This window comes from Strix uralensis, chromosome 5 (genome assembly GCF_047716275.1).
Source record: "Strix uralensis isolate ZFMK-TIS-50842 chromosome 5, bStrUra1, whole genome shotgun sequence".
In the NCBI taxonomy this organism is placed as follows: domain Eukaryota; kingdom Metazoa; phylum Chordata; class Aves; order Strigiformes; family Strigidae; genus Strix; species Strix uralensis.
Window position 1 is genome coordinate 49,769,884 of NC_133976.1, and position 144,179 is coordinate 49,914,062.

Sequence of the window (144,179 nt, forward strand, 5' to 3'; positions counted from 1 at the left end):
TTGTCCTAACATTTGTCTTATACACAAGTACAGTAGACATCCTACCCGGGATACTGAATTTTAAGCCACTTCAAACAGTAGTCAGTCTAGAACTGCATTTATGTTAAAGGTTACTATTGCTTGCTTGATCATACCACCATGTACACCATGGCCTCTTGAAAGGGAATAAGCTTAAAATTGTAGGAAGAGCGATTTTATAGAATTGGCATGCATTTCAGGTTTAAATCAGTACTGCACTAACATTCAAGAATTTCAGTCCTCATACAGACTGAGATGAACAGCACTTTTATTTATTTCGGTTACAAGACAGACAAGTAAACCTTACAACCAGAAAGGCAATGAAGGCCTCATGAGCTTAGTGATAACCATTTCATAATCTAGGCAACATGTTATGACTTCTTGAGATCACAAAGAAAGCATACCCCCTTCTTAAACAACTTTTGCTTATTTCTGTAAGGAAATTTCCTGTAAGAACAGCACATGGATGTTAACAGAATCAAGAGGGACCACCGATGTACAAAGCCTACATTCACCCTCCCACCCCCCTCAAAAGGCTTAAGTGTAGACTTTATTCCAAAAAAGGTAACACGCAATCATGATCACAGCTAGGAGAGAGGGAAAAAGTAAAGTCTGGTTTCAAATGAAGTCAAATTGTCATGCATTAATGAAATTAAATGAAGATACTTTCTCACATGGCCATGTACTTTATGGGTAAAAAAACTTCTCCTCATTTTAAGCCAATGCTTATCTGACTTTTGTAGTAGGGAGAAAAAAGCTTACATAAAAACTAATCCCTCTAGGTAAGAGCTATGAGGTAAGGGAAGTGCTAGAAACATGGGAGAAATTACTATACAAAGTGTCAAGTGCAAACCCCCCTTGCCTAGAATTCAGTGTATTTACTTAAGTACAATAGAAGAGACTGAATTCAGGAGTGGTTGACAGTGGGATACAGTGCTACAGATTGAACACTAGCCACTAAAGGACAAACCCAAGCGTGTATGTATCCCACCACACGGGAAAGATACGCTTGAGTTTCCAAACGGCTCATTTCTGCAGTTTGCTCTAGTATTATCTCCTCCCTCACTACTAACTTAACTCCTGCACTCCTTTGAAAGTACCCCTCTAAAAATCTCCAAAATTCTGGATTATTTGGCAAAAAAATTAACTTGCTATTTCAAAGAACACAGAGCTGGAAAAAGAAAGGAAAAAAAGGAGTTTACAACTCATCTCCTCAGTTGATTTTCTAAGCGTGAGGAAGTACAAGATCAAGTACTGTTCCATTGTCCTTCACTGTTTAAACAATACAGTTGAGGCAGACCATAACTTCTTCAGTCAATCGTTAGCAGGTCAGTTTTGATGCATAAGATGTTAATCAACTGAAAAATGTATTTTCACCCATGCTATATGTCAGTTCTCAGTTTCCCCTCACTTAAGTGGTCAGGGATACATTTATTATGCAGTACTCACAGTAAGTCTTGGAATTTCAGGCAGACCTGTTCATTCCCAAGAAGTATCCTTTTGGCTCAGGGAAGACTTTTGAGTACCTGAGCTTACATTCATTCTGGAGGCAGCCACCGTGATTCCATTTACCCAAAGTACTATTTTTAGTGGGGCTGTTACCATCTTGAAACTGTAGTTTAAAGTTAAGCAGTAATACAAAAGAGTACTTTTCAGTGTTTCCAGTGAAGGAGCTGAGAAAAAAAAAATCTGTAAGAAACCATTGCTGCAATTTTATTTTAACAAAAGGGCAGATTTATTCATGTTTACAAACAAGTTTCAAAAACAAAAAGGAGAACATGTATGCTACCCACTAACAACCTTTCAAAATGCCAACAGCCCTCATGCTGCATGAAGGATTCTATAGATTAGAAAAAAATCACAGTTCCACTCACAGTTCACCAAGACAGCACTAAACTAACATGTTTAGACAAAAACAAAGGACTAAGATTCTGATGTATTTTGATTTAATCCATTTTGCCCGAGATAACAGAAATATTTCAAGCAAGTTCCATCACATATTGATGTCCTGCATTAAACAATCCTACTAAGTTCTGAACAAAAGTTATTCAGTAAGTTTCTCAAAATTTTTAAAAATTAAACAGTTGTTTCAAAACCATTAAGTAGTAAATGTATTTAAGAAACTAATTAGGACAGAGGCCATAACTTCATTAGAACACCACTGCTCATGTTTTTACAAAGCATTAGTGTTATCTATTTGGCTATTAGTATTAGCAATTTATCTACAATATTTAACAAGGTAAATTGCAGGCAAAATTTAGTACAGTTTCAATAGAAACACCCTTTTCCTGAAAATACAGCAGTATTTGAAGGACTAGTTTTTTTGTTGTTTTTTTTTTTTTTTTCTTTGCATCATTTATAAGGAAGCTTCCCATCTATGAACAGGAACAAAAAAAGTATCTACAAACCTTGTAAACAGATCTGTATCATTTATAAACATAAATAATCCAAATTATTAACAGCCAACAGCAGAAATTAAAGTATCAATTCAATGATCCAGGGCTTCCTTGCCCTTCCCAGCCTTCCCCTCAGAAAAGGATCATGATAAACTAAAGCTCTGCTAACACACTGTTCAGGACCATTCTTAAGTACAACAGATGATCCACAGGTCACTTATGCTGAGTTACTGTTTATCTGTCAGAGTTCATTATTACTCCCACCCCCAGAAAAGCACCCTCCAGTCTGGCAGAAAGCTTTTTTTAAAAAAATAAATCTACATTCGTACAAGTGTGTCTTCTGTTGAAGTCCAAGACAAGAATATCATCTTGTCCATCATAATGCGTGAAGAGACCCAGTTTCAATTTCTTTACAATGCAGCTAGTGTGTTAACATTCAGCTTACAATCAGAGTGATGTTTCCAAACTATGTAGCGGGCTCCCTGGGGATGAAGAGGTAGCAGACTTGTTCATGTCTGTTGTAAGGTGAATTCCACTGTCAACCGCATTGTTATTTTTATTGGGAGAGGGTGGGGGAGTAGAGTTGCGTTTTGTTGGAGCATCATCTTCAGCATCAGTATCGTCAATAAGGGGAATATGAGGCTCGGAGTCTTCTATTCTAAACTCAGGATGCGTCATAAAATTGTGAATTGAACTTCGTGTCTCAGGTTTCTCTAGCCCCTCATACAAGGAGCTACGAAATGCATTCACCACTCGGATCTGTAAACAAAGAAAAAAAAATGTTGTTAAAATGCTGCGGATTTACTGATAATGGCATGGTTCTTATGAGTTTGAATCCACAAACAGCTAGACATGAGTGAATCGAATTTGTATGTGATGCAGTGGAACTTGCAATAAACTGTAAAAAATGAAGAGCATTTCAGTAGAGCACTGCCAGTCTACACAGTAAGGAATAAAAATTGTAAGAGTACTGCAAAAAGCTGAAGGGCCTAAAAAATTCAGATATGGCACTAGAATTGTTCAATTATTTGACATGGGCTAAGCATTTTTCAGAAGTGAGGCCAACAGTTATTTACTTGTTCACAAATTAAATAAATCTCAATGAGGGTTTTATTGAATACGGGGCGGGGGGGGTGGCAGAGGGTGAAGGAGGGGAGAGGCTGAAAATAAGTTAGAGGATAAAAGGGTTACTAATTCTCATGCTAGGAATTAGGATGTCAACTGACTATGAGAAAGCCAAGCAAGTGTAAGCCAATGTCACAATGACCGGACATTTACAAAGAGTCATGCAAAAAAGGATACCACTGTAACAGCTGTAAATATTCGAGTATATACCCATTTACCAGACTAGAGAAAGTTCCTTACTGAATAGTGCTTTGAAAACTTAAGATCAGAACTAGAAAGTTCAATACTGTATTGTACAACTAAGTAGCCACAACAGGTTGTAACTTTGAAGAGACTATTCAAGTAGCACAAAGTATGAGAAAAGCAGGTGATCAGCCTTTGCTTGAGTCTTCAATTTACATTGAATTCATGGACAAAATTCCCAGGATGAGTAATATTTCATTGTTTAACTAACATTTTTCAAATCAGAAAGCTAAGTTTACACAATTAATAAACAAACATTTCAGAGTGAAACTAGACAGAATAAAGTACAGCTTCTTTTTGCAAATTGTGCATGTCTAGGTTGACTTGAATTCAAGCTTTCCAAACTGTAATTTGAATGATCAAATCACCTGTGCGCACCCCCTTTCTCCTCCCACACCCACATTTTCCTGACCAACTACAAGAATTCAGGATTTGTTCTCGAACTGATAAAACAAATAAGGTTAGGCAGAAGTCAGTGATGCCTTCGTCCAACACTTTCGTCAAGATGCAGCTTCCCCTTTCTGTTAGCTTCCTATTCAATTCTCAACATCTCTACTCTAGGTCTCCAGCAAAGCGCAGCTTCAGTCCCAAAGCTCCTCTGTTGTACAGTAAGCAGCAGAGCAACTCTATAGTAAGCAAGAACCTACTGTTACAGATAGCAAGTCCAATTTAAAGATATTTATTTAGCACATCCAAGATTACTTGTTTCAAGCTGAGAAATACATCACGACTATAGTGCTTCCATAGAGTTCCTTGATAGTAAAAATGAAGTGACGTTCAGGTGAAGGAACGAAGCTGGAAGGTCAAGCAGATCAAGAGCACAGACTTCAAAACAGCTAAAATACACCAAACCACCTCACTGTAAAGACAGAGAAGGGCTCCCCAAAAGCAATGCATTATGAAATTTGTTACCACAGAATCAATGCAAATGATAAAGTCTTACGTCCTGACTGTTCTTTGACCTCTAGAAACAGCACTGTTCTCCCACCCCTACCCCCTCAAAGCGCTTGCACAAATAATTTTACTCAAAAGCTATCATGTCCCTATTTTTATCCTTACAGGTACCTGGCTGAGCCCCATTAACCATGGCGGGGGGCACACACACAAGAGGGAGGACATAACTACCAATAAAGGGAGGACAGGGAACAGCATAAATGTACTTGAGAAGTAAAAGATTACAACAGCAACTAGAACTTTACTGTTCATCACATGATAAAAAATGAGCATGCTGTTAGGGAGCTGGCATGTTGCATGAGCTTTAAACAAGTCCAGCAATCTGCATAAACTGTCTCGGCACTTATCAAGAAAATCAGCAGTGACAATGCCAAGCTAAAAGTTTGCTATGCCTTTATCTGGCATGTTGCATCCCACAGTGCCACTGATATACGTGGTAAAATTAAATATGACTGCCTCATGGGACTGGTTTTCCATTGCTTACAGATAGTAAGTTTGAACAAGAAGTAATGGAAAACAACTTTTGACTTAACAGGACAGCTGTAATTATCATAGGAATATAAGCATACCCACAATAAAGGCTTGATTCCCATGCAGAATGCATACTAAACAAGTGGTGTAGACACTCCTATGAACCCAGGACACTTAGAGTCCTGGCAGAAAACAGACTACCAGCATTTTAAGTTATACTTAAAAAGGGAAAATCTAGTGTTTTGAAGGCTTATTTTCAACTACTCAAGATAATTAGATGAGAAGTAACTAAATAAAATGCATAATTGAAGAGCAAAGACTATTTGTGTAATTTATACTGTCATCATATTAGTACCAGAATAACAATGAATGGAGTAAGCCCTCCAAATCCTCCTAGCCAGATGGCTGCTTAAGAGTTGCAAACTCACTTCATAGGAACAGCTGAACTATTTTCCAAACAGCTCCAAAAGAGAGACAGTGAAATAACACATCTGCTTGCCATTAAATCATATTAGTTATCAAAAGTTGTTCTCCTGAAGGGTGTAGAAGAAGACTGTACTACTTAGGGAGGATCAAAAACTAGTTCTCTGCTACTGTAGCTCTGTATCTGCATTGGTCATTTGATGCAATGAGATGCTGTAATGCCCATTAGATTCTGCTCAAATGGCAGCATGGCATGAAGTTGCTCTCTAGAGAATTCTGAATGTCTAATTAATACTCTTGAGTGTAGTTAGGGATACAGGTTACCAATTAGCATTTTAACTAGGAGATGCAATCCTGTGTATCGTTACTGTTAAGTCTACTTTTCATTTCATGTTCTTGAGGCATGCGAATTTGTGAGCTGAGCTGCTCAATACTACTGCAAGGTAGGGAAATATCTGTCTCACCAATGGAGAACAAGTACAGAGGTAAATACTTGTGCAAGCTCACATAGGAATTCTGCCCAAGCCAAAAAAAAAAAAAAATATCAGAAGAGAACATTTCATTTAAGACAGCTCCTGAAATTAAGGGTCTTCATCCATCTGGTAATCTGAAAGTTTAAAAAGCAAGGGGGAAAAAGAAGCCCTCTCAGAGTTATTAAAAAAAAAACCCAATTATTTAACCAGGCTCTAGGAAGTTAGAGAAGTTAAACATATATTATATAATTAAGATGGAAAACTCTTTCAACAATAGGTATTGGCTATCAGTATTCAAGTACAACTGTTATGCATCTTCAGGCTCCAGAGTTTAAGCCTACATACACGAGCAATTAAATCTCTAGCCTCTACAGAGAGGAAGGCTGAAACTGAAATGCCACTTAGAGCACAATATAGAGGGCAGAATTAAGGTGAGACAAACTTTACTTTCACTGATGGCTTATGAACTGCTGCCAGAAGAACCTAGAGAGGAAAAAAACCCCTTCAGTTTTGAATGAGTTTCACCATTCAATGCTTAAACCTTCTTTTCCTTTTTATGTTAGCTAATTAAAAGTTTCTTCTGACTTGTACACATTTAGAAGCCTTGTTTCACCACCTGAATCCTGATGTTGAGAAAGTTGTGTTATTCAGTAAAAATGGTCCAACAAAAGCAGAGATTCAGAAGTTCTTTACAGGCTACAAAGAAAATGCATTTAGTGCTTCATGTTCTAACTACATTGATATTTTTAACACACCATTTGCTTTCCCATCAGCTTGTTTACCTTCAGTATCATTTGGGCTGCAGTGCAAGGCATCTATTTTTGTTGACCTGGGTCCATGATTATACAGTTAATTCACTTATTCAAGGTAAGTCACCCTAAGAGGCATATACTCGAAAATTTACAACAGTTTTCCCGTTTTATCTTAAACATCCCTCTGTACACAAATGGATGAAGGCACAGGATGTGCAGGCTCACAGCTTTCACATTAAAGTCTTTTGTTGAAACTGTTCCACCTGTTCTCAGCCCTCTAAGAAAAAAAAGTCTTGAGGACTCCACTTTGTGGAAGAGCTCTATAAAAGCCTGAACGATGATTTTAAGTACTAAGGAGAAAATGAGAAACGTTAGGTACGTGAATTAGGAAATGTTAATTTCATGCACTTTAGGAACACACACTCACACCCCACAGTAGTAGAAGCAGTAGTAGAGGAAAACACTACATGTGTAGGGGTAGAAATATTTGTTACATCATGGTGCTGGCTGGCGATGGAGGGTTGCCGCCTTAGAGCCCCCTGAATGGTACTTCCACTCTGGAAAGCATTCACTACATCCATCTGCAAGGAATCAGAGATTGTGACAGCTTGCTCAGCAAGAGAGAGAGAGAACAAGAGAAAGGACCATCCCATCTATAACACACAAAAAGTAAAGAAAAAAGGCACTTTTTTTAATAGAGTAGATACACAGGCAAGAGTTGTATTGAAGAAAATGGAGGACCCTGAGGGATTACACATCCATCCATACCCCCTTTTGACAGTCTCAGTCACACCAGTTAGAACTGCCACCTTAAAGGACTGGAGATGGAGAGATTTCCCTCATAACACCCACTGCATCCTACCTTTTTCAAGACCATACCTGAGTTTGTATCCTGTTTAGGCCCCTAAACCACAAGATCTGACCACGACGTAATTCTCTCTCAGCGTGATCGATCTCCTCTACATCTTCTGCTAGTTCTTCTTCAGGAATCTCTTCCTTTTGTGTTCCATGACCAGCTTCTTTAAGGAATTTCAGACGGCTGGTTGGAATTGTTGAAATCAACTAACAGTGAATGAAAAATATGAAATCAGTATTACTCTTTTTAAAAAAAAAAAAATAAATGCAATACCAGACTTCAGGCTTAACATAATATCCTGCATACAACTAGCAAAGTTGAAAAAACAAATTATGTAAATGGGATAAGTGCATCAATGTAGAGTGATCACTCCAGCTGAATAGCTGCAAAGCTGTGAATATCCTTATCACCTCAACTGAGGTGTGAAATTAAACTTAGACTACAAACCTAGAAAACAAGACATCCTTGCTAGGGACAAACAATTCCACTTTAACATTACTTGACTATGCCAGGAACGAGCAGTGCTGCAGCTACAAGAGCCATTAATTCTGTAGATTGTGCTTGTATCTAGAGCTTTCAGCCCTCCACCAGTTTGATGAGTGTAATGTGTTACCTCAAGTGAGAACTACATCATTTAAAGTAGCCATAGCTAATTCAGAAATACAGAATAGACATGCATTTTTTTGTGACCTGGAAGGTATCAATCCATTTGCAAGGTGAGTGTTATTTCCAAAACCCTTAATCCCAAACTGTTATTTTGCTACTTGGTATACACTAGTTCACCTAACAAACTAAACAAAAGAGCTACACATGGCTGTTGCAGCTTTCCTTTTCATCTCCACCTTCAGGGCTACTCTGGTGAACTATGTAGTTAAGGGGAGTCATCTTTTGGTATGTCCCACCTAGCAGATCCAGAGCAGTTCCAAGACTGCTTTCCTTGCTCATGACAAACCTAGAAGGCCATTTCAGCAGCTGCAGAGGAAAAAGACTGCTCCAAAAGCAAGATAAACAACCTTCATGCTGAAATTGCTACTGTGAATGCTCCCAGATCACACTTCAATTTCTACTATTCTCAGTAAGTCAAAACCTCTTTGACTTTAATGAGATGCTAGAGCAGCATGAACTGCAGCAGGGAAGGTTTGCCCTTGCAAGACACTTTGGGTCAAAGGTATTTCAAGCCATCTCAATTCTCTTCTAGGCTACTTTTAAACCTCAGAGTGTCTCTATTTGATTTTCTTAAATAATTAATTTTGAGAAGCTTATTAAAAAGCTTACAGTCACTTTTAGAATATGCGTTTATGTATGTCTTTACAACTAAAATTCACCCTACCAATTTTATACTGAAACCTGAAGTGTCCTTTACAAAATGAAAGGAAAGAAACTGTAATGGAAAACTCTTCATGTGGTATGAAAAGTTTAGACAACTATGTCATTAAATAATGGAAAACTCCATAGGCTCTAAAGTTTCATGTAAATAAGCTTGCTGCTTACAAGCACTGTTGTGCATGCAATAATAATGAAACCTAAGGGGGGGCGGGGGGGTAAAAATCAAAATGCAATAGCTTAGTAGGTAGGAGAACTTTCCAATTATTTCATAATTATGCAAATAACTATTAAAGAGAAAGCTGTTTTGAGTTTTGCTGCATTTCTTGCTACACCAGGAAGCTTTTAAACCAAGAAAATACTAGCAAGTTTAACAATTCTGATTTTTCAAGGAAACTGTTCAACACTAAGTTCAGTATCTTTCAACATTAACATGTTAATTGCATCTGTATTCTCACAGAACTTCTAGTACTTACCTGGCTAAAGATATGATTTCATATTTACAAGGTAACTACAGCTGCTTCTAGTTAAAAGTTACTAAACATAAAATAGCCATAGTATCTAGTTATGAAATGTAACTAATTGACCAAGTCAGAGTAAGGAATATCCAACTAAGGACTTCCTAGCTATTGAACTAGTCAATTTTAATCAGTATTTACTGTTAATATCCATATATTCATATAGTCCACTTGAAAGATCTGAATGCTAAAGATAGCGTATTTCTATCTTCCATGTAAAGTATTCTAATGAAAGTAGATATTTGGCATTTTGAAAAAGCTAGTTTACCTGGCCCCAGAGTAGTGTTCCCATGCCCAGGAAAATGGACCACAGCCACTGTTCAATTGAGAGTTCTGAGCAACTGAAAGGCTTCCCACCAAACTGCACAATAATTATCTGTGAAGAGCAACATCATTAAACAACATGTATCAGTGGCCTGTTACTAGAAAATTCCCTAAAGCTTCAAGATCACTACAGACAACTCTGTATTGGAACATAGGATTTCCTGTCTTAGTAAACATACACTTCCACTGTCTCAGCAGTTTGAGCAAGTTTCCAAAGCTAAGCCATCTTCTTACACTTGTTAATATTTCAAGAACTACCCATTTATTCTTTAAACGTCACACTCACAAAAACCTGTTGACGACATTTTGCTTGCAGTTCTTCCCCTTCATTTCATAATTGCAACATGTATGCAATGCTATAACTTTAGTGATTATTCATCATATGAACATCCATCTCAGAACCAAGTTGATTGATAACCTTCTATTAATACAAGCTGTAGATCCACAATACATGAAACCTTTCAGAAATAGTTCAACAGAATATTACTATGTATCCCATCAGTGTTAAATGTCAGACTTCAAATCATCACAGTGTGATATCTATGTGGTATGTCTTAGGGGGAGGGTGCAGAGCTCAAAAGCTAAATTAAATGAGCTCCTACTGACTTACCTATTACAATAAGCTGTACAGGCCCTAATGAGCAAGGTATCCCTCTGCATAGGAATTATATGCATGAAAGTCTGCCCTGGAGAATCAACAATTCAAGTAGCAGGGCAGGTGTGAAAAGGAGACAGTATTGACCATTAAGTAGGACACCTGACAGCTGAAAACCCTAAGAGTATCTTCTTTTATCAACACAGAATAAAACACTGAGACGACAACTCAGGAGTTACTTATCTGGGAAAACATTCAGTCTGCCAAGTTTATAAAGGGAACACAGTTGCAGTCAGGAGTAATTTCTACATATTTGTCTTTGTTGCACAACAGTCAGCCTGCTGCATATGCAACCCAGAAAAATTAAGAGTAGCTTCTGAAGAAGTGTCATCTAAAAAAACCTAAACCTGGGAAAATAAGTGAACTAACTTTATGTGAAGCAGAGGTGCATACATTTGCATTGCCTGAACCGCTATGAATTTGGTTGACTTCAATGGAATCCCAAGTCTAAGGAGAAGCCTAAGGCACAGGTTATATCTTAAGTCTGAAATAAGTCAAAATGAGAAAGACTTCTGAGAAAAAGTAGTATACTGATTTATTGGATATTTCTTCTGATGAATTAAAAGGCCATTTAGAAGGTGAAACTATTTCTTATAAACTATTTGCTTTAGATTCAATTTTGACTTGGTGTTTCTCAACACCAGTGTGTAACCTAATCAGTTTCAGATAATTTCATTTCATTTGTTAGGAAATACTGAGTTAACTAATTAGCTTTTACAGATCTGCCTCCATGCACCAACAGAACGTCCCTAGACATCAATGTTCTTCACATAAAACAGCAGCATCTATATACAGATAACAGATTTCTGCATCAGGAAGATAAAAACTTATACTTAAGTTTCTAAAGCTTGTTCATGTCCTAATCTCATTAAGAAGATATCAGAAGTTTTAACTTTATTGTTTAAGTAGGTTCTTGTTCAGATGCACAGGCAGATACTAAGAGGAAGAGTTCTAATGGGGGGGGGGGGGGCGGGCAGAGAAACATACAACTTCATATTTTGTCAAGAGACTAGAACACTAAGATCAAATTGAAGAACTACAAAATTCGAAAGGTAAATACAAGTACTTCTATATTCCAATTTTACCAATTTCAAAGAGGTCTTACCTGAAAACCCTGTCAAGCAGAGCTTCCAAGTGATTTATAGCGTGTTTGATACTGAAGGTTTTTCACATTCCAGAAGTGAAATGCCTGGCACTAGTTGATTGGTATTTCCAATGTAAGCAAGTACATCAGTGTATTAAGTGCATTTTCCCCTCACCCTCCAAGAATTTATTTACTTACCTGCACAACAAATGTCCCCAGAACAATAGAACAGAAGATAGCGTTGTTAAAGATTCCTTCAAAAACATTTCTTTCACCATGAATTTTTCGGGCATTAATTTCATTAAAAAGCTGCATCATCACAAACGTATTAAATACAATAGTATAATGCTCTGAGGGAGGAGCATGAAGAGGTGCATTTCTTCCACTATCGATATCAAAAATTCTCTCACCTGTGTACAAAAGGCATTTATCAGCAGCTTAATTGGCATCTTTACACACACACACACACTAAAGAACCACCCCACTAATTTTAAGATCACATCTCTGTACAACTTCTAGAATAACTCTGTAAAGCCTAAGTATTCTTACCAGCAAAGAGGAGTGTGAAGACCACTACAAGTTGGTAGAATGCATGACCCAAAATGTTCTTCATCATTGTACGAGAAATCAAAGGTTTGTTTCTACCATAAGGCTTTCGCAACAGAAGAGCTTCAGTGGGTGGTTCTGTTGCCAGGGCAAGAGAAGCTAATGTGTCCATTATGAGATTTACCCACAGCATCTGCACAGCTTTAAGCGGAGAATCCTATAAAGATAGATATATAAACCCTCCAATATAAGTGAACAAATTGTGGCTATTAAAGGCATATATTATACAACATGGGCATGTTCTGAAGAGCATTATGTTCTTTGGACTAGTATTTAACTGGAAGTTTGAACTGAAGAGTTAATCACTCATGACATTTTTCAACCTTTATTAGCTGAAACAATCCACCACCAGTACGTACTTGTGTTATGCATGCTCCTGTAAAAGCAACAATTACTGCTACTACATTGACAGTAAGCTGGAACTGAAGAAATTTGGAGATGCTGTCATACACGTTTCGTCCCCACATAACTGCTTTAACAATACTTGTGAAGTTGTCATCTGTAAGGATAATATCAGAAGCTTCTTTAGCTACATCTGTTCCAGCAATACCCTGGAAGAAAAGAAAAACACTATAACAAGATGCAGTGTCTTATGTAATTAAAGCTATTATTATATCCTTGGTGCATTCACTTTGATGCACCATGTCTGAAGGACTATTTTATTGTAAGCACCTAACGTTCTTCTGAATCAAGTTCTGCTTGCAAGTTCTACTCAAGCATGGGGAAAAGTAAACAAACAAACAAGGTAATGGTGCCTTTATTTTAAAGACCTTAATAAAAATCCTCAAGTTGATGATAAAGACACTGTAAGTTCTCCCAAAGAAATGTTACTGAACCCTGTACAAGTTAAAGGCCACCAGATGGTGCAGTACTACAGTTTAGACTATGTCCTAATGAGTTTGCTATATTGATTCCAGCAGTAGGGCAATGCATGCCTTCATAACACATTAGAATAATACACATTACCAAAACCCTTTTGCAGAAGAGCACTGGCATTAAACAGTAGAATATGCAGTGTCATTGTATATAAATAACATTCTTAAGTGTTAAACACCTGTAGTCTCCTACAGTATCCAAACAGTTAAGCTGAGTTCTATGTTAACACCTGCTTCAAGGATATTTATTTTCCTTTTGGCATTTCAAAAACACTAACTCAACAGCAAATTTAATGATCCTTATTCTCCATACCTTATTTTGTCAAGGAACTGAGTCACCTGCACAGCTATGTGTACACCTTATATAGTAGATGGTATATTTTAAGTGCTATTTAGATCAGCAGTTACAGAAATTCGTTTCTTGCACAGATGAACATAGAGAGCAACTGCAGGAAACATTTAAGTTCTGGAAGATGAAAATAAATCTGCCCCTGACAGTGCCAACTACAGCAGCTATACAACAATAGCAGAAAACAGATACTCGTTAAAATCAGACTGTTACAGTCTGGATAACATTCCATGTGTAGCTGTCAAATTTCTAAGTTATGCTTTTGAAAAATGTTCCTTAAGAATGACACGAAAGCTCTCCCTCTTCCCATTTTTTCCTTCAAGATTAGCATCTGAGTCAATGCATCTGCATGTAGTGTAGGAGTGTGGTCCTTTTTTTTTTTTCTTCAAATGCTTCATAATGAGTTTTTAAAGACTAAAGTGACCTACTAGCACCAAACTGTACCTTTTCAACTTAAGACCAAGGAGGAATCTTGAGGCAAGAGGAAGCTTGAGGAATCTAGCTTACAGTGTTTCAAAAGAGACAGAAGAAAGCCGAAGCCTACATACTTAAGGCACGAGCGTTTCTAGTATTAGCACGTAACACCAAGACTTGGTTTGGCTACCATTTGAAAGGGTAGTTGAGAATGTAAATTGAAAAAGCCAAGTAATCTAAGGAACCATCTAGACAAATGCAGATCCTAGATTGTCATAAAACACTGTTACTTCAGTTGTACTAGAGAGGTCTCTTAGTATAGCCTCCAAAGCCATTTTAAACATCAACTGGCAGTCTCTCTCATTATAGTCTCCCTGTTCCTATGCATCATTTCATGGAAAACAGATTCCATGTCATGTATAAACTTTACGCAGTCAACATAGTTTGCTATTTATCACCTAAAGTCATTTTGCCTTATGTTGAAGAGATCTCACTTCAGAGCTCTTCAGTATCAGTAATTCTGTTCCTACATTTTGCAACAAGCCTTTGTGTAAAAAGGTTTTGATTTGCAAGTGACTAGGGACCTGCATTTAAATTTTATTCAATAGCAAATGCCACAAGGACATTTTCCATCAAATAAAAGCATGGTTAAGTTGGAAGACTGAGGAAGGAGGAAAAAGTAATTGGTATTAAGTGTAAGAGATGTTGACTCCATTAGCTTAGTTGTATATTAGGCTCATGAAACAAGCAAGGTTGTTTAATCTTCTTTTAAATGATTTTATAAGTCATTTTATCAGAATAGGTCTCAAAATACTGAAGATTAAAAAAATAATAAAAAAAGTCATACCATAGCAAATCCAACATCTGCCTTCTTCAGAGCTGGACCATCATTGGTACCATCACCAGTTACTGCTACAACTTGCCTCTGCTCAAAGATAGTGCTGTCAATTATACCTAAAATAGAATGACATCTCAGTGTTACAGTTCAAAATTGACAACACAGCAGATTTAACCTGAAAGAAACCCAGTTTTTGTCTTCCTCAGAGTCAACAGATAGTTCTAGTTAGCTCCATTTCTCAAGCAGAAGACAAAACAAAAAAATCAGCTGGCAAATAAAGACACCATCATAGGCATTTCCTACTGCTCAGTCCTAGATTTTTTCAGAAGCAGAAAAAAAAAAAATCTAGCTTTACTTCGAAGGTCAGATAGTTTTTACTTACCTTTTACTAGAGTGTGTTTGTCAGTGGGAGAAGATCTTGCAAGAACACGAAGCTTTGGCCAAATTTTATCTATTCGCTCTTGCTCTATCTGCAAAAAGAGCATTGGTTGTATTTTACAGTTAGACTTACAATATCTTCTGATCTACTTTACATAGTCAGTATGCTTACCTCTCCTTTTTCATTGCGTATTCTCCTGTTAAAGTCTTTGCCCTCCAAACACAGGAAGTCTTCACCAGGATTCAGAATACCACATTTTAATGCAATAGCACGAGCAGTGTTAATGTTATCACCAGTGACCATGCGTACAGTTATGCCTGCACGTTGACACTTTTTTATTGCATCAGGTACCTGTAAGCAAAAAAACCCCACAGGCTCAGAGACTGTACATTAGCTGAATAAATCCAGACATGTGAGTGAAATGAATGTTTTTGGCTCAATCCAAGATAACTCTTATTTTATAAATCAAGACTGTTGTTATCGAACACTTAAAAAAAAAGTTAAGTGGATTGCCACAATTCTTTTCCTGAAAAACACACAAATGGCAATTCTGGCAAAGGGGCTTTTTTGCTATGTCATGTCCCCTCCCACCCACCTTAATTTTTCAGATACTGCAGTATTCAGAAATACCACAGAAACCCTCATGACATACTAGACTGTAGTATTCAAAGGTACTGAGAGTACTAGCTCTTCATTTATGATTATGCAAAATAAATTACAGCTCCACTACTTCACCCATGACTTTCAACGTGAAGTGATGATAGTGCAGATGAGACTGGAGTTCCACTTACACTGGCATAAAAGTTTTCACTATTGAAAAATACTGCCCTCCTTAGACCTCAACCACAAAGCCACACTTACCTCAGTTCTCAGGTGACAAACCCTCCTCTCCATCATTCCCCATGAGAAGCTGGCAACAAGCACAACGGCTAATATTATCCTAAACAATACTCCTAATATTCCAAGTGGTAAAAAAATGACAAGTTGTTCTATCTACTGAGACTCTGCACAGGAAGCACCTTAAGTCATTAATTTGTATAGAGCTTCAGTAACACAGTATAAATGACATTAAGAAGTCTTAATCTGCTTTTATAGCTCCATTAACTTTCCCCCCAAGAAATTACATTTCTGTTTATCAACTACACTTAAGTCATACAATAGCAATTCAGTTTCTTGTACTCTTTGCATCACAAACAACATGAATCAAGCTCTGTAGTAACCGAATCACTGCAGTTTAGTCAGTGACCCTACCTCAGGTCTCACAGGATCTTCAATCCCAACAACAGCAATGCATGTCAGACCAGTAACAATATCATTTTCATTGTCCCATTCCGGCTCAGGTTCCCCTGCTGGGAAGTCTCTGAATGCCAGGCAGATGGTTCTGAGCCCTTCAGAAGCCATTGGCTCAATTACAGTTTTCACGATATCATCGCGGTCCCTAGGTCTAAATACCTTTGGTTCTCCATTAGCACTCAGTATTTTGAAGCACCTGAAAAGGAAGGTTTAAAGAGTTATCAAATCCTAACCAGAAATTCAGCCCATTCAGTGGCTTATGAGTCACCTCCAGTAAGTTTCCACAAGCTTTGTTTTCACTAGACACGCACACACAAAGCAAGCCAGTAGCAGCACCTCTTAAGGAAATCTTCTCCATATGAACTTAATCTCTTCCCAACTGCAAAACACACTAGCTGTAGAAAGTAACAGCCAGTCATCCTATGATGAAAATAAAGCCCAATGAATTCAAGACACAAACATTAGTTATCTCCCAGATGTATCCATTTCTCCATGGTATGTACACAGACTGGTGTCTGCACTGGTTGAATCAGTCAATCCAGTTTTAAGTTCAACAGAATAATCCTACCTTGTTAACAGTTATACAAGTCTCAGAAGTATGCTTCCAGAACATGCATGTGGTGTCGTTAACAGCTGTAAGCACTAAACTTACAGCACTAAAAGCAAACTCCGGTACTGCTAAAGATTAGTAAAGTTTGTGTCCCCCCAGTCTAAGTGCAGAGAATTCAGAGAGCATTTGGCATAGAGTTCTTAATATGAAGTATTAAAAACAAATATTTAAATCTGATTTAAATGTTTGTATAAGAGACTAGATTCAACACTATGTACACCCTAGCATTTCAACACATGCTCTTTTAGTTACGTTTCTTCATGCCAAAGATGCCTCTGCTTTCAAAGACAGCGTACATACTTTACCAATACTGATACCATGAATAACACTACCGAATTTTTTGAAGAAGGAATTTAGTCTTGTTCCTCTGCATCTTTAGAAAAATTTTGCCATAAAGCAATGCCATAAGCATTTGTTTCACAAATCAGTATTAATGTGGCACTGAAAAAAATATAAGAATTTATGACTTTAAAATATCGAGTTCAGACCTGGCAGATCTGCTAAAATGACTACTGTTACATTTAAGTGTTTAGTCCAAGGGTTTAGGGAATTCCTAGGTACAATACACAGAAAACAGTTTCCACTTCAGCCAGCAACTGAAAATGAAGCAGTCCCTTAAAGCTTCATAATATTCATCAAAAATGAAATTTAAGGTTTATCTGAATTGCCTGATTTTGGTTATCTGTTCAAATGTCAGCAACCACTAAGGATACCTTGCGTTACCTGCAGTCACAGGTTTGTGATAAATTCACAGCATTCCAAGATGACTAAATGGAAGCCAATAAGCTTTACATAAAAGATTTCATTGAAACCCACTTCAAATATTTCACCTGATGGTAAATAAAGAAGAATAAAACTACTCTGCTTGAAAGAGTTTACTGCATTTCTTCCACACCTACTAGTGACTCTTTTGTATCTTATAAATATTCATGTTTAAGCTTTCAGTGCTCAAGAATAGTCATACATGTTATAATAAAGAATGAGCAGCACAACTGACAAATCAGGTTACAAGCTCCGAGATTAATTTCTGGCACTGCATAGGTAGTGGGTAAAGAAAATGGCTTATGACGCTAAGTTCTTCCTAGTCAGTGCATACTCTGAAGTAGTTTTGGAATTACAACTATAACCAACAGTATCCAAATCAGTCTAGCTTTTCTTGTTCTTTGCCAAATGGACTTATTGTTTATTTTCTCATCTCAGTTATCAAGCCAGGTGGACCACACGAGCCTGGGCAGAATGAGTTTTAGCAACTTCTACAGTTCGATTGCTCAATAAGGCGTAAAATACTTCTGAAGGTATATGTAGTGCAAATATAGGCATACTGATGAGACTTGTCTTAAAATCTAGCTATGAAAAAATTCACATTTAAGTTCTATATCAAAAGGAACATGAGTCCTTTAAAGATTGACCTTTTGTTGTCAGCATGAAGTTGAGCAGAAGGAAGATTTCATCTTTTTTCTTTAGTGCACTAGTACTTTCCTAGATAATGATGGGGGAGGGGGCTAGGAGCAAGCAAAAAGGTAAATCGAACTGATGAATATAATCTGTGTGCTACTCAGACTAGAAATCGTCTGATGTTAGAACCAAAACCAGACTGGCTACAACTGCTGTTCCTGGAGAACATGATGCATACATGCTTGACTCCTCTCCTCACCCCACCTAGTTAGGAGTTACCACAGCCGCCTTCACACCTAACAGTTTGTCCCAGTGGTGACTAATCTCTTGCTAATAGTCTAATCTCATTCTAATAAATCCTCTATAGATGTGCAGATGGATAAGGAAGCAATTTGCTTTGTCACATTAAAAACCCTCCACTGGCCAAGTTCAACCTCATGTTAAAATGATCAACCTGGACACCAACTTGCACAGTCTTTTGAAGCTAAATGTAACCACTTTTCAAAGGCAAAAGTCCTTCCTGGAATTTAGGCATATCAGCTGTTGGGACTTTACTGGAAGATGGGTGAGCATTTTGCCCAACCACACCTAAACCTAAAATTGTTTAACTAGAGAATAGATCAATTCATAGATGCTTTCCTGTATCAGAGCAGAGTTCGCAAGTTAAAATTAAATCACAGCCAGCTCTTTTGGACGGGACGGGGCTGGGGTGTAAGAATTAAAGTAACTGAAATGCTAATTGCTCATCTTACTGTAGAAAGTCAAGTAGTTGAGGGAGACAAGCTGGGAAGCTGGCTGCAATCACAAGGGTACAGGACTGCTCCACTTGTCTGTGAATAGGATGACAGAAATGTTTCACAGACTATGGTACAATGTTGCTTAGCACTTCAGTCTCCTTGCCTATCACAACATTTAGCCAAATTTAAGTGCTGAATTACAATAGTAGTTGTTCTTACTTTTTAAGAACTATCTCAGAGGCACCTTTACTGAATATCCGGAAACTGCCATCAGAGTTTTTTAACACAGTACTCATAGATTTTCTAACAGAATTGAAGGTGTACACTTTGTACAAATCCTCTTCTGGTATCTCATTTCTTACGTCCTGATAATCACGTTTTAAATCCAAGAGCAATCCCAGCAAGGCACATTCAGTTTTATTTCCAACGTGACGTGGTAGACCACCTTCTTTTTCAGGAGGCTGCAAGAAGAAAAAGAACTTTTGCTAATTAGGAGGTTAACTTACAAACCACTGAAGTACAACATCTAGAAAACAAGGAAGCTAAGGCCAAGCTTAGCTCTAGATGGGGGAGTTTCACTTTCGCAATGATTACTTAATAAATTCCTGTGAGTCATGAGTCAAAGTCATACTGCTGGCTTCTGTAAGTAACATCTTCTGTACTTGTTTAGCATCCTTCAGTCCCTTTCTCAGACTCAAAAATCACCCATTAAGTTTGTATCGAATCCTAACATGATCTTTCTAAAAGGCATTTTCCATTGCTTGAAATATCCATCTGATCTGAGTGTAGTCCCTGAATAATTATTTTGCATTTTAAAAGTACAGGTAAGTTTAAACTGATTTAAGCAAGCTAAATGGCATTATTTCTGCTAAATTAAAGTATTTTCTCCTGTAATAACTCTTCCTCAATGACTTAAGACTACGATCACATCACCTCTTAGCCTTCTGCTGAAGAAACTAAGTCTTTAAGCTTCTTAAGTCTCACTACAAGTTCCAGGCCATGGCCTATTTAACTGGAAAGAGTTCAGAAACAAGTTTCCAGCCCATTAATACCAGAACAAGTTTCCTATCTCAGCAATGTGGAATATGCACATACTAGTGCTATAAGTAAAGGAGTATCTCTCAAGGTATTTCTGAGCTTATACAGTTGTAACATTGCAGTGTAGTTTGTAGCAAAAAAGGCAGAAGCCCTTACTCAGCATGACATGCCTCAAGCAGCTAGAGCTAAACTATATTAATCATAACTCAGTGATCCATTTTCATCATTCAGCGTGGCAAGATCTTGGATTTGGCTGTACTGAATACTCACACTTTCAAAATGTTCACTTTAATATGCGGTTTAAGATGTCCAGTTCTGGGCTCCCCAGTACAAGAGACATGGACATCCAGGAGCAAGTTCAGCCATGGGCCACAAAGATGATAAAGGGACTGGAACACCTGACATACAAGGAGAGGCTGAGAGAGCTGGGACTGTTCAGCCTAGAGAAAAGAAGGCTCTGGGGGAGAAACTTATCAGTATGTATTAAATGCCTGACTGGGGCAGGTGGGTGGAGCAACAGTAAAGGACTGCCAAGCCAGACTTCTTAGTGGTGCCCAGTGAGAAGACAACAGGCAATGGGTACAAACTGAAATCCCATTTGAACATAAGGGAAATGCCTTTTTACTCTAAGGGTGGTCAAATACTTGACCTGGTTGCCCCGAGGTTGCAGAGTTTCCATCCTTTGAGATTCCTAAAACCTGACTGGACATAGCCCTGAACAATGTGCTCTGGCTGACCCTGTTTTGAGCAGGGAGGTTGGACCAGAGGATCTCATGAGGTCCCTTTCAGCCCTCTGTTTCCGTAAAACAGACTAACTTTTGACTGCATTGGATGCAATTTGATTAAAATTGTAATAGTAAGGGACCTGGTCAGTTTACATGCAGCTACTTTTTTCCTTTTTATAAAAAGATCTTCAGAAAATAGACTGTGAAACTCCTCATAAGTCATTACTAGTATTTCAGTCTTGTTTCAGAGAAATCAGTGCTGGTGATCTTGATATGCTACCTCAAGTACTGCTATTGAGGAAATTCTTTCAGAGGTACCATTTTTATTGGCTGAAAAGTAGCTTTTGGACTGCGGTTTTACTGCTATTCCTGTACAACATAGCATTCATAGTGGAGGCTTCTACTAAATCCTGAAGTGCTAATTTATTTATTTTTTAACACTAAACCCCAAATATTCTTTAAGGCAGTAAAAAATATAAGTTATGCAACATGTTGGAATAACTACAGCAAGGAAGCTATGTTTGGAGTTGCATAAAACGATGCACACAAAAGTGCCAAATAGTCCAGTATTTAAAATGTGTAAAAGCCCATTATTCTTTTTATTTTGAAAGCCTCAAATGAGGTATGAGCAAAGATGTTAAAATTCTGAAGCCTACAAACTCATACAACAGTGTTTGGAATAAAAAACCCGTCAAAATCCTCATGTGTACTTGTGTTTTCTCATTACATTCTAGCTAATGTTATGCTACTCTTATGTGTTTACTTGAAGTAGCACTCAAATCGAGCCAAGATCTCTTCAAGTAAGGTAAACAGTCCCGCTTATAAAAACAAATTTAGACACAACTGTGAACTTAAGGGAAGTTATCTTCCTGAGATTGTATCTTTGAATTATCAGCTCAAACCTATATTATCAGTTCTAACTGAAATAAGCTGGTTTTGAAGTTTAGTCTCAAATGAATGGTTGAGCAATCTACAGCAGGTACAAAATACCTTATGCTGCATTTTTCCACAAACTTACACTTAACTGCCCCCCATGTGGCCACCAGACTACTTGCATCTTTTGAGGATGTTGTTTAGTTACCTTGATTAGAATGAAGAAATCCACTTACCAGTATTTTGGAAGTATAAGCACAATTAACAGAAATTCCTGTCACAAGGTAAGCCATAGTTTTCTCTGGAATAGCTTCTGGTTCTGGAATTTTTTTATAATGTTTTTCATTGATGTAGGCTTGGACCACCGTCATTCTGTTCATGGTCAATGTTCCTGTTTTATCTGAGCAAATAGCTGTGGCATTGCCCATTGTTTCACATGCATCCAGATGTCTCACCAAGTTATTATCTTTCATCATTTTCTAAGGAAATAAAAGCAGTCAACAGCTATCCATGACCATTAATTCACATTTCAGAAATTCTCATTTAGGGTGTCCAGTCTCACACAGCAGTATCAGATGACACTTCAGATGACACTAAGTTATCTGTCATCTTACAGAGGAAGAATTTGTAGCTGCCACATTCTATAGGGATTCCTTTAAGTCTATTACATCACAGTAAACTTCATTTTGAACAAGGTTCATAAATACAGTCTTGATCTCCTGTATCTGCATGTCACACTGACTACTGATACTATTCAGACTGTTAACAAGCAAATAGTTTATGATGCTACTTAGAAATAGAGGAGAGGTACAGACTGAGCTTTACCAGATACAACATTTTAAAAGTATTTTTGCTTACAAGAAAGATCAAGCTATGTTACAGACTTATCCGAACATCAGAAGATATATATTTCAAAGGTTCTAGAGCCAGACTTAAACATTAAATACTAACTGGGAACCTAATGTTTCAGCTAAGATAGTGAGGACTACACAAGTTTCATAGGTCAAATATTGCTTTAAATTCTTTACTTAACAGCTTTGGATAGTATTTTAACCTCAAAGAGGCCGAGTAACTTGAAATGATAGAATACTAAGGCCACTACTAGTTAGTGCTGTAAATTAGTAAGTTTTAGAACACAGCCTAAACAGCCATTGTCTTTACAGTTAGATTTTCAGATCAATAGCCAGTCTCAGCATGCTGAAGCAATAAGAAAATTAAGAGAACAAAGAGCATGAGTTAAAAAACATGCAGTATAATTAAGAGAAAACTATGTTCTACAATATTCAAGTCCTCAAGGAAAATCAATCTGGAAACTTTTGCAGTAGTTGCTTAACGCAGTTAGGTAGAAGTTCGGGTTTATAGAAGAATTTGTTATTTACAAACTCCAACACATCTATTTATTATAAGCAAATGCTACAATGTTATGAACTAAACCAACTCATCTTTAGTTGGTGACAACTGGTTGTCACTACTCACTGTTCATGTTAGCATGTACTCAGAAATTAAGAAAAATACTGCTGTAGATTTCTTATGCAGTTCAGGGAAACAAGAAAAGCTTCTTCCCAGTCTGTTATGTACATGTAATGCAGCATATCTCAGCTGAGATTTTACAGCTGATGAATACACCCACCCACCTTTAAAATCTGTTCCCCATCTATCTACTTACCTTAACAGAGTAAGCCAGAGATATAGTCACTGCAAGTGGAAGACCTTCTGGTACTGCCACCACCAAAACTGTAACTCCAATAATGAAGAACTTCACAAAATACTGAATATAAATTGGTGTACATTCAGCAAGCCAAGGTCTCTTCTGAACCCAGAAGGTATCAATTACAAAATATAACACAAGGATAATGACTGTGATTGCAGACATCAACAAACCTTGTTAAAAAGAGAATAAACAGTTTTCAGAAATTATCTCCAATATTTGGCAAAAAAGACTGTGGATAAGTGCAAATACTTCTGCCTTTATAGAAGTTAGTTTATAACTATGATATTGAACAGGCAAGTCAAGAAACATTGAGGTAGTTTTCAAAGGTGTTCCAACTTTCGATGCAAGTATTTCCTCATGCATTTCACCTAAAAACTTCTAAAAATATTTTTCCTTCCCATTTAATTGAAAATTATAGATCTGATTATGAACAGGAGACCAATATGTAAAAGTCATTTAACTAAGCAGAATAAGAACTGAAATAATTCAGCAGGCCTTCAATGATTGTGCTGCTGACTGACTCAGTACAGAAAGCTGCTGACAGTCTGCACCCTGCTTCCTGCTGAAGGTGGGACTAAATATGGCAGCTAAGCAGAGTGTTCAATGAACTGGGAGTAACTGGGAAGACAAATCAGAACTGCTGTTAGCAAGTTGAGTGGCACACTTAAAGACACCACATGAAAACCGTGAAGGAAAATGCACCTGACTGGAAAAAAGGAACAGAAGTCACTGGAGTGTCAGCTCTTTTTAGAAACGTGCTTCAGTGTGTGCACCATCCCAAAAGAGCGGGGCAGACAAGTACATGCATGCAGTAGATGAGCATTAAGGGTGTGTGGGGAATTACAATGGATCAAAAGGTCCATAAAGGAAAAGAAGAGCTCTTACTTATGAAAGATGTGAAAAAAAATAGTTTGACAAGAAGAATATTTTACACTAAACATACTGTGGAACCTTTATTCAACATTTGTTAGTACAAGTTTCTCTGAAAAATGAACACTGCCATACATAACTATGGAGTGATAAAGCTAAAAGTTTAATTGCTTTGTCCTCATACCATAACTGCTTGTCCTCACACCACAGATGCTGACATCAGCCCTTTTTGAGCTGTGGGCTGGGCTATAAGGCTTCTAGAAGTTCCTCTAGTTTAAAATCTTTCAACAGTTCTACATGGACCAAAACAAATCCTGAAATATTTAAATTAAACCTCAACATACTATATAATATAGCCTAAAATCTACACTGAACTTCATTGTTGCTTTAGTCTACTTCTCAGAAGCAACAGTTTATCAAATGTTTTGACAAGACAGCTGAATATTAGCTGACAGAAGAGTAACAGAAGCTAAAGGATAGTAGAAAGTCAATAAAAATGTTACATATCAGCAAGGCACATGCCAAGTGGAAATTCTTAAGCCTCTGAAAGTACCAGAGATAACCTGGTCGACCCTACCATGTTTTCCAGACTTCACTCAATTTATAGTTCTCTAGGTACATCACTAAATGCTATATCTTATCTGAAATTATCTTTCATAACAGTTGTCCAACGTTACGAAGTTGGAATTTTCGCTCTCAGAAGCTGACACTAAAGCCTGAATCTATTTAAATCAAGGAAAAAGAAAAGTCATCCACATGACACAGTCTGAGAAGCCATCAGCATACTCAGGCACAATGGCATACTTGCATACATTGGAATTTTGCACTTAAAATAATCAAACCAGTCAAGGCTAGCTACTTAAGATAACCCCTCACAAACTGTGCATGTTTCAACTTTATTAAAACATGTGACATCAATGTAAGGAGGGTACCAATACATCATACCTGCTTTGCCAATCTGAACCGCAAGCTTTGTAAGTTTGCCTTGAAGAACAGACTTTTCTTTCTTTGGCAAATTTGCTCTCTTCTTGTCTTTTTCATCTCCATCCCCACCATCCTCACTCTTCAGTGGTTGCATTTCCATGGCTGCACCATCCTGAGCTTTAGCTAGAAGTTAAAAATCAAATAAAGTTTAGCCATTGGGAAGTCCCCAGAAATCAGTGATACTTAAAACGCTTAACAACACCAGGCTCCATTAAACACCTGTGTAGTACCTTCTATCCAGAGATGCTGTGCTACACGTGAATGCTTAAACAAGTGCACTGGGCGTAGGTGCCCAGGTGCTGGCAGCAGGGGAGCCGCAGCCTGTGAATAAGATCACGGTGAGGCAGGCTGTGCCCCTGCAGCCCACGGAGGACCACACTGGAGCAGAGATCCACCTGCAGCCCGTGGAAGACCCCATGCCACAGCAGGCAGATGGGCAGCCTGTAAAGGGCACATGCTGAAGCAGGCTCCTGGCAGCAGCTGGGGCCCGTGGGAGACCCATGCTTGTGCAGCCTGTTCCTAAAGGACTGTACCCTGTGGGAAGGGCCCACACTGGAAAAGTTCATGAAGGACTGTATCCCTAGGGAGGGACCCCACAATGGAGCAGGAGAAGAACATGAGAATGACAAAGCAGAGACAGGCATTATGAACTGACCAAAAAAACTATTCCCCATACCCCTGCGCTCCTCAGGGGCAGGAGTAGAAGTCAGGAGTGAAGTTGAGCCTGGAAGAAAGGGCGGGGGGGGGAAGATGTTTGCAGTTGTTTTAGTTTCTCACCATCCTACTCTATTTTTAATTGGCAATAAATTAATCTTCCCCAAGCTGAGTCTGTTTTGCCTGTGAAGATAATTAGTAAGTGATCTCCCATATTTTTCTCAATCCACAAGCTTTTCATCCTATTTTCTGCCCTGTCTCCCTGCTGAGGAGTGGGGAGTGAGAGAGCAGCTGGGTGGGCATCTGACAGCCAGTCAAGGTTAACTCACCTCACCAAGAGAGCTTGAAAATGATTGGTAAAGTTTACTTTTGTAGTATCTAGCTATGTTGAGACTACCAAGTTCATTTAAGCATTTGGTTGGGGCAGATTCACTTATGCCATCTTTAGCATAAGCACTTTGGATCTAAGTATTCAATATGTATTTTCATAGGAAAGTATGTATTCATTACATATGCTCTCAGAAAATAGGGATTTGCAAAAAAGGTTTGGAGAACCTGCATTTACCTTTGTTACGGTTTTCAACAGCTCCGTCTTGTTTTTTACCTGTCGAAGAGGGGAACACATTGTGTTTTAAATTGGCTGTGCAGACTTCATTTCAGTGTTTATGTTTATATATAATGCATACCTTAACATATGCTGAAACAAGCAACTGCATTTTTTAAAAAAGTGTAGAACAAACTGGAGACAGAGAGCTGACATAACTGAAGCTTTACAAGCATGTCAACTCTCAAACAGCTCACATCAGTTTTTTGAACTTCACTTTTCACATATAAGACTGCTGCAGTGTTATGCTACCATAGTTAAGTTTGCACAAATTACAGATACAGACATTTACTACACTTGTGAGAAAGCTTTTAAAAGGCTTGCCTAAACATTTTTCTAGGAAAGAAATTTGTGACATTAAAGTGATTCTGAATTTCTGAAAGGACTGAAACATTACAGGTAACTAGAAGACCAACACATCACGTGTAGCTTATTGGGAGTGGGGGGGCCACACTACCTCTTTTTGTTTGGGTTTTCAGGTACAAACTTTTCTATTAAGTAGAAAAAGCAAGAGTTTTAGTTACTATTTGTAATAACCTGAAATGAAAGCACAAAAACGAGGACCTTAAAACAAACCCCAGAATTTAGCAGTATCACTTGTAATTAATTAAGTCTTCAGCCTTAATTTATGTAGGCTGAAACGTATAAGAATACTCAGATACAAGAAAATCAAATTATCAGGCAGTGTGTCTGGCATGACATTTAATACCTTCACTACATTATTACTGTAGACATAGTCTGATTTCTATACATAAGATTTCCCCCTGAGCATCCTCAGAACAGCTGAGGAGAAAAAAAAAAGCACGTTCACCTTCTCCAGAAGATGCCACTTCAGACTTCTTAAGAAATCATCACTGTCTTAGTTTTGCATTTGTTCTTTCCTAGTTTCTCTTTCCCTCTTACAAGAGCAAATTCCTACACTTGAGTTACTTCTAGCTCCTTGTACATACATTTGCTTTCACTCTGAACCAAGCCATACACATCCAACTAAAAATAGCCACTTTAATCTCCTTAACATTCACAGAGAAGCTAATTTAGTTTAACCTGAGTTTTACCAAGGAGAATCTTATCAGGCACCTAACTCAAGGGAAAGAGGAAATTGTCTATCTTGGGAGACAAAAAAAGAAAAACAAAACAAAAAACCACAAGCGTTCAGGCCCTAGGACACACCAAAACACTACCTTTCAAAAAGACTTCTGCTTTTACAATAGGAAGCACTGGCAGAATATTAATAAAAACTATAAGTCTCCATATCTCCTGTAGCTGCTATTGCTTCCTCCTCCTTCCACTGTAAGGGAAAGAGCAAAGGATGGAAACTGTTTCACACTAATCCCTGGAAATGTTGCAGGTCCACTTTTACTCTTCACTACCATGCTTGAGCTTGAAAGTAATTTTGAACTTTCAGTTCTTGCAACAATTCTTGAAACTTACTTCTGAAAAAACTTACTGTAAGTTTCAAGAAGGGTCAGAATTGTAAAGTATTTGTGGATGAGGACAAGACAAAAAGCACAATTCAATCCTAACTCCTGCACAGAGCACACCTTTCAACAATTGCCTCTAGTTTGAAGGTCACTGAGATTCTAAGCACATTTCTGTATGGCTTTCCATTTATGGCTTGCCATTACTATTTCATATTCCTCTGATGAAAAAGTATATTTTTCTGACAAGAATCTTCACTCAGTCCCACCCTGTGGACCTCACAACTGTTTCTAGAAAAATTTTTGCTGTGGTGAAGCTCAGGACTGAACAAGTCTTGTGAGAGCTAATATCAAAACATTACTGGTCAACATTTCTAAGCTTTGACTCTCAGGATAAAGGCTATGGCTTAGATAAGTGACCTTATAATGCCAGCTACTGAGCAAGTCCTTCAGAATAAGGAAGACAGCCCATTTCACACTTCACAGAAGGGCTTCAAAATGCTCTGGTTTACAAGCCCCTCATCCCTCTAAAAATAAAGTTTACAGAAAAGTGCCACTAGGGATTTGCCTTGTGTATATCTCTGAGCATTCAAAGTTTCAGCTCCGGAAGAAAAGGAGTGGCAGAAGCAGCTGTCTGCTCATCTTTATCTAAATCAGTCTTATATATGCTTAAGATATCCACAAACTCAGCAGTATCAATCATACAAGCTTTTCTTCTTCAAGTGTCATAGAAGAACTCCCTATACAGGACATTTTCTAGCTGTCAAAAGCAGAGCTTGATACTTACTACATTGAGTTATTGGTAATAACTTCTTTGTCATAAACAAATATTTGCTATTAGACATGAATGTACTTTGAAGTTACACGGGATAGCAGTTTAACAGTTTATACATGGTCTGGCTGGTTAGGAATTGTAAACCTTCTAACCTCTTAATTGATCAATGACATCTGAAGTTTAATTAAAAATCCATGTGACAAGAATTATTAGTAGTGGCATACTCTCAGATAACTGGACCTGAGGGTTTTACCCTGTGAAACTTAGTGAAAGTATGAGGTTTTAAAAAAGATTTCTGGCTTCGGATGACTAGAACATGTTTTTATCCAGTAACATTCAGGAGTTCACCCCTCCCTCCCCAAGGATTTAAGATTATTATGCCTACTTTTCTTGTCCTTCTTCTCTTTTTCCTTCTCCTTCTCCTCTTCATCTCCTCCAGCCCCAAGTAAGGTAAAGATAATTCCAGTTTGAGAGTTCACACCTACAGCAGTAACTACCATTCTTCCAGAGCCTTCCATCACATGTGTACCTGAAAGATTGAATCAGGTTTTCCACTGAGACTTGAGCAGTTATATGGCACAGCACAAAGGAAACGAGTTCTCAAACTTCACATTGATGAAACCCTAAGATACCACTGTGGTCCTCTAGAGCTTTAATTGCCGAAACTGTCTGGAAAATAAACCCATAAGCAACTACACAAAATGTTTGTCAGTTTTAAGAGTCTGCTCACTCTGAGAAAGTTTTGTACTAGTTGCAATATTTTTGGATAATTGTAGAAGTCAGACTAGATGACGTCTACTCTGCCAGATTTTAACCTCAAAATAACCAGTTTATCCCCAGAAACAAACTACTTTCTTCAGGAATTGTCAAATGTTACACACCTGACAGCAGCATAGGATCTCTGTCCAGAGATTTCTTAACATGATCAGATTCTCCAGTCAGTGAGCTTTCATCAATTTTGAGGTCATTTCCTTGAATGAGTACACCATCAGCCGGTAAAAGATCACCTACAAGAGATCACTGGGTATGTTGACTGCAGTTCCTTTTTTAAAAATAAAAGAAAGTTCAACTTTAAAAATAGGTTTACCATATTTCACTTGTGCAATATCTCCAACAATTATGTCAGCTACTGGTATTTGGATGACTTGGCCACCTCTGATGACTGTGAATTTCTGTTCTTGTTCAATACGGCTCTGCAATCCCCGAAACTGTTTCTCTTTACTCCAGTCATTGAAAGCTGTTACTAATACCACACAAACTACAGATAGGAGGATTGCTGCTCCTTCAATCCAACCTGCTTCAGATTCCTCCTCCTCTTCACCAATATTTACTGATCCACATACTGTAGAAAACAGGTTTTAGATTTAAGAAAGTTCACGCAGATAGTTATTTCAACAACAAAAAGGTTTTGCCAAACAGAAAAAGCTAATAGCTGCTAAACATTTTCCATGCTAGCCTTCTCTGCAATTTTACATTTATTTTCAGTAAGGGTAACACACAAAGAAGCTAATGAACCTGAAAGTTAGAGCAGCTCAAGGAAGTTAAACCACCTAGAATTTACATCCCTGCTTATCTGAACATAAGAGAAGTTGATATATCAAGTTACCTGTCCCTATTATCTTGTTAAATGATGGCATAAGAATGCCAGACTAGACAATTAGTTAACCAACTTTTACTTTCTCAACATTTCCCACTTTACCTTTATCTTAACAAGACAGACATCATTGCAAAAATTCAGATCAATGGAGGTCAGATCCCTTCATCTTCCCTTTAGAAGTATAAATATAGCTTCATTTCTTAAATTAGAAAGTTACCAGTGCCATATTGCAAATCAAGGAAAATTTAGTGTATGACTGCAAATTATAAATTGCTTAAATATTGAGGAAAAGCTAGAAAAACACTCACACAGAAACATGACTGATCTCGGACAAGTCCTTGTTCCTGCTGCTTGCATTTTACCTTTGGCATTTTTGTGGTCAGAATGATAGCAGATCATAACCAGGGGAATCTCATGTTGCCCTTTTTAAGGCAAGCTAGAGTTTTAGTAGTGTTCTCTCAAAAAGGAGTAAGTTGCTTTTCCACTGACTTACTCTCATCAGATTTACAGTATACACATGTTGGACCAGGAAAGTCAGTAGTATAATACAGGTTCATACCTACTTTTAAAAAAGTTTACTTACGTGATTCATTTCCTCCTGGAGGCTGGTAAAAAGAAAGGCCCAAGGATACTACAGCTGCAATTTCTAATATAATTAGTGTAACGTCCTGTAGTGCTTCCCATACTAACTGAAGAAATGTTTTTGGCTTTTTAGGAGGTATAAAGTTCTTCCCAAAAACTGCTTCTCTCCTTTCTATATCAGCTGGATTTCCACTTAAACCTATTTAATAATAAGACAAAGTTAGTGACACTTATTTGTATTTTCACCCTCACATTAGAAGTGATAGAGGTTTCCCATTCATGGAGTCAAGTCCCACACCATATTTCAGTAACAATACTGAAAAGCCATATCTCAAATATAATTACATAAGTATTATCCTTAAATCAAGAGTCACTATAGAAAACCAGCTATATTTTATAATTCACACTTTGCCAATATAAAGTAAGCTGATGGTCTACCTACTTGCACTTAATATGACATAGCAACAGAGTAATAGTAGCAGACATACCTTTGTACCAAGTAAACAAGTTTGCAAGACAAGATCATTAGTAGAGTTACTACTATCGAGACTGTGTAGCACCATGCAGCTTTAGCAAGACCACAGCCTGTGAAGCCAGCTCTGGTTCCCACTGTAGGGATTCTGTATTCAGAGATAACATCCTAGGATCCTACAATTAATGTAACATTTATAATGAAATACTTAATATAATTAATATAAAATATCATAAATATCATATTTGTGTATTATTTATGATATAAAATACTATTAAAAGCTGGTGCATCATGTGGTGAGGGGCAGCCACTGAATGATGCTGCTTCCACATGGACAGCAATTGTTTGCTCTTCCAAAGCTTCATTTTCTATTTCCTCCCACAGAGAGCCCATATTTAACACTCTGCAGCTTTGTACCCATCTTTTTATATGGCATATTTCTTTCAGAGTCCTCTTCTCTGTCTCAACTCTTGTACCATCTTTAAGGGACACTAGCAAGCAAGAGTGAGGGGCCTTCACTAAAAGGCACTGCCTGCTTCGAGTTAGCCCAAGTCCTTAAAAATCAAGGAATACCAAGTATATTCAGTGCAAGGTCACACGCTCAAGGTATTCCGTAAGTACACCTCCTGTTTATTCCTTCAACAGCTTCCAGGTGCCTAACCTGCCATTCAGAATTTGAGACACAGGCTCATTTTTCAAAGCAAAATGGCCAAACACCCAGCCATGTTCAGAGCAAAGGTCTGGATAATTCAGCCATATTGTCCCCCAAGGTTATGATCAGCACCTGCTTAAAGAAAACAATTTTCCCAGTAGCAGATTTTTTCAGTAGTTAACCCAATTGATAAAGACGTTGCAGACACGCTAGGTAATTGATAAGAACTGCAACTGGCTTTCATAATAAGTGGGATATTTAACACCTCTAACAGACGAAATTTCCTAGAACCATCACATGATATTTCAAGACACTTTGCAACGACTACTGAACTGCAAAGCTCGGTTTTAAATGCTAATAACTGCTATGTAATCACTTAACTGAAAAGCATAATATTATGTGCAGATCTTTTCAAAAGTGAAATAAATTAAACATACTCTTAGTGTATATAATAAATTAGATGTATTTCAGCACTCTTAGATTCACCCTGAATTCATGGCTTTGGAGGTTTAATACAAAGAAGCAATTTTATTAGCTAGCCATAACACTGCGCTTCTTGAAGTTCAAGCTTTGAGATGCCTACTTTCACTCTCAGAGAGCACTGCAAGACCATTTTGAAAATCAAGTTATATGAGAGGATCTCAGGAAACTCAGGACAGCTTGGCCATTCCAAAAGGCTGGACCATATTGCTATTTTGCAACAGATACCATTTCTCTCTTCCTTTTAGCATGGCAGTTTGGAAGATTATTTACTTTCCTCCTCCCTTCACAGGGTACCAGGATGCAGAACATCAGAAGTATACAGCAAAGGTCTTCAAAGAACAAAAAGTGTTTTCCAACAAGGCTGTATAAAGTCAAGCTACTATCAGAATCACTTAGTGAAGATTAGTAAATATGTCTAGCAAAGACAAAAAGCATTTATATTTTTAGTATTCACCATAATACACCATGCACCATTACTGAACTTGCTACATTCACCACACAGCTGGTAATTTCATAGTTCACTATCTACAGTCCTGAGGTTCAAACTACTGCCATTGTTTTGTTCATTATGTATCTTAACTAGGGTAATTTATGTTATTTGGGGCTAAGTTTGAAAATATTAGCCAAGGGACTAGTTAAAGCTTCATATACAAATTTTATTAGAAATCTAGAAGTTACTAGACAATCAAAATTATGTAGACCTGTGAAAATATCAATGGTGGTCCATCTGTCCAGAATATAGGAAAGACTTTTGCTGCTACAGATATGTCAAACATTAATTTATTCACATTTGTATGCATTTGTACACATGTAAAGGACATAACAAACATTAAATGCTAAGAGTAAAGGCTGCCAGTGTCTTTTTTTAGTAATACTGGTAAAGGACAGTTCCCATTTCTCACTTCAAATCAGGTAGGTCTGATCCACCTTTTGCCTGAAAACAGACATTGCCTTACATTGTCAACAACTTCAAAGCAAGAAGTAATACAAGCTGAACTCATCCACAGCGTAGGATTTCAGAACTACCCGTACTTCTGCTGTGAAGCCACTAGTAATTACGTAAGTCAGCATTTCATATCATAAAGAAACCTTCCGAATAGGAAGAAGTGTCATAGAGCCTTGCAGGTGTATACATGAGATTTTAGAGAGTTAGAACTAGTGTAACACACAGCAGTTTTCTGCTTAGATCTTGCCTAACTTTTCTCCATTAGAAATGTCTCTATTTCTATACTTACAACTTGAATTTGACAGAAGAGACTTAGTTCTACTTTTACAAGAGCTTTCCAGCACTACATCTAAGAAATTTATAGCAGCATACCTGACAGAGAAGCTGTTTCTCTAAAGGTTCATGTAATGATTTTGAGACAAAATGACACCTTTGTAGAGGACATAGCTCAGAAAAGGTTAAGTAAGATGAGTTAAGAGCAAATTATCACGTTTGACTGTTGAGGCCTTGCTGTGTTTAGGAGCTACTCCCACACTTCAAAAAAAAGATGGTGCCCTTTTACCAGGTTAGTGATCATATTTAACTGATTGCAGGACAGTACATCAAAATGTCAAATCCTTTTGAAAAGGAAAGGTCTTGATCACACAGTCCTCAGTACAGCAGAATCAATCTGCAGGAAAAGGCATCTAACCCTTTCTAGTTTACGCTGACACTCATCATACCCATGTGTTAACCTGCTTGTTATGTTATGGAACATAAAGTGAATCCTGCAGTATACCAGGTATTTGATGCTTAGTGCATCCTGGTCATCTACAATTGTATGCACACCTAGCTTGCAGTAATAATGGGCCTTAAACATTGCAGATTACTGTAAAACACGATTCAACTCTCAGTTCCGTTCCTGATTGTAGAAAACTAAAACCCTTTTCACTGAGAAAGGAAATTGCCTTTCAACACTACTCAACAGGTCAGCAAGGTAATGAGAGGCTGCTGCTCCAACCTAAGAGGTGTTACTGCTTGTACACAGCAGTGCTTCACACACATGCACTAAACTTTACAACTCCATTGATGCCAAGGAACTTTAGAAGTTTGCACTCCTCATGTTTTACAAATTCCTTCTTCAGCCTAAAACTGCTCTACTCCCATTCACTGGCCAGTCAGGCATGAGAGCTACTGGCTACTTTCAGTTTGGTAAGAGGAACTCAGTTCATGTACTGAAATAACTTCATGAGTCTGGCTTCAAAGCAGATCAAGCCAAAACATGCTAAATGCAGTTGTGCCCAGAAATACCTTATGGCATTAGTAGGCTGTTCTTGATCCAAGGAGACAAACCTTTCCATAGCATTTCTGAAGAACAGAAAGCAATAGCTAGCCAGGATTAAGATAGCAGGTACTTTACTGCCACCAACACAATACATTAGTTAAAAGCTGCAACACCACAATTTGCCAAAACAAAGATTTTGGTAGTTCTCAATCACTACCAACAGCAGGACTTCACATTAAGTTTGAGTTAAGACAAAAATATGTAAAAACATTTGTACATCATACTACAGTTTAGGTATTTTAAGAGATATGACTTGCCTATTTCTTTCACAAATTAAAGCATAGCTTTCATTTACATTGGAAGGGAGTAGTAAGAGCAGGCCGGATCTTAAGGAAAACTTCTGGAAAGCTCTCAGGAAAAAGACTTGATACATTTATTTACTTCTTCACATTTGTACAGCCTAATTCTAGAGAGCAAAAGCATCAGGTAGCCACACTTCGCAGAATGCCATCAAGACCAACATGGCAAAGACTTCTTTAAAGATGCTTATTTCTAAAGAATAAGATTGTGTGATCACTTTACAAACCTTCTACTAATAGTAACAGTACCTCTTAGTGCCGAAAGCTGTATTGACAGCTATTTTGCACAGATCACATGAAATCTCCAGAAATACTATAGATTTAAAAACTAGATCCTGCTATTAAGAATTCAATGTAATACAAATAGAAAACAGATGTCACCAGTTTTAAAAATTGATGCATCACCACTAATCCCTCATCTCACATGCAGTTTAGATCAACTGAAAAAAATCTTGATAACTTACTACCATTGAATACTCTGCCTTAGAGGAGTAAGAAGTAATATTTTATTATGGTAACAAATACTTTTATAAACTTTGTTATATTACAAAAAGAAGTGGTTTTATTGACTAAGGTTTTTCCTAAATGGAGTTTCCTCAATAATAGTCTTAAAATTGACTTACCTTCATTTGGTGAAGTTTTCAATTTTGTACAGATACCATGTACATCTCCATAGCATTCCTGTATTTTATGCAGTGCATCTGTAGCTCGAAGTTCCATAAGAGAACGGAGCTCTGCAAGAGTAACTCCAAAATCTCCATGATTAGCTTCTTTTACAGCATTTTTTACGCCACTATATGCAACCGAGTTGTTTGCCATATCACCCATGATGCATGCAGTCTTTAGTGTAGACAGTTTCCAGTAAGGAACAAGATTTCAGCTTAAAATATTTCCAAAAGGAAAATAAATCCTTTGGGTATGAAGACAGTCAGAAGAGCAGACACATCACCCAAGTAAGAGACCCCATCTGGAGAGATATCTTTGAGGTTGTCCCATGGCGCGTTCTGTTTCCCAAGCCAAATAGCATGTACAGTCTAGGGAAAGAATAAATATACATTCAGTTACATAACAGCTATACTGAAATACACTGTAAGACAACCCTACTCTTTGTATTGAGGTTACAGAACAAATTTCTGCTTAAGGTCAATTGCCTCAAACTTCCTGTAATATTTTTAGTTAGCATTCAGCTGGCAAGAGTGATGAGGCATAAAATGGATGTTTCCCATCCCAAAATAACCTTGCATTATTATACTTTCTTAAATCGTTAACTTCTTAGAACAGCTGCTCCCTTTAAGTCTTGCATTTTGCTTGATATACCCATATGGTTCATCATCAAGAGGAAACCTTTAAAAACACCTGGAAGTAAATCTGTTTCCAAGGAAATGGAGTTTGGAGCATCCACCACTGATGTCACATGGGGTAAGAACATGCCCAAGTTAAAAATCAACTTTTCACTAAAGCTTTCACCTCAGAGCTGGGGATGAGCAAGCTTTTGTGTGTTCCCATGAATACATTTGCGCAAACCTCAAGGAAAACAGTTTCAACACTAAGTTAGCCCACGCATTAAGTACTTTTGTAGTGTAAGTAGGAGTATATCTCAGGCAGAGCTAGGTCTTAATGCATTTTCATGTCCAAAGTGTTTTAGGCCCCCTCCAGCCCATTTCATCACAACTCAAGACTCCCACAGTATCTGCATTTAATTATTTGCAGGAGGGAAAAACTGCACAATACCACCTTCCTGCAGAAGGGATAGGGAGACAAAGAGCAGCTCTTCCGCCTGATTATCATAGCACTGTAGCTGAGAAATTGACATCTACCCACAGGATTCTTAACTTGCACAGGCACTCTATATATAATTCCTGCTCGGCTGACACATCTTGCTTGTACACATTTATCTACACAACAGTATAGTGAACATACAAACACTTCATGCCTTTATAAAGATCTGCTGTGTGCAGAAGACAGAAGTCTGATCATGTAAGTCAGCTTTATCACCATAACAGGGCATGCTGAGCACAACAGACTATTCCACCATGAGACGTTATGGCTGCCAGGCTCAGATGAACAATAACTTGGATGCTATCAGGTCAACAAGAACCTCAGGTGTCATATGCCTAGCAAAGCCAAACAGTTACCACTGACTGCATTGCTTTATGAAAGCAAAGAGTCAAAGAGCAAAGAAAAGATTTCTGGCTATTGCCCTGCCAGGTTAGAGGACTGTTCAGTTAAACCACTGTGTCTGTGTTGAGGTCCAGGTAAAAGCACCTAATTACCAGAAATTTAAGGTCTTGGTTCCAGAAAAGTCTCAGGTCTCTGCTCTGGAAGCAATCACCTTCAGCTATAATCAATCTACCACTTTAAGCACCATGCCACAGTACTGCATTGGTACTGAAGACAACCACTTGATGCTGAAAGACCCTGAAATAATGCTACCACAAGTGACAATTCCATTCCCAGCAGAACTGCCACCACTCTTCCTATCACTAGGAGATTCTGAGAAAAGCACCGTCTATGGCTGTCTTCCGGAGAGCGACAAAAAACATAAAGCAATCAATACTCATATGTTTAAAACATCAACATCCTATAACAGCAACAAGGTGACTAATTTAAAATTTTAAATCTTCACTGTTTTCTCTGGTACTTGCAAAATATTATGATGACAGTTGTAAAGTCCATGACGATGGGGTTAACATGCATGCTCAGATGCAGTTTTGATTAACACACATTCTTCAGCTGACAATAACATGTTCTGCTAGAGTATCCTGTAAGTGAAGAAATTCATGCAAATCATGTACGAAAGAGCACTCTTTAAAGCCACACCACATCTTTATCTAACGCCCAAACACTGTTGGCAAACTAATAGCCTAGGAGGATTTATCAATTGGCGTCTGACCGTAAACTATGACAGTATAACAAGAAGCAGAGCAGGCAAATGAGTTTGTATAGCTATGGAAAAGATGCTGCAGCTGCTAATTAGGCAAAAATAGGCCAAGCAGAATGCCCCACAACTACTTACATCAAACTTGATTCAATTTTAATTAAGAAAAGCTCTGTTCAAGCCTTGAGCAGAAGCCCTGCACTTGAGGCCCAAATACACCCAAATCCAAGTACAGACATGAGGTTAGGAAAAGCTACAGTTCTAGCCACTGCTCACTTAGCATTAAAAAGCTTTGAGACTGAGTACTGGGCCAGGGCAAGATTGGCTTTCATGTGCAAGTAATCTTAAAAGCAGTAATATTGCTAAATCATAGCTCATACTGTGCTTTGCACTCTGGTTCTATCATCTCTATGCATCTTGATCCATTTTTGTTAAGACCTAATAGTCCAGTGATTAGCTATTACTAACAGTTCATACTGAAAGAGGTTCTCAGATGTTCTGAAACACCTCAGAGGTGTCCTAGCATACCAAGGGACCCTCAGGGTTCACAAACAAGTTCAGTAAGCTTACATTAACACTACAAAAGCTGTGCGGTTCTGCAGATCAGCTCCAGTAGTGTTACAGACTATTCCGCACACCCATGTTAGGAAATAGCTGTGGAAAATTGAGAGGAACAGCATGAATACTCTTCAAATTCTGAATACTGAGCAAGAACAGTTTTGCTCCAAATCATAAAAACTTGGTTAAACATTAGTAATTGTTACACAAATCAGACCAGAAAGAATCTGCTCGAGAAGCCCATTTTTACAAAAGCCTTTCAGAACACAGGTACAGAATGCACTGACCTTAACATAGTTTCTTTGTCAATTCCTACAGAAAAAATATTGCTACAAATTTCTTTAAGAAATATCCTTAAAACAGTTTTGATGTCAAACGTTGCAACATTCTATCGCTTCCTGTTACAGCAAGTTCCAACAGTCTACTTTTGTAACAAAGTGGTGATGCATAATGCAACTATAAACAGTGAAATTTAAGTATCATAAAAGAAAGCATAATTTTAAGCTACATAGATGGTTATCTCTTCAACTAGTGGAATATTTTATTTGTTTTGACCAGTGTTCCAGTCCTCAACTCAATTCTTGCAGCAGCCATTTGACATACATTGAGTACCATGAGTTCTGATGGACTATTGTTAAAAGCAACTTGCCTCAAACTTCCAATCTGCTCAAATTTTAAATTCAAGAAACAATCATCAAACTAAAAGTCACTTATACACCATTGCTGAAGTTCCAGCTTATTTAAAGTTTAATTCAGTTGAAGTTATGTTAGTGTCCAGCTTAAACAAGCTGCACACAAATTGATTAAGAGAAGTCTGTCTTTCATTAGGCACATCAACTTTTGGATAGTCCTATATTTACTTATCACTGATAGTAGGGAACAATGTTAAAGCTATTGTCTGCCTCACTCAAGTGACTAAAAATCCTGTACTGCAGAGGCATCTTACAGTAGCAGCACATACTCTCATAGGCAGGATTCACATACTTGTGCAAATCTCTCTGAAAAGACCCTGCTGCTCTATGACTAATAGCTTCACTGACATATCCTGTCATCGCGGCTGCCTACAAGTACTGCATCTTAAATTCCTTAGCCAAATCAATTAATATTTATTGCTAAGTAAGTGTGCTTTGTTACCAAAGACAATAATCCAAAACCATAACCCATGAAACAAAAGTTAGATAATTTTACCAGTGCTAGAAGTTTGACAACCTCACAAGCCTCTGTACTTGGACTGGAAAAAGGACAAGCTCTAAACAGAAGCCTACACGTAGAGATGTTTATCAAAGCATGAAGAGGCTATAGATTACAAATCTATTTAGTGCCACCAGAACATACTGTGTTGGCCAAGCTAGAAGCTGTAACATGTTTCTTGAAACGTTCTTGTAACAACACTTTAAATATAAACCCATGTTAAACCCCTCCCCAAAAGCCAGCTACTATTGAGGCAGCCCTGAACATTAACTATGCTTCAAAAAGGACTCCAGAAATAATCCTTCATAGGTGAAAGTATTTACTAATTAGTAATTTAGTATTCAGTAATTCCTTCTTTTTGGAAGAAAGCTATAATTTGTGTTCTACATTTATTAAAATTAAGTCTGCCTTGAAGTGATAGTTTGCAGTGGCCACGCACTGACAATCAAATGCGAACAGCAGAGTTTAAGAGTGGCGGGCATAATTACTATTGCCCAGATGCACAGAACCTAGCATACCTTTGACCCCTATCCAAGCCTTTCCTATTATTGAATTTGCATTTAATACTTGCTTCACCAACCTACAGGAACCCATTTTAATCTTGATTAAGAAAATTAAATCTTAAAACACCTAAGCATACTCATATCTCAAGAGTCAAAGCTCCAGCAATTATATATCCCATGTCATTCAATTTAATTTATACATCTGCTTGAACACTATGCATTCAGATAATAAGCATTAGCTGGTACTAGCATTTGACCTTCAACAACAAACTAAAGCTGGTTGCTGTAATATAGGAAAAGGCTTGCAAAGTGATTATCTCAGGAAAGCCTTTGTTTAATCTAATTAGTTCAATGAAGACCAGACAGATCTACATACCAAGAGGCTGCAGTGATAAAAACTGTCCCCACGTTTCAGTTGTCATGCCATTTTAATCTGTTTCAAAAAACAACTTTTAAGATACAGAAAAATATAATATGCCTTTGCATACTTTAGTTTGAAACCCACAGCACTGGGCATGTTCCACAGCTTCAAGCCATTACATGATTTTTTCCTTAGGAGAAAAAAAAAAAAGAAAAAGTTGTCCATAATATTATAATGGAAAGTAATTGTAACAGAGAAAGTGACCTGAAAGTCACACTGAAAAAGCCTGAGGTGGTCTGCTCTGGAGGGTCAGACTTTAAGAGACAGACCCTCATACCTACTTGAAAGGCTACAGAAACTCACCAGCTGCTTCACAAGAAATATGAATGAATGCTAATAAAACAAAGTTCATACAGAACAACATGCATTTACAGGTCACTATCCCATATGTTAAAATGTGCCTAAGTGAACAACTCTAGGAGTTAAACCATTTCAGTGACATGCTGCTGTTTCAGTGCAAGCATCTCAGAGAGCCTGGCTTATGAAGAGACAATTACAAGTAGATTGAACAGCTAAGAGGGAGAGGGCACAATCGTGGAAGACACTCCACAACAGAAGGTTTTTAATACATCACCTTCAGCCTTAAAATGTGCCCAACAGTGTTGTAATGCCAAGCTTCCCTTATTACAACTCCTGTGTTATAAACAGTAAATTCAAAGGTTACAAGTTTTGCTGAGTTTTCAAACAGAAATCTGACTTCATTGTGAAGTTTAATCTCTTGCGAGGCAGATGCACTTGCCTAACTGAAATGAAAACTGGCTGCTGTTCCTAGGCTCTTGCAGTGGATGTAAACACTAGTATTTATCACACAATCTAAAAGATTGCTGCTGCCTACTGTGATTGACGCTTCTGTAGTAGCAGTTTCATCCAGTGGTAGTTTCTTTGCTTTAAGATCCCAAATTATTTCTTATTGAAATGATGGCTAACAAATTAGGACTTCAGTAGTCTGAAGTCAGTTTGGTAGTATAAATTAGTAATGTTCACGCAAAAGACTCCTGTATCATTTCCCTCCTATTTTGGTAGCAGCAAGGGAAAATTATAACAGTCTTGAACATGAGTTATTACAGCATGAAGACCATGACCTTCTCTTATGAAGCAGCTTGCTCCACAGACTCTGACAGGAGCCTGGCAAGCAAGCAGACATTGTTTTATGCCATCAATCAACCATGCAGGCCTGTACTCCCCTGCCTTTTCCAAACCATGGCCTTTCCACACTCACGAAGCAAGTCAACTCTGACTGAAGTGACAGCTGGATTAAGAAACAAGATTGGAAAGTGCTGTATAGAATAGTCTGAGTAGAAAAACTGTTTTATCCAAAGCTTAAACTAATCATTAGCTTTCTGTATTTAAGGTATTTTAACTTGAATGTGAGAGCTGAATAAATACGAAAGACTAATACAACAAGTAGCTCTTCAGAAAAACCTCTGAACACTGAACATCAGACTTTGAGACATACTGGAAAGCCCTAGAGAATAAAACCAATGTGATCATCATTACAGAAAGTGTCAAGGGTCCCGTGCATTTAAAATACTCTGCTTTCATACTCTTTCATATTACAATGTTGAGTTGTCCCTAAAAAGCCAAACACTTCAAGACAAACCCATGCAGAAGAGTTGAGTTTTTAACTACTTAAAACACTTTTCTGGAAGCAGGAGTTACCCATTCCAGATATTCATTAACAGAGCAATGTCTTGAAGGGTCTCCTAAACCCACAGCTCTGATCAACACTCAGCTCAAAACAGCTTTTCCCTTCTCCACTCGCAGGCCCTGAAGCTTCCTTCTCAATACTTCCTTTTACTAGGCTCATCTACTTTTTGCTCTGTGATGACATTGTAAACTAAAACAAAAAGGCTAAAGTTGACAGGACTGCTTACGATACCAGGTAATTCCAAGTTAAAGCTATAATCCCAGAGAAAAAAAGTTTTAACCTCTAGACATTACTCTGTCCCATTCAGCATTGTTTATAGCATGTTCAAGTACTTAAGATGCATTTACTATGTGTGTCAGCTTCCTCAGATAACTTGAGATTAGTGGAGCTGCCAAACTTTGGACCAAGGCGCTGATGGCTGAAGGCAAATCTGGGATATCATGAAGCTCCATCTACTGGTGTTTAAAATGCAAGAAAAAATGTTTGCCCAGTGCCCATCAATGTTTTCCTTTACTTCAGATTGAGTCCTAAATAAAATCACTGAGGATTCAAAGTCTCTCAATCCTGTACAGTTCAGGTTAAAAATGTTTATTTGGGATAATTATGCTGCAAAGTAAGTTCTATTAACAGGTCTGTCATATTAATAACTTTATATATAAATCCTAACAGTAGACATATTTTTTTAATGCAGTTAAGTCATGCACCAACAAATACTCACAAGTTCAGGAAAAACTTACCACACTTTTCTTATCAATACTTATCAAAACTATATTGACAAAAATTACAAACTTTTCCAAAAAGAGATGGTAGCATGGCATCCTACTTAAAATTATGCATGACTACAATAGAATTTACTTGCATTCCCAAATTACAAAATGCATTGCAGTCACAAAACCTGACAGGTATGTGTTAAATGAGGCATACAACATCATTATATGCAGAAAAGTTTCAAGTAAAGGGAAAGTGAGATGTACCAAATTTCACCCAATAGAGCTGGAATCAGATTCCTGGATTTCAGTCACTTGTTGCATTTAAAGCTTAGTGCCTGCCTGTGAGCAATGCATCCAGCTGGTCAGTTCTGACAATAATTATGACTCAGAGCCAAACAGCAGCTGACTTCTTTATAACAGTTATTCCTACAGGTATATTACTTGTCTTGAGAAATCTTTTTACCTTTTTTCATAAAGCCTCTAATTTTTGCTGCTTCTCCTTAACCCTGCCTCCAATCGATTTTGAGCTAAACACACATGTCAGATGTTACCTCTATTTTTACTTCCATCTTTCAATTCCCATAATACCACTGCATACCACTGAAATTGCTTTACTCAGTTTGAGCAATGGTTTTCTTGCCTTCCCATGTCATTAGACAGTAAGTAGCATTAGTGGAATTTTTTTTTGTTCTGAAGCTCCAAGTCAAACTTCAGGAGTTCTTAACACCAGAAACCTTGTTTCAGAACACATTGCACCCATTTAAGCGAAAACACATTTAAATTAAATTGCATATAACACTTCAGCTAAAGCTGTAGACATTTACCATCTCATCTTGATTTGAACACTCCCCTTTTTTTCTCCCAGAAAGTATTCTTTCATATTAATATCCGTTTAAGCAGAGCAGTATGCAGAGCTATGAGTCTTCAGGCATGGGCAAAAGTCCATCCTTACCTGATTCTTTCAGTATTCAGGAAACCTCGAGAGAAACTTAAAATTAAGTCTTAAAAGTACTAGGAAATATTTATGCCTAATGAGATTAAACCTAATTACTTCCATAAAGTCACTCTGCATATGACTGACTTCCTTCTATTAGGGCAGTAAAATTAACTTAGTAGGGTAAGCTTAAAGGGTTTTTTGCTACCTTGGACTAGTTACTGCTATGTGGAAACAGTACTATGAAATATTCTATAAGCTCATCAAACTGTAAACACATAATATATAAATAGTAACACTTATGTGACAAATCATCTATTTATGATCCTCAGAAACACACCCATCAAGTGATGGCTTGGAACATAAAAAAATAAAAATTTCAGCTCTGGTCACCTATCTCAATGAGCACACATTATGATGCTAAGTTGGATACTATTTTGTCCTCTCATGACCAAAGTTTAAGCAGCTTCCCTCTTGTCCTGTAACATGCCAGTTTAAGAGACTTCATCTTCAGATTTTTCAAAGGCCTTCTGAAAACACAAGAACAGTTTATCCTTATCCTCAAACCCTTAAAAAGCCTTACTTCTTGAAAAATTTGTAATTTGAAAGCTATGCTAGCTTCCCCTGCATGTCATATTAATCCCTGCCTGCCAGAAATATACCAAGTGGTTGAAGAGTCATTCTGAGAAAACCCCATTCAAAAACTGCAATTACATTTGCCATCTTGTATTCCTAAGGAGCCAAAGTTTTTTTTAATTCAAATATCATAACTAGTTTACACTTGAGTAGCTCTTTCAGAACTATTGCACAAGTTTGTGGCAAGAGGAGGTTCGGGGTTTCTTTTGTTGTTTTGTTTGGTTTTTAACCTTGGTATTTGAATTTGAGAATCCACTCTGTGGCTTTGCAAGAAACACAGGTGTGGAATCTCTTGCAAACATCTTCATTATGATTATACTGACCATCCCTTTAGCTCTTTTTGATGAATTTTGAGAGTTTAACTCACTATTCCATTCTAGTGGGCCTCCTCTTTCTGGTACAGTATAAAAAGCACCTTCAGTAAGTTGAGCCTCATGGTATTATCTGATGCGTTTTACCATTTAGTGAGGCTACATACTGCTTTTCCTTCAGGCACATCTCCAGTTTCAAAACTAGTCCTTCCTCATGATTATACTTTTTGATCTTTCTGAAGTTTGACACCCACTTAAAGGCTAAATTCTCATGCTGTCTGCACTGTCCTGCTCTTTTAGCTACTCCTTTTAAAGAATCTTCTCATTTATGCAGGGATGGTTGCTGGTCTTGGGTTTTTTGCATACATTTAAGCATTACTGCAATATAGTTATTGGTACCTGTCCATAGGATGATGTTGAATTAAATGCTGTGTGATCAGTGTGAGTTATACGACAACCCCTGCTCCACCATTCAATATAATAAATTCCTGTTTGCTTCTTTAACTTAGACAGGGAGTGTATGAGCACTGTTACTAGACAGGATGCATAAAGCTGAGATTCTCATCATAGCACTTTGTACATCTGACAATGCAAGCAAGTCTGTCACATCCTCTGATGACCAAAGGTATGGCTGTCCTACAGTGTTGAGGCGTCAGACTTCCACTCACAGAGGTCCTGAAGCAGCTCTCATTATTTGAGACTAACAACACTGCAACTTACACCTGTCACCCTTATCCTTTTTCATTGGGAAAAGCCACCTACATTAATCGGCAACTGCATTAACGAAGTAAGAGACTATGTGAAAGCCTGCTGTTGCAACAGTCACACAGGCAACCCAGGGCTCAGAACGGTAACCTCTCGTGTGCCTTTTTATTCTTCTTTCACAGCACCTCAGCCACTAAGAGACAGCAGTTAGTTTTGGGTCCTGCTCTAAGTCCATCTCTCATGGGACACACAGCACTCCAACCAGTTTTAGCATCCCTTCCTTTACTAATCCTTTTCCCACTGCTCTTGCCTTCTCCCTGCATTTCCATGATCTTTAAGAACAGCCAATTTTTTTTTGACAGCAGTGCGATCTGCCCCTCCAGATCCAAGGAGACAGAAAGCACCACACATATTCCCAAGCCTCCACCCTCCCACTAGCTGTGCAAGCCTTCACCCTCCCACTAGCTGTGATCATAGCCATGCATTTCCCTTCTTTACAGTCTAAGAGTGGGCTACTCACAGCAGCCTGGTGCAGAAAGCAGTCATCCAAAAAGCATTTCCCCCTACACCAGCCACAAAATAAAGCCAAAAGATTTAAATATAAGGGTTTCTACTGGCTGAACAAGTTACCACAGATTCCTCAGAATTTTTTCCACAAGATGCCAGAATAGCTGATTTATTTGTAGAAGTCATAAAGGCAGTGTGGATATGTCAACTTAAGGAACACACGTTCAGCTAATGCTGGGAGCATCTTCATCATGGAACTATGTTGCTGCCACTTTTAAGATAACACTAATCTCCATTCAAGAAAGGTTCATTTTCTCTCTGTTATTTCAGGTAAAGTGACATGCCACTAAACAAATGACATAATACATCACTTTACTGCCAAGGCCAGACACCATTTGAACTGAATAGCAAATTCACTAGACCATCAAACAGCAGCTCAAGCAGATTTAGTAAACATAATTCATTTCTCAGTTTTGGTAGGCTATTTAATAATTTCTGTACAACTGGCTATGTGCCATTAACGACTGCAGCTTCATTTCTAATGTCTTCAGGTTTGAAGATCTGTACCATGCATAACTCTAGGTTTCTGAGAGCACAAGGACATCAGTTGCATGACTAAATCATGAAAAAAGTGACTGGGAAAAAGAATGCAAATGGAGCCATGCTCTATGATAATATTTTAAAGTCCTATTCCACTCAGTAAAGGAAATCCCTCCCAGAGTTTCCCATAAACCAAAGCTCTTAACTCTTCACTAGTATCAGTGGATCCTAATGCAATTTGTATAAAGTTGTGCTTCCAGTATAAGCAGCAAGCATTCAAACTAGGCAGTGAACTAGGTACCTATTTAGCTCTGGCACAATGCTTATTCCTTTCAGTAGGGAAAGGCCATGCCTTGAAAAAACTTCATAGCAACCAGCTGGACCTATTCAGTACTGAGAATCAGATATTTGTTTCCCTCACTCCCCTGCCCAATTGAAGCACAAAGCTATCATAAATAACATGTTAAACCAGCAGACACTCAGGTGCCTAGAGCATAACTACCACTGGCATACATAGTGAGGTGTCAGTCTCCTGCTAAGGCAGCTCTGAATTCTCAGCAGTAATTCCTAGTGGCTAGTTCAATAAGGGTAATTAATGTTCCCCCTTCCAAAAGACATTATCTGAATTGGGGGGCTACTGCCATCAGTTCAGCTGCAGCTGACCCTTAGGGCCAAGAGTCTACGCATACATGAAGACTACAGATCGTCATTCTGCCTCAGCTAAATCAGACCTATTATGTTCCTTCTACATAAAGCTACTTCCTGTAAACAAAATAAGCTGTTTGATTTATTCTACAGTGGCACATAGTAACAATCTGCAACTTCTGCAATCAGGTCATTTTTAGCAATAGCACAGTATCTCTGAAGAAAGGGAATTGGGAAGGGTGGTATCAGCTCCTCCACTCAAGTGACAAACTTCAAGCAACCTGCTAAACTGTTGAATTTGTGCACGTTAGACTAATTCTAACTGGCCACTGGTGAAGGCAAAAACTCTTTTAAGAACCAAGATTTGTATGTCCAGCTCATTGTTTCCAATGAACTTCCTCAAAGGGCCACTGTAACTACTTGTTTGACTGTAGCACACCTCAGCTCAGCATGAGTTTCTTTCCCCATACAGCCAAGTAGGGTCTCACAGACCAGTCCTTTTAAGTCAGGAGCTAATCACATTTTTAATCTAACCCCTGCAGCTCACAAGTTTCCCTTACTGCAGCAAATGGTAAAGCAGAGTAGAGAAGCAGAGAGCTTCCTCTAGCTTGAGGTTAACGAGACTCTGGGAAACAACTGTTTCCCCATAGGAGGGAAATGACTGAAAAGAGCATCAGAGTATCATGAAACAGGAGTGACACAGCACCACGAAACAAAAGATAACACAAATTACCAAAACTCCCACAGTTAGGGACCCAGTCTTTCTAAGGTATTTTGGAAGACGCACAGAGGTTTCCCCCTCTGCCTCCTTGTGTTCCACAGATTCCTAAGCAGCCTCCTGTATCCCTGTCTTCCTCTCAGGATACCAGGTTTCTCAGCACCTTCAATAGACTCTTTAGCTTGAAGGACACAGCAGTCTGTCTCCATTCTAATGAAGAAAAGAAAGCAGACTTCTAGGAAGCAGCTGTGCTAGGACAGTTCTCCAAAAACCTGTTTACTATTTCAGTCCCATTAAGAATTACTTGCTTCAATTAGTTTCTCAAGAGAAGTACATGAAGAAGCCAGCTGAAAACCTTTATAATTAAGGATGACTTTAGTAGCATTTCCAAAAAAAACACCTGAGGTAGACAAAACTTAGAAAAAACTGGTGCAAGTATGAAGTCTGCTAGTAAGAAGTAGCAGACTCGTTTTTCACACTTTCAGACTTCATAAGGTCTCTCTAGGCAGGCTACCAAACACTGGTTAGGAATAAGTTAAACTTCTTACTGGGTCCTACACATTGAAAAACAACCATACACCTCACTTCAAAGTTATGTTATGAATTTGGCTCATTTAAATTATGTGCATATTCAAGTCCGTACGCTGTGTCAAGCAGGTTGACAGCCAAGTTCTACCATGGTCTCTAATCTCTTCTTACTTTGATTCTACTTCCAATATTTTACAACATGTTTTCTGTTTCCTCCTTTTCTGGAAGAAAAGGATGCTTGAAAATAAACACAAATTTATACCAACAGAATCCTGAATATCCTTCATATGTTTAACATTCACAGGCATTGGCAGCGCAGCTTATAAAAAGTGCTTCCAGTTCACCTTCAGAACAAACATGCATTTACACGGAACATTTATGTGCAGTTTCGTATTTCACACTTGTAGACTTGATATGAAAAGGTAGTAGTTTTCTCTAGACTGTTAACAGCAAGTTGATTCTTGGTGTGCTACACTCCTGCTACAGGAGTCAGATTTTTGCAGATGTATCCACTGAAAGATTGAAATCTTTCCCTCTAACCAAACCAGCATGAAATCAGGGTTGGTTTGTTGGTTTTTTTATGGTTTTTTTTTCTTCTTTTTTGGGGGGGGAGGGTGGGGGTGGGTGGAATATTTTATTTTGTTGGTATTCGAACAGTTTAGAGCAGTTACATAATTAAAGGAACTCAGCAACGTGACCAAACAGTATACGATCAGAATACAGAATCAAACTAAGTGTGAAGGAACAAACAATTTTAGGCAGTTACACAGCTGTCTGTCAAAACTACAATCTAGGTTGAGGCACAATGGTTTATGCACGTAATTAAGACTAAACAGCTTTTGAGACAGCTTTCTTCCTTAAAACTCAAAAAGTAGGTACTTACTAAAACATTACCTTGTTGTTAAACAATTATTATTAAAATAAGTCATTAGCTGTCAAAGTATTTTTCACAGAGCAAATATTTTCAAGTATTTGAACAACTGCCTCACAGCAAAATTACTCAAACAAAGCCTAAACCAAGTTATTTTAAGCTACTTTATAATAAGCTATTTTAAGATTAGGAATCTCCGACTCCTGAACTTGGAGGTTTCTAAAATACACTAGGCTTTCCTAGAAAATGGAAGCATTTCCCTGTGCACTGAGAATCCTCAGCTGTTCTTGCTTGACAAGACTAGGGTTCAAGGCAGGCATTACTAAGCTAAATTTTACGGCCTATATTATGCAGGTCTGCAAGTTTTAGTTTACTTGTCAACTAACATGAACACTATTAAAATACATTCGACATTAAAACAAAACTAATTGAGTATGGCAATAAAAGTCTCAATTCTGATCATAAGTGGGGGATATCCAAGTCATAGGGCTAAACTTCAAGACCTTAATCCACAACAGGATACCCAAAGGAAAAACTGAAAGCGCAGCATAGGGGGTACACACTCACCGTGAGAGGAATTTCTAACCTTTAGGTTAGCCTGGGCAACTGCCTGTTTTTATACAGCCAACCAGTCCCTTCTCAGTACAGCAATGCCTAAAGACTGCAGACAGCCACAGGTATACCCAAAGATTAATCTAACAGGAGGAACCACAGAGTGTTCGGTTGGAACAAACTCCTAAATAGGGTTTGCACAGTAGTCTTACCATTTGAAAATATTTAACAGTCATGAACTATACAAGCAAATGTCTCAACAAAAGACTCTGCTTTCCAGGAAGCGCACCTTGTGGGCATGAAAAGTCAGAAAATATCCTCAGGACATAAGAAACCAGAAGCCAGGCTCTCCATGTCACAAGGCTCAGGGGTTCTTTTTCCAATATCCTGAACTAGCTAATGCTAAAGAGGCAGTTTGGCCTGTTATTCTACTTATTCAGCCAGTTACTGACCAGTATAGCAGGGTAGTTATTCTCTCAGTCCTACAAAACTGTTAAACCATCCCTAAGTTCCAGAAAGTAAAAATAACTAAAATAGTAGTATAATAGAGTAATATTATTAGAAAACAAGAAAACAGAATTAACTGCATTGACATGTAAAGTTCTCTGTTGACTTCCATGAGCAATTGTTTTGATTATGGACATAACACCTATCTATACCAAGACCTTCTTCAAGGCCTGAACTTCTTCCATTCTGGCTGAGAATTTTTATATCCAATATCTCTTCACATAGGAAGAAACCAGTAGTCTCAGAATAAACAAAAAAATGTACAGACCACTGTAATTTATGGAAGGATATAAGTTCTCTTTCCTCATGGGAGGCTTCCAGATATCATACCTCTTTATGCACATATGGCAGACAGTACCTATAAAAATAGGGCTCAGATGTATGACTAGAAGTACAAGTATTTGGTATCTTAATTTAGATAGCCCCATCCAATCATTGATACACAAAAACAGACCAGACTACAATTACAAAGGTATATACAACACCAGTGTTTACCATTATAGAACGAGATAGCATCTGAGACACCTGATTAGCTTTCAGTAACTATTTGTTGACCCATTTCTTCAGGAAAATCCCTCTTTCATTCATTAAGCTATTCTTAACTCAGAATTTCACACAGGTATATTTGTAAGAGGCACTACTCAACTATTTAAGCTCATGAAAGCTATTTTTCCAGAGCCAGCAGAGGGAGTACAGACATCATTTTATTTATCAGCTGTGGAAGAGATACTCACCTTGTAAGAAAGCAGTAAAAGAGCTGTGCCTGCAAACCTAATGCGGTTAGCTTAAAGCATGCCAAGAACTTCCTCAGGCTTTCAGAGACATGTATGTCAATGTCCAGCAGAGCTGGTGTTTTGTTTCTGATCCCCAACCAGCAGTCACATCTCAAAGTCACATATCTGACAAAAATGGCAGGATCAACTCTAACAAGCACTAACAAGCACCATAAGCCTGATGCTTCACATGTCAAAACCACTCCATTTTATAGCTACAGTTCAAGCTAGTCAACAGTTTTTATGCCTATGGATTGTGCCGTTTCAGTTCCAGAAAAGCTAAACCCTTTTGGTTGTTCATTTCTTAAAAAAGCAGCTTCACTGACAAGAAGAGTTGAGAAACTCGAGAGTTCAAGACAACCCACTAGGAAAGGAGCCAGAAAGGTATGGTTGGACCAGAAGGTAACAAACAGCTATCCTTTCTGCTGGCATTTGCAGAGGCATGCACCTCCACTGGCACATCTGGTTTTACACATCCTCTGAGGCAAGAGATCTGCTGCTTTATTTAGTATTTCCATTATCAGCCTGCTTTGGAGTTGGCAATTACAACTGAACAATCGGCTGAGGAAACAATTTGAACGAGGAACAGGTTTTAAGCAGGCAGATTGATAGCTTTTTACCATCTCGTGGAGGTGAACACTAAGCTGTAGACCAACATACCTTCCTGGCAAAAACTCCACAGACACTCCTTCCTTGTTTAGACTGCAAAATTTTGACAGGATTTTTTTTCTCTTTTTTTTTTTTTTTTTTAAATAAAGTCAGTCTTTCCCAACTTGTTAGTAAGAGGCTAAGCAGAGACAAAATTCTTGCCAATCATAAGCATTTATCAAATTATTTTATTGGGTGGCTATTTCTAAGTTTCACTATTTAAAAGTTTGTATATTAAAAGCTCACACAAATGCTATGAGCTCCTTAGTCTCAAAATTTCCTCTGGAAGAGCAGCAAAACACCCTCTTCTTCCCACCAAAGAAAAATTTCTATCATCTTAAACTTCAGATGAACTTTAAAAAGCTTTGACAGCTTGCATCATTAGATTTTGATTACTACCTACCCAAGAAGAAGAATGTGCCTGTAGCTGTGGAATTTAGCCTTCGCTTGTTTGAAGTTTTGAAAATAGAAGAACCACCCTTCAGCAAGTTAGATGGCTGCTTCTGCTCCTCACTTCCTATAGAATAACAGTGTTCACCTCTCAGCTTCATTTTCACATAATAGATTCACTAAATGTGTCAAAGTGGGCCAAACTGGTTCCCATCTTACAGAGCTTATGGTTGCATATTGTATAGCTGACTAAATTTTCTCCCCCAGCATGGGACAAGACCACCTCACAGTTTTGCTCTTGAAATTGAGGGCTCCAGCAGTGTTCCCTCTATTTGTGTGCTGTGCCTGGTCGGTTCCCAGGACTCTGGTCAGGCTGCTCTGTATGCTTTATGTAGGGCAACCACAGCAGGAAAAGCCCTGCCTCTTTTCATCACAAACATGGTGATGCCCAAATATCAGGATGAGTCCCAATCACTCTGATCATCCTGCTCTTTCCCAAGTTACTGCTGTCTCTTGTGACAACGGTGAAGCTTCTGCAGATACATAAGAAGCCGATCCAGAAAGGAAAAAATGCTGTTTTTCAGGCAGGCTGGTTATCTAACCAGACTGACCACACAGATAATCCACTACCGTTGCCAACTCAAAACAGGCTACAGAACTACACTGAACCTGCTTGAGTCAAGCAAATGTAAAACCACACTTGAAGGAAAGATGCACTTTTCAAAAGATGTGACTGAATTTATGACTACAAAGATCATAAACAGGTGGCATAAGCAAGGCGAATGCCAAAAATTCACATAGTAATTTATTGCTTGAGTACAATACCACAACTCTAATCCATCCTGCAACTGCACCCTCATTAAGCTCACAAATAATTGTAATACCTTTTACATTTGAGACACTGATATTAGGCTTGTAATCAGCAAGTTAAAACATTTATATGGAATAGGTAGAGTAGGGGGAAGCACTGAAAAGCCCCTTGAAACTTGAGTATGCTTGGAGCACTTTTCCTCTTGGATAAGTTTCTACTGCAAATTCCACAGAATTTTACAAAGTACTACAGCTACTTTTAAGGATCTACAGAGGTTTGTTGTTATCTCAGTTTTTAACCTGAAAAGCTGAAGACCTTACATTTAGTACACAGATGAACAACTACTGATTCTAGTTTTAATCACTCCCTAAGATTTAGTACTTCAATAATTAGTAACAGACAGCATGCAGCAGATACAAGAACTTTTTTAGAAGCCAAGGCTGAAGTTGTGCACTTCCCCATCCCCTTCTCTCACTACCTGGAGGTCCTATCTGAAGTTCTGAAGCCTGTTTGCATTCCACAGGTTAAAACTTTACATTCCTCCCATCACATACAAGATTCACCTAACCAAATGGCACCACCTATATCTAAGGTAGGCACTTCAGGCTTTTTTTTTTTTTTAATAGTCAATGGATAAATTATAACTTGTCTGACAAAAGACTGAATTTAACCACCTAGGACATGATCTAACACTCACATGAATCTCATCTTAGATGCGCTTGTGTGTCTTCAACAACAGAAGAGGCCTGGAATGACTGTTTTCAGGTTTTTTTTAGGATATATTAATATAAGTGGTCAGGATTGTTTTGCTTAAGTCAAACACAGTTGGCTGGGCTGAACTCACATATCAAGCAGCTGCACTACCATGTCAGAGCAGGCACATGCAAGAGGAAGGATGTGGTTTCACAGTTAGTTTAGGAATATCTGAGCCCATGCTACTGCCAGAAGGTACACTCCTGCACCAGCACCAATGCTCATCTGAACTCAAGGTCAGGGGACAGCCCCAGATGAGAGCTCAAGGTCAGGGGACAGCCCCAGATGAGAACTGATGACAAAAACGACAGCAGGAACTTCCTCCTGAAGGTCATACGGATGACAGGGACTGCTCCCTTCCAGCACAGCACAGGCCTCACCAGCTCAAGTCAATCATGGAAGCTCTTCTCCTCACCCCCATGTTCATCCTGGGAAAAAGAAGAGCATGGCTGCACCTCCTCTGTGAGGCCCCACTGAAGACTATCACAAGGGTCCCTTCTTAGCCTTCTCCCTTCCAGGTCAAGCAAAGCCACCTCATTCAACCTCTCCACACACACCACAGAATGGCTCCTAACTGGCTTAGTGACCCTCTGACAGCCTCTCTCTGTCAGGAGAGCTGCAAAACATGACCAGATTTCGCATGTAGCCTCAGGACCATGATGGAGGGCAATAACCCACTGGCTACGCTCTTGTTAATGCAGCCCAGTGCAAGCTAGTCCTCGCCAGTACAGGAGAACCCTGCTGCTGACTCAAGCTTCCCTGTCCAGTGGGGTGACCGACACCTTTCCTACAGACCTCCTCCTCCAGCCCCACCGCAGGCAGCCAAGACAGCCCCAACTTTCTTGTTCATCCACACCCTCAGGGATCTAGACCACCCGGCAGCCCTACCATCACAATCTAGCACCGGACACACGTCAGCATTTCCAGCTACTTCCAACTGTCACAGAGAAGAGGAAAGCCCTTCAGCAGTGTTTTTACTTTGCCAGTTCAGTAACGCTCAGGAGGGGCCTTTGGAAACTCCCATCAGGAGCTTGAAAGAGGCCTGTTTTATGATCACTCACTCGAAGTAACATGTATTTACTCTGTCCAGTTCAAAGCATTTTGCCCATGGTTATATATATAGCTTTATTCTGTACATTAATTTCTCTAGCTTTAGATTTGACAATAAAATGAGAACAAAAAGCTTCAAGCCTATGCAAATCCAGCATTTCAGTTTTGGAGTGAGTAGTCCACTCATCAAAAATGTTACTACAGTACCTTCCCAGAAAATATAAAGTACTCCCCCTCAAGCATCCACCTCTTCTATTTTTCCATCTGGTAAACTGATTTCCTGTGCTTTGAGGTAGCTTAAGATCACACCACAGTTTTAGGGTGTCAGACTTTGCATAACCAAGACAAACTTTTCTGAACGATTTTGGTAACATGGTTTGTGGTGCTGCTGCCCAGTGCCCAGCAACATCAGGATCAACAGGAAAAAAGGAGAGCCACATATGAATTGTTTACTCACAAGCAGACGATATCCTTACTATGTACCACTGCTTTATATGCTGGTATTTCATTTTTGGAAGTGCGTGTTTGTAGTAAAGCTCTTTCAAAAGGTTCCTGTAACCTAGTACGCACCATGAGCGGCCATCTCCATCTGAAGAATAGCTCCCCTAACAGAAACCAACCAACCAACATACACACACACCCCCAAAAGGTAAGAGACTCTGTTTTCTCAAATCCTAGATAATTTAGTGCTTTATTACCAAATCTCTTTCAACTCACTTTAGAAATACAGCTCCAGTTTAGAAACAAATGACTAGATCTGCAGTTACCATGGCCAGATCTACCTATTGCCAAAACATACATCTGAAATCAGACTTTGTGGAGATCTTAAGATATTTTACTATGCAAAGCAAACTCATTGCAGAATGTGAAAATCACTGTTAACTACATGGATTTCAGAGCTGAAGTAGGTGAACACAAGCTGAAATTGAGTTGTTAGTAAAGCAGAAGTAAAGCAGTTGTGCTAGCAGTGGTAGAGCACATTCCTTACCCTCCCCAGCTGTCAGTCTCAACTATGTATATTTGAAAGCCATCTGGCAGAGATCCTACCAACCAGTTTAAATCATTTCATGTTTCATACAACCTCAGAGTGTGGCTGCTAGACACTGCTCTAAATTTAAGTAATGATTTGCATTGTATTCCATAGGCTTCATGAAGCTTTTCACCAGCTTCATCACCAAGTGAAGGAAAATTGGCAGGCCCAAGCAATGTAAAGCAATTTAAAGTGCAGTATCAACAGTGATAGCAGTAGCACCTAGATGGAAGTGAAAAAACTCCTGCTCAATATGCATATTAAGATCCTGCTTTAGTCTCTACTGTGCCAAAATAGCCAGGAGAGGTTCAAAAATACCACCCTTTCTCAGATAACACAAGGGCTAACCATTACTGTCATCTTTTCGACCCATTTGTTGTTACTATCTCCTCAGTCTTATCTAAGTAAAAACCTCAGAAAGCAGGTCTGGGGACACAATACGACAAGCACTTTTTCATTTCCTCCATTGCAGTATCAGAAACCATGTAGGCATATAGCTAATGTGTTTTACTTTGTGCAAAGATCTTTATGGATAGATCCAAATAATGTCTTCTGGAAAGCCATTAGTGGAAGGCTGGCACTCAAACTACTCTCAGAATAATAACTTCAGTTCTTCTACATGAAAAGATTAACACTCTCTAGGGAATGGTTTCACATGACAAATGTTCAAGGAGGAACGTTCCCACACCACCGATCTGAAGACTCATGCTGCTTCCCTTGTGTGAGCTTTGCCTCTCACCTTGGAGAGCCCAGTCTGTGCCCCAGATTGTGTAACACAAATCATCTACTGGTGCAGCGAGTAGATACAAAGAAGCAGAGATGGCACAAAGGAGGGGGGAGTTATTGAGCAGCCCAGGACAGCGTGGAAATTAAAGTAGGTACCAGGCCACCTCAGCCACCCCATCAAACTTTCCACTCACAGTGACAAGCCAAATAGGCAAGTACAAATGGAGCTGTTTCACTGTCCTTGCAGTCTCTTGGATTATGCTGATCAACACAGCAGCTTCAGAAGGCCATGATAAAAGTGTACCATAACTTCAGAATATTAAAAAAGGAATCAAACATCTTATATTAACAGGAGTGACTAACAAGCCTTTTGATCAAGACTTAAAAGACTTCCATCTCTTGAAGCACCTACCATACAAAACCAAGTATTTCCCAAGCTTTTGGAGAGTCACAGTGGTCATCCTCTTAACTTTTTATAATATTCTACAAGTATTCCTAAAAAAATGTTTGCAGTTGGTACAAGACTTCTTTACTACTAGAGGCTAAGTTCCTTACTTCAACGAAGAGCACAGCACTATGGCTATTTCTTTCTACGGTGGAAAAACTCCATCAAACACAGCTAATGTCTCTTCTTCCTCGTTTCCCCATATGGAGCTTTCAGTTGGTTTTGATTTGTTTTAAATCCAGATATATTCTGGTCTGATTCACAGATGAAGTTTATTCTATCATAAAGCAATCTATTTATTTTACTTTTAAAAAAAAAAACAAAACACAAAATTGTTAGCACATAAGACCCAAGACGTCTTGATTTCATTAGAAATGCAGTAGTTCAGGAAGCCAAATTATACACCGCAAGCAACACATCCTTGTATTTGCAGAGACACAGAAGCAATCCTGAAAGAGTCACATGGACAAGGCTCCAGTCACTTGTCAAGTAAGTGCAAAAAACGTTGCGTGATCTCTCTGTAAGGGCACATCTGTAACACTCCAGAGAAAAGAGCACTTGATTTTTCTTCCACTGGTGCGTGTATTGTAAAGGTGATTAAAATCATCTTGAACTCAAAATCTTAAAATGAATACCAAAGTTTGAGTCTCAATGAAGACATAAGACAAGCAGAAAAAGAGCACACCACTGCGAACATTGCGTTGAGTCCCAGGAAGTTAGACAGCTGCTTAAAGCAAGAGTGGCTGAATCATCCTTTCTGCCTTGAGATGGGGTTTGTCGCTATCAACTACACAGAGTACGATACATCCCGGACCTCCTCTTCGTAGACCAGACACAGTACACCAAGTGGTCAGAATCCAATAGTGTTGTATTCCCTGCTGCCACCTTATCTTTCTGTGAATATAAGGGCACAAGTAAGGGTAGCAGATTACAAGTGATAGGCTCCGCAGAAGTGTGTTTTAAGAACATGGTGTTTCCTGTGCTCACTGGGAATTAAGGCAGCATCCAGCTCATAAGCAATATTAAAAAAAAAACTGAGACATGCAGACCACTGAAGTTCACCGTAAGTAGGAGGCCATGCAGGAACTTACCTAGCTTTCTTCTCCAAAGCAGTATCAAAAAATAGCCAGCAACAAGTCAACATTACCCATAGTGCTGAGACCAGACATGTTTTAAATGGCAAAACCAGCCAGACTTAGCGGCCAGCACTAAAGCTTATCAACTCTGTCATCCTCAAAATGCATCCAATGCACCCCCTAACTGCACAGTACAGCTGCAAACAACAGTAAGGGGAGGGTATACCCTCTTCCTCAGTCCATTCCCCTCCAAGGGCAAGACAGATGTTATTTGCCCATCTTGCAACAGCATGTTACATCTTATCTCTCAGTGGACAAAAAGAATTGGGATTTATTTTCAGAGCTATTTCTGGTTTTTTTTTTTTTTTTTTTTTTTTTTAAAAAACGCCTCCTACATTTTCTTTGCATTTCTTCTCCCACCAGACCTTTGAAATACCAACTGAGAAAGCCTCATGCCTACTTTGCAATTCACCAAAATTAAACTAATAACACCTCCTGCTGTCATCTGTCAGTTAGAATAAGATTTTTAAGTGGCAGCAGAAATCACTTTCATAATGTTTACTGGAATATGAATAGCCTGAACAGGCAGATTCCCCAAATTTACTGCTCACATCAAGTGAAACCTGTCATGAAAACTAGAAATTCATTTTAATAAACAGTATCTGAAAGCCTGACAATTTAGAAATAAAAGAAACTGGACGATACCATGTACTTGTGTTAAAATTACATTCAGTGTGAAAGGGTGCAACTCTTCCAAGGTGAGTTAGTCTAATATTTCGCCTGTTGATTTCATTATACATGATACCTCCCAGAAATCCTCCTTCTATACTATGTATTGTCATCGCCTCCATCTTCTGTATGCAATCGCCCTGTTTCAGACATGTTGAACACATTTTTACTTTTTACATGCCAATACGTTTGGGGGACTTCACAAACAAAAAAATCCTTCCTTCCATATTTTTTATTACTCTGCTGTACAATTAGTGAACATGGTCTTTTCAACTATTTGAAGCCAAACCTAAGGGAAAACTAACATTAGCGGCAGTTATTTAAAAGTGAAGAAATCTAAATCTAAAGACAAGCCATTTTGAGTTAGATTAGTAATTCCTAATGCTTCCGAGAAATACCCATCCTCTACATAAATCAGAGGTTCACTTTTCTTTTTCAAACAGGCAACAGTCCACTACCTTCCTTGTTCTTCAATCAATTAACTTTGTAAGGAGAAATAAAAATGATGCCTTAAGAGAAAATTCAACAGGTTTGAATAAAAAAAAAATAAACCTACTTGAGACTGTTGCACACACTATAGCAAGCCCGTAGGCAGAGCTAATCTTAGGTTTTTAGACACAATACTGCAACCCCTAGATTTTATCTAATTTTTAATTAAAATACTCTACAGAGAAAGATTATTATCTCCCGAACAGCAGCTTTTAACAAGTTTTATTATTCATTTTATGACAAGTTGAGAACACTAAAGAGTACAAATTTAAGAATATTATTGCAATTTTATTGATCCTTTTGAAGGAAAGTAAGCATGCATTTCAATTTAAAAAATCTGCTATAGATTCTAGTAGTCTTCCTTAGTTCTCAAAAGATATTTACATTTAAATGCCCTGGGCTAATCATGGCTGTTCATTATTCTGCATTAGATTAAATTTTGCTAACTGACACCTGACTTCAGCTCTGAGCAAAATGCGCATCCTTGTTGCACTAGTGTTATTTTCCCTTCAAAAACAGAAGAGAACATATATTAAAATAAACAGTTCAAACACTGAAAGACATCACTGAGGTCACATTTCAGTGGTAAAGAATGCTCAGTGCCATTAATATTTAGTCTACCTTAATGGAAGAAATTTGAGTTAGAAGATACTTTAGGTTATCTTGTCCACCCTTATGTCAAGGGAGACTTGCTTGCTATGGCATGTTATTGATTGCTCTGCCAAGACCATTTTGAACTTGTCAGTTACTACTGAGTTTCCAGCTCTAAAATCTTAAATGTTGGCAAAGTTAATTCTTCCAAAGCATCCATTTTTGAGATGGCTTCAGCAGATCAAACCTACATTTCTTCCTCCTTAAGATCTTCATCTTATGACTGTCTCCAGTTTATCATATTCTTCTTTTTCGAATAAACTCAGTGGAGGGGAAAAAAAAAAAAAAAGGTAATTACTAGACCTTCATGACTGAGCTGCAGGACATTTACAAGCCTCTCAGCTTCCTGTTAAGCTTCCACAGCATGGTTTGGAGGTTCTCAATTTTAACAGCTGACAGAAGTTCTCTGTATTGTGGTCCATGAAAGAGTCACTTTCTAAATGAGATTCTAATGTTAGAATGCAGAGCATTTTAATTAGTAGGATCACTCAGAGATTATTAGCTGATTGTATATTACACAAGTGGGGATCCTTTGCTTATATCATTATCTATATGTAATGCAACTTTGTAAGAAACCAATATACAGTTTACCCAATGCTAATGTGACACCAGCCTGTTTTCTGCTTTAAGTTCCCAAACACGTCTGCTTAATATGCAATAGTGAGTCACTGTATGTGTGCATACAGAGTACTGCCACAATTCCCTTCCAAATTAGTCTTGACTTGTATCATTTCAGTTACCCCCATTGTAAGCAGCATTTTTCTTTGAATGAATTTAAGTAGTAATGTTGCAATTCAGCACCAAGATAGCAACATTGATTGGGAAAACCCGCAAGAGCCTGTACGCAAGACAGGATCCCCATTTTCTCCAGATAACCAACCTAGGTGGGTTACCATAATGAACAGAAAGAGCAGCAATACACCGAATGACCCCAAGGATGCTGTTCCAGACCAAAAATTTCACATTGAAGTGTATGAGTTTTTTTTCCCCTCGCTGAATTCAGTGACCACTTTTTCCACTGACACTGAGAGAGTTTCCATTCATTATGCCATAAGTATTAAAGTCCTAGTACATTGGAAGCTATTCCTGCCAAAAGAGCCAATAGTTTAAAGATACACAAGTTTACTTCTGTTGGAATTCACAATTTGTGGTGTTTGGAACAAATCCTTGAAAAGCTCCAACAAACAGGAGGGAAAAAAAAGGCACTGGTTATAGCTACAGCTACCACCTTCTGAATACACTGTATGATGAACCAAAGGAGTTGGCAAGTTATCTAGCCAAGATCTTTTCAAGCACCTAAAAACCCTGTTTCAACTGAAATACATTAGGACCCTCAAGTGCTTTAAAAGATGCAGCAGCTTTCCGACAGGTAGTGGTTTTCCAAAGGCACACTCTACTTCCAACAACCTTGACTTGCCGGGGGCAATCGCTAATGGTGCAAAGACATGTTTCACAGGTACATTTGGCTTGGGACTTCACTTTCAAGGAGGGACATGTTAAGGGACATGATCTGAATATTTACCTAGCCAGTCACCCCTCAAACGCTGCTAAGCCAGACACCAATGTAAACACATTCTCAGAACGGTTTAAGACAAGGCATAAGGTATTATGACCAGTTCCTTTTGAACAGACCTTGAGAAGAAAACCTCAGCACCTAAAGTTACAAATTTAAGAATGCTGTGTGCAATAGGTATTTAAAGGTTTCTGTAATGGGGATCTTAAAATAACAGGAAAGAGCCCCCGAGATTTTGTTACTGTGCATCTTTCCTTCCCCCCTCTCCCTTCTCATACAGTTTAAAAAGTGAAACGTAAAAAAGCATTTGAATATTAGTAAGGATTTATGTCGAGTGTGGAACATGCACAGCACTGCAGAGACTCCGATTACAGCGGTGCAAATAGGTTGCCCCTCAGGCTGAAAAACCTGGGACAGACTCACCCACAGCTCCCGATTTCCAAAGCCTTCTCCGGGCTCAGGCTGACACCCCCACCCCACCCCCTCCCCGCCCCGGCAACCCCCACTCGCACCGCTGGGCAAGAACCGCTCCCGCAGACCACACGGCCACCTCCACCCGTCAGCCTGCCGTGAGACCTTCCTCCCGAAACCCTCAGTCCTTCCGACCTCAGCCTTCTCCCACAGCCCGAGGGGCTCGGCGGGGAGCCCGGGCAGGCGGCGCCGCGGCCACCCGCCCTCCCGCTCCGCCGTGAGCGGCGAGCGCTCCCTCCCGCGCCCGGCAGCGGCCAGCCAGCCCCCGGTGGAGGCTCCGGCCCGCTCCCTAACTCACGTGGTGCCACATCCAAAGGTTACCCGCACCGCCGGGACGAGGATGACACCGCCGCCGCCGTTAGAGGCGCTTCCCGCCGCGCTCCCGGCTCCCGAAGGGGCGCCGCATCCCTTCCCCGCCCGCGCCGGTCGATGAGCAGCCCGGCCAGGCATCGATAAATCAAACCAGCCCGCCCGCTCCGACGGAGAGCGGCGTACGACCCAGCCGCGGCCAAAAACACCGCCCCGGGGAGGCGAGGCGGACGGGCTGGCGAGGGAGGGAGGCGGCGGCGGGGGAGGCTGCGCGGTTGCGGGTGCCGGGTTCCCGGCCCCCGCCGGGCGGCGGAGAGGCACCCGGGATGTCGGTGTCGTGCAGCCGCAGCGGGCTAATCCCGGCTACTTAACCCGGCGGGCGGCGGGGGCCGAGCACCACCTTAATCCGCGGCGTGTGCGCGCCCGCCCGCCCGCCGGGGGCTGCGGCGTGCCGGCCCGGCCCGGCCCCAGGGTCCGCGGCGCTGTGGCGGCGACGCGCCCGGCGGCTGCGCTCCGGCGGAGGCTCAGCCCCGCATCCGCTGCCCTCAAGGTCACGCCGCGCCCCGGCTGCACGGCGGCGGCCAGGTGTGCGCTCCGGTTACCTGCGGGGAAAACCGGCGAAAGCCCGGGAGAGCGGCACCCAGCCCCACCGGCGGCCCCGCTGCCGCGGCCGCCCTGCTGCACCAGCCGCGTCGCCCGCCGCCACCCCGGGCGAGCCCGGCCACGGCCCGCGGCGGGAGCGGAGCAACGCTGCACCTGCCGCCGCGCCGCTGCCCGCCCCGGCCAGCCGGGAGGAGATCCGCCCCCAGCCGCCACCGCCGCGCTTACCTCGGCGCCGCGGGGCCGACCCCGCCGCCGCCGCCCAGCCGCCAGCCGGGGGCCGGGACGAGGCGCCCGTGAACCTGCCGCCGCCCGCTCGCCGAGCGCACAAGGTCCCCGCGCTCCCCGCCCTGCCCACGGCCGCCCGGCCCCGCCGCGCCGCCCCCGCCCTGCGGCCGCGGGGGGAGGGAGGAGGGCGGGAGAGGGGGTGGGGGGGGGAAGTGGCGACCGAATTGGGGAGGGAGGGAAGGAGGGAGGGAGGGGGCACCGGCGCGGGGAGAGCCGGGGGAGGAGGAGGAAGCGGGGGGGGGGGAGAGGGGGGGGGGGGGGGCGCGGACCGCCCGCCCCGCCCCCGTCGCCTCACCGGCAGGAACCAGCGATTCGCCCTCCTCGCGGGGCTCCCGCCGCCGCTCCCCGGGGCCCGCCCGCCTCCTTCCCCCCGCACGCACCGGGCAGCGCCGAGCGCGCCGCCGAGCCCCAGCGCCGCAGAGCAACCGCTACAGGAGCCGGGCGCCACCGGGCGGGGCGGAGCGCAGCGATCCGCCCGCCTCCCTCCTCCTCCGCCCGCCCGCCCGCCGCGGTCACTCACTCGTTTGCTCCCGCCACCCCCTCCCCGCCCGGCGCCGCAGCCGCCGGTCCCCGCCGCCCCCCCGCCCCTCACCGCCTGCGGAGCGCCGGTCACGTGACGGGGCCCCTCGCGCGGCTGGGGAAGGGGGGTCCCGACGTGCGGCGTCTTCAATGGGGGAGGAGGAGGAGGGGCTCCGATAGGCTCGGCGCCTGCGGGGGCGTGGCCCGGCGCCTCTCCCCGCCCCCCTCCGCCGCCACTGGCGGGCGGGAAGCTGACGCGCTTGTTTCCATGACGTTGGTGGGCGGGGCTGCGGCGTTTGATGGAGCCCGGCGGGCTCCGGGGGTCGGTGACTTTGCCACGAGCGGCTCCCGCGGGGCGGGGCGGGGCGCGGCGGGGCGCGGCGGGGCGGCGTGTCCCCCCCTCCTCGCCCGCGGGTCGCAGGCCGCCGCCAGCGCGGCCGGGGACTGCCCGGGGCGGGGATCCCCCGGCGGCGGGAGAGGCCGCGGTCCCGCGAGGGAGGGGCGGGCGGGATCCGCTCCGCAGGGCCGGGACGCGTGGGTTGTCCCGGTGGGCGGGGGCCGCGCGCGGGGCCGGGGCCGTCCCGGGGGCGGTGGCGACGCCGCGAGGGGAGGCGGGACAGCGCGGGGCCGCCCCAACGGTCCGCCGGGGCGCCCGGGGCGCGGTCTTCCCCTGCCCCAGGGGGCGCGGGGACGCCGTGCCCTGCCCTGCCCTGCCCTGCCGTGCGGTGCTCGCCGAGGCCCGCGTTGGCATCGCCTCACGGCTTCCCCCCCACCTCCCCCGCCCGGGGGCAGCCGGGCGGTGCTGAGCGCCGGGTCGATGGCTGTGGGAGCCGCGGGGGCCTCACCGGCGCGTTCGCGGCTCCTCAGTGGGGAGAGCGGCGGAGCCTGGGCGAGGCTGTGCCGCGGCGGCAGGGGTAAATGGGGCGCGCCGAGGCGCGCCGCGGCGGGAGGTGTCGGGTCCCCCGCTTCGCGGGGCCGCAGATGTCTGGAGCGACAGGAGCGACTCGCTGCCGGTGGTGGGGACCGGGGAGCCCCGGGTCCAGCCTCCCATCAGGTGTGCCCGCCCCTCGGGGAGCCCTGCCAGCTCCCGCAGGAGGACGGGGATGGTGTGGGTGCCGCAGGAGTTCAGCACCTCCGTGTCTCCAGCCGAAGGCTCTTCGGATGGAGAAAGAAACATAAATGGGATTATGAACGTCTGAGCCCAAGCGAGTTGTCCGGGGAGACGCTGGAATGAGTAACAGGGCTGGGAATGAAACTAAATAAAAAGACCCTGATTTCAGTTCTCCTCTTCCAACGCGGTTGGTCACACCCCCACCCCACCCCCCACCCCCCCCCCCGTGAAAAATAGCCATCCATAAACCATACGTAATTCTATAACCCATTTCTGTGTTTTTTCGAGTCTTGTTTTGACATCCTACCCACCCTTCTGTTGGGCATCTCGCTGGAATGACTGCCCAGCTGTGCCACAGGCTGTCAGGTTCTTTGAGCCTGCCATAAATTCCCCACTTCTTTGTTGCCATTCAAATCCCACTGCTGCCGGAGACAGTGCTGCAAAAGAAATGGAATGGAGCAGCTCATGTATCACTACTGTTGCAGAGCCGAGATGGTGCAGAGCCTAGAGGGTTAAAGCAACAGGATGAAGTCAGCACAAAACAGCCCACAAGGACTGGCAAATAAATAAATCATCCTAACTACGTTATTATCATGGCTTTCCTGCGCTTCATTGTCTCTTTTCTTTCTTACCTGAATGCTTGTTACATTTTTCTCCTTGTTCCAGAGAGGCAATCAAAAGATACTGTGAGCAGTAAATGGCTCCTGCCCATTTTGGATATTGCTAAAAATACTACTTTACCTCTCCATATCTAGAGGTCAATTCAAAAATCAAAATACTGAGGTAAGCAATCCTGCAGACTGTTCTGTTGCAGAAATTTCTTGCATTTCTTCCCAGAAGGAGAATATAAAGCTATCTGAACGTGTATAAAACAAATTCTCTTGCATTCTGCCTGCAGTTCAGCACCCTCCTCTGCACTGACCGCTGTAGCTCAGCGAGGCTTCCCCAGGCTCTTGGAAATTGCATTTTTCGATACAGCTTTATAAGACTGGCAGATGTGTTCTGCACAGTTCTGTCATATCTCCTAGCTCTCAGGCAGACAAAATTAGCTTTGGTACAGCTAAGAAGGAGATGATGTGTTTAACACATTGCAGTTTGGGTACATGTCTGTACCTGCTTCCTTTTGTCTTGAGGGAAGGTAGATAGGTTGTGCTTCAGTTCTTTGTCTATGAAATGGGAATAATATCCTCTTTTCTTCGCAGGAAGGAAGCAAAGGTGGGAGGGGTACATATCAATATTATTTTTTTGAGATACTGTTAAAGTAGAGTTCTCTAAGTGGATACATTTTTCAAGGCACAAAATGGTTATTGTTCCATGTTCCCCTTGCACTGATATACAAGGGTGGGATAAAAACATGCAGCACATTGACTGAAAGTAAGAAGAAATTTCTTCTAGCTCTACAGAATCTTCTTCCTGAGGATTCAAAATGTTTTCCAAATTATTCCTTGAGCTACAACACTCTTCATGATTTTTGTGAGAAAACAGGCACTCCTCCTGCTTCTAAAGGTTAGGACATGTAACTGACTAACAGATAACATTCCATGTAATGTAGGTCACCAATCGTATAAAGCAAGCAAAACCAAAATTCACAAAGGAATATTTCTGGAGATCTTTCATTTCACTTTTGAGGAAACATTACCATTTCAGGAAAATTCAGCATGGTTTGCAGACAGTTTGGAAAGGCCAGACTTGACAAATCAGTGACAATAGCTCAACTCATTCTGTGACCAATACTCTAATGACAGAAGTATCATATGTTTTAAGAGGCAGAAAATGTGTCACAGAGAATTTAAGTGGGTTGCCTGAATCTAATCTACTTACTAAGAGACTTTTAACATAAAGAGTATGAATTGGAGTATTTGGATCATTACAATATTTGGTCAAAAGTGAATAAGATGGCCAAGGTCTGAGTGACCACCATTCCGTATGAACTAGGCACCTTTTGGCAAAATCACATGATGGGCTTGACCTGAGAAAAGAAAGTAGAAAACAGACTTTTCATACTTTGTGCATAGATCTAAACTTTATTTCATTTTGAAACTGGTTTCTTGACTATCCTGCTAGTGCTGATCCTGTTCAAACTCAGTCAATGAATTAAATTTGATGAAACTGCAGAGCATCGAGAAAACGTGAGCAGTTGGGAGAATATTTGTGTGTGAGCACAGAGAGATGAGCATTAGAAGATTCCATGGGGCTTGCAGAGCCAAAGATTTTCCATACCAGCTACACTTCTCCCAGACGGCTTTCTCAGCCCAGTACTACTGCTTGACTGCTCTCCACAGACCAGCCTGGAGAAGATTCCTGTTCCTGGTGCTCCTGGCTGGGGCCCTGCCCCGATTCCTGCTGGGCAGTGGAGGCAGCGTCTTGTGATGGTTCCACTATCCTGAATCCTAACAGATCAGTCTGTTGCCTAAAAGACCAGACAGCCATCTAGATAAGCAAACAGTTGACCTCTCCCTCATCTTGTAGGTGTCACAACGACCAGATTACTCTATTATCCACCCATGCAGTTTAGCAATGGCCTTGTGAAACAAAACAGTATCACACAATACATCCTGAAATTGTCCATCCCTCCCTTAGGAAAGAGGCCTATCTGTAAACATTTGCATTTTTATCAGCTCAAATTCTCTTGACTGTTCAGGAGCTCAGGATTTCTGCATAATGTGTTTCCTGTTGTGAATGCATATAATAATTTAAAATTCTTGAATTCTTTTTGCTCTGTTCCATTTCCCTCACGACATTTTTGGGGTTTTTTTTGTTGGGGTTGGTTTGTTTTTTTTTTTCCTTTTAATTTTATGTTCCTTTACTGCAATGCTGCAGGATCAGGAGGGTGAAAGATAAAAAAGAAAGAAAGGAATGTGAGAAGCAACAGTTATACTACAAATCACTTTTTCATGTATATTAGATTAGAAATATATCAGAAAAAATACACCAGACTTCATTTGTTAACTGTTTCTTCTTTACACGATACTTTTCAGATGCCACCACAGCACAGCAGTATTACAGCTCCAGACCAGATGAAAGAGTGGAAAGATATTTCATGAACAAAGGTGCAGCATCTACATGCAAAGAAAAAAAATAACAAAGCATAAAATCCTGGAATTGATGGAGAATCTGACTTTGAAAGGACTTTGATCAGGCATGAGAGAGGAGAAGAAAAAGAGAGAACAGGGTAGGATAATCATACTTTACACTGCTATAAAGAGCAGGAAAAAACATGTTTGGAAAGCTTTTCATTATAACACATGAAAAAGTAAAAACAAGTATGGATGTGATGAGACAGTATGACCATGCCTGCCTCTTAGAAAGTGAGAAATGGATGTGTGCTATTACTCCGAAAATAATATACTAGTAGAGCTCAAAAATACATACAGTGAGCACCCAGCTACCTCCACTGCAGTGGCTTTTCCTATGTAACTCTTCCCCAACTGGGAGCTGATACTTTCTCCCTCATGGCTAGACCCTTACGGCTTCATTGTTGAATTCCTAAAGGATGGCCAAAGTCTCAAGCCAGGCTGTCCTGAAAGCAATTTGGTCCGGGTCACTAGGAGGGTTTGCTAAAAATAACACTGCTGTTTCCCGTCTCCCTGAAGATGCTATCAGCCATCATCTCTCCGTGCCTGGCCTTGGTATGGATATGTATTGGTCAAGCAGCTTACCTACCACCCCAAGACTCAAAATGTGGGAGTATCCATTATAATTACCAAGGTACAACTGTGCTTTTGGGGGGTTCATGGTATGTACAATTACTCATTGAAATAAAAAGTGTTAGTTATTTGATTTATGCTACCGTGGGCACTTTTAGATATGTTGCTTTTTAAAGCATCTCTGCTGAACTTGCCTGATGAAGTGATCTATCTTATCTTGGAGAACCACTCATCAGCTGATGTTAGTTTGCGAAGTTTCATTGATTTCACTGTTTTTGTGAGCCTGTTCCAATTCATGCTGAATGAATACCTCATTCAGAAATTGTAACGATCCGCTCTTCTGTGATCAAGTGACAAGGATTTTGTTTATTTTTCCTCTCCTCCCCAAGATAAGAAGCAACACAGGTAACCAAACTATCTCTCTCTGAGGCTAACATCAACATCACCGATCAGTCTGAGTCACACTTCTGACTCACAAAAATTGGTTTTAGGAAGAGTAAATGTACCCCTCCTCTCTCGAATCAGTGCTGGGTAGTTGTCTTGAGAAGAACAATAAATTGTCTCTCAGCAATGCTACTTCAAAGTCCTTTGGATAAGAAAATAGATAATTCAGTTAAGTTTTATGTTCCTTCAGAAAACATTAGCATTTCTGCCCTTTGGCTGTTGTTCAAGATGGTTTTGAAACATTTAAGAGTCATTAGAGCTATTAGCTCCCATTCTGTATTTCCTTCACGGAGGAGTATCAGAAAAAATGCACTACCTTATTCCCACTACCTTAACCAAGAATTAATCATTCAAATAATAAACAATGACTGGAACATACTTGAATAAATTATTTGTTTCCTTTGTTGTTCAGATACAGCTCTAAATTATCTTGGCTGTTTTAACATACTAAGAAAAATACCCCATCTCCCTAAAATTGTGTTTAAAAAATGACCTATTTCACATGCATAATTTAAAACTCTGGGCTCAGCCTTGCAAGCCTTATTCAGCAATAATCATTTCCAGATTACAAATAACAGATCTGAAGATTATCAAGATCAAAATCTGTGTATCTATGAAAAGGTGTGGATATAAAATATGTAGTATCAAAGCCTTAAAAAAATTGCTATTCATAGTAGCATAAATTATAGTAAAAGTATTGAATAAAATGTTTATACTTGTGTATATATAAAATCAAGTATGCTTAGAGTGCTTAAGTGTAGATTATGGGCAGTCAAAAGAGGAAAGTCTTGACTAGGGCATTGTCTCTATCATTAGGTAGTAATACAACTATAAATATTACGGGGAGTAGGAACAAACTTAAAAATAATTTAGAGTGTTTCTTGTTAGCTCATAAAAACAAGGAAAATTAATTGAGTTGTTGTGACATCAACTACATTTCTATTATGTATTACTAGAAATGATCAATAGGATTTTCCTCTGCCTAAATTCCCTTTAGTCAATTGGATAACATGGCAGCCGTGTATTGAACCACCAGAGTTCAAATATATCATGTTACGGGCACATCTAGTACTAGGACTGCTGTAGGTTGTTTTCAGGCTACAACATGTTATATAGCAGTAAAGACAGTTTGGTTTAGGACAGAAGTGGATTAAAAGATATAAAAATATTTTGTATATGACAGCAGTCCAAACACTGACAGTTTTGTTACCTTCAGTTCTGACTGGATTCAGTGAGAGCTACACATGCTTAATAATTGCTAAAACTGACACCTATGTTACTAAAAATACCTTGAATTACTAAATGGGATTTTAAAATGAATCCCCATAAAAGTCTTTTAGATCTATTAAATTTTATATTTACAGTAAATCTTAAATTTGTTTTTGTGTTTCACTCAGCTTGATGTTGAAAACAACCAGGTCACTTTCACTGTTCCAGCCAGTCCTCAGTACCTTTCATGTTCAAGCCCCCAAGCCCCAGCAGTGGCCTTTGAACTGCACGCCATACACTGAGAAAGGCGCACCAGGATACCAGAAGGGGCCCACAGCTGTTCTGTGGGACTAGAGTTAGGAGTATGAGATGTCCTTGCCAGCAAATGTAATGGTTTTTGAAAATATTAAGGGCTGGTGATAATCAACTGGTCCAAATCATCTGAGAACCACTGTTCTAGTGCATTTGTACGGTTTTTGGCTGTATACATTGAAATCAATTAATGTATCAGTCTCTACAGGAATAGTTGCTCTACAGGTCACTGCAGAAGGACTTGTAATGGGACTGGAGTGTGGGAGGTTTAAATCAAACTCAGCTACAATCACCTCTCCCCATCACCTGCTCTGGGCTGAAAATACTAGGTGGGAGTCTTCTGTTTTATAATGAAGATGACCTAAGTGTTCATGTTTCTCTGCTGTACATAGGGAAAATGCAGGGGTGAACCAATCAAGTATTCAGTCATGTCACAGTGCAGTTTCAGAAACAGCCGAGGTAGGCATTTGGGATCTTCTAGAGATCTTTCTTTAGGAATTGCCCAGCCCTGCGCCAAAGTGCTAAGCCACCCTCTTCCACCTGCTTTGTTCCTTTGCATAACCCTCTTTGCCTCTTTTCCTTTTATGTACTCTCTCCTTCACTTTTCCTTCAGTTTAGTTTCTGAAGTCCTTTAGTTACTTTCCCAAATAACACCTTTCCCACACTTCCTGCCAACCAAACCAAATCAAAACAAACCCCAAGACCATCCCATGGAACTAAAGCCTCAGATGATGAATTTGCACTTTGTGCTGTTGGTGTGTGGTATTCCTCCCCTTGCCAGTAGGATGGGATTAATTTGTCCTCATATGGGCGTCTAAAAGGGACTCATCTAGACCTGTACTAGTAACTCTAGGCTCCTTTTAGAGTCAATAGTGAGAAGCTGCAGCCTTCAGAAGGCAATGTATGTCATTCTAAGTTTAATGTTTAGGATAATTCTGTAGTTGTCTCTGTTTCTTCTTTAATTATGGAGGTAAACAAGGGTGAGTAGTTTAAATTTAAATGTCTTAACTCTTAGAAAGTTAAGCGTGGGTATGTGAAATGAACTTCTCTTTCAGACTGCATGATCTTCTGGACTCTCTTAATCTACCAGCAGTTACTTTTAAGTGGCCACTGAACAGAAGAATGTATGCCAAAATACACTAGCAGAACCAGGTTTTAAGACAATCCATTGCTAGTGATTTTTAATGAATGCAACTTTTTTAATAAGTGCAACTTTTGCTAACAACTTTTAGTAATGAAAGCACGGAAACTTGAATTGAGGTGAATAATCCTTACAGAGTAAACGACATGATCTTAAGTAATGACATGAGTGAAGCATGTCTGAGTCCAGTGGAGCTATCTGTCAGGAAAGGGATATTAGCATGCAGAAGGCTTGAAGGACATGGCTCCTGGCTTGAATTCCCCTGAACTGGTTGGTCGTGGTCTTGATAGCCTCAGTTTAGACTAAACTCCCCTGAGATTGTCTACTTTGTTGCTAGGTCAGCCAGCCATGGGAAGAAAATGAGTGTGGGTCCCGTACTGGAGTTTCTTAAGAATAAGATTTGAGATGTAGTGTCAAATTGCCAGCACTATCACAGTCTATTTTGAAAATGATACTGAGACTTGAGTGACACTGAGACTAAAGCTTTGACCTTTCTAATCACTATATGTTTGTCTGCCTCCCACCTTTTTATGGTTCTGTGGAAGTCCATGATGCTCTGCCGAATTGCAAGAAAATGTTAGCACTCGGAAAAGTGTCAAGAACTCCCCTCAAAAATATAGTGTTGGTGTGTATAAATAGATATAAAAATATACATATACATAGAGAGAATCTGCTTTAGAAGGCAACTGTAATCTAAAAATATGTCCAGCTAAAACTCTAAACCAGTATTACATTTAGCCAAAATAATAAAAATTTTAAAATTATAAACCAACAGTAAAATGTCCATAAATTCTGTTGTCATTAGAAAATCCAGCTTGTTACCTAAACCAAAATTGTTCCTTTCCTTATTACTGATATTTTCCTCATGCATATCCCAATCCATTTTAATTTTGCTGAAAAGACAAGCAAAAATATCCATTTTAGAAAAAAGTTAGGAGGTCTGATTGTTTGACATGGGAACAATACAAAATTTTGTTCTTTTTTCAAAAAGGAACAAAAACTCTTATGGTAAACAATGGATGTTAGCCAAGAGAAATGAAACCAGAAAGAGTTAATTAAGACCTCTAAAGTCAGAAAACAGGTACTGATACTTTTTTTCCCCGATCTTTTCCTCTTTCCTAAATTAGATAAAAAAACTACATGAAACATTAAATTGGCAGACAAGGAAATCTAAGATAAAGTACCTCTCTTAAACCCATAATGCCAGGAAATTCAGAGATGAAGCTACAACATTACTCTTATCCTATACTGCAGTACTTTTGGTGTGTGGGGTTTCTCATTGTTGACACAATATTGAGATAGGTAAAAACACAGATAATTTTTTGCCTTCCATCAAAATTTTTTTGGTTTGAGGTTGAGGAGTAGGGTTTTTTGATAGCTTACTACAACATTTCTATTTTCTCCTTCAGTGTGTTCCACACTTTGGAATATATTCTTATTTTATTTTTGGTTTTATGGTTGACAAAAGTAAATAAAATTATGAGAGAGAAAACTATGAATATAATATATATCTCATACGTGCATTAGATGAGGGGGTTTTATTGTTCTGTTGCAAGCTTCAAACAGAAACATGTATGTAGATTAAATTAAACTTGTGCATGCCTTTGCAGGTTTAGGACATAAACTGCCTAAAGGAATTAATGAAAATTTATTGCTTGCGTTGTATCAGGGAGTTTCTGTATCTCTGTCTCAGTACAGCCATTGTTTCTCATCTGCAATATTAAAAAACATTTGCCAGAACTCCAGTCTGTTCCTTTGAAAATTTAAACATGAGTACTTATTTTCCATTGTTATGATAATAAGGATTTTTTTTTCTTTAATATATTTCAACTTTATTGCACTCCTGAAATACATCAAAGAAGTATCTGATCTGAAGCCTCACAGTGTGTGTCATTTTCAGCAGGGTTACAAGGATCAGCAAGTATTTTTAAAATAGAAATTGCTGGGCTGGTCCAATTTATTTTGCTGTTCAACTTTTCCCAGTTTTTACCTGTGGCCCACTGTGTGGAAAGGATGAACGACTTTGCTTAGTGTTCACCTCTTTCAAGAAGTGGTAGGAGGGAGGGCGGAAGTAAGAAAATTAATCAATGAAGTCCTGGCTCCACACACCCCTACTCAGCTACCACTTTGTATATCTTGACCTATCATAGTAGAAAGACATTTATTAATTCTTCAGAGTAAGGAGAAATCAGCGGGGTAATGGATCTCAAGCATGAGCCTCTGAGTCATTGTATCTTAGACATTCATTCACAGACTTGTGCAATCTAGTTAACTCCTATTTTTCTTGGCTGTCTTTAGAGGTACTCTATCAGTCTACAGGAATTAAAAAGTAGCTGAGCACAAAAATACAAATAATTAATCATATAAAATGCATTCACCCGTATTCCAATTCCTTTAATCTGTATTTTGAACCACCAGTGAAATAAGAGGTGTAATAAAAATGTATCTAAATTATGTTTCAAATATATTTTTTTTAGTTTTTAAGACAGATAATTGCATTTTTATACCGTAAGCTATATAAACACCAATGGCATGGTCTGTTTCTACTTGGCTTTAGTCACACGAGTTATTTTTGTTTTATTTTGTTTTTAACCATGACTCATGAGGTTTCTCTACGCTCCTTATACAATACTTCTTCCTTCCCGATAATGCCTATTTGTTTTCTATTTTTGGCTTGCTTTTCCATTGTTATCTCTAAATTATGTGCGTTTAGCTGATGACTGGAGGATCTGTTTAATTAATACAACCATTACAGAATAGTTATTGTACTTTGTTGTATATTAAATGTCTTTGGAGAAATATTTTTTACTATTTGGTGCTTTCATTTTATTCTTCTACAGCATTCCTATACTATTATACACTCTATGCACTAATTATGATTTCTCTGATTACAAAGCCAGAAATAAGTTTAAAATATAGTCAGGTTTCCCGGAAGAAGGAGAAGTTTTGCGTTATTGAAGTCAAATGCCAGGAAGAGTAAAAGGTGATATTTGTGTAAACTGTGGAAGACATATCAAAGGTTCATGAGAATTCAGATGGACTAAAATAGTGTTGTTGTGCATTGATAAGACAATATAATAACTTCTTATTGTGGTTAAAAAGGGAACAGGCTTCTAACGAACTATCAATGCAACAGTTTTTAGAAAAACTAATTCACTAAATGTCAGATAGTACCAGTTCAGTAGGTAAAAAAATAAAGCAGTATTTACCCAGAATGACCATGGCAGAGTCAAGCTTCTAACAGTCTGAAGAGCAGCTGGGGAAAGGTATCCACATTTTATTCTTGTCTTCCCTGGTATTTGCTTTCTTCCATAGTTAATATTTATCCTAACAATGGGTTTAATATTGCTTTGAGAAACAGATGATATAGTGAAAGAAAATATGTATCAACACTGTATAAGTTGTTTGTTCTCTAAGTTTTAAAATTCTGATTTCCTTAATAAAGTTTACAATCCTTATTTTTAAAGATAAAATCTAATCTACAAAGAGATATTTCTTATCCTTTGGTACACTTTAAGTTTCACATATTGTTCACTCATTAAATTTATTTTACAAGATAATAACAGGGATATATTTTTATGAATATAGTTTGATATAATTGCTACTCCCTATTTAATAATAGTATTACCTTGCAATTAAAAAATTTGCTTTACCCAGACAAAAGTTTTCCTTGATATATCCTTTTCTTTTTGTCCACTGAATTGCTGCTAATTCTGAGGTGAAACTATTTGTCGTTTCATCACACTTTTTTATCATCTTATTTAATGCATGCTTAAGTGTTCTCCTGAACTCTGGATGTTTGATGTCAGGCTTTCAAGGTTCAAAATGTTTGATTTGTTGGGTGATGTCCTTTGGAAATGGAAAACATGGAAGAAAAAATAGAGTTGTCTCTGAAAACTTGTATGGGATATAAATTGTCTTTCATAGCCAGTATAAACCTATGAGGACTGTGCCTCTGCAGGATAACGATGAGACACTTTAAAGGAGAAGAATTCAAGTTTCTATTTTTGATGAATGATTGTCTTCCTTTAATTGTACCCAGCTTATTTTATAAGTTATGTGATCTTTTACCAATAAGTTATGTAGTCTCTCACTGCTAAATTATGTAGTTGTTCAAGAGTTCTGTGTGTAGTACAGTGTCTACTCATGAAATCTGTAATCAGGTACCACTTGTATAATGGTCTGAATTGCTATGGTGCAACTGAGTTTTTACATCAGCATTACAGTCTATCTGACAGAGTCTGCTGCATATTTTGGATATGTTTTTCAGAGACAGTCTCTCCTGGTTTGTTGTCATTGGAGCTGCTTTATCCATGAAACACTCTCATGTAACAATTCAAAAATACTTTGAGTGTATTCCCCTTAGAAGACGGGACTCGCACACAGTGTAATGACAACATCCATCAGCTCTTCTTCAGAAAAATACCCTGTAGTGTAGGAAACATGGCATTGAAGTGCCTTCAGGAAATTCTTTACTCAAAATTGTCCGCCAGATTGTTTACGCTATGGGGAAACTGGTGGTAGGGAAAAATAAGGCCAGAATTAACAAAGCATAAAGCCCAAAATCTTAGAAATGTAAATTTCGTGTCTATCTATCTGAGACAAATGAGGGGTACAAACCACATTCTGCTTCAGCCTTACCTCTTCTGAAAATGTCCACTGCTAAAGGTTAGAAGGAAAACTCGCCTATATGCCTATTTGGCCATACCATTAGGTTTATTTATAAATTCATCACTCTTTTACTTGTACCTATTGTTATCTGTAGTTCTTCAGTAGCTGACAAACAGTAACCAATACACATACATGACAGCAGGGTTTACCCACTCCAGCTTGAAATCCTGACTAATGGCTAAGCCAGGTTCTTAACTAAGTTTTTCTGCCTTTTGTTCAGTTTTTATATCAAATACTGCATATTACATCCAGATTTTGATAATGTAAGGTATTATTTCAGCCAAATGGCCTCTATGAGTAAGGCAGAAACATTTTTTGTTTTCTAGGGCAATTAATTAGACAGCCACACTGTCACTCCCACACTTAAATTAACCTCCATATGTTCAGTTATAGGAAAAAAAAAAAATATGAAAGAAGAAGCTGACGGAAAAACTCATAGCCACATCTCTGCAACGTTTTTTTAGACACCTAAATTTCTGTCAACATGTTGGGAATTCATAACCTCATTATTACATGCTTAACTACTCAGCACACTTCATAATTTCTGCAGAAACAATGGCCCTGTCACTTTTCATCATATATTTAAAATAGAGGAAAAAAAAAAAAAAAAAAAAGATGTCTCACTCATGAGACTTTAGTACTTTTATTACATGCAGTTTAGGACGGTTACTATTTACCTGTGAAATACTACTTCTGATTTAAATAGCACTTGCCAAGTTACTTGTTTTGTGATATATTGTCTTTGGTTCATTTAATTTCTTGTTTAATTTCCTTTCTAATTTGAAAAAAAAAAATCCATACTTTTCTGGTCATTTTTCTGAATTGCCAGTGTTCTAACAGGTCTTGTTGAAAACCCTTTTAGATCACTTTTTAAATTAAGTGTCTTGTGTGATGGGTGGTCTCAGGTAAAAAAAAAGAAATATGGAAAGCACATCTTAACTAGCGAAACACTTTAACACAGGAGATACTAAGAACTTGTAGCTAGTGAAATGGAGAAATATAACACCTTATGTATCTCTGGCCTGATACAGTTGTTTTCTCTATGTAACGTTCCTGCGTTTTAAGGCTTTAAAAATGTTCCCAGCCAAAAGTATCCAACCCTGTCCCAGCATTTCAGCTGCACAAGAGACAGTCTGACTGATCAGTACACGTGAGGGAACAGGCTTTACTATTACCTTGGGTGCGACTGAGATGGAGTTGATTTTCCCCGCAGCAGCCCTCATAGCGCTGTGCTTTGTATTGGTAGCTAGAAAGGTGCTGATAACACACCAGTGTTTTGGCTACTGCTGAGCAGTGTTCACACAACATCAAGGCTCTCTCCAACATTCCCCCCTCACCAGTAGGCTGGGGATGGGCAAGATCTTGAGAGGTGACATAGCCAGGACAGCTGATCCAAACTGACCAAGAGGATATTCCATACCATATGATGTCTGCTCAGCAATAAAAGCTAAGAGAAAGGAGGAGGAGGAGGAACATTCATTATTACGATGTTTGTCTTCTGGAGCAACTGCTATGTGTGCTGAAGCCCTGCTTCCCAGGAAGTGGCTGGACATCACCTGCTGATTTGAAGTAGAGGATAAATCTTTTGTTTTCCTTTGCTGCTGCTCACAGCCTTTGCTTTTGCTTTATCTTTACCCATGGGGTTTTTTTTTCCATCTTATTTTCTTCCCCTCAATCCTGCTGAGGAGGGGAGTGATGAGCGGCTTGGTAGGCAGCTGGCATTCAGCTGAGGTCAAACCACCACAACCATACAGGCACAAATCTTTCAGGCAGGGCTGCACAGCTAGCAAGAGACAGATTCATCCCCTCTTTTAGGCTGGTGTGCACCAGTGTTTAGGATATTTACTGAATAGTTTTGGCCATGATAGGAGTTTTCTTCTCCCAGCTTTTAGAAAGGAGTATGACAAATGAATTCTAACACTCTGCTGAGGCTGTTGAACGATACTAGTGCTATCATTCTTTCCTCTGCAGTAGTTTTAGGAAGTTGTCAACCTGCAGGATTTTATAGTCTCAGTAAACAAACCAGATTAAGGAGGAAAGGGTTCAAGCCATTATGTAAAGATCTGTTTCATACGTCATATTAGTTCTGTGACCTTCCTGTCTTTAAGGCTTCACTTTTAATTTCTGCATTTTCTTGGTTCTCTGGATCTCATTGCTTACTTGGGTCAATGTTTTCTTCCATTCACTGTTTTTTTAAATTCCAACTGGGTTATTCTCCATGTATAGCTTTAGGACAGAGAAGATGCTTAGTTATAACCATGCCTGTGCTTTTTTTTTTTTTTTTTTCTTTTTTTTTTCTTTTCATTTGAGGAGATTGGAGAAGGATGTTGGAGCTTAATCAGTTGTATTCAGAAGTAAAAGGTCTCCCTCCCTCCCTCCCTCCCTCCCTCCCTCCCTCCCTCCCTCCCTCCCTCCCTCCCTCCCTCCCTCCCTCCCTCCCTTTATTCTTCTTATTTTCCTGCCTTTCTCCCATTTCTCCTATCCTTCCTCCCTTCCTCTCTTCTTTTCTTTCTTCTTTCCTTCCCTGTCCACAGAACCACTAAGGAATTCAGTGAGATTTCTGAATTGATTGTAACTATATAACTAGACATTAAAAGAATTGTTCTTCTGTGTAAGGGCAAATAAAACAGCAGTATAGTGAGAAAATTTCCATGGAAACAATAGTTCAGTGACAATGAAAAATATTTCTCACCACAATGTGGTAAAAATAACTTCACAAGTTTATAAAATTGGACAATTTTTTACTGATAGCATGACAGGCAAAACCATTGTATTTTTCATCTGGAGGATAATATGGCTCATTCCAAGCTCTGCATCCCTAATTCTTGAATAAGATAACTTTGCATTTGCCAACCTGCTTTTTTAAGCCTATTCTAATGTTAGGTATTCTCATTCATCTAGATACAGGGATTACAAAGCAAAGTGGACTACATTGTGTGCTCGGTTGCTTGTCATTTCCCAAATTCTTCTGCACTGTTGCTATCTCATAGCAATGCTAAGATAAATTCCCTGGGAAAAGAGCAAGCAGTCTGGATCTGCACATTCTTCACTATAGCAAGAACTATGTATTCTTTTACCTTTTCTACAATTTTTAAAGAAAGAAAGGTTGATTGGCAGTTCCTCTACAAGGTACAATAGAGCAGTTAAATTGGATAAGCAGTCCTTCTTTGTGAAAACTGTCACTGTACCATATATGCTGCTGCTTTTATCATTTGGCTTATGAAATTCCCTTTGGGATCTCAGTTTTATGTTAGTATATCCAACTGTCATGTATGTCCTTGGGATTTTTTTCTGCATTTGGTTTTCAAGTGCAAATATATAAGCACATATCTGTGATGATTTGTGTATTTAGCTATACCTAGTTGATTGATGCTGGTAAATATAAGGTATACACAAGTCGGCTGCAGACTGCAACTCTGTTTTGTCTGTAATGGTTGTATGGTCATACTTTGTTTACCCACTGTGTTTCACTGTTTTAGTGAGCTAAAATTTCAGTAGAATTATCTGTATAGGTTGGTTTGTTTAGCTAACTGAAACATCGTAGTCATAGAGGAAGGAGTTAGTTTCTATGAAATGAAGTAGAACTGTACTGATCACTTGATCAACAGAGTTGTCCAGCAGGGTTTTGTGGTCATCTGATGGGTCTTGTCAGACAGACTAGAAGGTTTAGAACAGAAGGAGCTAAAGTAAATATGGATACTTTTTCATTTTTGACAGCCTACTTAAGGACAGATTGTCTGCAAGAACAGTTTGAAGGAAGAAGAAATATTCCTGTCTTCTTGCTGACTGCTGGGCCCTCGGGGCTTTCAAGATGAATGGCCTTAAAAGTCCTGTATTTAGACCTGCTACTTATAAAGCAATCTCTGACTGTCTTTGTTTTCTCCTTTGAGTAAATGAAACTATGCTTGAAAAGGTCATGCAGAAGTGCAGTTGCTCATAATTATCATGTGTTTTTTCTGAGAAAAGGTATGGCTAGTTTATGGTGGTAGTTGGAACTGGATCTTACTTAGACATAGCCAGATTGTGGGTTTGGCTCTGAGGAGAAATGTTAGATAGTTGCTCTATGTTCTCAAATTGAAAATAGCACTTGGATTCTGTCCAGATGGTGGAGGTATCAAAATGGGAGTCAGTAACTGAATCTCCTCAGTTATGTGAGAGTGTCCACAACTGGGTGCTTTATTAGGTGTTACAGTGGTGAATGATACAGGTTATGTTCTTGTGGTGTTTTCTCTGCCAAGGTCTTGCTCCTCTAAGTCTGTTTGTGAACCACTCCGAAGAAGAAGTATATCAGTAGCTTTAGTGCCTTGAGAAATAACAAAAAGTTAGAGAAACTATCACAATTCAAATATGTAAACATTTAAACATGAACAAAGTCTTTAGGGGGTCAGGGTCAATACACCAAGACTCCATAGCCTCCTCCAGTCATATGATGGTAAAGCAAATCTAATACTCTTTTGAACATGAAATTCTGAAAAAAAAAAAAAATAGTTTGAGAGGTAAGATGGGACCTGCAATGATAAAATAATGACAGCTTTGTCACATCAGTGATCAAAAAGAATTTTAATGACCAATGTATTTTTCTTTAATGTTTTGTCAGTCTATGTGATAAGATTTATTTTTAGATCAGTGCAACTTAAAGTTGAATATCTGTGACATATTTATTTATTGGTGGGAAAGAAAAAGCCTAAAATTTGGATTCTGAAGAAGAAAGTTGAGACAGAACTCTCAAATGAAGGTTTGACTGAAAGAACAGATTGGAGGGGGAGGACATACTCCTTATTTACAACTTTAAGGCAGAATGAACACAATAGCTGAAATCACTGAATAGGGCCAGTATAGAAGTGCAAAGAAAATGAAACCTGTCTTAAATGGAATTTCTAGGTTAGGTAAGGACAACACGAAGCCTTGTTGACCATCCTGCACAGGGCTTTGTGGCTGACAAAATGGATAGGCCAGGACCCATCCATCTTGACTGTCAAAACTGCCTTTAGTCTACTAGTGACCTTTTCTGGAAGACCAAATTGCTTTTAAAACTAGTCCTAATATGCAGGTTTTATTACGTAAACATGTTCTAATTTGGCATCTCTGCATTGATTGAGTGACTTAATTTCTTTGTGCTTAAAAGTTTTGTGGCAATCTCATTAGTGATCATGCTTAAAAATACTTGCTTTGAGTAGACAGTCTTCTCTGCACAGTGGATTTAATACCCTCAGCTTCAGCATTTGCAGTCAGAACTCCCTTTAAGTGGATTTTGGAATGTCAGATTGAACATACCCTCCTGCCTGTGATCCAGAGCAGTCAGCCATGTGAAAGGTTTTCAGCCTCTCTTTGTGCTCTTGGCTCCACTGGCAGTGCAGGTCTTGCACAGTCGATTTAAGCTGACTGTCAATAAGCAGTTTTCTTTGCTACCTGTTAAAGATACTGGTAACAGTTTATGCAGATTATGTAGACTGTAAATTGAAAACCTTTAACTTAAGAAACTGTTACACTGCATTATGTGACATATTAAATAGTATGTAGCATGACAGACTTGAAATGGGCTTGTAGTAATGAGCATCTTATGCAATAATTATTTTAACTAGGTCCTTTTCTTTGCATTACCTGAGCCTAGATCCAGAAAAGCATATATCTGTATGTGTCTTCACTAATAGTTCATCTGACCCTGATATTGACCTCCAGCCAAGACCTAGTAGCCATTTACATTGCATATACCTAAGCTTTACTCTAGCAGAGCCTAGTTTCGTCCTGGAAGATCCGAACGTCCTCCCCAGAGGTTAACCTTGTTCCTGTGGAGTTTGGAAACTGAATGCATGCTATTTATAGGCTGCAAATGTGGGTAATTAATTCTAGAATACGGAACATTGAACTTGGCATCGCCTGACACCTGTGTTATGATGGGTGTCTTTCTACCAATAGAGTTCCCCAAGTGGACATAGGTCTGACCTGAGGGTGCTCAGAGACACTGAGAAACGCACAGGACTGAAAGAGTCACTGAAATGCACAAATTAGGCATCAGCTTCCAAAGTGTGGATATTCAGCTAAGCCACTGTGTGTATTTAGAGAGTGCCAGCTGAAGAAAACCTACCCTAAACCTCAACTGTGATGCTGGAAGAACCCTCTTTAACTGCTAACCTGATGGTTAAAACTCTCACCTGTTAGATGGGGCACGAGTCTCATTTCCTTCTGTAGGAGATTTCAACCCGCCACTTCCTGGTGAAAATCTGAAGATCATCCAGTAGCATATTCTGGGTTGGGCTCTTGCGGCCTCTTCTGATGAAAGATGAGAAAGAAAAGTCATTGTGTGGAAACACAGTGTTCATCTAGGTGAGGCCACATCCAGCATGCCAGCAGCTCTAGTGGGTGCTTGAACATCCGTTGTGACCGTCCTCCCAGGCTGATAGGGAGGGCTTCTTCTGCTTGGGCTGCTTCAGTTCTTCAACTCATCCATTCTTCTCACGAAGGATGTGAGGCTTTTCTTGTGTTATGTTTCCCAGAAATGGAACTGGCTTTCTTCTGTTCTTTCAATGAGGAGTGGAAACATTTTTTTTAAAGTATTCTAGTACATAACTACCATTTGGGATAGGTTGGCTGTTTTCTTGTGGTTTATATAAATAGGTTGTCAGTGTTTCATTCAAAACTAAAATAAATCTGAGCGAAGACACAGTCTAAAGGAAAGGACTGCAGGCTCTGTTAACTCTTCTCCCACTTGACAGCAGATGTTGCTTGAGGAAGATGGGTCAAACGTTTCTAGAGACCTAACTGTTGTTGACACAGGAAATTGCTGCAAACCTGTCCCAGTGCTGCTAAGAGTTCGTTTGCTCCTCAGGTGCTGCAGCATTTAGGGCCTTGAGGTAAACAAAGCTGCCAACGTTTTCAACATTGTTATCTATTTAGAGCAGACCTAATCAACACTGCTTAAAATGTTAGAGGCCGTCTGTGTTCTCTTTATGCTATGGATCCCAACTTTACTGATAGTAGGGGAGATGAATCAGTCAAGATTTTAGGTGTTACCATGGTTTAAAAGTTTATCATTAATTTTTTTACTGAAGTCTTCTCCCAGAGTGTAGAGTGTCTACTCTGGTTCCACTGGGATGGCCATGCTCTGCAAGCTGCCTTTGCAGCCTGGAGGTGTAGTAACACATTTTAGCTACTCTCTAACAGCTGGGATGGTGGTGAGAAGTACAGGATGTTCTGCAGGAATGCAAGAGGTGTCATGTGGTGGGCCCTGAAGAAAACCTTCTAGTAATCTTGGTCCAGGCAGGAGGCTGTTATTTGAGAAGAAATGCCATCAATTGCCATCAATGATGTAATGCAAGTCTTCTGTTATATCAGAACAAAAATTGGTTAGATATGAATTTATTTTTTTCAGTTAAAAGATAGTAAATGAACTACATCAACATAGTCCTTTGGACTTCAGTTGTATCAGACCACACTTCTACAATATTAAACCAGAGATGACTTAAAACTTTTTATTTGTGTTCAGTGGGTCAAATTCTTAGCTTCTGTGACATAAATCAGATTCTGATCTTGTAAATGCTCACATATGGTGCTTTGCACTGTAAATCACATATGTTTTTCAATATATATTGTACTGCAAAATAGAAAACATCTTTCTGAAAGTCAGAGATTAGGATAAAAGGTTGATATAAAGCACAGCTGTAAAACTTCACAGTGCCTTTTATTGTGCCTTACATGACATAAAAATATATTTGAACATAGGGTGATAAGGACAGAGAGCTTGATGAAGGCCCTTGGCTATTTTAGTGACACCTTGACTGTCTGCTTTGTTATGTTTGCTTTAGTTTTGTCTTGCTTTTACTGAATATTTAATGCTTTTTAAATGTTCATATACTTATCAATGTTATTTTAAACTTTTGTTTCCTTTATGTTATTTGTATGTATTTCAAACAATACTTTGTCATAGAATTATCAGAATGTAAACTTTAAAGGCTTGATTGGACTTCATTATTTTTTGTTAACTGTGATTCTTGGGGAGACTGTCAACTAATTTAAACCGGCATTTTTCTTTCAAGTTTTAGGATAACATTCCTAAAAATGGAGATTTAGTCTACACAGAAATTATTTGTCACTGACCTTTTGTATTGCTACTTTGCCAAGTTCAAAATACTGTGGATTTTTCTTTTTTTTCCTTCAAGCTTAATTTGTTGCTAAATTCCCACCACTGTATATGGTGTAATTGTTTCACTTATTCTATGTGTTTTTGTGTTCTGACTAGATTTAGTGGAATGACTGAAAACAGAAAAGTTGTAAGCATGCTTTGTGGGATACTAAAGCAGTATTTAATTTCTGGCAACATATTGTAGGTATTAGCTGTGTTGTAAAAATACTTAATATGGATAGGAGGAAGGAAAAAGAGAAAGAGGCAAATCTTGCTCTCCCTTACATGGTTGTAGAAGACAGACAAGGGTCTGGAAGGAGCAAATAACATCTCTTTTATAGCTTATGTAAAGGTTTTGGTAAGACCACAGGGTAGCTGCTGTCAATTTGCCCATCCTGAAATAGACTTGTTGGAAAACAATGGAGAAGAAGTGGGGAAAAAGGTCATTAGCTGGTCTGGATGAATAAATATTGTACATGTCAAAAATGTGCACCAGTTGACTTCCTACCTTACTGACACATCAGCATATCTCAGGAAGATGCTGGGAGTAGCAGAATGCTTCCACAAGAAACCCTCAAGCACCCCAGAAACTTGAATAACTAGTTTGTTCTTCCATGCTTTGTAAAAAAAAAAAAAAAAAAAAAAAAAAAAGAGAAATTAAACATGGTTCCAAGCATGAAGATCTTCCAAAGGTCAGCTTTGGATAACAGAGAACATGATAAATGCTTAGGAAGAGGAAGACATAAAGAAGAACTGGGTACGTTAGTAAAGGTGCAGTGAGGTAGTGGGTTTTAAATAGGGCTTGAAAGCAAAGAAAGATGCTTGGCTGACAATGAGTGGGAGGCTTCGAAACACAGGAAGAAACATTAAAGAATGTAAAAGTTGAAAGTGGCAGAAGGATAAAAGAAATGAAGAAAGAAGCCAAAGCTGAGTGTAGGGACACAAAGGGTCACTTGAAGTTTTCCAGTTCTATTAGATTATTTACTTTTTCCCCTGTCAGAATCTCCACCTCTTCAGTTATCTGAAGCCACTAAGGAGTGGCTTTTTCTTTTCTTTTCTTTTCTTTTCTTTTCTTTTCTTTTCTTTTCTTTTCTTTTCTTTTCTTTTCTTTTCTTTTCTTTTCTTTTCTTTTCTTTTCTTTTCTTTTCTTTTCTTTTCTTTTCTTTTCTTTTCTTTTCTTTTCTTTTCTTTTCTTTTCTTTTCTTTTCTTTTCTTTTCTTTTCTTTTCTTTTCTTTTCTTTTCTTTTCTTTTCTTTTCTTTTCTTTTCTTTTCTTTTCTTTTCTTTTCCTTTCTTTTCTTTTCTTTTCCTTTCTTTTCCTTTCTTTTCCTTTCTTTTCCTTTCCTTTCTTTTCCTTTCTTTTCCTTTCTTTTCCTTTCTTTTCCTTTCTTTTCCTTTTCTTTTTCTTTTTCTTTTTCTTTTTCTTTTTCTTTTTCTTTTTCTTTTTCTTTTTCTTTTTCTTTTTCTTTTTCTTTTTCTTTTTCTTTTTCTTTTTCTTTTTCTTTTTCTTTTTCTTTTTCTTTTTCTTTTTCTTTTTCTTTTTCTTTTTCTTTTTCTTTTTCTTTTCTCTTTCCCTTCCCTTCCCTTCCCTTCCCTTCCCTTCCCTTCCCTTCCCTTCCCTTCCCTTCCCTTCCCTTCCCTTCCCTTCCCTTCCCTTCCCTTCCCTTCCCTTCCCTTCCCTTCCCTTCCCTTCCCTTCCCTTCCCTTCCCTTCCCTTCCCTTCCCTTCCCTTCCCTTCCCTTCCCTTCCCTTCCCTTCCCTTCCCTTCCCTTCCCTTCCCTTCCCTTCCCTTCCCTTCCCTTCCCTTCCCTTCCCTTCCCTTCCCTTCCCTTCCCTTCCCTTCCCTTCCCTTCCCTTCCCTTCCCTTCCCTTCCCTTCCCTTCCCTTCCCTTCCCTTCCCTTCCCTTCCCTGTTATGTATTAAACATTAATTTCAACATATTTGTGTTTAAAGTCGCTGGGCAGTACCAATCCTACTCCCTTTTTCCCCTATTCTGATAGTGGAAGAGAACTTAAAAACTCTTTTTTCCATCTGTTTGTGAAGCCAAAATGAACAAGATTGAGATCTGAGACTTGCTACTCAGCACCTGAATAGCAACTCCTTTTTAGCTTGAAAAAAAATACATTGATCTGAGACTTGGCTTGGCAGGTTTTACATTTTCATTAAATATTGATACTTAAACATCATCTTTGTTTACACTGCATGTAGCTTCCTCTAGGTTTTAAACAAGGTGAGGTTTCTGCAGGTAGTGTCGAAGTCAGGAGTTCATAACAACTTTACTTATTGATGTGTGATAAGAGTATCTGTGTATTGAACAACATAGATATACTCGGGTATTGTGAATGATGCTTAAAAGCTGTGGTTTTTATGATATCAGGTTTCTGACTCCAGTCATCTTAAGGCATGCTTTCAATTAAATCAGTCATAGTTTAATAAATAATCTGCATAAATGTCATGTTAGGTTTGGTTGATGCACTAGGGTGTGAACAGTAAACTTGAAGGACATCAACATTTGAAATTGATTTAATCTGCCATCTTGTCCTGATTATTTGCATTGTATTTGCTTTCTAGTGAAACATATTCTGGTGATTTAAATGAAAGAAATTGCTTGTGTTTTATTTTCCTGTTTTAAAAAAATTGTTATCTTTTATTTTGTATTTGTCTCACGGTTTAGGGAGAGGCAGAAGGAAGGTTGAGAAGAAGCACTTTAAGGTAAAATTTTGAGATATTGTTAAGATAAAGAAGGCCCTGTTTGTGTGTTTAGCTTCCCAAATCAGGGTCAGATCCTTCCTTGAGGTCATTACAACAGGGTAAGTCAGCTGCTGTTGGCTATTGCTGCCTTGTGGATAGATGTGCTGAGATTGCACAATCTCACAAGCAATAAGTCACTTGTAACATGACTGGAAGCAGATTTCACTCAGGGTATGGCAGAAAGGGGAAGGACTGACTCCATCTTACTTCCCCATGTCTTTTCTAATAAAATCACAAGAGAGAGTATTAAATCAGCACTTTTTCACTTGTCAGTGATATCACTACCCTGAGAGTTCATGGGAATAGAAAGTTCATGATATCTGCAGTGTCAGCGATTCAAGAGGCGGTGGATTGGGCATGGTGCTAAAGTTTGCATGTTGCTACATCAGTCTAGATTTAAGTGACCCTGACTGCCACACAGAGCAGGTGAGAGTATGGAGCTGTACCATGAACACCTGCTACAAGGGTAATGTAAGATGACACCAAAAAGCCTATTAGAAGGCATAGGCATAGGGTAACTCCATCTTACATCTTCCCATAGCCACCCACTCAGAGCTTCTTTTGTTTCCACCCCTTGCATACAGTAATTTTGACTTACCCTAGTGTCATCTGGAGCTCCAGAGACACCTATGTTACATTAATGTCATATCACATATAACCACCTCTTATCTGTGAAAGATCCTGGCAGATATCATACGGTTGTTAAAAGGAAGCTGGCTGAATCTGATGCATTCTTGAGTTACTGAGAAACATACAGATTAGACAGCCACAGCCTCCCTGTCATCCTCTTTTCAGATGGCACTAGGGTTGCTGAGGCCATCATCTGCTTTCTGCACTTTGCTGGACTGGATCCACTGGTCTTCCCCTTTATGCTGGTGCTGGCAACCCTCAAAACAAATATAAAATAAACTAACTCAAGAGAGCAAAAAACAAGTGTGTCCAAGAATGAGAGCTCTGAACCACAGCTATACATTAAGCAAGCCTGATGGACTATTAGAATAATTTCTCAAAGGAGACAGTGGATTCTCTTTTCAACCCTTAGAGACTGATTTTCTCTTTCATAGAGATACTGTAGTTCAATCAGAAGTTAAGGGCTTCATGCAGAAATTAGTTGGATTAAAATTGATGACCTAGATTATCACTGTGAATATATTTGTTTTGCAAACAAAGTCCATGCAATAATCTGCTTATATGTGGCTGCAAAAAATAGGTAGGCATCAACATAATTTAAAGAAAAGAAATCTAAGCATAGATACAAACTGGAAAAACACCCCTGAGGTCAGTAGAACTATTCTGATGTAAACTGGCATAGGTTCACAGTGAATCACAAACAAGTCATAAATACTATTTCGAAAGGAAGGAAGGCATATGGAATATTAATATCTTAAACAATGAATAAAGGTGAGTTACTATCACCAGTTCATTTTGTTTATCATAGTAATGACTGGCTATGAAGGGAGGCAATTATTTCATAATTTTCCATGAGTAAGTTTTTCCATTGTATCTTTTATGCCCACACAGAACAATTGAAGATGCAATGAGGAGTTGTAAAATGGTTTCTGAAATTGTATGCCACTGGCAGACTCAGGTCAGAGGTAAATGGGTGTACCTGCCACTGCGTGGGGCTGAGCTGTGCCGGCTGCCATGCCAGGGGGTGTGATGGCATGCCCTGCTATCAGGGGGTTCCTCCTGCCCCAAGTTCCAGATTGGGCCTTAAGAGCCATCACTGGCACCAGATCTGTTAATTGGTGCTAACAGGAGCCTGATGTTTGTATGCCAATAGTGTTAGCCAGCAGATCTGAGAAAAGCAAGTGAAAGGAAGAGGATGGGCTGATCAAAGCCCAGATCTTCTATGCCAGGAAAAATGAGCAATAAATGAATTAAACTTCACAAGAGGCACAGAAATTTGGGCATCCAAAGAGGGAATTGATTGCTGAGTCAGTCTTTCCACAGGACTATAGAGCTAATGCTCTGAAGACCACCACCATCCCTTCCACTCGTTGGTATGTGACTGAGAGGGAGAGGGAAAGACAGGGTGAGAGTTGCAGTATCATGCATGGAATTGACAGATCTAGCTTGTCTGTCATCCATTTGTTCCTGGTTTGTTTGCGTGTTAGCCTTTGGCTCTGGGTTCACTAATTAGGTCGTCTTTTTTCTTTTTTTCTTTTTTTTTTTTTTTTTTTAATTTTGTTTAACACTTCTGGGAGATATCTTGCATCTGTTTCTTAAGTTAAATGTTTTGTGGTGAGCTAATCCTCTCTGACTGCATGGAACATGAAGACTCAGCAGCTCAGCTTTTCTTCTCATGCTTTCCTGAAATGTCAGACAGCAGCATTCATATCTGTGCAATGACAGGGCAGGAATCAGCCTGAAAAGAGAGTTTCAGTATTGATGTAGTTCTAGTTTCTTTTCAGCTGAGTGGAAAAAAACTGACTATTTTTTGGTCAGTTTTGATAATGAATTAAACCATTTTTCTGTATGTACATGTGAATTGTGCCACCCTGACAGCAGCAAGGTATGGAAATTAATGTAGAAATCCAGCTTGACCACCACGTTTCAACAATACAAAACTGGTTGATTAAGTTGAGTTCACACTGCTTCATATTGCCAAATAAAGATATATTTCATAAAAACAAATACATCAGATAATTATTCAAAAATTGTAGCCAAGACACATTTTCTTGTATTATCTTATTAATTGTTTGCATATTTCCCTGCTCTCAGAAGCCATGTATTGTGATGACAATGGAAATTTTGATTACTGTGTGCATTGCTGAAGAGATCATATAATTTTGTTTAGACTTGAGAGAAAAGAGTAGTCGGAAAGAAGTTCCAGTGTCAAGAGATTATGAAAAATATATTTGTAGTAATTACATTTGATTGGCATAAACTCTGTCTAATTGAACTATACTTGGGGTGAACACTACCCTTTTCTAGCATGATTTAAATGTCATAATAAAAGCTATGAAGAAGGAAATGAGACTTGATCTAATAAAGAATTGTGGGTTTAAGTGCTCTTAATGTTCAATATGACTTTGTTTACAACAGTATGAAATGTCATATTTAAGCTAGTATAATTTCTTAATTGTAATGAGAATTGTGATCTCTACCATCAGACATAAAGTCCATGTGTTATGGCCTCTCCAGGACAGAACAGAGGAGGAGAGAGGGAGATGAGTATGTATGTGTGAGAAACATGATGACAATAAGATCACACTATGTGCTCATAAACAAAATATCAAGTTACTAAGAATCCAAGAGCTTTAATGGCTTATTTAGTTGTGAATGCTAGTGCTAGAGAGAATGGAGAAAACATGAATTGACTGAGCATTCATTTTGCAGATGTGTGAACTCTTTTCTGCAAAATGCTGTTTGATCAGTTTTGACCACACCTTTCCTGTCTTCTAGAAAAAGCTAAAAATATAAATGAGGACTTGTGGTTAGAAACTGACAACACTTATTCGGTTGCATGGTTACAGGCTGTAAGCATATAATATCTGTTAGGGTAAATGGATTTATGTTATTGTCAGCTCTGAGTGTTTTGTGAGGTTGTTTCTAGGTACAGTCCCAGAAGCTGTTGTGTAGATCAACAGAGACTTAAACAACAATTAATGTTTTGATTAACAACTTCTGAATTCAGTTAAAAAGGAAAAGAAACAAGTGAAACAATAACAAGTAAAGTTCTGTATGCTGAAAATGAGAATGTTTACATCTTACTGTACTTTCATTGGTGGTTTAATGGGATTTGGCTCTGCATCTTTATGGGGAAAAGGGGATGAAGGATGATTTACAATACCAATGGCAGAACATAAACTGTGCAGAGCTGTCTCTGAATATTGTAAGTATCTTGGAGACTGTTTACAGGGAAGAGTTACCATGTCTTTAGAGCATACCTACACTTCAGGCTAATCTGATTTAGATGTACTTATCATGCAGTATGCATGATACAGCTGCTTCCACTTAGAAGCATTGCACAACCTGAAAATAAAGTACCTTCAAAAAAATGGGCACAAAGGCAATATCAAAAGTAGAAATTTGGCTCTTGAAATACAGTGTAGACTTAGGTCTCTGCACTAAAGCATGTAACTTTAAAAACAGAATAAAATAAAATAAAAAAATATAGAAATAGACCTGAATGACCTGAACAGGGTCCTCAAATTCTTGATGAACCTAAGTTTTCTGGCAAAAGTCCCTTGCAGGCATTTTGGTGGTTAAGACAATATCCTGTGAGGGGGAAGGGGCTACTCAGCTTCAGCCACTGGGTATATTGCAGGAGTGAAAAGTAATGTAAAATTCAGAAAGTTTCCTGGAAACAGATGATATAGTAATCCTTCAAACAATGTGCTGTTGATTTAGAAACAAATGAGGCAGGAGCTGAAGTGGAAGTGAGGCAACAGGACAAAATGTCACAAACACTGTTGTGGAAATCTTAATAGTATTCACAGATTGTTCTTGCCCTCATTGCAGTCACTGATAACTTTGTTGGTTGCTCTGTCTAGCAGGAGTTTCCTTCTACTCTGGCTTTGATTTATGGGGATTTAGGCTGCACAAAGTCTGACTAGATCCCTAAAATTTGTTTGCTAGCAGGGAAAATGCTGACTTGTTACTCAGTTGTCATGACATCTTCAACCATACAGCTACCAGACTTAGGATGAAGGCATCTATTCAACCTGTCTGTAAAGAGACAGTAAGAACATGGCATTCCTCTAGAACTATTCTCTCATTCTTACTACGGACAATGACAGTAAATGGAGCATAAGACCTCTCTTGGACAGTCCAAAAAGGGCTTTCTTTGCATCAGGACATTATACTGTACAAACTGGTGTAATACTCATTGACTGAAATGGAAATAATCTGGTTTATACAGGAGGTGTTGTTTGAAAAGGAAAATCTTCTTGTAGAAGTCTGTACTGTGGCTAAAACTCTTGGGGAAAAAATGCAAGCAGGCCAAGGGAAAAAAAACCAAACACAATGTTTTAAGATTATTACATTAATTTTACAAATTGTCAATATACATACTGCTAAATGAGTTGTAAAAGATGGTCTAATGACAAAATGATATATTACATGACGGAATTAAAACCACATGTTTGCTACTTTAAGAACACTTGATATTTCATCATCATCTATACATTTATCAGCATTGTGACTGAGATGGCATGTAAGTACTCCTGAAAGTATTCTTCTGCAGTCCTTCAGAAGCCATTAAAGCAAATAATCAACAAAAGTCTAGAGATCAAAGATAGGCTGCCAAATAGCTGGGCATGGATTTTCAAACCCATAGGTATAGTAATACCAGATAAAAATCTTAATGTGTCCCTGCAGTTTTAGTCCATGGAAAACATCAGGTCTGGCAATGTTTATATTGTAATTGCAATATTTTTGCTGGAAAAATCTATGCCTTTAATAGGCATTACACATTAATGTACAGTAAAAGTATATATTTTGTTTTTTTAAAAAAGTGGCAAAGAGGTTTTGTTTTGTTTTGTAATTTTTTTTAAAGGCAATCCAGCTATTACTGATACTCAGCAGAAAATGGATGTAGTTCAGGAAAGCTTGTTTATTGAATCTAGAATTGGTATATATAAGCATACTGGCTTCATGTCTGTAGAACCTGCAGTATTAAAGACAATAAAAACATTTTGGCAGACAAGGATTATCTGAAAGGGAGGTTACAGACTGCATAATGCTGGTAAAATAAGCTCACACTGTTTATGTCCACACCATATGGCCTATGTATAAACACAGTAGTTCAATACTTGTCTCATTCTTACCCAACATTCTCTTCCTCTTATTCTCATCTTCACTTCCTTGTTTATTCTTTCTGCTAACATCAGCAGCATTGTCTATGGACTAGACAGGCATGAGCACTAGAGTTTCGTATAAAGTTGTAATTCCCATTACTAGCTTTTTTTTTTTTCCCCACAGTAATCAGCATCTTGAACTATTCAGAAGTGTCTACAACCCTTAAACATGTGAACATAAATTCTTCAACCCAATTAGCTGAGTTCATTGGAACTATGCTAAAAGGAATCAGACCACTCATGCCTAAAGAATGAGTCCAGAGGAACAAAGAAATATTGTGATAGGTTATCACTGGACTGGGTCGACAGTGAGTGATTAGATGTTAAATGGTCAACAGGGAAGGTTAACAAAGCCATTCAGCAACTGAAACTGTAACCACAGGGGGAACTGGTTCGACCAACCCATGTTTATTTTAATTGTTGCTAGCTTGGCCGATGGTACCTGTTGCCAGCCAGTGGAATAATGAACTCCTGTTGCTGCTGCAGTTACTGTCATCTTCTTTTTCCATGCCTAAGAACAGTTGATTATATTTACTAGCTCCACCCTGTCTTATATCAGCTAGTTAAGATATATAAGCAGAAAATGTTTCCTATTACCTTTGTGTAATCCCATGGACCTCTATTGGCACTACTAATGCTGATGAGAGAGGCAATATTGAAGTAGCAGAATCACAGAATCATCAAGGCTGGAAAAGACCTTGTAGATCATCCAGTCCAACCATTAGCCTCACACTGACCATTCTCAACTACACCATATCCCTAAGAGCTATGTTGACCCTACTCTTAAACACCTCCAGGGATGGGGACTCCACCACCTTCCTGGGCAGCCCATTCCAACACCTAACAACCCATTCTATAAAGAAATGCTTCCTAATATCTAGTCTAAACCTTCCCTGGCGCAACTTGAGGCCATTACCTCTTGTCCTATTGCTTGTTACTTCATTAAAGAGACTCATCCCCAGCTCTCTGCAACCTCATTTCAGGTAGTTGTAGAGGGCGATGAGGTCTCCCCTCAGCCTCCTCTTCTCCAGACTAAACAAGCCCAGTTCCCTCAGCCGCTCCTCGTACAACCTGTGCTCCAGACCCTTCACCAGCTTCGTTGCCCTTCTCTGGACACGCTCGAGTAATTCAATGTCCTTTTTGTAGTGAGGGGCCCAAAACTGAACACAGTCATCGAGGTGCGGCCTCACCAGTGCCGAGTACAAGGGTAAGATCACTTCCCTGTCCCTGCTGGCCACGCTATTTCTGATACAAGCCAGGATACCATTGGCCTTCTTGGCCACCTGGGCACACTGCTGGCTCATGTTCAGCCGGCTGTCAATCAACACCCCCAGGTCCCTCTCTGACTGGCAGCTCTCCAGCCACTCCTCCCCAAGCCTGTAGCGCTGCTGGGGGTTGTTGTGGCCCAAGTGCAGCACCCGGCATTTGGCCTTATTGAAACTCCTACAGTTGGCCTTAGCCCATCGCTCCAGCCTGTCCAGATCTCTCTGCAGAGCCTCCCTACCCTCGAGCAGATCAACACTCCCACCCAACTTGGTGTCATCTGCAAACTTACTGAGGGTGCACTTGATCCCCTCATCTAGATCATCAATAAAGATGTTAAACAGGAGTGGCCCCAAAACCAAGCCCTGGGGGACACCACTCGTGACTGGCCACCAACCGGATTTAACTCCGTTCACCACAACTCTTTGGGCCCGGCCATCCAGCCAGTTTTTTACCCAGCAAAGCGTGTGCCCATCCAAGCCACAACCAGCCAGTTTTGCCAGGAGAATGCAGTGAGAAACGGTGTCAAAGGCCTTACTAAAGTCAAGGTAGACAACATCCACAGCCTTTCCCTCATCCAATAAGCAGGTTGCCCTGTCGTAGAAGGAGATCATGTTTGTCAAGCAGGACCTGCCTTTCATAAACCCATGCTGACTGGGCCTGATCATCTGGTTGTCCCACATGTGTTGTATGATGGGACTCAGGATGAGCTGCTCCATCAGCTTCCCGGGCACCGAAGTCAAGCTGACAGGCCTGTAATTTCCCAGATCATCCTTCCGACCCTTCTTATATATGGGCGTCACATTGACCAATTTCCAATCTGTCGGGACCTCCCTGGTCAGCCAGGACTGCTGGTAAATGATGGAAAGCGGCTTGGCGAGCACCCCAGCCAGCTCCTTCAGCACCCTCGGGTGTATCCCGTCTGGTCCCATAGACTTGTGTGTGTCTATGTGATGCAGTAGGTCACTGACTATCTCCTCCTGGAATGCGGGGGGGTCGTTCTCCCAGTCTCTGTCTTCTGGCTGAGGAGGCTGGATTCCCTCAGTACAACTAGTCTTGTTATTAAAGGCTGAGGCAAAGAAGGCATTAAGGACCTCAGCCTTTTCCTCATCACTCATTGCCATGTTTCCTCCTGTGTCTAGCAGGGGATGGAGACTCTCCCTAGTCTTTATTTTGCTGTTAACATTCTTATAGAAACATTTCTTGTTATCCTTGATTGCTGAAGCCAGATTAATTTCTAGCTGGGCTTTAGACCTCCTGATTTCTGCCCTGCATAGCCTCACAGCATCTTTGTAATCATTGTGAGTGGCTAGCCCCTTCTTCCAAAGGCTGTAAAGTCTCTTTTTCTCCCTGAGTTACAGCCAAAGCTCCCTGTTTAGCCAGGGTGGTCTTCTCTGTCGTCGGCTTCTCTTACAGCAGCTGGGGACTGCCTGCTCCTGTGCCATTAAGGCTTCCTTCTTAAAGAGTGCCCAGCCTTTCTGGACCCCTATATCCTTCAGGACCATCTCCCAAGGGATCCTGTCAAGCAGATGGAAACATGTGCCTTTAAACCTATACATGCATACTTGTTTTCATATTTGCTTATACACTCTGACATAAATGAGAAGACATATCAGGCTAACAGATGAAAACATATGTAGCAACATCAAACCATTAAGGACTGAGCATGAGCTAGCAGTGTGCCCTGGTTACAAGGAAGGCCAGCAGCATCCTGGGTTGTGCTTACAGGAACACAGGCAGTAGATTGATGGAACTGATTATTCGTCTTTACTCATGAGACCACATCTAGATATTGCATCCAGTTTTAGGACTCCCAATACAGGAAAGACATCACTGAATTGAGCAAGCTCAGCAGAGGGCTACAAATTTTGTTGGGGTTGGAGCACCTGCCATGTGAGGAGACACTAAAGAAACAAGACTGGTTCAGTCTGAACAGAATAAGATTTCAGGGAGACCTAATAGCTGCCCTCCACCCCCACAATGCCTAGTACCTACAAGGTAGTAAGGAAACAGAGCCAGGCTCTTCATGGTGGTGCATAGTGGGTGCACAAGGAACAGTGGGGTTAAATTAAAGCAAGAGGGGCTTCTACCTGATAAATATTTTTTATTTTTACCATGAGGACAGTCAAACAGTGGATGGTCTGAATTAAATTTTTCACTGTGTGGACAGTCAAGCAGTGGTTGCCTACAGAGGTTGTGCAGTCTCTGTCCTTAGATGTTTCCAGGACCTTACTGGAGAAGGCTCTGAGCAACCTAGTCTCATCTCAAAGCTGAATCTGCTTTGCGTGAGAATTTGGACTATAGACTTCTTGAGATCCCTTCCAACTGGAATTATTCTTTGATTTTGTCATTCTATGTTTCTACATGGATGAACATATTTACTGTATTGAACCTTAAATTCAGCCCTATTTAAGCAAAGAAAATTGGGAAACTGTTCTGTTATTAATAGTTCTACAGCTGTGATTGTGAAGCTAAGATGTCAAGATATGAAATTCAATAAAAATGCATTTCAATTAAATTTAATTTTAGAAAACCTCTTCCTTACAAACCCAATCTCAATTTCTTGAGAATTTCTTAAGAGTACAGCAAATGTGATATAGCAGACTTGCTGCATGTATATAGAAGACTTTATGTCAGATCAGACTTATTACATACAGAGAACTTTACATGTTACATGCAATGTGCTGAATTTCCTGATATTTGTTGTTGTTTGGGAACCATATAAAACTACAGAACCAAAGGCTGATATCCTGTGGAATGGCTTTGTCTTGTTTAGTTTTTCTCCTTGTGGAATGAAAAAATGCTCACATACCATGATTTGCCTCACTCCAGGTGCATTAAATGATGTTCTAGACGTATATCTTTAATATTTTATAAACATTTCATGTTTCTTATATTTTAAAATAGAACTGTGTCAATAAACAATTGGATAATATAAATAAGGGTGACAAAATAGAGGGAAAACAGCAAAGTTACTGTTCTTTTTATCAGACATGAACATTTGAGGATTTTTTTAAAAAAAGTTCTCTGGATTTGCTCTGGATTTCCCTGTTCATAACAGCAGAATTAGACCCATTTGTAGATGTAATATTTGAATAAAGCAATATGTAGTGAAAAGTGCTACTCTGGAATCAAAAAATACACAGAAGATGTTCAATTTTGCTTAATTTTCATTTGCTCAAAGTAAATTTCTCTTCTATGTCAAGGAGGGAAACTGATTCAAATACCATAAAACAAGCGAAAAGATAAAACTCTTTTTCCTAACAGTAGTGAATGAGTTGGATCAGATGAGAGAAAATGTGGTTCTATCCAGGCAGCATTTTGCACTCTGAAATGATAGGGTGATGGAATCTAGTGTTTTCCAAGGACAAACACAAGCTTTAGTACTGCCCATAATTTAGCTAATTATTTCAGAAGAGCAGTAGTGTGTTTAACAGTGCTATAATTCATAGCAGTTATTGAAGTAAAGGTGGCAGAAGAGTCTCCTGATCAAAACACATCTCTGGAAGTGTTTAGCCCCATTTCAGAATTTGCTATGTTATCTAATGCAGGTTAACAAGCACTTTTTTACTTTCTGGTATCCTGACATACCTGGGTATCCTAGGTCCATCTGGACTGTGCAGGACCTGGATGTGCAATGAGGATGGTAGATGCAGTTTGCACACTTCCTTCATGGCTCCCAGCTTCCAGAGGTACCTGAGAACCATTCTGACTGTCATATGTGGCCACTTCAATCACAGGTCACTCTGGCGACAGAATATGTAAGGTGTACAAGCATTCTGGATGCACCCATTTTTTCAGAAAATAATCTAGGCCTACTAACTTGTGCTTATAGCTTTTTTCTCAAAGGAAATTTCTCTCTGATCAAACACATATATTTATGTGTTACTTGCACTACTAAACAGGTAACATTAAGTGCTCAAGGTTGCACAACAAATCTGTGACATAGGGAGTTAGCTCAGATCTCTTGGGCCCCAGTCTATTTTGAGTTTAGCTGTGAAGATATTGGACTCACAGGTTGTGAATTCTCTTATTCTATAATATAAACACTTGTGTCCCACTGAAAACAACCATCTTTAACTAAATGTGTCATTTTAATAGAAAAGACTTTCATTCTTTTTTTAAAAAAATAAATATATAGACTGACTCTGCAATAGAAATTTCCCTGCTCATCAAACCACATTTTATTTTAGAGAAAGGTTAATGTGTTGTGTTAATTATTCATGTACTCTCATTTGTGATAGCCCTATCATCAAAACACTGCTTGTAATTTATTCTATATCTGGGTGAGAATCATATTTGTTTATGGTTAGCATTACAATAGTATGTGCAGTCCAAACTGAGTTGGTGTCTCATTCTATGAAGGTATAAACACATAGAAAAGATTGTTCTGCCTGTGAAGAGTTTTCATGATTAACTAGATGTCTGGTTATTAGAGAAAAATGATTTCTATATTTCAACTAAGACAGGGCTTTAAATTTATTAGCTGACATTCCTTAGATGTGGCTCTACATAGAGGACTTTGGATTCATACATACTAACCTCTGTTTAGTTTCAAAACTCACTGAAAAAACCCTCTCTTCACCTCACACCCTCTGAAAGCTGTGTGCAAGAGAATGCAACAAAACAGAAGTGCAATTGTTTCTTGTTTATTAACTGAGTCCTCTCCTATGATGTGAACTACCTGTCTCTTCACTGGAGCCCCAGTAATACTCAAAGCATGCTCAGGAGCTCTAAATTAACTAGGAGGGGATCTACTTAGTCTTGTAATTTACCCATTGTAGTATGGAGTTGTTAATGTCCTCTTTCAGCTGTCCTCATGTCAGGGGCTGATTATCTGACAAATATTCCTGTCCTTTTACTTTCTTCAGTACTGACAGCACGTTGAACATTTTTATTCCACCTTGAATCTGTAGATCCTCCTCCTCCCAAATGGTTGGCCTGCTGAGATTAAGTAAACCCTAGTTGTTTTTTCTTCTTCTCATTATAGCTGATCCATAACACCGTCTTTTCTGTTGTCCTATACATTGACACAGAGTGAGTTTTCTTCTATTTACCTCATCAGGTATTTGCTCCTATTCTTTTAAAACCTATTACAGAAGCACAGAGCTCAGAATGATCTAATTACCATATCAGGAGGCCCATGCTGAGCTGCATGCTACTCTACTGAGATGACTACTGCTGACCAAGGAAGGTGCCCTTCTGGACCTGCTTCTTGTGAACAGGGAAGAGCTTGTGGGGGAAGTAAAGGCTGGAGGCCGTCTAGGGTGCAGTGATCATGAGATGATTGAGTTATTGATCCTTCGAGAAACAAAGAGAGGGGTTAGTAAAACTGCCACCTTAGACTTCCGGAGGGCAAACTTTGACCTGTTCAAAAGACTGATTAACAAAATCCCTTGGGAGGCTGCCCTGAAGGATATGGGAGTCCAGGAAGGCTGGACATACTTCAAGAAAGAAGTCTTAAAAGCACAGGAGCAGGCTGTTCCCGCATGCTGAGAAACAAGCAGGTGGAGAAAGAGCCCGGCCTGGCTAAACAGGGACTTTGGCTGGATCTCAAGAACAAAAGGAGAATCTATGACCTTTGGAAGAGGGGGCAGGTCTCTCATGAAGACTATAAAGATGTAGTGAAGTTATGCAGGGAGAACATTAGGAGAGTCAAAGTGCAGCTAGAGCTCAACCTGGCTACAGCTGTTAAAGACAATAAAAAATGCTTCTATAAATTCATTAACAACAAAAGGAGGATTAGGGAAAATCTCCCTCCTTTATTGGATGCAGAGGGAAACATGGTAACAAAGGATAAGGAAAAGGCTGAGGTGCTCAACGCCTACTTTGCCTCAGTCTTTAGCAGTGGAACTGGCTGTTCCCTGGACAGATGGGGAGGGGAAGCAGAGTAAGGTCATCACAATTAAAGAGTAAGTGGTCAGAGACCTGCTACACCACTTGGATGCACACAAGTCTGTGGGACCAGATGTGTTACATCCAAGGGTGCTGAAAGAGTTGGCAGATATGCTCGCCAAGCCACTTTCCATGATTTACCTGAAGTCATGGCTAACTGGGGAGGTCCCATTGGACTGGAGGGTGGCAAATGTGACACCCATCTACAAGAGAGTCAGAAAGGAAGATCCAGGAAACCGTAGACCTGTCAGTCTGACCTCGGTGCCAGGGAAGGTCATGGAGCAGGTCATCTTGAGTGCCATTAAAAGTCATATAATGGACAACCAGGGGATCAGGCCTAGTCAGCATGGGTTTATGAAAGGCAGGTCCTGCCTGAAAAACCTGATTCTCTTCTATGACAAAATGACCCTACTATTGGACGAGGGAAAAGCTGTGGACATTATTTACTTGGATTTTTGAAAAGCATTCAACACAGTTCCCTATAGAATTCTCATAGAAAAACTGGTTGCTCATGGCCTGGATGAGCGAACGGTCTGCTGGGTCAAGCACTGGCTGGATGGACGGTCCCAGAGAACGGTGGTCAATGGAGCTAAATCCAGCTGGCAGCCGGTCACAAGTGGTGTTCCTCAGGGCTGGGTGTTGGACCATTTCTGTTCAACAACTTTACTGATGATCTTGATAAGGACATAGAGTGTATCATCAGTAAGTTCGCAGATGACACCAAGTTAAGCAGGAATGTCGATCTGCATGAGGATAGGGAGGCTCTACAGAGAGACTTGGATAGATTGGATTGGTGGGCCAATGTTAACAGGATGAGCTTCAACAAGGCCAGGTGCCAGGTCCTGCACTTGGGCCACAACAACCCCATGCATGGCTACAGGCTTGGGGAGGTGTGGCTGGAGAGCTGTCTGGAAGAAAAGGATCAGGGGGTTCTAATTGACAAGCAGCTGAACATGAGCCAGCAGTGTGCCCAGGTGGCCAAGAAAGCCAACGGCATCCTGGCTTGTATTAGAAATAGTGTGACCAGCAGAAGTAGGGAGGTGATAGTCCCCCTGTACTCTGCACTGGTGAGGCCACACCTGGAGTATTGTGTCCAGTTTTGGGCACCTCAATATGAGAGAGATATTGAGGTGCTCTCAAGATACCAAGGTGATCGAGATATCAAGAGGAGGGCAATGAAGCTGGTGAAGGGCCTGGAGAACAAATCCTATGAGGAGCGATTGAAGGAGCTGGGACTGTTTAGTCTGAGGAAGAGAAGGCTGAGGGGAGACCTCATCACTCTCTACAGCTATCTGAGAGGACATTGTAGAGAGGTTGGTGCTGGTCTCTTCTCACAGGTGATTAGTGACAGAACAAGAGGGAATGGCTTTAAACTGCAACAGGGGAGGTTCAGACTGGACATTAGGAAAAAATTTTTCACAGAAAGAGTGGTCAGAGAGTGGAATAGGCTGCCCAGGGAGGTGGTGGAGTCACCATCCCTGGACGTGTTTAAGGGTCGTTTAGATGAGATGTTGGGGGATATGGTGTAGGGGAGAACTTTGTAGAGTAGGGCTGATGGTTGGACTCAATGATCCCAAGGGTCTTTTCCAACCTGAATGATTCTGTGATTCTGTGATTCTGTGATCTAAGATAGGTAGTAAGTTAATGCTGGCTTAAATATAAGTTTTTACAGTGCAGTAGAGGTGCTCTGCTAATATACGTCATGTCATTCAACACCCCAAATACCTGATGTGATCTTTCTTTTCTTTCCCAATTTGAAAAATGGCTGCAACCCAAACTGAATAGAACTGTAACACAATTACATTTGTTACAACACTTCATGGCTTCTGTCTTAGAAATGAATAAAGTAATTACAGAGAACTATGCAAAAGAATTTCACCATGTCATTTTAAAGATACTTTCAGTGCAAAATAAGTTCAAAGTTACAACTTTATGTACAAATTGGTTCATTAGATTAACCACTCATGTAACCAACTGTTTGGACAAAATAAAACTTAATAAAATGATTTAGAGGCTTTTTTTGTGTATATGCACTTTTTCACAACAGGAGAGTTATTGTCTTGATTTTGTTACGGAAAACTTCCCTTGAAATTCAAATTAAATATGACGTTTAACAGAATCATATTGTGTTTAAAGACCACTGAAAGTAGGAGAAATTATTAGAATGATCCTGGAGATCACTTTGATATCCAGGGTGGAGACAGGCTTTGTTTATGTGGAATTATACACATTGAAGATGAAGTCCCGATGTGACAGTGTAGCTAAAAACACTGGTGTAGCTCTTAACTGTAGAAACAGAACACATGAGCATGGAGGCTCTATCACCTTTGTGCTTGTGAAAGCAACGTCTACTGGAATAGCGTGTCCATTTCACATGTCCAGAGCTCAAGAGAAATATTGAAAACTGAGAATGGGTGAAAGGAACTCTTATTGGGAATAAGAACTGTGATATCAAAGCAGTTTCAGCAGACTTATTATCTGCATTTGAAGTAAACCACATCCAATCTTGAATTAAGCAACATGTGGGTTTTTTTCAGATTAAGGTAGTTAGGTATCAGAATCATTTACCAAGGTGGATTTTTCATCAGAAATATTTGATTATAACATAGATTTTTGGGGGATTTGTTTGGTTTGGGTGGTTTTTTTTGAAACACATACAGTAGTTCAAACAGGAACAATTTGGGAAAAGTCCTTTAGCCTAATGGAGATGAGAAATATCAGTCATTACACTTAGCTGACATGCTATTGCTAGTCTGCATACCTTCTAATTATACTAAGGAGAAATGTGGGGGCAGAAAGGGATGTTAATCCTATTCCTAATTCTATCTCAGCTCACAGGGGTGATGAAACTGAAGAATAAGTGAGAAGAGACATCAGACACTAATTATTATTATTATAAAAGCAATGGCAAGTGTAAATATTTTATCATAAATCTGAGTGACATTGGATGTTTTTTCTTAGAAGTGTAACTCCTGAAAACCAATGACTGGGATTTTCAACTTTTTTTAAAACAGAAAAAAAATCTTCCTAATCGTCTCCTTTCAAAGAGAAACTTGAAAACAAGGCACAGTTTCACCCTGAAGGCTCAGAAAGTGAGAGATAAAAGCATGCAAATATATAATTAAAAAATAAAACATTATGATTTTTGGAGAGAGAAGCAATTCATAAATTTTACATGTTTGAGGTTGGCAGTACTGTCACTAATGCACTTGAGTAATACACTGATCCATGTACTCTAGGCACTATGTCCTGTGCTTCACCTTTGGAGAAAGTGGAAAAGAGCAGATGTGATCCAGTTCAGATCACATGAGAAGGACATTGCTGTGACTCAACGAAGTAGTGTTTAATCCTGAAATCAGTTAAGATTCCTGTTTTCTTTTTAATGACCGTGAAAGATATTCAATTGTCAACTAAAGAAAAAGACAAACGTTTTCTGGGAACTACAGGCCAGTCAGTCTCACCTTTGTGCCCAGCTAGATCATGGAGCGTATCCTCCTGGAAACTGTTAGGGCACATGGAAAATAAGGAAGCGATTGGTGACAGCCAGCATGGCTTCACTAAGGGCAAATTGTGCCTGACGAATTTGGTGGCCTCCTATGATGGGGTTACAGTATTGATGCATAAGGGAAGAACAACTGACATCATCTACCTGGACTTGTGCAAAACATTTGATACTGTCCTGCAAGACATCCTTGTCTCTAAATTGGAAAGACATGGATTTGACAGATGGACCACTCGGTGGATAAGGAATTGGCTGGATGGTCACACTCAAAGAGTTGTGGTCAATGGCTCAATGTCCAAGAGGAGAGCAGTGACGAGTGGTGTTCCTTAGGGGTCAGTATTGGAATCAGTGCTGTTTAACACCTTTGTTGGTGACATGGACAGCGAGATTGAGTGCACCCTCAGCAAGTTTGCCAACAACACCAAGCTGTGTGGTGCAGTTGACACGCTGGAGGGAAGGGATGCCACCCAGAGGGACCTGGACAGGCTTGAGAGGTAGGCTCGTCCAAAACTCATGAAGTTCAACAAGGCCAAGTGCAAGGTCCTGCACATGGGTTGAGGCAATTCCAAGAACAAACATAGGCTAGGTGAAGAGTGGATTGAGAGCAGCCCTGCAGAGAAGGACTTGGGGGTATTAGTGGATGGAAAACTGACTATGAGCCAACAACGTGCACTTGCAGCCCAGAAAGCCACCCATATCCTGGGTTACATCAAGAGAAGTGTGGCTAGGAGGTCGAGGGAGGTGATTCTCCCCCTCTACTCCGCTCTGGTGAAAAACCCATCTGGAGTACTTTGTTCAGCTCTGGGGCCCCCAACATAAGAAAGACGTGGATCTGCTTAAGGAGGTCCAGAGGAGGGCCACAAAGATGATCAGGGGGCTGGAGCACCTCCCTTATGAGGACTGGCTGAGAGAGTTGGGGTTGTTCAGCCTGGAGATGAGAAGGCTCCAGGAAGACCTTATAGAGGCCTTCCAGTACTTAAAGGGGGCCTACAGGAAAGATGGGGAGGGACTTTTTATCAGGGACTGTAGTGATAGAACAAGAGGTAATGGCTTTAAACTGAAAGAGGGTAGATTTAGATTAGATATAAGGAAGAAATTCTTTCCTGTGAGGGTGGTGAGACACTGGAACAGGTTGCCCAGAGAAGTTGTGGATGTCCCCTCTCTGGAAGTGTTCAAGGACTGCTTAGATGGGGCTTTGAGCAACAAGATCTAGTGGAAGGTGTCCCTGCCCATGGCAGGGGGGTTGGAACTAGACAGTCTTTAAGGTCCCTTCCAGCCCAGCCCATTCTATGATTCTATGGTTCTATGTTGAGGCTATGAGTAGCCGATAGCAAGATGCAAATGACAGATGCTAACAGAAGTGATAGATGCCTTCAAGCACTGCCTGCTTCCTTCCACCACCTCCTGCACTTCTTAATACTGTTGATTTCACCTAGGGCTTGTGAAACACTCACATACAACATTCATTAATTCTGATTGGGTCCAGAACTTTTCATTGCCTCTTTGTTTCTCATGCTTCAACCTGGACTCATAAACTAATGCCATGATTTCCTAAGGATATTTATTAATTTAGCACAAAACCAGTTGTTAGGAATGTGGGCTCCTCAGATGAGTTAGGGACCTAAGGGGTCTATGTGTGCTTAATTAATAATCGACTAATGATGAGACCTGAACTACAAGTACCTTAATCGGTCCTTTGCTATTGTTGTTAGAGAAAATACTTCTTATCTTAATTCATTGAGGTGACAATGCACCGAATTTTGATGTTGTATGACTCTCAATAATAAACTTAGATGATGTTTCTTTTTTAACTTCTCTTTATTATTTTTGAATATTAAATAAGGCATTTAAAAATTTGAAAATACTTTTCAAAAAGGTTTTTTTTAGGAAGGGATATAGATGCAATTTAATTTTAGCTTTTGGAGTTGCTAATTTCTGAAAGGTTTTTTGAATGTTTTGGAGTTATTTGCATGCTTGCTTTTTGGAGTAGACTTTTTTTTTATTCTTGTCTTGTGGACAAGCTTGGTATATTGTTAGCTGCTCAGAGCTAACAAAGTCTGAGCAATTTAAAGATTTAATTTGTATCATTATTTATATAAATATTTTTATTATAAAAATAATTGTTTAGTAATTGCAAATTAGTTTATACCCCAACTGCAAATGTGTGATCCCTAAAAAAAAGATAGGTTGTCAGATAGGTGATAACTTGGGACCTGCAAATTGACAATATAAACATGAGTTAATCAAAGTGATTTAATCAACTTCTGTGTAAGGTACAGTACAATATATTTAAAATGTATTAAATCTCAAAGTATCTCCTTAGTCAGCCAAGCTTGTGAAACAGCTGGGAGGAGAGAAGCAGTGGGTTTACACAGAGCAGTAATTATATGATATTCCAGCTTGCTCAAAGGTCAGGTCCCTGGCCTCATGTCCAATTGTACTAGGTTCTCAAGCAGTGCAAGGCAATGAGAAATCTGCTCTTAGTGCAATCGAATCCCTGTTATTAGAGACTCCTAGTCCCTTCCCCTTGCAGTCATGTAACATTAAATCAGGTATAGACAGCTTTTACTACACTCATTCCCATGATTCCACCTAAGAGAACTATTTTAATTGGAGATTCGTGTCGTGAGGAAAGCTGAGCCAGAGCTTTATGGACTCATCTCATTCTAGACTGACAGAGTGGTCCTCCTGGATCTGCTGTAGCCAAAAACCTATGGAGTCCTGGGCAATCTGAATTATTCCAGAGATGCTAATCCCAAAGTGATCCTAGATTGAGGAAGACCAGAAAGGAGATTAGAGTTAATTCCTGTGTAAACCATGATCACAGATAGCTCATAGTTCTTCACCAATGTGCAAAAATCTGAGTTGTGTCCCCTGGGAATATCCAAACTTGGACAGTGTTTCCATGTGAAGGCAAAATGCCAGAGGAAAGCTTTGCAGAAGTCAGTGTACCTTTTTTTTAATGCAGGGAGTGTTAAAAATTGTCAGTTCTGCTAGTGTCTGGTTCTGCCTGAAAAAGATGCCACTAACCCTCCCGCTCCTAATTGCTGGTTCTCCCACTCTTTCATGGTTGCAGCCACAGCTGACCAACATACTCTCACTCTTCCTTCTCAGCAGCAGCTGCAGACCTGGCTTTCTAGGACTTAAATATGCACTTGCTGTCCCTGGCTCTACTACCAAGGACAACTTACTCCTTTACTTGTATCTATAGCTTGCCCCAACTGTAGTGTCATTAAATGTCCAGTCTGGACTCTTCTAATTCTCAAAGTATTTCCAGGCCAGTTGAGAAAGCAGTCAGCATCTCCCCAGTATGCCTTACTCCATTGCTATTGCTTTTCCAGCCTTTTCCTGGTGAGCTTCCTAATTTTATGAAAGCAGAAATTGAATGCTTTTGGTACTAACTGACTTTCATACTGTCTAGACTAATGTCACTTCATACCTCCATTTCTATGGTTTTCTCCACATAATTGAAATTAAAAGTCTGTGCTTATTATTGCTGTCAAACAAAGATCACCCCTTCCTCTATTCATGGTGTAAAGGTTAGTCCAATGTCTTCACAGGAGAGAGAGAATTTAGGTAGCTGTGTGGGAAGAATTGGTTCAGAGTGAGAAATCTCTGTATGTTTGAGACAAAAAAGATTCCTCATATCCTATCCTGCACAGGATTCTTGTTTTAAGATAGTGCCTAAGGCAGGACCTCACTTCATCACACATACTGTTCTCAGGAATATATGATTGACTTACTCATATAATTATGCTCTGACTGCAAGAAATGTGTTAAAGAACTATGAGATATGTCTTTGTTTAATATTGTATGTTAACATGAAATATGGCATAAAGGCAGCTTTTTTCTATGTAGAAGACACTTAAGCTTCTATTCAGAAATGTGAGAGATGGTTTTGAAATATGTGGTTTTGAAATATGTAGTTCTCTCCTGTACTGGTGTCACAGGTGCTGGATTCGGAATTCATACTGGTACTGGCAGAATTGTTTGTAAATGTGTGTATGTGCAAATGAAAATATTCATATGCTTCTGTGTGGTGGTGGAATTATAAACCTTGATACAAAGGAAGCTAATGGAATAAGTCCTTTGGGCCATTATTGGTCAGTCAATTATATGGAGCTAAAGTATTAAAGAAGCAAAAAGACTTTAAAAATGGAAGAACGATGCTGTTTATGGCTTTGAGGTGACTAATTTCAGATCTTTAATTAGACTGGTATTTTTGAGAGTAGATCTTCACCACTTTATGGAAAATTAACATCTGAAAAACGTCTCTGTGTGGATATTAAAACACTGAGCTATCCCAAAGCATCAGTTTCTGCTTGATTAGAATAAGTGCCCAGAAAATTATTGCAAATAATCCTGTATAAAAATCTTGTTCATGTAGCACTGTATGTGACAATAAACATTTCTAAAGTGTGTTATTTGTATTCTGCTTTTTTACAGTCTTATAACTCGATTTTTTGGTAAAACTTTGTATTGATTCTAATCTCTCAAGTGGATTTAAATTTTATACCTTTGTTAGAAAGTATATCAACATTCACAAAGACGTGAAAGTATATCTAGACTGAAATATTTGCAGAACACTTGAGGGTATTAATCTCACCACGCTGAACTCAGTTGACTGAGGTGAAGTAAATGCAAAACTTTATTTCTGGAATGTCTAAAGAAGCGGAAATTGAAACTCCTGGGTTTATTTGCATTTGACCCATGCTTAGAATTTGCCACTGTAATTGAACATGTGATAGCCGTGAATTGTGCTAACTGACTTCTGCGCATTGATGCTATAATAAGCACTGTTCTGTTTCATGTCCAAATTCTCTTTGTCAACAGAACATTTTAAAAGTTCTGCAAATTATAACAACTTCCATGTTGGAAAAATTTTAGTAAGATGCTGGTTATAGACAGCTTCATATTTCCTGGCAAGTAAGTAAAACAGGTTGAAATATTTTTACATGCAAAATTTTCCTCTTGGAAAATGTGGTTTTGCTGAAATAAGAACTTTCTGTGGGAAAATGTGAATTTCAATGCATATTTTTAATTTTACTACTGGAGTAATCAAAACAAGCCTCCCACATTTCAAGGTGACAGTTTGAAACAGAGATACTTTTCAGCTCCAAATAACAATTTGAATTAAAAAAAAAAAAAAACAACCAACAGATCAAGTTACACAGAACTTTTGTTCCAATCACAGGTGTCGTAATTTTTCACTTTGACAATTTTATTTTGAAACTTCTCTTATTTTTTTTTCCTACATTTTTGATACTCCAAGTTTTCATTCTGCTTTGAAGTAAAAACTAATTTCCGATGGAACAAAATTTTGTTTCCCAACCAGGTCTACAAGAGACCAATCAGTGAAGGTTTTCAATAGGAATAAGAAAGAAATACTTTATGAATATATGTGTATCAGGTACAGTTACCTGTCTGATCTCACAGGCTGTTTTCAAACAACTCAGGAGAAAACTATGTCATTATCAGATGTAGAGCTCTTCAGAGTAACAAGAAAGTTAGCAAGATTACACATATGAAGCTGTTTTAGATTTTCCTTTGACTGGGTTACACACACAAGCACTTCAGAAACCATCTTTTTTTGAATCAATTCAGAAACCTTCCTCAAATCTGTAACTAAAGTCCATGTGAACCGGGGACAATTTTTCCAGGTGAGAAGGATGTAAAGACCTCTCCAACACTTTACATTCCCAAACGGATACCATCCTGCATGATCAGTGCCCTTCTGCTGTCTAATTGCTTTTTTCTTATCTGATGATATTTTATGTGTTAACATGTGTAGCCAATGATCTAACAATCTGAAAAGTCATATCTAAGGAATCACCTCTCTTTGATTTCCACTTCACACGGTAAATAGCTTCTTTAGTTCACCACAAGACCTTCACAACCACTCTCCCTGTCATCTTCTATGAACAATGATCTATTGAATAAATACTATGTAAACCATGCCTTAAATCTGCATTGCAGATGACCAGTTAAATTATTATTAAAACTAGAGATGATCAAGTGTTCTGTAAGAAATAAAGTATTCTCTAAACATAGCTTTTACTTTGCCTGATTGCTTCTATTGAGACTTCATGGTCTGGATCCCAGAAATACAGGATTATTTTTCACTTAAGTTTTAGTCTCCAATGTTTTGAGAATCTAGATATGCTGAAAAACATTATCTCTAAAATAATGCATCCATCTCACATATTTTGGGAAGATTAGCCAGAAAAACTTGGGAATTCCACCAATTATGTTATTGTTTATGATTTTGATTGTCGTGGTATCAAATCAACACCACAGTACCTAGGAAATAATATCTAACAAATATCTCTTCCAGCACAGAAGTGATGCTAGGAACAGTATCAGAAGCCTGGAATATACCCAGTGAGGTGGAGTGCTGGATGTTATTGAAGAAAAAAATAAATTTGTTTCTGTTTCTGGAGGCCATGTAGTTAAAAAGAAGTATAACATTATAAACAGCTTGTTTCAGAACAAGAATTTTCATTGCAGAAGATATGTGGTATTTTCCTCATTCTTTCCTGATTCATTTTAAGGGTAGACTTTACAGTACCATCTGAAAAGGCTGCTATTAGGCATAAATAACAAGAAACTGCTTCCTTAATCATATCATAAAAGTCAACAGTTTGATTAGCCAACATGTGTTTAACAGAATGAATCAGAGACCAAGACAGTTCCTTGCAGACAGAACATACTCTTAAGGAAGGACTTTGGGAACAGCTTGTGGGACTAAGATTAAATGTCTTATGCACACATACATGTCCATGCATCTTGGATATATCTCAAGATTCAGTATGTAATCACTGGAAAACAGTCAGCTTTCCCAAAGTGTTATGAGATGGAAGTAGATAAACCTAGTCCCTGATGGGCAAGGAAAGGAAGACTTGCATAAGATTCACTGTGGCTATCAGTGTATGGCTGGGCAATAATTAGTGTAGCTGGCTCTCAGTGATAGCATTTATAACTGGACCCAACCCTCTACAGAGTTCATGGATGTTTTGTTTCAGTCCCATCATAGTTGATGGGAGTCATGTGTTTCAATTCATTGTCTCAGACTGGGATGGTCAAAAGACTGCTTGAGCAGAGATCTTTAAGAAACATGGGATCTGCAGGAAACAAGATACACAACTCACTTCTTTCTGAGACCTTACTACTAAACCATATATCTGCTATGATTCTGTGAGGATTTTTATGTTACTGCTGGCCTACAAAAAGTGCTCAGCCTCTCACACCATTGGAACTCTTGGATACACCCCAATTCATCAGCACCACTTGAGGAGGGGAGGAAACTGAAGCTCAGGTTTTACTTTACCTGGATGCTCTCTTCCATGGTTTCCAAGAGGTGCCAAAGTTCTAAGGGGCGAAGTTATCTAATTTTCTTTTTCTATAAATCTTAGAATAAAACAGTCTATATGAAGTAAACCTCATCTATCAAATAGGAGCTCTAAAGACAGTACATCGTTGACACTTCTTTTTCTATCACAGGGGTGACACTATTCAACAAGCAGTTAAACCCATTTGGGAAGGAAAAAACATAGTTCCCTGCCATAATGCAGTAGGTTATTATCCAATTAAAAACGGTCTGATAAAAACACTTTTTAACATTTGTCATATTTTTTGCCTGTTTGTGATCCAGCCAAAGAATTTCTATCATTTTCTGAATGCAACCAAGATGTAACTAACTGTTGCCATACCAATAACTAGGAAGAAAAAGAACCTCCTCCACATGGACTACCCACACAGATCTGATGGGCACAGTTTGTGAAATGCCTTGGGAATAAAATGGTGTGGTGACTGATGGTATGCACATGGCTGCTGCAGTTGGATCTGGCCTTATACTTACACTCTGTGTGTGTGTATATGTGCATATGGTATAAGTGTGAATCACTGAGACATTGTATCTGCTCATGTTCCCAATCACATCTCTCATATAAGTTGCTGGCTACTCCTTTTCCTCAGTCTGTCAAATTGTACTGTGTCAGAGGAGCTGCGGGCCTGAGTCTGGCTGCAGATCTCTAACAGCACAACTCACATAATCCTCACAGAAGAAAAATAAATGAGATCTTTTTTTTTTTTTTTTTTTTTTTTTCCTCTAAGTTGAGGACAGTTTTGCCTGTGTATCATCTTGAGTTCTTTGATGTCTATGTCATACCTGTTCACTGATAGTAGATGTTGAGACATTCACATGTGAAGTGAAAAAGACTTTATACACTGCAACTTATACATATTTTCAGTTTTAATACATCCACTAAATTTCCTCTTAAAGCAGCATTTCTTTTCACCTTCCTTCCCTTTGTCTTCTTGGCTGTTAAATTGTGAGTATCTTGGAATAGCATTCAACTGTTTCTGGATTATTGCAGTGGGTTTAGCACATCATGAAAATTAATACATATATATTCTAAAAAGGATAAGAGTCTGAAGAAGTGACTGAGTTATTTATTTCTCATTTATGTCATAAACCACTAAATAAAACAATAAATAAATCTCTGTAGTCCATGGAAAACACTCAGTTGAAAAGAGATAGCAGAATATATAGTTCTTTAAATCTTTAGACTCTCAAAGATATTGAATTTACTACTCAGTTATTGTTGCCTTGTAATGTCAATGTTGTGATAGTACTCACTGTCATGAATAAATATAGTCGTTGAACCCCCAACATTGAAAAACTTAGGCCAGTTCAATTCAAAACAAATTTTGCATGAGAAGAGAGGATGTCTGCAAAATGAAAAAGGAAGTTCCATGCTGCTTCATTTTCACTTCAGTCAAAAAAAGCTTAATCTGAAATAAAATAATACTTGGTTGTAGGCTATTTAGGACTTTTAACCCTTCCTTCCTTATTTTAATCTACTATGAACAACTTTTTTTAAAATTTGAAAGCATAGAAAGAAAATATTTTGACCTTTCAAAAAAGAAAGTTATAAAAATGTTTTGACATTTTAAAAATTCCCTTGATTTTTTTCAGCTAACATTTTTCATCAGATCCTACCCACACCTGTAGCTTCTGCCATGTGTGCCCCTTCCCACCACAGAAAATGCCATTGAAAATAGTAACTTCACTGATCATCAAAAGCATGTACCCCCATTTTAGAAAGAATTATACTTTCATATACACTTAAGGTTTCATAAATCATGTTCCAATGCAATAATTTTAAATGTGTCTAATGCACTCTTTATTGAATTCAGGCTTTTATCACTCAAACATCTGTCTTCTCACTTAAGACTATAGGGATTTTTATACAGTGCTTTGTTAATAAGAAGACTATTTTCACTTACGTTTGTTAATGAAAATTTCTTCTAAGATATTTGATAGGAAAAATTTGGAAGTTTAGGTTGGATCTGCCTTTTTGCATTCTTGTCTCTTGGCTCCTCATTTCCTACTTGCTGTGTTTCCCTCTGTGAGAATATAAACTTATTTGTTGCTCAAATAGCTTTAACGTGAGACAGGTTCTGGTCTATTTTTGCAAGCTGTACACCATCTCCTGTATTAGTCCAATGTTTTCTTAAGCACTTCTTGCAAAAGGATAGACAGGTACCTTATTAGAGATTTACATGTGAATATCCGAAGGATACAGGATATGGGGTATGGCAGTACAAACAATTCATGGTTTCCAAGTCATAGAATCGTAGAATCATAGAATAATTTGGGTTGAAAGGGACCTTTAAAGGTCACATAGTCCAAATCCCCTGCAATGAGCAGGGACATCACTAGATCAGGTTTCTCAGAGCCCCAGACAACATGGTCTTGAACACTTCCAATGACAGGGCATCCACAACTTCTCTGGGCATCCTGTTCCAGTGTCTCACCAGTTGCATTGTAAGAAATTTCTTCCTTATATCTAGTCTGAATCTAGCCTCTTTTAGTTTAAAACCATTACCCCTTGTCCTATTGCTACAGGCCCTATTAAAAAGTCTGTCCCCATCTTTCTTATAAGCCCCATTTAAGTATTGAAAGGCCAAAATAAGGTCTCCCCAGAGCCTTCTCTTCTCCAGGTTGAACAACCCCAACTCTCTCAGCCTTTCCTCATAAGAGAAATGTTTCATCCCTCTAATCATTTTTGTGGCCCTCCTCTGGAGCTGCTCCAACAGGTCCATGTCTTTCTTGTACTGAGGACTCCAGAGCTGAATGGAGTACTCTAGGTGGGGGTTTCACCAGAGCAGAGTAGAGGGTTGGAATCACCTCCCTCAACCTGCTCCCCATGCATCTTTTTATGCAACCCAGGATATAGAAGCAATCTTTTAGTACGACTAGACATCATAGGATTCATCCACTTAGATCCACAGTGGCTCCAGCAACTCACAATGAAGAAAACTGCACAGGGCATCTTATGTCAGATTTGATAAAACTTCAGCTAAAGCATCCATTCAAATGGCTCAGAAGTTTTAATGGTAAATCCTATCAGACTGGGGCATTTTGTCTGAGCTCATGAACTTTGAAGGGTTTGTTCCTTGTGGCTGTCAGTAATTCTGTTCTTCTGGATAATAAAAGCAGTAGTTAGCTAAGGATCCCGCTCTTCTCTGGGACGCACACATATTGCTTTGTCCGATTTCAGTGGGGCTTACAAAGTTGTACCTGAGGATTAAATGAGCCCTCTAACAATTAATTGCAAGAATTTTTAGGTTAACTTTAACCTGTGCTGTTCTAGTTAAAAGTCCCAATGCAGAACTTTTGATGGTAGCAGATCAAACAGTAGAAAGGCATCAGTCTCTTTTGTCACCTGGTATAGTGGTCACAGACACATGCATAGCAACTCTCTGCTGAGGTTAAAGGAGAAAAAATATTAAATGTAATTTCTCTGTCTCCTCACTGCTGTGCTTGTAGGAAGGTTGGCTTTGGTTTTCCATAGGAAATTTCAGCTCCAGTGGATCCAGCATCTTCTTGCATCTCTACAAGGCCTTCTAAGTTATGCAGACATGGACAGTAGGGGCCAACATCTAGGGGAAAACCCATCCTACGCTATAATGGAATGAATCGGGATCACTGAATGCACAACCTCTGTTGTTGTTTTCTGCATCACAGATGGCTACATAACATCTGTGTATCTCTTCTCTTAATGATGCACACAATGGTATAGGTTGGATTACAATCTAGTCTTAAACTAACTTTGCACGGTTAATAAAAAAATGTATGACTTTGTAGTTATGATAACAGGACTTTATTGCCAATGCACAGTATTTCCCTTCAAAAAAGTGAACTTCATAACAGGTTCAGGGTTTCGCAAATGATCCCTCAAGTTCCAGTCTTGGTATTGTATAATAAAGTTTAGTACTCCTTCATACTGACTTTCTGTTTACTTAATAGAAAGCTATTTAGCTTTGGTAACCTTACAGATTTTAGCACAGTAAAAAAATCTAGCCTGCTTTATTAAATTCATGATCGAAGGAAATCACTGTAAGCTTAACAAGATTTACATGTTTCCATTCAATGTCAGCAGGGAGTCAGATTAAATCAAGGCTGAAGGTATCAGCTGCATTTGAACCCTTGATCAAGCTACTAATGCTTCAGTTTGAAAAGTATGACAAGATGATTAGATGATTTAAATAGGCTTGTGCTTTTTGAGTTGGCTTATATCACTAAAGCAATTATTTTTGCAGTCAAATTATGGATTTCTGATAGTCAATAAAATGTGGTTTGTCAAGTTTTTCAGTAAGGTGATTTAATGAAAATAATAATTTATTTTGTTTAACACATTTACCTGTTATACAAGTTGTGTATTACTAAAAACACAATACCTGGTCTTATATAAAGTTGCCCTCAAAGCATTTTACAAACAAGGTCTGTGTGATTATCCTTTTCTATAGATATGGGATGCAACATCTTTAATGTTAGTTATTGGATGACATCTCAACATTTCAACATCTGTGGTGATCCAGAGCAACTAGGGATTTGTTACCTTTTGAGGTCTTGTCCCATAAATAAAGCTAAAATACATCTAAAAAGAAGGAGTTGTTTAACCTGCATTAGGGGTTTGGAAGATTAAGTGATGTTAGTTGGTATGGTTTCATGAGGGTGGTCCAAAGGCTACATATGAATGTCTGCAAACTTACTCATCCTCTTCACTTCTCCTTCCAAGGTGAGACTAATGCTGTACCTATGCTCTTAGTACCTGCTGCTACCCATAGCATTCAAAAGACTTGTAGTCAAGGATGGATGTCTGAAAATTTCAAGACCATCTGCTGGATTTAGAAACATGTATTTTATAATTCTAATGGAATAAAAGGTATCTTCAGTCTACTCCAATTTATGCAAAATAAACTTGGATTTTGGGCTACTAGCAGCCTGCTGAAGAAATCCAGGGATATGAAGTGAAATCTTGGGAACCTTATTTTCATGAGCTGCATGTGATGAAAATATTGAAATCAGTCAATCAAACTATGGTCCTGATAAAGGATGTACTTGGAAAGCCAAAATTATTAATATACGTTCTGCCTCAATGTCTGCAAACCAAAACTGTAATCCCTGACAGTCAGTCTGGGAGCTAAAAGCTGTAGGTAATGGATCCATTTGTAATCAAGTCAAAAGATAAGTCAAGTATTAAGGATGATGGTGGATATGGAGGGTTACAAACTCACCTCGACTTAACCAGACTAAGTTCCTTTCTAAACCATGCTTTTCTTCCTGCATGAACTGAGTGATCTTTGGCTTTGTAGATTTGTGATGCTTGCTGTGCAGCTTGTTCCAAAAAATGATTGGCATTGGTGTAAAATGGATGCAGAAATCAAACCTGGCTTTGGCAACAAGGTATTTCCTAGTCCTTCCTGGGACTAAACGACAACCTGGGACACTGAAATTTGGCAGTAAAGAAGTTTTAAGACATCTTATTATAGTCAGGCACCTTTCTGAAATTTTAACCTGTATCCTATACTGGACTTTGCTCACAGGCATCAAGCACTTGTACTAACAAATGGTCAAGGTCTAACCATGTGGTGCTAGAATTTTTCTGTACTGAAAGAGGTGATGGGAAACTGCTTCCTGGGCTCTCATCCAGGGTACAGGGAACCCTACAACTCTGCCAGGCAAGCTGGATGTGGTGGGTAAGGAAGATCATGGATTGTCACTTCACTGGGGTAGATCACTTCACATGGGGAAGACTTAGGCCTACTAGATTAAGAGGCATCATTGTTGATAATGTCATGGAATTGTCTGAACTGTAATCACACTGCACCTCGATAGCCTGGGAGATAAGTATTTTCCCTTTGCTCTTAGCAAAGTGATAGCTGAGAACTCTCCTTATAACGTTTCGGGTCACTGAAAGCTATTTTCCCCTTAATGAACACATAAACAAAAAAGTGATGAGCAGATGGACAAACAGATTCTTCAACATATATCACTCAGGACTGTGTAGTCAAGGATCCTCTAATGGACCAAAATGTTGTGGGCAGATATAAACTGTCAGTCTCATCCTCTGTTGTTACTTGCCGGTTTGCTGTGGCTGTATAATGTTAGTCTACTGTACTTTGAGAACGTTGATATATAGAGATAAGAAGTTTCCGTTGTTTATCCCAATCAGATAAAAGTAATGGCAGTCTTAAATACAAGTTCCCCCTCTAATTTCAAACTCTATAGGTACACAGTTTTGTTTGACTAATGTGGGCTGTAAAAATTTCAAATAATGCAATGACTGAAGCAAGAAAACACAAATACATTGCATACTAGATGCAGTTGAGTGAGTACTGACTGACCATTTGCAGCTCCCTGGCAATAAATTCTATATGGTTGAGGAATCTTAATTGCAGAAGTGTCCTAAAATATGCAAAAATGTCCTTTATGAAATGCAAGCATACATGAATGATTTATTCTAAATGTAGGAATCAAGAAATTATATTTATATAATTATGTATATATTTAAAAAGCTCAGCATGACTGAGAAAGTGGCAAGGGTAAAGGGACATGTATTCAAAGGAAGCTCTCTTTTTTGTGAGTATACCAACAGGGGAGTATTTTACAAAGCCATCCAGTGAACTGATTGAGCTTTCCAACATTGCTGTAGGCTACTAACCACAAAACAAAATGCTGATGCATCTATTTTGTTACAGGCTGTGAAACATCGTGTTTGAGTAGAATCTGTTTAATGATGAAGGCCTGATAGAGGAATTTCACTTCTTCCTGCGTGAATTTCCTATTAACATGAATGCCTTTTCTAAGGAAGTACTCTTGGCTAAGACTCTGTAGCAACTGGCCAAGCTCACACAAGTGAGATAAGACAACTTCTGAATAGCAGGTGTCAGCAGCGTAGGCAGCTGTGTGACATGTGACTGACATGGAAGGAGCATGCTGGGTGCCAAGACCTCTAAGCAGCGATGTGCTTGAGGTATGTGTGAAATGCTGAATTCCGTGCTTCAATTGCAGGGCTGCTCTGACCCATTTTGTGCTCACATATGGAATGTGTCTGCAAGTACCAGAGATAAAGCTGGAGCAATGGGAGAGCGAGAGGCACGTGTGCATCCGTATCATTGAACACCCTCAGATAACCTGAATGGACTCCAAAGTGAGAGGAACTCATGTCTAATGTGATGAAAGTGCCAAACAACTAAGGGCTAGACTGGTAACTGGCAGTACAGAGGTGCAAGGTGGGCTTTGACATACGCAGTGGCCACCATAACCTTAATGCTAACCTCTCTTTTCCATAAGCATGGGAACCCAGTGACTCCCATGAATAAATAAAAAGGAACCAGAGTCTGTCAACTACAATCCTGTTTCTGTCTCTTCAGATTCATGCAGACACTCAGTCCTAGTGGTCAAGAGCTTTTCAGATGCTAACTGCTAGTTTACAGAGAGACAGGAAACTGCTGTGACTGTCAGATAAATAGCAATGACACAGATTCTAATGCTGACAGGCCTTAGTTTATCTCTGGGACTTGCAAACTACTGCCACACAGAGTCCCAGGGTGTGTAGGAAAACCCATACTGCGTGCTCCCCTAGCCTCTCTCCTCTGTTATCCACTCTTAGGGATAATTATTCTGCCTTCTGACTCCTTGAGTGTTTGAGGCTTTAATCTTTAATGTCTCTACATGTTTGGGTTTTTTTTTGTGTGTAGTACCAACAGTAATTTTTTAATAAGTTACCATATTTGTTTATGCAATATAATATCTGTATGGGACTGCTCTGAATATTTTTTTTTCTACTGTGGAAGAACAAAGATCATTATTCACTGGCACATGTTGTCCACTAGTGTTAGTGGAATCCATAAATGAATAGTCTTATCCCAAAATTCAGAATGCCTTGTTCTTCCTTTGGTATTATCCTAATGCAGAGTTAAGGCACCTTCATACCTGTGCAAAAACCAAAAGGGAACCCTTGTCTGATAGTGTTTACCTTCTTCCAGAGACATTGCTGCATGGTCCATGTTGGGCAGCTATTGCAGGTTAGCATGGGGATGCTTGTATAAACTCCACTCATACTGTACCTATAGGTGGCTAGCTGTTCTTTGAAGCTCACCAACCAGCGTTTCTGAAGGCATTGCATTTATTCTAGCAATAGTAATTTTGCTGTGCAATTGGCCTGTTATTACACTTCATGTGTTGGAATAAGCATGCAGGTGGAGAGATGCTGCAGCTCTTCTCTGTGCTAAAAGTAGGGTGAGAGGGTAAGTGAAGGGAGAGAAATTGCTTTTGTTTTTAGAATGCTTGCAAAAAATAGGAAAAAAGATAAAAGTTGAAATCTCATTAATTCAAACCAGTATGACAATGAAGACATTGTAATCCCATCACCTACATCCTTCATACAAAGTGAGTCAATAAAACAACAAAGATAGAAAAAATGTTATATATTTACTTGCTTAATCACTCCTTCCCGCAGCTCTGAACGCAAACTAGACCTGTTAACATTCAAAGCAATTCTTTTCTGTCAAATGCTGTCCAAAGGAGTTCCTGCAGAGAAGCTTTCTTTTTGTATGGGAAGGTTCAGGAGTGTTACTGGCTACTTGGATACAAAGCTGAGGCGCCTTAGTGACTGTAAATCAGTCCCATCTTGTTAATGCCAGTAAGTCTATGCTAATTTATGCCTGCTAAAGCACTCAAACCTGCCAACAGGCACCTGGTTAAATACGTATGTTTAACCTGCTGGAGTTGCTCTGAAGCAATTAAAGCAGCAACCACTCCATTAGATGTGGAAGGGTTAAAGTGTCACCTAGTTCAAGTCCATCTCTCACTTCAACATCAGGGGCATAAGGGTCCCAGGGAGTGCCTTCCCAACATCTCCCTCCCATTGAAACTTCTGATGGAAATATGGAGGCAGAGGACTATAGATACAAACAACATGCTCTAGGAGCGATTGAAGAAGGACGCTAGAGACTTTCTGAGACCTTGTCCTGCTGGGCCCTGTGCTGAATGATGGTATGAACAAAACTTCCCCTGCTATTGCCTTTGTGGTCCTTACCTCACTTTTCCCTTCTTGACCTGTCATATCTTCTTGGTCTCTTTTCTTCAGTTCTTGAACATATTTTCTGTTTATCATTGTCACAAAAAAAAAAAAAAAAAAGAAAAAAAAAGAAAAAACACCTGATGTTTGTTACTGCTGCTTACTCTGCTTACATACTGCATGCTTTTCCTCTTCTCTGTATTGTCTACTTGGACTGTAAACTCAGCACTGTTTATAGCCAAGCTCTATACAAATAATGGAGACCCAATCTTGGTGTGTCCTCAGGCATTATCATAACAAGAAAGGCATTTCAGTTTAGTGCAGTATCATAAAGATGGGCCTGTTCTCAATGAGAGACTGTCTTTCCTAGCTCCTACTGATACAAACAAAGCAAAGAGAGGCCAGAATATTCGTTATGAATAATACTTCAGCACAATCCTGCTATTTCACTGCCTTCTGCAATTTACCAGCCACTTCTTTTCCTTTCCATACCTGTTCAACAACAGCTAAAACGGAAACCGATCAAAGAGAGTTATTCCAATGTGACAAGTTGTACCCTTGCAGGACTGATGACACAAACAATAAAAGAAACATACCAAGCAATTAGATTAATGTTTAAAATAATGTATCACATTAATGGTTTAAAAACATAATCTGCAAAGATTAATGTACTGGAGACAAGGCAGTTCATTTTTCTGTTTTTTGTTTTGTGTTTCTTTCTTGTTAGTATCCACTTTTACTGTCTTTATATGGGAAACTACTTCCATACAGTAACATCAACTTTTGTTGGGGTTTTATATGGGTGGTGAGATGTCAGAGAACATTTTGATTGCTTGATGGCAAAGCTTCTTATTTACACCAGCAGTTGCACTGCTGTTCTCCTGACTGCAAACTGTTTGTGGAAAGCTTTAGCCTAGGCAATATCATAATAAAAACATTTAGAAATGCTAGTGTGGTCACATGAAAAGGGAATGTAAGTGTGGATGATTTTTACAACTGAAATCAATGCAACTCTGCTATCTTCCTTGATTAGATGGAGATACGAGACATCCCACCTAACTGTAAACACCCACACTGTAGATATCTCCTTTGAGCAAGTCATGCTATTCCTTTTATAGTCAATGGAAAGAACTGCCCTGTTTTAGCCATTTCCTTTCAGATGAGATAGATTACACCCTGTAAGTGCCTGCTTCTCCCTGTTGACTCTAAAGGCCATCTAGACTACAAGCTCAGATAGGGATGTTTACAGTATAGATATTTTCATTTGGTCAGCCGAGTCCTTTTCTTGGTGTTGGGTCTGTAAGGAGTGAATAAAATGCATCTTTTGAAAGGCTTCACTCAACATGCACCCATTGCTCCTTCTGTGCATCCCAGGCTTGGACGAGAGCTAGGTCATGGCTTCTGAGTTTGAGGCAAAATTGAAAATTGCTCTGAATGGGGAGGATAGTTAGACCAGGGTCTGCAGCACGAGAAGGAACTGGGCAAGGATGGAAAATCTAGAGGACTGGGCTTAATGGTCCCACTACTTCACTCCTCTCGGCTGTCACTGCATCACATGCTCTGACACCTCCCTTGGCTGCAGCAGGCAGGCTGATCTCCAGCCCTTTGGTATAGGGAAGTGACGCTTTGAGCCCATGGCCTTTCTGACACCTCTGCTGACTGTTGCTTCTGGTGCCTTTGACATGAGCTAACTTTGGCCTGAGAAGAGAAAGACGTATGCTTCCGGACCAGGTGTTCTCAGGGATAGGTCCTCTTTCCTCATTCATCTGTCCAGCTGCAGTTTTTATTTATTTGCCGCTTATTTGGAAGACTGTGATATATGGAAAATGGTACAAGATAGTACAGGCAGGCATCTGCCTCCCTTAGTAATGACGAGGATGAAATATTGTGAAGGTATTTGTTTCCTTTCAGAAACTTAATTCTATTTACAGGCCTTCCTGTCATTTAAATAACTTATCTTGGGGTGGGACATGGCTTGGGGGTTATAGGAACAGTTAATTCCTGATGGCCACTTGCTCTTTGTGAAGAGTAAATCCTTCATGGTTCTTTCTCTCTCAAAGATGCCTGGACCTAATATAATGATGAAATCTTTTTTTTTTTTTTTTTTTTTTTTTTTTGAGGTAGGGGTAGACCACACAAAACCAATGCAGGAGAGGAATTTTGTGTCTGTGACACAAAAACCACTATAGTAATTTTGGTGGGAATTAAATGATGGGTCAAATTCACAGAATAGTCTCAGAGGAGATAGAAAGGCCCAAAATATTTCTTTCAATATTTAAAGAATTATATATACCACCTTTCTAGTTGAAGAGGTTTTTTGTTTTGCAGTTAATTTATTTTAAAGTTTTTTTTCCAACAAAATAGATTCCCCAAACAAAAATGAAAACAACATATTTGGTTTCTGAACCAGTCTGAATCAATCTTTTCCACCAAACCTAAAAGGCCATTATACATAAAATTGTATTCAGAAAGTCTGGAGACAGATGAGAGAAACACTTTTTTCCCAGGCTCCTTGGAGACCAATGAAGCTGCTAGTAGTTTGCTTTAATGTAGAGCTGGAAAAGGGCTCTGCCTATCCACACAGTATAGCTGTGTTTATCTGAACATATTCCTATTACTTTGCATTGGATACAATTAATTATTTTGTACCTACGGTGTTCTGTGGCATACCATTACATCACATTAGCATTGTGTTTGACATCAAAGTGATGCAATGTGATACATTAGGAGTTTTATCAGAGCTGTTTTAATTAGGCAAGATATGAATATTTGCTTTGAGTTGCCTGTAAAATACCCTAAAGTACAAGCACCTAAATGCTCCCAACTAAATGTCAAATGGGGTATCCTGCACTCTGCTGATTAATTACATAATATTTAGACCATTTAGCTAATCTGGTGAATGCATATCACACAGCTTCAAAATTTTTCATTAACTGCGGGCAGACTTAAGAAATGAATCATCGTGTACAGTACAGAGTCTTCATTACTCACTGCAGAAATGCAGCATCTATAGGTACTAAGTTTGAACCTAGAGAGCCACAAATGGCAAAGTTACCCTGCCAAACCATGCTTGCTGTCTATTTTCTGCCTACTTGAGGAGGCACACACAGCAGGGTAAATAGAAATTCTGGCTTCTTCTCAGTGGGGCAAAGATTGATCCCTGATGACAAAGGGGACTCATCAGTATTGTTGTCCTCTCTAGAGTGCTGTAGCCCCCTACGAACCAGCCTCTCTCCTTGAATTGTTGCTCTGGGTAAAATTTTAAGGAGGTAAAGAAATGGTAATGCTTACCCAAGCAGAAGAAGTTCTGGAAGGTGCTAGAGATTGTGCACACCTGTTTGGGGTTTTTTTCGTTTGTTTGTTTGTTTGTTTGGTTTTTTGGTTGTGTTTTTTTATTTTATTTTATTTTATTTTTTTATTCTTACATGCAGCCATGAACAATGTTTAGCTAACAAAGGTTGAAAACTCAACATTATCATTGTCACCTATTGTCATGGCTTGAGTAGCTCATTCTATTTTCAGGGTGGGGTTTTTTCAGCCTATTAACAGCAATTAAAGGTAGCAGTTGACTTCTAAATGACCATGAGGGGGTTTTTTTTGCATAACTCTGAGGGCCTGAGGTTTATTGAGTTTCTCTGAGATGGTGGAGGAGGAAAGGTTGCTTTTTTTTTTTTTTTTAAGGAAACATGAAATGGAAGCTTCACTGAACTCCAGCTCATTGATGTTCTGTGATCTGACTCATTAGGTCTGGGCTGGAAGCCTTAAGCTTGTAGCAAAACACTTGGAGGGTTTAGTAGACAAAAAGGTGAAAAGCAAATTAGAAATGGTAAAGAAGAAATGTAGGTGGGCTGAAAAGGCAAAGATGAGATCTATTTAGTTATTATGATTTAGCTGGTTGGGCAACTCCTCACTCATATATTGCCTGTGGAAAGAAATGACATGAAATGAACGGTGTGACATATTATCACAAACAAATAAAAAATAGTAGAAATTCTCCTCTGGGATACAGCCAGGAGACTCCAGAGTGACATTCCTCTCCACATCTCTCTCACATCACTGTTATCAGTGCTCTGGAGCATTGAGGGTCATCCTGTCCTTGGCTTCCTTGGTGGGAGGGATGATGAGTGCTCTCCTTATTTTACTCAGACAAAGTCAGCTGGGATAGCGGATATACATCTACTCCTGTTTTTTAAAACTGGGTCTGGCTGAAACAGATTAAAGACCATTTGGACTATCCCTCTGTCTACTACCCTTCCAACGGGTGGGAACAAACATCTGAGGTGGAAATCATAGTGTTTTATCCACTCCAGCCGCTTTCTGAGTGAACATCCATTCGGGGTCTGGGGCATATATAGCAAAAAGCAGCATATATGTCCTCCCTTGTTTAAAAATTTCTTGTATGTGGTCAGGACCTGAGTTTTATATCTCAGAAAGATAACATTTCCAGGAGAGCATCTTGGGAGAGCAATTTAGCACTGAGTCAGAGGGAAGAGAATGAGTCACTGCAGCTCTTAGGTTTTTCTTGGAAGTTTCTCACTAAAACATTGACCCAGCCTGACACTGTTTAGTAGATGACATCAGAAAGACTAGAGTTTATGCGAAATTCAGAGTGCATAAAGGCTAGGATCCCAGGAAACCGGTTTGAAAAGAGTGGTTAATTTTTTGTGAGGTAGTTTAAAAAGTAGTTAACTGGGATATGTTCATCACGCATTTCCTTTAAAGCCAAAGTAAACAACCGAAAAAAAAAAGCGGAAGACTGTCTAACCAGAGATTTTGAGCTGTTAAGTAGGATACAGCATGTGTCACATTACAGACTGTTCCTTCCTTTAGCAATGGCACACAAAGTGAACTCATTATAATTGAATTGTATTTGGCTAGAAAAAGTGCCAGCCTTTTTTCTTTTTTTTTTTTTTTTTTTTTTTTTAAGTCTTACTATGCAGCTACCTGATTTTTGCAGTAAAGCTGCCTGCAATCCTGTGAAGGATCCCCTCATCAACAGCAAGACATCAATGGCAGTGGCAGGTTGTCATTGTGGAGTGGTGCTCTGGTGATTATCAGTGAATTGACAATGATTAGTGACTCACTGTTGCTCATTCTTAATCCAGCCCACTCCACCACTGCTTGTACTGCCTTGTGGGAAGCAAATCTAAGCACATGCACGGGAAGAAGCCTCAGTGTTATTTTGCTGGCAGCCTTCCAGAAACCTCCTTTGCACTGTAACTGCTTGTCTGCTACCCACGGAGTTTGCCATCTGGCTAAAAATTTTCTTCCAGCCCTATGGGGACTTCAGAGGATATACATTCTACATTAATGCAAATGGTGAAAAAAATAACAATTATTTAAGCCAGTGATGTATGGGATGTGCACATATGTGATAACAATGCTAGTGCATATGTGAATGAAAAATGGACCTGCTGGTAAGAATCACTGCAGTCAGTCTCCTGAGGAATCTCCCTGTGCTGAAGAGATCAACTCCCATGGACCATAGTGCTACCTACATCGGCATCCTTAAGAAGGGAACCAAAACCAGAAAGGTTTATTTAAGCTTCTTTTCTGCAGCTGCAGGTTTGAAGCCACACAACATGCAGGCAACTGTAGATGTGCAAAAGCTGTGTTTGCTGTGCCTTGCCCTCAGTGCACTACTCCAAGACTGTTCAAAATGCAGACCAGGTAGAAGAGTGGTGTGGTTCCTGCCTGGCCCATGTGCCTTGGCTCACCCCAGCTAGATACAGCAGAAATTAAACAGCCTGGAGGCTAGAAGTCCCCTCAACAGATATCACAATCTCATGAGATCAAGAAAGGAGAAGAGTAGAAGGGCAGATCAGAAACCAAGGGGAGTTCAGCTGCAGAAACAGGACTTTTAACAACCTGAGCTGGTGAAGCTGGAAATGAACCTGCCAATGGAAATATCTGAGACTCACCGTGGCTGTCTCGGTTCTCTTACAATGCTATAAAACCTGTCACTTTCCTACTATCTCCTTCTGCCTCTGTCATACCAACGTATTTCCTCCATGAAGCTGGCCAATAAAACCTGAGCTTCCTCTATGATTAAGCACTCAAGGTGCAAGCAAAAAGAAACCAAATTTATTTTCAAGAAACTATTCTTTAAAAGCTGGAGGGAAGAAATAAGTGCCTATATAAATGGCAGTCTTTCTAGTCTAGCTTTCATATTTGAAGCAGTAATTCTCAGTAACCAAACTGAAGGCAAAAACATGCTCAACAGCTATATGCTCAACAGTGTTATTCGTGGAAAGGAAGAACATTTCTGATACTGGAATGAATTTATGAAACAAGGCAAAATGTTCTACAATCACTTTGAGAAAAAGGGGTAGGTCTGCTAGGGTCTCTAGTCTTTGACTTTGCTCTTCATGCCAAACATATTTTGTCACATTTGCTCTCATTGCTTTGAGCTGTTTCTGGCAAACTGAGCAAGTTCGGCTTACTGCAACTATACATCTTGAACAAACATGAAGTTGTTTATATGTAATGTTTTGACGGATGGAATGAAAGCTGGCATTTCAAGGCACATTTCAAATGTTTTCATCCAGGGATCTTGGCACACTGGTGCATCCTGAAAAAAAAAAAAAAAAAAAAAAAGGTTCTACCTCAATAATATGGAAAACCTCAGCTATATTTGATGGGTGTCCACAGGTAAGGTGGCAACCAAGCAGCTACCTGCCAGGTACTCTGTCTGGGTGTCCAGGCGTATACTAAACTGGGTAGCATGTCTACAGTGCAAGGCACCTGTCTATGCCTGAGGGAGGCCACACTTGCTAGACTGCTAAGAAACCTGTTATTCTAAAGATGAAAAGATATTTCCCAAAATACTTTTGGGCATCTCTCTGGTGTCTTTATTTAGGTTTTGAATTTCTGTGGTTACTATTAGAGTCAAAAGAGATCCCCTTACCCTCTGTCCTTTCTCTCACTGAAGTCCTTGTCCACGTGTCTTGTAGGCAAAAAACTGGGATCTACTTTTTATCCACACTAATTTCTCAAGCCTTCATACTTCTGTTTCAGGAGAGAACTGGACTGTTCAATTTTCTTATCAACTGAGACATGAGATAACATGAGGCTGTGTTGTGTGACTTGCAGTGTACCTGGCCTCTTTGGGCTACATGGCATGGGATGTGACTCCAGGGACTGTTCCTTGTGTATGGGTGCCTTTCTGATTAATACATCCTTGGGCTATTGCATAGTCCTGTGGTCTTCTGCTCAGCAACACCAGCAGCTGGTCAGCAAGCCACAGACTAAGCTGATCAGCAGTGGCACAGAGTGTTGGAGTGGGATGGAGACTTTGGTTTTGTGCTGCATAAATTGAGCAGAGCAGATCATGTTGTTAAGCAGGAGTCAGTCGCAAAACTTGTAAGGTGTGTGAGGTGCGATGGTTCTGCTGAAGGCTATCATTGCTTACCATCAGTATCTGCTCCATGGTTCTTCATTAGCAGCTACAGTGACTGAGAAACCTCAGGTTCCTGCTTTTGACATCACTTTCAGGTCACTGTTTCCTAGCACCAGGCTGCACCAAGTGTCCCAAGGACATGTGCTCTGTCTGTGCTCCTTGTGCTTCTTAGGGCAGGCTCTTCTCCCGCTGCACTTGAAACCAAGGGACAAAACGCCCATTGAAGCTAATGAGAACATGGGTAAGCCCACTTCCCATATGGTGCCTGTCAACCACGTGCTTAAGAAATATCTCATATATTTTTATTCTGATCATGTGTTTGGTATAAAGATTGAGACTTGTAAGTCCTGAGACTGTAGACCGTAAGAAATTCCCAAGTTTTGTATAAATATCTAGCTTTGTTCTTTTCTGAGAGAACCACATGCCAGCATGAGAACTCATGTGATTTTGGGTGCAATTTAGAGAAGCCATCTGCTTTAAGGTACACTTGCAGGACTCTGTGGTAAACCCTGTGACTCCTGTCAGTGCAGTGTTTGTTTACACAAACCTAAAGTGGCAGGTCACTTTGAATTTCTGATGAATAATTGAGAAATCTTAAGGCTGATCCTTATAAGTTTTGCATTTCTGTGTCTTTTGTATAGCTTTAGGATATCTGCCACCATGGCAGCTTAGTCATTGTGAACCTGTAATGCTATCACTTTTGTTGTAAAACAAGTTTACTCTTCTTGTTTTAAACATAAACTGAAAAACTTTTATACAAGACTTTAGCTGAGAGCATCACCTTTACTGTTAAAATACTTCCTGTAATGAAGTTGCTATAACATAAAATCATTGGAAAGATATTAAATTCTGATATCTATTCTCCACTGATGAATATCTTGTTAGGTGGTTCATTTCAATGTAAATAGGTCCCTTAACTTCAGGTAGATGACCAAAATTTTAATATGACATTATAGTGGACAGGATTTATCTGTTATGAAACAAGCTTACTGTTTTATGTCACCTTGACTTTGAGCAAATATATTATAACTGAAATTGTTCAGAGTACAATGGAGCATAAAAGAAAAATGATTCTGAATGAGGCACAGGCACAAGTTGACTTTCATACTTCCTGAGGACAGAGGCTTAAGGAAAATGTGGAATATCATCTTTGTTGGTTTGCTTGTACTCTCCAGAGTTGTTTAGGGAGTCCTCTGTGACTCATGGATTACACTTGAGTGGACTGGACATAAATAACATATGACTTAGGAAAGATGCAAAAAAAAAAAGATACCTTCCCAAATCTTATTCCTATTGTAGTAAACTGTTGACAGTGTCACCAAAGCAGAGACCATCTTGTGTTTTCTTATGCTAACAGTGAGAGTCAGGAAAATTTTTCTTGTTTTACTGTTTCATAATTGCTATACTTCCTGTATTAATCCTATTTTGCATATTAGTTTGTGAGCAATAAAGGGATGATAGAGGAAAATAATAGAACCACACAGCAGCTATGTTATTTATAGGAAACCAGAGTGAATTTAATATGATTTATTCTATTCGGGATAAAATCAATATCTATCTCAAACAGGTAAGAACCTATCTTGAGTGGACAAAAATCTTCATTTACTTCCACTGTACCCACAGTGATTTCCCACTCTACTGCCTAAACCTCATTCTTTACAGTTAATAATAAACATCATTGGCTAAATGATGACTGCAGTTCCTCTGCTAAAATCACAAGTGATAGCTTATGTTCCAGCCAGTGCTGTTCTTCCTTCAGTGCATTCATTCACAGCGCACTCTGCATTACCAAACCCTCTGCTTGATCACTGGCTTCAGCCACTCTCAAACTCACTTAAAGTAAAGCCATAAACGTTTTCCAAATAGTTGTGAAACATCTAATAAACCTGTGTGTTCTCCTTGTGCTTCAGCTAGTCACTGCCTATTTATCATAAGGAGAAAAAAAGGACTTTGACCTCTAGAATAGAATTTCAGGGGCGGTCTCATCCAGAATGTCTGAAAAATGTGTCACCTCAAGTCACTAACCAATTTAACCTTTACTATGTTTTATACTTAACAGGGAAAACAATTCCCTCTAACTATATCCTAAGGGTACTGGAGAGATACTGATACCACTTACAGTGTATTCTGGCAGATAAGGTTTCATTTTCATCTTTGGCATTCAAAGATGTTAAATCTAATGACACTCTATAAAAATGATGATCTCTTCTGTGTTTCTCTTCTGTGTTAATTTTCAACGTGTTAATTTTCAACATTTTAATTTGGTAATGCAAAAGGTGAGTGGTGGTGAGCTTTTGAACGTGGTTCATTTGTCTACTGTTAGTTTAAAAAACGTTGGCTTGTCTTGGCTTCTTAATAAATAGGTGGCTGAGTTAAGTCCTGGAGTGTTAACCAAAATAGTTGTTAGTAATCTGAGAAAGTCTAGAGGTTGTTTGAAAGACTTGTACATTATTTTTTCAAAACGATTGGAACAAACTCTTCATGTGCTGTGAGTTAGTCCTCCAAATAGTTAAAATGTCTGTAAATCCTGAATTGCTGTTTGAAGTGTTTTTCGTGGCTATGGTTAAAAAGCATCTGTTTTAAAAGTTAATGTTAATCAAGGCTTAGTTATGAGTGAGAGAAAACCATACTGAATAACTACTCAATATATATCCTTAATCTAGATAGCTGGTGTCCTTCTTCTATTCGACTGAAAATATATTTCCTCCAGGCTTATTTTCTACTTTGTTGTAATCTAAGAAATAGTTTACCATAGAGGTAATAAACTTTCCATGATAAATGCAATAGGAAAACTTTTCAGTTCCAAATTTATTTATCTTCCTGGTGGTGCCAGGCACACACTGGCCATGTAACATAATATAATGGCATGCTGTGTAGCAGAACGGGAGCGTCTCAAGGAAGCCACGCACTGGTTGTGTAATGCCCTGAACACAGTCCTGTGAGGCCATGCCTACCTGCTTGTGTTGAGTCTGTGCACTCAAAATGCTGTACGTTATGTTTCTGCCTTGAGTAACTAATTAATGAATGCTGAAATAATTAATGATGAATGTAACAGAAGCACAGTGTAGGTACCGAGGTTAACAAGTTTATCTTATTTCTTGCCATGCATTTTCTGTGCATCTCTGATATTAATTGACTAAACTGACAAATCAAGAATTGGGTAAGTATAACCTAAAACCTCTGAGTCTTGCAATATTCTAATAATATTTTTGGCAATGTGAAAGATGTGAAGTAGGTCATCAATTCGATTACTGAAGTGACAGTGTTGCAGGTAACACCAGAAGATCCATTCCCTGGAAATAATTGTATCTTTATAACTTCTTCTTATTAAGCAGAAATACTGTCTAAAGGACAGCAAAATAATTATGTTGTTTTAGTTCAGTCTGGATGCTGATGTCATTTTTGTCAAAATTCATGTGAAAAAATCCAGTTAGAAGGCAGACCAACATGACTTCAGCTGTTGCTCAAGTGATGATTGAAGGTGCTTAGGGTACCTCAGGAAATATTTAGCAACTCAGTGAACCAGGTTCAGAACCTGTAGGAAAGGGAATCATTCTCGTCTCCACTTCTAAAAAAATTAAAGAAAAACAAATCTTTCTTGTTATTAAAAACAAATTTCCCAAGAGCATCTGGACTTTCCAAATGTTTAGCATGTGGATGACTCACTAACTTTATGCTAAGATACCATGCTGTTATTTCAAAACCAAAATATCAGCTTTGACATTTTTATATGTCGCACAGAGATCCATAGCCTTTCTTATTATTATATATAATTTCAGCTTTTAAAAATCTAAAAAGAAGCTTGGATTAAGTTTGATGCTGATTTTGAATCTAGGAAGGTCTCTTACAAAAAGATTTTTCTCTGACAAACCATTTGGCAGAAGAATTGTATTTTTAAAAGCTTTCATTTTTCTTGCTTGGCCAGACTTTCATATTAGCTGAACTGTACTTGCTGCAGAATTTGAAACAGGAATAAAAAAGTAGCTCAGGACTTAGAATGGATGAAAAGCTGTCCTTAGCTGGGCCAATCAAGATGGTCTTTCCAGGACTACACTGCTCACCAGGTCTTGCTAGTAGACAATTCAAAATGTAGCTCTTTCACCACTTCTTGTCAAGAAGACTTAACTGCTCAGAAGCATAATTTTTAAAGTGGGTGGGAGGGATAGGAAGATTTAAAATACCTTTATATATATACAGATTTCTTTGTTTTGAGAACTTTTACCAATATGAGTCATTTAAAAGAGACCTGGGGCTTTGCTTTTTTGGTGTTTGTATAAAAAGTAAAGTAAAATGCCCTCCTTAAAGAATTGACATCTGCAAGACTTCATTTTGGCTTCTGTGACTACATGTAATTTTCATGTTAAGGAATTATATATGCACAAGGAATATAGACTTAAACCCTCAGTGTGGTCATGCAGGTTATTACCTCGTGTAAAATAAACTTTGAGTCTTCTTGAATGGCCAGTACTAGGAAGGAGAAAGTAATCTAAGCCAAGGAAGGAAAAATGCATTGCCTACACACATATATTACTTGTGATAAACAAAGAGAGAATGAACTTGTTATTTTTGTTACAGTAAAGCATGGATTTTCAGATAAAGAAAAATTTTGTCCCCAGAGATTTCCAGATCTTCAACACAGGGTGATTTTTTGGTTGGTGTAAGAGGAAGAGCAGCGCTGAAGTATCTTCTGTAGCAGCATCTGAGGATCTTTTGGTTAACTCATCTTAGACTGACATCTAAATGATCTCAGGATCAAGAACAAAATGGGTATATAAGGCTTCCTTATCTCCACAATTTAGTGCTAAGGTTGTGTTATAAATTGTATGCATATATACCAAGTCCAGAGAGAATGTTTTTCAGTGTACAGAGACCTACATCACAAATACAGGAATTCAGGTCTCTGTGTATGTGCTATGTAAAATAAGAAGCTCTGGATTTGCTATGCACTATTTTTCATTATAAACTGGATTCTTTCTTTAGCTACATAGGCTCATTAATTTTACATTTTCCCGGGTTCTCTCTAAATAAAAGGAAAGCTACTTTTTGCTGTAGCTGTATTTGTATCTAATACAGATATTAAATGATTTCTATTTTTTTAAAGAGACATGATTATAGTGGCATGACCCAAGAGTATGGAGCCTGTCAAAGCAGCTGCTAAATTACATTCCCAGAAGGCCTTGCTCTTACACACTTGATCACAGGTGTCTACAGGCCTGAATAAAACAGATATAGGTAGTAGAAGAGACCAACATCCTCTAAAAAGGCTACACCATTCGCTGACAGTGTCCTATCAAAGCAGACTAGAACTTTTTAGCTATACCTTAATGTGATGGATGGACTGAATATACAGTTATAATCGTAACTTCAGAATCCCCCCATATGTGGTCATTGTTATTTTTCTGTCTCTGTGAATAAGATAACTGAATAAGAGAGGGATAACAGTCCCTCTCCTGGGGAACAGATTGCATTTCTTGAGACTTGAAAATCCCTTTGCCTTCCCTGTTCCTATGCCTGCTATCCATTGCAGGCCATTAGGTATACAGTTGCCTCTCAGTAGCTAATGAGACTTAAATAAACATACTGAGAGACGAACACGGACTCTACAGTTTAATAAATGATGCTGATTCTCGTCTCGATTACGTTGCAGTAAATCTGGAACACCACCACTGCTTACAGTTGAATTACTCTAGATTTATATCAGAGTTGAATTTAGCCCATAGATTTCAGCTTTTTAACCCACTAGAATTTTATCACTGTGATTTAAGCCATTTTTAAAACCCAAATATAGAAATAGTTTAGCAGATCAAGTTACATACTTAAATTTTTCTGTATGTCTATGCATACTGCAACTGTAGCTTTATTTTTATCTGTTTTTAAACCTTACTTTTCCAATAGTCAAGGAACTGACAACATTGTACTGATAACTGATAAGATAACATTACATATTATGATTAGAAGATCAGTGTTTCTTTTCTTAGAGAAAGCCCTTTAAGGCTGCCCTTGAATTTTTGTACTTTTGGCCGCAAGTAGCGTGCAGCCCAAGTTTTTAGATGTAGTTTGACATCTGGTTCATGATTAAAATGAAGTGATTTGATGGATGAAAGAAACACAATGCATCTTAAACTAGTCAGAGGAACAAAGTACTATTTTGTTCTATGAAACAGGTAGTGCGAGGCGTACTATGACGACATCACCAGTGTTATAATGAACAGGTTGTTCAGAATCTGCCAAAAATCAAAGGTGAGTGATTGGAAAGAAGACATTAAGAGGGGAGACACAGCCAGTCAGCTCACAAGCAACATAAACCTTTGAGTCAAGTGGCTTTCTACCAGTCTTCTTTTTAGGTCAAAATAAGAGTAAATGACAACACTCTACAGAAGTTAAGTAGCCTTCCTTTAGATTATTCTTAGCTCAGAGTATGAGTAGCAATAACTACATACAGCATAAAGAAGGAAATGTCTATGTGTTTTAATTCTAAGATGGAGATGCCAAAAATGCATGAAATGTCATGATTTTAACCTTGTTTGAAGTTGATTGAGCTCCGTGATGCTTCTGAAAAGTGTTAGAATTTGGTGAAAAAGCAGAATATGAATTGATGTAGTAAAGGTATGAGGGAGCAGTAATCTTGGCTTGTATGAGTCTTGAGAACATAAATTATGAAGGTATTCCAAGCTGACTTTGGGTTAAATGCAATTGCCAATCTCAATGAAGCAATGACCTTCAGTAGTGCTGAGGACAGGAATCTATACATCTTGTAATAGTTACCCATTTCTTCTTGTTATAATAAGAAGAAAATGTGTGTGGGAAGGGGGAAGAAGATATAAAAACCTGTGCAACAGAAGCCATTTAAAAGACAAGATTTGCCAATCGTTACCATAGTTACCTTGCATTATAATTATAGAAGAAAGATCTGTGGTGGTCTTATTTAACCATGTGTGGGATGTATCAGTGGTTGGATGATGACCTCTGTTCCATGAAATAAAGACGAGACATATCCCCTCTCAGCACATCAGACTCATGGAAATAAATTCCCAAACTCATTAAAAAAGTCAACCTGTCAGTATAATAATGAAGAATTATGTTTATTTCAAGACATCTGGTCACATTTCCTAGAGATGTACAACTGAAAATTTCTTAAGAACAGGAAAAAAAGTTAGCTGAGTGCTTTAGTGTTAATTTTTAAACTAAGTCAGATTGTGTGTTCCAAGAGACCTGATAAACAGTCCTACCGAAGAATTAAATACACTGACAAGTCTAGATTAACTTTGAGGATTGAAAAGGAGTCTGTTTTTTAAAGTTATATATGTAAGCCTCCGTGGTTCTTTGTTCTTCCTATTTGTAAACTGGTCATTTCCGAGACATGCATGCCTTCTTCCTGTAGCTCATCACTTTGGAGATTCTTTTGATTTGTTCATCTTGAGAAAAAAAGAATTGAGGATTTTCAGAATAGACTTAACAGTGTAAGAGAGCACACGTTCTCCAGCTGTTTTTCCTTGCAAATCATATTGGCCCAGACCTGGTGTGGGGCTTGGAAGATGCAGAAGTTCTGGCATTGACACACCCTATTGCATCCAAATTCTCCTTTGGATTCTTGTGCCTGGTACAAACCATGGACTACTTGTAGGTCACTTGTTTTGCCATTGTTCTACCTTTTCTCCTGGGCACACTGATAATCAGGACTCTACAAGGCAAAGATACATGCTAACTCATGTACCTAGGATCTTTTAGTCATAGAAACCCACAGATGCAAATCTCTTGAACTTCCCCTTGTATGTTCTGGAAAGAATTTGTAGTATCAAGTCTTTATTCCTTCCTAATTGATTAGTTCCCCAAGTTGATATTTTTTTGCCCTTTTGGAAGCTTCCTCCTACATACAATTATGAAAAACCTACAGCTGAGTAGAATATAAAACTACACTTACATGAGAGAGGGAAGGTTTTGGAGTAGAATATAAAACTATACTTACATGAGAGAGGGACGGTTTTGTAGCCTATTGGCTTTTGAGCGACAGCTGTGTTGGCCTTTTCAGATGCTGTGAATACATTTACATTGTGGTCAAACAACAGATCTTGCTATAAACTGGCTAATTTGGGACCTGCTAGCATCATCATCATGTCAGCTCAAGTTAGCTGTCCTTATATGTATCTACTTCTGGGGCAGATTATGCAGCCTCCTTTGAGCTTGTGGCTGACTCTTCTACCACTGAGATCAGGACCTGAAATAAAGTATAAAATTACACTAGGTGTGTCTGCAAGAGTTGGAATGCATCCCTTCAACTATAAACTTAAAACATTCTGTGCCATGTTGTGACTCATGCTTAACTTTCTATCAGTTTGGCATTTTCTGTGGCAACACCATTACTTTTTTTATTAGATCTCCTTCTTTCCCACAACTTCTTCCTGAGAAAAATCAACCTGACCTCCCATTTTTCTACCCAGACTACTCATACTTCTATCACCCAAATCACAGCATACCTGCAAAGCAAGGAAACACTATGGTTCTGTTTATTTTAAAGAGAAGAGCTCCTTGATTTACATAAGGTTTTCATAGGGCTATCTAGGGCATTGAACACTAGCCACTTCCTGCTTGATTGGTTTTTAGGTTCTCATCATGTCTGCGGAGGAGGAGTTATCACATCAACAGTTCTGCCACCTCCCAGTTCTGAGTTTCTGTTTTATTCTGTTGTAATTCTAGCCTGAGTTCCAAATTTCATTTAGTTCTACGTTAAAGATGCCCATTACTAGAAAAAAATCCCTATCCTGAAACATTTTTTCTTTTTAATTCACTAAATTGTTACATGTCAGAAAAAAACTGAAAAATACTTAGTCCATTTTGCATGTGTTATTTATTTTCTGCTCTGTCAGTTACCCAGAGATATCAACCTTTTAGATAGTCACACTGGTAGGACAGATTTTTAGTTAGTGTGAAGTGGAGTAACTCTTGATTCTTCTGGGCTATGCCAGCCTACATATATTGATAATCTGACCTGCAATTTGCTTGTTCGCTATATACTGAACATTCACTCATCCTACACCTAGAATGAAGGACGAAAGTGGGAAGGAAATAAAAAGATTCTGGCATTTTTCTTACCGTGCAAAACAATTCTTATTCTACTCACATACTGATATGTCAAAGAAACCAGTAAATCTTAAGAGTATGTTTCAGGTCAGCATTTTAATCTTTTTTCTTTGTGATGAAGGGATTAATCATAAAGGTGCAATGCTTCATGGCAGTGAAAAAATATATTGATGGAAATTATTTTGGTGGGGCTCACATTACCTTGTTAGTCTCCATAACATGATTAAAATAATTCAGAGAGGCAAACCATGGCAACCTCACTATACTTCCTGAATCCTATTCTTTCTTTACAGAGTGGCATTTATTGCCTTGGGAGAAGATTAAGAACTGGAAAGACCCAAATATTCCATACATGCTGCATGACCACGGAGTCTGCAGAATTTCTAAAGTCACTTGATGCTATTTCTGCAATCTTCTGTGAAGTCTAACAGCCTGAATATGCAAAAAAGATCCATTAGTTAATTTTCAGTGGGGGAGGCTGTAGCTTCTGACTGATGCCCCACATGCATGAATGACTAAATTTAAGCCTGTTAAGTCTTTTCTGCAGGTATCAGCCTTGATCGGAAACAGAGGGTGGGAGAACATTTCTTTTTTCATTTCTTATTTCATTTTTCATTTCATTTTCATCTCCATTTTACACAACAGAAGTGGCAAGTATCACAGATTCTTCTGTGCTAAGAAAACAGTGTAAGGTTAAGATGTAACTATAAACTCTCTTAATTTTGAAGTCGGTTTTCCTTTTTTATCCATAGCAGTAATTTAGTGCTGAACATGAATAATTAATTATTGCTGTAAAGCCAGATGTTAAATTGTTTCACAAGCAAATTGTTTGTTTATACAAGTGAGATAATAGGCCCTTAAACTCATTTTGCACGTGCATACAGTGCCTAATATTAGCATACTAACATGGCCTAAATGTGGTTGCGGCCACTGGGATATGTGGAGGCATATGCACAAAGTAGCTTGCTGATACAGTTCTGGTCTGAAAGCTCACACAGAAGAAACCAGCCTCACTGAGCTGTCTGATTTTAAGAATCAGAACTTTTATAAGAAACTTTTCAAAATGCATGTTCAGGATTTAATCCAGCAATACTGAAATGGGTAAGAAAAGCTTAGTAGTTAATTGGTTCACTTTATGTGAATTATTATTAAAGATGAATTTGCAAGACTAGAATCTTAAATTTGAAACTTTTCTGTAGGAATGATAGCAGTGTCCAATTATCTAAGGAAAGAGCGTTCATTGAGGTGCGCCAGTGTCAAGCATCCGGCACCTGGAATCTCAGTAAGTTGTTTCTTTTTTTTCCCAATTCTCTGTCTTCTATTTTACTCCTACATCTGCAGATTTGAATATTCAAGCGCAAGCTGAGAGTGGGAGTACATTATTTTGGGCTACTGGTATTTAGTTTGAAATTGTCAATCAGCCTACAGTCAGTGTATAGTGAAGAACAAATACTGCCACAATCTGAAAAAAAGCACTCATCACTGTTGATATAAAATGAATTTATACTGAATATTCCTAAATTAAATGTTAATAGTTCACAGATTGTGTATGAAATGTTAGTGCATGTTGACTTCCTCACCGGGTTCTGCAGTAGTGTGAGCAGAAGTACACATGGTGCGTAAGTAAAAATGACTTCCCATGAACCCACTTTTGTTACAGTTTTCTCAAGGTCAGTAGCAATTTTTCTGCAGTGAATTAAAAAAATGCTTTTTTTTTTTTTTTTTGGTCTTCTCTGTATCCTTCACACAACTGGATTTAGACTTAACACTCTAAAGCTGATACTCATATAAGACAGGAACATCTGCACATGCTCAGTCTGTTATCAACTAAATAAATTCAACCTTCAGAAACTGCTCAAAGAAAAGAGGAAAAATTCACACACATCCAGTAGCTCTATGTGAGTATGACCTCTGGAAGAAATACACATGAGATAAGAAAATGTATAGGATATTATAAATAAATTAAAATTTCCTAAAGCATCGGTGATATGAAGATGCTTATATAAAAACTTGTGAACTAAAAACTGAAGAGCAATGTCATTGCCAAGTTGTTGAGAATTGGATACAATATTACCTTCTTTATTTTTGCAAGTAAAGGTGGTTTTTCAGAAGAAAGATTAGACATCACAGTGACTTTAGTTAAGCTGCTGGCTGAAATTTGGCCTGAGGAATGTCTGTCTGGTGCCATGTTGATGTGGTGGCCACCTGTTTGACTGGTTTTATGCCACTGTGGTGGAATGGCTTGTAAGAAACCTTGCTGAACTGCTGAGGGGTAAGTGGAATGCTTTTATACTGGAAAACACTGATTTATCAATATAGAAAAATTTCCATAAAATGCATTTCTTTTGAGAAAAATGTTTGCTAAGAGGGCAACTCATATCCAGTGTGAAATTTCTATTCAGAAAGAGAGAAAGGGTCAATATAGCCTTTCTTAGCATCTCACCTTAGCATAACACCTTGTTTGGCTGGCCACTGTTTGGAGGAACCCTGGATCTTGAAAAACATAGTACACTGCATGTTTATTGGCTCGTTTTTTTAAAACAAGGTTCTATTTTTTTCATGTTAACTCAGGAAGAAACAATCCTGAAAATCTCTCTTTTTTTTTTGTGATTATTGTTAGATTGTTGATGTTGTTGTTCAGTAATTTTCTGGTAGGTATTTGCTTAAGATTATGATCCAAGCATCTTCAAAAATTAATTAACATATATTCTTTTGGTATATTTGTCAGTGATATATGAAATAGAAAAATCTCATGCATGTGTTTAAGTATGCAATATTTCTCACTTCAAAAATTAGGTTAATTTTGACTTCTATTCAGGATGGTAACCTTAACCTGTTTTATCTACATATTAAAAATATTCTAATATCTTAATACCTAATAATCCCCAAAGTACTTTGTTCAGAAAATACAATTTGCTAGAATTTACTGAATTACTTCTTGCAGTGTTAATATAGCAAATTATTCCATTGTAATTAATAGAAATCAGACAATGTTGTAACATCAATCTGAAAAGTTCTAGCAGGTCTTCTGAGGGCAATGAGTAGCTAATAATGTGCAGTCTGATACACACCATTCCTGTTATGGAAGATAATACTGCTAATTATGCAGTGAACTCTACCAGAAATAACACTCAGAAAACCTAACAGAAGCCCTTTTCAGAAGAGAAGTCATTGCTAACAATACAGGTAGAGAACTGTAAATACAGGTATAACCGAGGGGTGATCTCTGGATTTATGTGCTACAGTGTGAATCTGTGGAAGTTCTGCTTTCAGAGGTTGTTTCATGAAAGTTAATGTTTTTTACAGATCCCTTTCTGTTCAATTATTATTGGACTTGTGCCCAAGTCAAGATTGTATCCAGGCAGGTTGAGGTCCTTGCAGAACTATCTCTTTGAATATATTTTAATAAGAAGAAATCTATGTATTTCTAGCTACTCAGATTCATGTTCTTGTCCTACCATCCATAACCAAAGCAGCTAAATAGTGAAATAGATTTATATTTATGTATGGCTTTTATTTTTACTTGTTTGTAGAATTTTAATTTTTAAGCTTTTCAGTATAAATGGTGACAGAGAACCTTTTCATGGGCTTGATATGAAAGTAGATACATGCTGTTTCTAGTCATGTAAGGTCAGCTTCAGAAAGTAGTCAAATTTTCACTACATGTCTATCTGGGCATCCAAAATGAACAAATATAACTTGATCTTTCAGAACTGCTTCATATCTGAATTTTCTGTTGGCCTTACTTCAATACTCTGATATGTATTGAAATCACAAAGCACTTTTGGCTCCAAGCTACCATCAACTAAATTATGCATCAGCATAATCATGCTAAATCAACAGTACTCTGTTGATACAAATACAGGATCACTTTAAGTACTGAACAGAAGCACTTCATTTTCATTTATAGTTCATCTAGCAAATTTTTTTACTTTTGTCTTGTGCAGAGTCTGGGGACTCAAAGCTGCTCTATTGGTTGTGAAACCATTCTGAGCATTGTACTGCTTCTCAATGCTGAGTCATATGGAAGAAATAAATTGTTACAATCTTTTTCAGGCTTGCCTCTTGACAGTCTTATACTTCAGGGGAAGATGCAGGTTGTACACATTTTTTGAAGCCTATAATTTTTATGTAGCTTTCTGTACTTTGAAGGAAAAGGGTCATTCCTGTTTCCACTTGCACTTTAACATGATCTTCTCACTAAGATTGGGGTACTTTTAGGCTTTGACCTGGAACTGTGCTAAACAGCCATAAGCTTTGGTACTGTATCTGGGAAATATATGGAATATTGTTCCATTGCAAACGAACCTTAACTGTGTGTCTTCAACATCACTGATGGTGAAGAGATGGAAAATACTGCCCTTCCATATCTGCAAATATAATATTATATAAAGCAATATGAACTGCCTGTACATATGGGAAGCAGAAATTTGCCATGAATTAAAATGAACATATAAAAAAATCTTAGAAGAGAGAGCTTACAGACAATGTTTCTTTGCCTGCTGGCTCCAAAGCACCAGTTCAGATAGAGGCCAGGAAAGCAGTGACTATTTGCTGTCACCATTTGGTAGTCTGTGTGAAATGAGATAGTAAGTACTGCCAGTTACATTTTCTGACTAATTGAATGCCTGTTCAGCTACAGGAGTTGAGAATGTGCCTGAATAATTAAATATTTCCCATGCTCAAAATCAAGCAGGTGGTTTAGTACCTTGATGAGTCAGATGTCATAACAGAAAGCACTATAACTCTTAATGCTTATTGGCATGTCTATAGGTAGGCTCAGCCAAGAGGACAAGAAAGGAATGGACTTCTCAGCCCAGGAAGCTTGTTGGCAGCGTAATGTGGGAGCTTACCCTGTCACTGCCTAGGCTGTGCTGGAAGATTAATGGTTATTTTATTCTGACTGCCTTCAAGTATGAAACTGTGTTACAGCTTCTTTAAGAATGGCTAAAATTTGTGTGTGCATCTCTGTATAAACACACAATTATTGATAACATGTATATACACACGTGCACAATACATACATACAGACTCTTATAATGTAAATGTCTCTGCTACTACAGGGATTCACATTTAAAAACCAGAATTTCACTAGCCTTTCTCTGAACCTTACAGCTATCACCCCTCAATCAATTTTTCACTTTTTTTTTGGGGTGATATTTTTTCAATGCAAAGCAAATAAAAATAAGAAGGAATGGCTAACAACATGGTAGAAACATTAAGAATTGTAAACCTTGTGCCTAATCAGATGTTTTTCTAGAGTTTTATCATTATGAATTTTCTGCGTGAGAGGGTGGTGTGCAAAGAACATCTGGGGAATTAAGATAGTTAAAAGGAAGTGGAAAATATTTATTTTATGATTTCCAAGGACTGGATTTATAATGCCTGTTTTGTTTATATGTCTCAAAGTGTGCACATAGACAGACAAGAGTTTAAAGTTCTTTCCCAAAGACTTCAAACCCAGTTTAATCCTCCTTTTGAAAACAGAGGACTAACTCACAGCTCAGAGAAAGGGTTTAAACCTTAGTACTCTCTAGGTGAAATCAGTTATTGTGATTTCGTGGCCAACCTGGTCAGTTATGCACACAACCAGAGAGAGAAGCTCATTGTAACATCTATACATTGTCCGAAAAGCTGTGCTCTAACTAAGCCAATGCTTCAGGGCCATCAGCAGGCACTGTATCAGCCACAGCATATATCCAAATGCTTGCAGCCAAGCAAGTGGGCCAGAATAATCCTTTAGCAATTTTGTTCTCTCTCAACGTATTTGAGGACTCCCATGTTAGATTTTCATGTGAGAGCACAGCGCTCACTCTGTTTGCGGCATGACTTTCTTCTGGTGCCCCACCACCTGTCACTGGCTGGTTGGTTAGCTGCCAAAAGCTGCTCACCACAGCCTGGAGAGGTATACTGAAAAAACTAGAGCTTCACATTTGTAAGTGTGACTTGGCAGTAAGTCTTGTCTCAAAAACTCCTATTGCTTAGGGAGAGGCAACCACTGGGTTGTGCTGGGGAAAGTTAGTAGATCTAACTGTGGTCTACTGGCCATAGAGATTGCAAGTTGGTGACGGTAGTGAACTGTCTTAACATATTTAATATATATCTAAATCATACATAACAAGTCAAATGTCCTAGTACACTCATTTTATGTGTTTTCTCTTAAAAACAGGAGAAATAACTTGGTCACTATAGTAAATATGATAAGAAATGTATCTCATGTAGTTAGCTAATATTTACAACCGTGATTGGTATGTTGGGTGTTCAGCTGAGATACTCAGACAAGGACTAGTTCACTGAAAACATGAAGAGCTTCCCCTCTGAAAATGAGGTAGCTTTGACATGCTCCACATTAGGCAGCCAGATATTTAGATGTCCCAAGTAATTAGATATTTGGTGGGTTTGTTTCTTTTTTTCAGATGAGGCAAAGGGGGAAACCAATTTGCCAAAAAGACCGTTGTTCTTTCAATGGTTCATGAAAGAACCCCAGATCTCCCTCTTGCTTCTGCTGTACCTGGGACTGTCGCACAGAACCATCAAGTGCATGCCCAGAGTGTAACAGAGGAAGGCAATGAGTTCACTCCAAACTCTCAAGAATTTGAATCTCTCAAACTACTTTACCTTTGTCTCTGTGTTTTCATCTCCTCAAATAACCCTTTATGTTATTTTAAATTATTTAATATCTATCTAAATTTAATTTCACAAACCTACAACAAGTAAAACTGTAAGCAAAGACAAACTCATATTTGTACTATTACACTAATAGGCTTAATAACAATAATCCAGCAACATCTGCAATCATAAAATAAAACCTTCATTATCATTTCAATACAGTTAATACAAATCCTCAGGTTCGCCAGTACACCAGCTGTGTCCTGGTGTTCAACAACACAAAACAGCAATTCACACAAAATTACCAGTCTTTGTTATTGACTCTTTTCCCTGGCTCCAGTCCCAAAATATTCCTGCTGTTCAGGTCTTTTGTTTGGTCTTGCTGGAAATCTTTTATTTCCTAGGAGAATACAAAAGATCATCCCAAGGATGCCTTCAGCAGCCTTCTCACCTCCAATATCATGCCTCCAGCTCTTTGTTCCTCACAGTTAAGAGCTTCAAGTGTTTGGTTAGTGGTAATGGTCTCTACTGATTTGGACGATATGCTTCTTTCTCTGGTGCTGCTGGCATTGCTTTAGACATGCCCACAATGTTCTCTAGCAGCTCTAACCAGCTTGAAAGCTTAGAGCACTAGGAAAAAAAGTCATATAATAATAATATTTTCTGACATCTTTCCTTAAGGATTGTTAATGCTCAGAAAAGCAAACCAACCCACATTTAATGCTTCTCTTTGTATTAGGGTGATACTCATAGTGTTGGATACTCTGCTGAGCTAGAAACTTAAGACCTTAAAACCAGGAGCAAGGCCTGAATGTGTTGAGCACCGTGCATGCTTTTTCTAGAAGTTCCTCAGAAGGAGTTTGCAACTTAAAGGCATAACAGAGGCAAGAGGCTAAGAAGAGGAGATAGGTTTAGGATGAAATATTTCTCTCCTGGATTTGAGCCAGTAATTCAGAAATAGACCCACTGCACTGGACCTACTGGTTCAGTCACCAGCAGCGGGTTTCCAGCATGCATTGTAAACATGCATTAGGGAGGTGACAGTGATCAGAGAATTCATGATGCTGAGATATCACTCTTGTCCCTCCCAGGCACCTTCT

The 144,179-nt window shown here is 39.2% G+C and overlaps 1 protein-coding gene across 8 annotated transcripts; it reads right to left on the reverse strand.

Annotated features, from left to right (window-relative positions):
- Positions 1–268: 268 nt before the first annotated feature.
- On the reverse strand, positions 269–63,911 carry ATP2B1 (ATPase plasma membrane Ca2+ transporting 1). Of its 8 annotated transcripts, none has more exons than XM_074870720.1 (22): positions 63,826–63,911; positions 35,742–36,152; positions 30,944–31,141; positions 29,851–30,105; positions 29,645–29,770; positions 29,149–29,292; positions 26,532–26,570; positions 25,274–25,435; positions 23,414–23,628; positions 21,984–22,226; positions 19,331–19,572; positions 16,328–16,565; positions 15,248–15,427; positions 15,080–15,167; positions 14,707–14,813; positions 12,581–12,772; positions 12,165–12,378; positions 11,814–12,025; positions 9,821–9,928; positions 7,735–7,917; positions 7,350–7,436; positions 269–3,173 (listed from the first exon to the last, which is right to left on the reverse strand). In XM_074870720.1, exons 2-22 carry the CDS (start codon positions 35,944–35,946, stop codon positions 2,862–2,864), a joined length of 3,750 nt encoding a protein of 1,249 aa, XP_074726821.1. In that variant the 5' UTR covers positions 35,947–36,152; positions 63,826–63,911; the 3' UTR covers positions 269–2,861. The 8 variants fall into 8 exon arrangements, with proteins under 8 accessions (XP_074726821.1, XP_074726823.1, XP_074726826.1 ...); XM_074870722.1 differs by lacking the exon at positions 63,826–63,911 and adding an exon at positions 63,614–63,667; XM_074870725.1 differs by lacking the exon at positions 63,826–63,911 and adding an exon at positions 63,529–63,543.
- Between the last annotated feature and the right edge of the window lie 80,268 nt (positions 63,912–144,179).

Coding starts and splice junctions, on each gene's coding strand:
- ATP2B1 (XM_074870720.1), bottom strand. CDS start 35,946: ATGGGTGATATGGCAAACAACTCGGTTGCATATAGTGGCGTAAAAAAT. Junction 29,771..29,850: donor TATTGCACAAGTGAAATATG/GTAAACCTATTT, acceptor GATCTCTTGTAG/GTGATCTTTTACCGGCTGAT. Junction 7,918..9,820: donor GAACACTACTCTGGGGCCAG/GTAAACTAGCTT, acceptor ATTCACTGTTAG/TTGATTTCAACAATTCCAAC.